We start from the raw sequence: 144,179 nt of genomic DNA on the forward strand, positions 1-144,179 counted from the left end.
TAGTTTTTTATCGAATGTTTGCAAAATATATAGATGATAACAGCATCCAACAACCAATCCAGTTATGTTCACAAGGAAAGCAAAGGAGCATTACAGTATGCTGGAAGAGCATGAAAAACTAGTGTTACCTCATTCTTACAGACACACAACACTCCATAATGACAAAATGAAAAACGTTTGCTTGAAATACTTGCAAATTAATTAAAAATAAAAAACAAATATATAAGATGTACGTAAGCCTTTGCCTTGACACTCAAAATTGAGTTCAGGTGCATCGTCTGTCAGATAGCTCTACAAATTGATTGAATCCATCTGTGGTAAATCCAGTTCACTAGACATGATTAGGAAAGGCTCACAGCTGTATATATAAGGTCACACATTTGAAGTCTAATTGTCTGTAGACCTCCAAGACAGGATTGTATGGAGGCCAAGATCTGGTGAAAGGTATAGAAAAACTTTTGCAGCATTGAAAGTCCTAATGAGCACAGTGGCCTCCATCATCTGTAAATGAAAAAGTTTGGAAACCACTTGGACCCTTCCTACTGCTGGCTGCCCGGCCAATCTGAATGACTGGGATTAAAGAGCCTCAGTCAAAAACAAAGCTAACAAAGCTCTTGGATTGCTCTTCAGAGAGGGGAACCGAACCTTTGCCACATGGAAGCCAGTCCACCTGGAATTTGCCAAAAGACATGAGAAACCAAATATCTAGTTTGATGAAACAGAGACTGAACTCTTGGCATGAATGCCAAGCGTCATGTCTGGAAACCAGGTACCGTATCATCACCTGACCTGTTCCAGTACTTCATCCATCCATGGTGTGGGGATGTTTTTCAGCAGCAGGAACTGGGAGACTAGTGAGGCTCGAGTTAAAGATGAATGCAGCAATGTACAGCAACATTCTTGGGGATAACCTACTCCAGAGAGCTCTGAACCTTCGACTAGAACCAAGGTTCATTGTCCAACAGGACAGAAACTGAAAGCACACAGCCAAGATAACAAAGGAGTGGCTTTGTGACCATCAGTGTCCTTGAGTGGCCCAGCCAGAGCCCAGATCTGAACCCAGTTGAACATCTCTGGATGCACCAGCGCACAAGTGCTCCCCATCCAATCTTATGGAGCTTCTGCGAAGAAGAATCAGAGAAACTGCACACAAACAGGTGTGCTAAGCTTGTAGCATCATGATCAAAAAGACTTCAGGCTATAATTGCTGTCAACGAGCAAAGGCTGTGGATACGAATGTACCAAGTTATATTTATTTTTCATTTTTAACAAACTTAGAAGAATTTTAAATGATTTCTGCTTTGTCATTATGGGATACTGAGTAAAAGTTTGAAGAAAAAAATGAATATGATCCATTTTGGAATAAGGCCTTAACATGACAAAATGTGGATCAAATGAAGCACTGCGAATGCTTTCCGGATGCACTGTACTTCCCCTGGCCTTTGTTTAATTGCATCCTGTGCTGCTCTTCACTGGGCATCTTTCTTCTCCCGCTCATCTTTTTCTATTCTTAAGTCAAGCAGGCTGAGCAGCAGGGATGACAACTGCTGACTGAAACATTCATAATAAGAAAGAAGCAGTTAGAACATTATAAATCTCTTTGACTTCAAGTTTACCACACCAGTCTGTTCCTGCCGACTCTGTGGCATCAGTGGTGCAATGCAACTAAGAAAGCTATGAAATTAAAGGTATTTTTATATGTCTGCTTTATTACATTTGAGAAGAAAATGTTGGAGATTATTTTTTTAACCAATTAAAATTCATTAGCATATTCATAATATAATATTTTTGGCTCCTTTTTAGCTTGGAGATGGTCCCCAGCTGTGTCTGTCTGCTGCTTGCCTTCTTTTATTATTGAAGACAGTAGTTAAACACTTTAATAAACTGTAACGTTTCCTGACAGAATGCTAACACTAACTGTAAAGCTTAATAAAGATGAAGGAAACTGTAGTAAAAACATCAGTTATAGCGGTCTAATTTTAGGCAAACCAACAGGCCCTGAAGTAAAAACTGTATTTGTGACTGTAATTAATAAAGCAAACACATATAGAACCCCAGTGGGAAAAGCACTGAGCTACACATGCCATAATAAAATCTAACTACGAGTAGTTTACTGTACATCCTCTATAGTCCCAGTTGGTGAGAATAAATTCACCCTTCTGTCTCCTGCAGTGTCCTGATGGAGGTGAAAACTAGGCTAACCTTCCTGGCATTATCCCCTGGGAGGAAGTGGCAGATGTACAGAACCCTACTTGCCCTCCCCAGCACAAATGAAGCACACATACACACTCACACACTTCTAACCCAAAAGCTCTCCAGGGTTCTGTCTCAAGCCGAGCCAAATACCCAAGCTAGGGTAATCCCAAGGGAGCTCAACTCCACCAGCGGCTCTCCCTTCAAATCCGTGTGGGTCAGAAAATCCAAAGAGAGACTGCTGAACCTCTGGAGAAAGAGGGAGAGGGGGGGAGGCTTTTGCTTTGTTCACCCTCCTATATAGCACTGCTACTCCTGAGGAGAAAGTAAGGATAGCAGAGGGAGCCTGGCCAGCTATGCGCACCCTCCGAACCTTTGAAAAAAGAGACACATTGCATATACAGGCCTCTGTGGCCTCTCTCCTGGGGTTCAGCAGCACATCACAGATGTTTACCATTAGAGATCCATCAGCCATGATTATGCCACACAAGTGAACTGGAAGGAAAATCAACACTCACAGCATCCTGGAAGTACAACAATCAATTACACACTAATCCCATAAATCGCTCCAGTCTTCTGATCAGAAACAAGGCTTCAAGGTTCGCTTTTAAACATGGCAGCATTGTGCTGGATGCCTGGTGCTGAGATAGAAAAGCAAGAAACACATCAATGAGCCATAATGTTAAACAGCTGTCAAAGAAGCTAAAATGGAAAAAGTCAAAGTTACAATTACAATAAGCCAAGCTGGTTCCCACCCCCAAAGATGGTTTTTGCCTTCCTTAAAAGCAAAATCGTCAGGATTATGGTAAAAATATTTTGGCTTTTTAAAAAATTATTTATTCATCCACTGACTATTATCCATCCATCCTTCCATCCATCTTCTGATGTGTATCCAGGATGTGGCAGCAGCAGCCTTGAACAGATATGCCCAGGTCAGTGCGGCCAACTCATCCAGCTCTTCAACACTCAACTGGCTGCTTTCTACGCGAATGGCTCTACTTTAAAGGGGACATGAAACGCTATTCATATAAAGGTCAGTTTCCACCATTGACCCCTGCTCTCAAAAACTGACATAGATGTAACTCTAACTTTAAACACTTATTTCTTAAATCCAGCTTCACAGACAAAGTTTTAAAAACATGTTTAGCGCCATCTTCTATGGGTACAGAACGTGACGTCATGCGCTTGGCTGGTTGGTTGTGGCTAATAGGCTTACAATAGTTTATGCTAACTAATGACAGAATCGATAACTCAGAGGAAAATAACGACACTAAAACTAAGAATCTGTTTAAGGAAATCACTTTTGGGCGTTCCCTGGCAGCAACAATGACTTTTATGTTAACACGCAAGGATACACCGTCCACTTTCACTCTCTCTCTTTAGCAGTAAGTTTCTGTTTGTTTGGCTAGATAAGATAACTCTTTATTGATAAGATGCACTCAAACAGGAAAATGTAGCTGTTAGTCATAATGTTTGGGTTTGTAAAGCACTTATAAATGAGGACTGTGTATAGATGGTGTATATTAGCCTTTATATGTGTAGCATTTCATGTCCCCTTCAGTTATTTTGGTCACTACATAGAGCTTGCAACCATAGGTGTGGGTGGGGAAATAGACTGATAAATTGACAGATCATTGTTTATGTTTGTTGCAAATATTCAGCGCACTGCAGATGGTGCAGCAATCTGTCTGTCTCCAGGTTCCTTCTTCCCCCAGATACTTAAACACCTCCACTTGGGGCAGAAACTCATTCTCAACTCAATGTGGGCACCCCACGCCTTTCCAAGTGAGAACCATGGCCTCAGACTCGGAAGTGCTAATTCTTATCTCAGCAGCTTCACACTTGGCTGCAAACCTTGATGAAGCCAACAGAACAGCAACAAGAGTGAGATCCTAAGACCAACAAACCCTAGACTTTAGACATTCTGTCCATGAATATTATGAATAGAATTGATGAAAAAGGGCAACCCTGCATAAAATCAGTTTTTGTTTACCAAAATATCCTGAAGTAACGGGAAAACATTTTCCTTATCAAGAAAACCACTGTAAAGGCGCTGTAAAAGGAATCAGAAAAAAAATAGCCAGGAACTCAACACATGTAGCCATGTTAAATTGGTGTTTTGTGGTGCATAACATACACAGAAATAATTTTTGGTTGAATATAAAAAGAGTAAAGCAGTTTTATTCCTTGTACCTCATCCCATATTTTGATCGGTTCCTGGACAGGATCATTCTGACCAACAATGCAGCAATAATGTTTAAAATTTACAGGGATATTAAAAGTAAAAGCCTTCATACGCCAAAGAAAAATTAGCCTCCCAAAATGGAAATATGCATGACTGAATCAGCTTTGGGGAGTAGCTCCTAAAGACCGAGTCAATATGATTTGCAGTCATGAAATATTTACATCCAATATCCACATACAAGCTGTGAACTGATGGAGTGGCCTAATAACACCTCATTCCTCGATCCCCCTGTGCAAAGCAGCCAAAGGTCAACATCTGCTCTCACCAGTTTGGAAAACACTGGGATGCACAGGATGACTGGGAGGAGGGAATGCTGTCATTAACTGGAAACCAGAATCAGAATTGTAATCACTTCATTTGAGCGCTCTGGCAAATGGATCGATGTCAGTGGTGGGGATAGTGTTGCAGGAGTACATGAACAATCTGCAGATGGATACTTAATGTATAGCCTGCTTATCAACAATCCTGCAGGATCATATTATATACATTTTAATAAACTGACATTAGATCTACAGAAATAAAACATTTACTATAAAATTCATCAGTATTTGTTTAATGAAATGAGTAAATCACATCACATTATCCGAAAAATGGTGAGTGAAACCCACATCCTTTAAATCTAAAACACTAGTCATACATCATTTTTCTCCATTTTTCTCTTTCCAGTAATGAAATGGAAGACTTGCTTTATTCTTAATAAAAAAAATAAATCTTTTCTTTCTGGTTAAGAATGTCTAATATACATCACCAGTTAAATAGAAAATTACATCTTCCTTTTCAAATCTACTCCATGTCTTTGAAACTGATTTCATTGCAATGAACAAAAATGCTAGATTAAAAGAAGAACTGTAAAAAAATTAATGAAATGTACAAATATTTGTATACAAGGTTAGCGGTACTATGAAACTCACAGTGTACATATTTTTAACACTATGCATGTCTAAAGAGATATTATGAGTAACAACACTGTTTCAGCCTCAGCTCGTCATCAGATGTCACTCATATGGTCAATCGGTGAGGCTTTATAACAAACGTGTGTCTAAAATACACTCATAAGATCGAGGTTTATTTTTACAGGCAAATCTTTGCCTTTGTTTCCCCCATCTGCCTGGGTTGGCAGTTATATTCAGTATGTCTGATCCACCATGTAACATTTATTCCAGTACAATTTTAGATATTGGATTTGATTTGCATCCTCATGTGCGCAGCATGTATGGATCAGTCTGCGTGGCATCTCGCATTTCACACATCTCATCTTTGTGGAGGAGAGAGACGGTTCCCGCGGTGAGACGCAGCAGCTTCTGCCAGGGGTCCACACACCCGTATCATAAATACACAAACACACCGGAGCACAAACACACAGTCGCTCAGTCATGCTGAGATACGTGGAGCAGACTGACGGTGTTTAGCTAAGGAAGAAAAAAGGCCATTCAGTCTATTTGCTTGTTGATTGACAGGTTGTTGCATATCAGTTCTGTGGTGCTGACAGCTAAACATCAGCAGACTAACGGTAGAATCGGGTTATGATCAAACCCTAAAAATCTCAGCTTGTGCCATATCAAGTCTGATCTCTTCTGATTCGTCACCTGCAGGACCAACGCAGAACTCCTCTCTGAGCATCCGAATTATTCATCACACCAACACCAGACGATCCACTGGAAAATGGGAACCAAGAGAATGGTAACTAACTGTCAAGAAAGAAATTTGTGCAACCCTTTTTTCTGTCTCCTAAAGCTGAAAAACAAACCAACACATCAATCTTGCATGAGTTGTTGATGGATTTTGGACACCTTTTCAGGGAGATTTTGTTTGTCATTTGAATTTGTGCCATTGTTGTTTTACAGCCGGACCTTATCAACAATTTACAGCGCCTCTGCGGGTCTCTTTTCTCTTCTCTCTTCAAACTATGACAAACTTCATGTGACAGTTGTGTTTGCAGTGCAACACTGATCCAATATAGAAAAGTGTGAGGCTTCCAAACCTAATTTGCTGTATATGTTACCCCGGTGGCTCACTTGTTTCTTGTGCTAACCGACGATTTTGATTTATTTTCCGGCTACACAGCCATGACTCACATTTCACACCGCAAATTTCAAATTTTCCTTAAACTGTGAAAACACTGGATGTTTTTCATTTGTTATTAATATGTACCTTGAAACTTTTTATTGTGTATTTTTTTTAAAGCTTCATCACTCGGTGAAGAAGAGCTTGATTTGACAGGTTCTGCACAGAGGCTTCTAACAGTAACAAGGAGCTGAATCAAGAATCAGACAGCCAGGACCGGCAGCCACTGCACATGTCCATCACAGAGAAAATGGCAGCTGGCCCAAAAAGCCGCCATCAAAACGCCAGCCGGTCCCCAAGCATGCAACTGTCACAAGGAAAGAACTACAGCTGACAATTAGGAAGCAATCGTCATTCCCAAATCATTCTCATATGAGATTAGCCAGCGGTCCAGAAACAGAGGATGGATTTTAACCAATCATGTTCAATCATTATCGCTCACTGATGCTTCGCAGAAACTTTAACCACCTGTCAATCCCGGAGATTTGGTCATCAACCACGACACGCTAGGGGCATCTGGCACATCCTCAGTGCTTCCTCCATGTGACTTTCAGGGAAACTGCAATGTCCCTGCACAGCGGGCAAACCAGCGGGGAGATGTATGATGTCATTTAATACCAGCCTGATCTCTGCACATCTGCATTAACTCACAGAAGATGTGAGAATTTGAACGAACAGCTTTATGTTGCTCAGCATGTTTTCTGTCTGGATTGATGATGCCCGATGCAGTGTTGTGTCAAAATACTGGATTTTATGACGACAGTCAACATAAATCTCTACAGTGGAGTGCATCTGCAGCTACTGGTGACGAGTGCCACAGCACACAAGTTGTGGTAGGAGCAGCAAACTTCACAATATTCATGCCAATCAAAGAAATGTTGATTTAGAGTTTTTAGTTTTCAGTTGTTGCTCATTTGCAAGCTGCTTTGGAATATACCTCCACCCCAGGTCCTTCTGTTCACACTGTGCCAGACTTAATTAGTATCAAATCTGCTCACACCAATATCTTCCCTTTTCAGTATGTGAGTTTTGCCTCTGCTCTCTGAGCCATAATATAAAATGTAATAAATTAAAATAGCTTTCTGTATACAGAACTTCAACAGAAGCTCTGACGACAAAAGCCAGATCACTTTTGTTTGCGAGCCGAGACCTTGGAATAACCAGCCGAGCCCCTTTCACCAATCTAAGTAAACACCCAGGCACACAAGGGATTAATGTTATTAATTTATGGGATAAGCTCATTGAAAGCTTTGAAATTCATTTAATAACAGTTTAAAATCCTAGTGTACGTTTGTCACGGCAGGAGTTATGTGGTGATGTTTCTTGGTGCAAGTTGAAATCTAAACATCTGAATCAGCTGAAGTCGGTCAAGTGAGCTTTAACTGATGATGTGGTGAAAATCATTCCAGGTTGAATGAAGACTGACTGGATGACATTTTAAAAAATTTTAAAATTACTGGAGAGGAAAACAACAATTTTCTTTTGACTGTAGTAGTCCGGCATGAATACAAGACACATAATACAATCAATCTCCAGATTCTAATTGATACTCTCTGACCACTCCAAACTCTCTGCTCTAATAAAGGCTTTCGGTTGCTTCTGACTTTGTTGCATTGTAAGATCTTAAAATAAATAGAGCATGCAATGTTATGAAAATGTATGAGCTGAGCTGAGAACTTCTTGCATTGTTTTATTCAGAGAAAGTTTGTGAAGCCTGAAGAGGGAACCCTCTAACACCCCTAACACAGGACACGAAACAAAACAAACCTTCAAAGGAAAACTGCAAACAATCAAAACGACACAAATACTAATAATGGAGACAAGGAAACACTCGAGGAAGAAGAGATACATTTAGGGCGCTAAATCCACAGGAAATAACAATCTCAAAATAAAAACTGTGGTTTCATACACAAGTTGAAGGGAAATAACTCTAGAAAATGTAAGGTAAAAGGTAAAAACTCTAATTCAGTGAGTAGCTGCTGTACAACTGTAACAACCAAATAAATAACCTTGGGCTCTGTGAATAAGACACTTGAGAGATTTTTTCAAATACAATACATCTTTTTAAACTAGTGAGTAAAAATGAACCTTTTAACAAAGAATCAGTGCCACTGATATTGAACCCGTCACCTGCAGCGCTACTAAAGTGAAGAACAATTTGTAGTAGTTAGTAATAGAAAGCCTCGCCAGTGAGTCCACCATGATCTGCAACTTTCTCCAAATAGTGTAATATTGTGTTTCAAACAGTGATTCAACCTTTTGCAAGGTTAGAGGGTTAAATGAGATTCTATAAGAAGGATAGTGAGGACAGGCACAGGATGTACCAAGCACGCAGAAACAGTTGCAGGGCCTTTTACTGTAGAACGCCAAAAACACAAGCTTGCAAGCAGGAAAAATGAAATGATAAAGTAAAACTGAGACTGCTGGAACAAACAAAGCAAAGGCAAAAACCAGGTTGGGGAGAGCAAGTAAGCTGTGTGCTGTATAAGGCAGCAGGTGAAGTGGGCGTGGCGACAGATGACTAACAACACAATGAACGTGCAAAAACGTGGTGGAGTGATACATGAGCTGAAAGTCAAGCTCACAGAGAAACTGTAGCACATGGTTGGTGTTATCTTACATATTTTTCTTATTGTCAGTAACTGTCATTATATAGCAAGAGTGTCATGTAGTTTCAGGACTTTCCAAGTCACAAATACAATGTCCTGAAAAGTTTCCATAATATTCAGAACACTGCAGGGAGCAATTCCAAGAGGAGAAGATGATGCATTTGATATATGGCAGCTCAATGAGGTGGTTTTTATTTCTTTTTGGACACTACAGCTCTATCGCATACACATTGGATTAACATAGAGTGGCAGGAGGTGGAACAGTTTGTTACCAGGTATTGTTGTGTGATACAGAAGCTCAGTGAATGTGACTTGTAAAGCGCCGTGAGTGCTTGATTATCACTAAGAGTAAAAGAAGCGCTGGAGAAATGCAGTCCATTTATTTGCTAGAAGAATACATGAGTTATTGATTTGGGTCCTTTCATAGGATTTTGTTGACAGCCATATGCTTCAGCTGAGAGGGCCTTTGACGGCAGAAAACCAGAGGTTATTAGGCATCTTCAGATCTCATTTATTAAGGTACTGAAATGGTAAAACTAAAAAAATAACATTTTGTTACAAGAATCATTCAACACTCGTGTGAAAAAGAAAGTATGCCCTGTTTCAAGTCTCAGGTTTTATGTTTCAGGACATAATAAAAACTGTCATCTGGTCCTTCAGGTTCTAAAATTACTTAAATGCAACCTCAGATGAACAACAACACATGACATATTACACCATGCCATTATTTCTTAACAAAAACACAGAAGCCAAAATGCAGAAGTGTGAAAAACTAGCTTGTAGAAACACCTTTAGCAGCAATAAATTACAGTGATCACTTTCTGTATGACTTTTTCAGTCTCTCACGTTATGAAGGAATTCTAGTTGACTACTTGTCACAATGTTTCTTCAGTTAAGTGAGGTTTGTTTATTGAGTTAATTAAGGCTCCTGTTTATGCACAGCTCTCCTAAGGCTCTTTCAGTCAGGTTGTTGTCTGAACTTTGATGGGGTCACTGCATCAAGTTTTTTTTAAATCAGCTATGCTGTTGTATATTTGCTGATGTGAGTTCATGGTCATCTTACTGATTGCGTACTATGCAGCTACGCAACAAGCCCAAATCATCACCCATTGACCACTGTGCTTGACAGCTGGTATTAGTGTTTATGCTTATATGCTGATATGCACTGTGGCCAGAACCTTCAATTTGGTCTCATCTTTACAAAGATGTTGAAGTTTTGCGATTTATTCAAGTACAGCTTTGCAAACCTAAGTTGTGTTGCTATGTTCTTGAGCATGTCTCCTAGGAAACCTTCCAACCAAGCCATCTTTGGTCAGTTTTCGTATTATTGTACTGTTATGGACTTTAAGAAGCTAAGTGAGGTTTGTAGAGTTGTGGGTTTTTTGCAGGTTCTTTGAGTATTGCACAGTCTGACCTTGGGATAAATTTGCTAAGAAGGTTGCAGACTGTCTTGATTATTTTCCACTTAAGAATAATCTTGATGAGCAGCAACAATCATTGTTGTCTGCCCTGTTTTTGTTTTTTTTTGCATTTTGTTAATACATACCTGAATACTCCAGAACTACAAACTGCAAAAACGTCTGATTTTACAGAGGTGCACACTCTTGCTGATGATCAGGTGCATTTGATTAGCAGCACCTGGCTGCTACTTTTAATTCCTATGGAAGCAGTAGGGGTGTATTTAGTTTTTCACACATCGCTTCTACTTTTGGATTATTTTGCATGAAACAACACTGTTAAATATCATGTGTTCCTATTCATCTGAGGTTAAATCATTATAAATCCTATTTTATTATATGCACACTAAAGGTGTACTGTCTTTTTCACATGAGTCTATATAAATCTCAAGTAACACATCCGACACACTTATGTATATATATATAAAATATGCTTATTTTACAGTTTCTTATTTTGCAGAAAGTCTCTGCCTTCCATTTCATATCTAGAGTACAGTATTTTGAGACAAGTTAGACAGACTCCACAGGTCAGGGTTAGGAAAAAATGTCAGCAACAGTGTGAGAAAGATATAGAAAATAACCCGCTCTGCCCTATATTTAATGACTCCTCTCTTTGACACTTTCTGTTTCTGAAACTCTGACAGCTTGCAACAGCATCATCTTCATTTTGCCTTTTTTCTATTGCCTTTATTCTTTATCCATCTATATATCTATTATCTATCTATCTAGGTCTTACTTCTGTTCCATCGCCGTCTCTGTCTTCCACGCTGCTCTAATTGTTTTCCCACCTCACTCTCCGGGGATGTGTAGGCATGGCCTTGTTATCCCGGCTGATCGATGTGATTTATAGGTTTAGGGAGCGAGACATGCAAACTTTCTCATCTCCCGGGGATAAACCGGGGAAATCAATCACATGCTTTCACTTTGTGTGGGCCAATCCAGACCTGAAAACTACTTTCTCCAAAGACCATCAGGGAAGCTTTTCAAATCAAGCTCTTTTCTTATCCCAAATACTCAATTTAATACTCATACTCCCAGCTCGGTTTTGTTTTCCTTTTTTATGCACATCTGCTAAAAATACACGTTTATTCGCTTACGACTGAAGCACATTTTTTTTCCAAAGTTACCATTTTCTGATTGTCTCTACAGTTCCGCTGCTTAATATCCTTATACAACTGTACTTTGTGCTAATTTGCTATGATGCAGTTGGCCTTCCTAACATTATTGCTCTGGCCCTCATGAGGACAGCAGAATGTAAAATACTGTAGCTGTGGAGAAATAAATCCACCAAGGTCTGAAGATAACTGCTGTCATTTTTTTTATCAAACATTTTTTCTTTAAGGAGCTCGGCTTCATTAGAGAAAAAAAAGGAGCATCACAACTGAGTCAGGCACACATTGACTGTAGATTTGCAGCTTGTTTTTTTTATCGATCTTACACATGACTCAAGCTGGCTGATAAAGGCTTCAGGATACAACCGTACTATCACATACTGTATTGGATTAAAGATGCTGGGATTTTTTTTTAAGTCTCTCTTGTCCTCGATAATGCATCACACTGAGTACCTGTCAGAAAGGTATGTCAGATAAGCCACTGGATCAATACCAAACAGTTAAGCATTCAGAATCAGCCTTTGGGCTCAGCAGAAGAGTCGTAATGTTTGATGCACATATTATAAAAAAGAAAACATCTCCATCAAACTCAGCAAACACTTTAAAGAATATTAAGAAATAGGAGACAGAAGGATGAATATATGTCAGTCTGATTTCAGTCTGCTGTATATTTTATTTTTGCCAATGCATCTGCAGTACAATACAGTAAATTTCTCAGTATGGTTTTGGTGAGGCAGAAAGAGGAGCAAACAGCACATAAGAGAGCAGGCATCAGAGACCAACAGCCATGATTAAGTCGGGCATAGCATAAAAACGAGATGACGATCTGGTGGGCTCCAAATTTGCTTGCAGGCTGTGAGTGCTTAAATACTTGACATTTGCCAGTTGGAAGTGTAGAATAACTTTGGCTTTGTGGCCTGCTTAAATTTTTATCCTGGCTGATTATGCCTCAAATGAGGAGAAAATCTATATTATTCTTTTCACATTTTACTTTTGGGACCATTTGTAAATTTGAAAAATACCAAATATTGACATTCAAGCTTGTCAGAATATGGCCCATGGTTCATGTGTCTATATATAAGCCAGGCTTTAATAATAATAATAATAATTTCGGGAACTAAGCAGAGCCGAGACTTTAGTCCTTCCATAAGCAACAAGTACTTGTTTGAGTAATGCTGCTTTATTTGAGCTTTTCCAGGTTTAAAACAGTGCAATCCACACAGCATCAAACACGAGACATAGTTAAGTGGAATATATGGTCCAGTAAAGCCAGTGGGTTCGCTGTCCACTCCACTCCAGGGCCTGTCCACCTGCCTGCAGTGAGGTCTGTTGTCAGATGGAGGCCGTGTAGAAGTACGACCGGTCTTCGAGTCACTTTGCTCGAGGTGTATAACACACAAATAGATGAAGTGAAACTGAGAGATAACAACAATGAAAAGTGTCACTGCAGTCGTCATGCTTTGTTTTATCAACTTTGAAGATATTCGAAGGTCGTGGAGACCAAAATAGGGCTAAAACTAAAGTTTCTGTGGGCTTCTGTGTGAACAGGAAATTAGATATTATAAGTTTATAAGATTCTGCTGCCCTGAAGTAAACAAAAATAAATTCTTCTTCAATAAATCAAACACTTTTTGTCATGGGGTATATCTGCTTTTTCAAAATGCTTTCACAATTAACTTTGGTTTTCAAGCCATCTCCTGCTTGTCGTTTCTCTCTTTTGAGACATCATTGATTCTCCAACATGCACTTTCACTTTGTTCTCGCTTGTTTGTTACATCTGCACGTTGGTGGTAATGGCTTGTTATAATAGCTTTTGATGCCATGCAATTGATCAGTCGAACTAGGATTTATGTCCTATTCAGATCGAGTGGGATGGATGGTAGAGATGGAAAGGATTTCCATGTTGTTTGTCTAAACATTATATACTATGTGTTGTGCACAGACAATACATCAGTTTGGATATACCAACAACAACAAATTTGATGTGAGGCACTCGCAGTGTTTGGTTTCAGGTATTTGCATTGCATTACATGCCACATTGGACACTTTGAAGGAAAAATTTGCTTTTTAACTTAAGGAAACAACATTTACAAGTCAAAACCTGCTGGAACTACCGTGACTTCAATGTAAGGTATTATCTTCAGATAATGGTTCCAGGAAGTTATCCATAAAACAATGCATATAACACATGAGCTGCAGCAGAACCCTGCAGTGTCTGCATGTAATTAATTTGCTCCTGCTAGAATTGTGTGTCAGAACACCAGTAAGCTTAAACATTGTGAAAATTCACAGACAATGTGAATAATGTTGATTATCTCTAGAGAATACCAAAGTCAACTTCCTTGTATTAATCTTTTTGTTGGAGAAAAAGTCAGGTTTAAAGGCCTGAAAGTGAAATTTTGATGGCCAGACTACTGAGGGAAGCATCTGTGAAACTAGTGAGACTCATGGTGACAGTAGCCCAATGAGAGAAAAACTGATGACAGGGTGTTACAGGACCTAGAGGATTTGCTGCTACCATCTGGTTGACCAACAGGACATGGAATACTGCAAATGTTTTGTCAGATGGTGCTGACATCTCATAAGGTGTTCTCTGGCATCTGTCCCTCGACACAACAACCAAAGAAATGTCAAGAAACCGCTCCTCGGCATTAAAAGGCTGGAGAGGTGGCATTGAAGTAATTTGCATGTTTTGTGTTTTGCACTTTGTCTTGCTTTTTTTTTCACTTCCTTTTTACTGTCACAGTAAGGATTAGGCATTAGGCACCAAAAAATTGCTGTTGGTTTTGGAAAGGATTTTGAATTGTTTTGTTTTTTGTTTTTTTTGTTTAGTTTGTTCAAACATCCACCCATTGTGATTAAATGTGATGCTAAGGGTTCTTTTTTTGTAAACATTGATTTCTGATGAGTTGGACGTGAGAAATCTATCTCGGTATTACCAAAAACAACATTTTACACTTTAGGAATGAGGGTGGGCTGGATTGCCAGTTACCACAGGCAATCAATAGGTATTGTTCGTTGTCATGTTGAATACTCATACTACATATGGCCAAAGTTTCAAAGAATAAGGTCTCAGATGGTTTTTTTGCTAATACATCTACAGGAATAAACAGTGTAATTGGCAGTGTGGTTCTATTCTGGGGTCTAGCATGAAACACATGATGCAAGGAGGTTGTTGACACCAATAATCCAATTAAACAACGTTAATTCTGTTAATCTGGATGCAATGGTTTCAGTAGGAGAAACATTTTATCACTTGTCCAAGTGACCTCTTCAGTCATCTGACTTATGGTTACAATCAAAACCAGCACCATTGCATCACCTGTGCTTCTTAAATTGCAACCCATTGCAATGCAACCACCATTACATTGCATGAGGCAGGAAGAGTATCAAAGACCAGCGGAGAACAGATAAGGTATCAGAAACCTACAACACTAATGCTGATTAAGTCAGGTGGAGTACGAAAAGAAGAAGGTGAAGCTCAGCTGGGTTGCAAAGTGGCTTGTAGGCTTAGAAAGCTTAACTTGGCCACCGTTCTACAGGTATGAACTACAGAATAAATTTTTTTAGACTAGTTTTAGAGTTTTGTTTTTTACGCTTGTGTCTATATAATGTCAGAGAGAAAATCCTTAATATGGTCATTCCCAGGCTACCAAGGAGAAGTGGAGAGGTCAGCTTAAATAGAAAGGAGCTAAAATGTCTGGCTTCAGGCAATTAATCAGCCGAGGAACTTCACCAAGGCTTAGTAGACAATAAACAAGATGATAAATGATTGCTTTAAGCTGGGACTCATGCAAAGCCACCCTAGAACAAAAATATAGATATAAAAATAAGCACGTCTCCTTTTTTGTTACTTAGCTAGTGTAGTGAAGTAGATTTTGGGTTGGGATGTTACATGATGTCCCTAAACGCACCACTGACATCCACACCTGTCAGCCGACAATTACCTGGCTATAAGAAACAGCTGCGCTTCACTACTGGGAGAAGGCATTTGGCAGTCTTGGCAATCTAAGGTGGCTGCAGCACTAGGCAGTTGAGCTCCACATATCTCTTAGGGAAAGCTACTCAGTTGCCCTTAGAGAGTGGTAAGTGCGACTTTTGTTTATTATACTGTGGCATAGTAGGGTGGACTTTTGACTACTGTTTCCCTCTCTTGCAGGTGTGCATTAGACTGCTGCTGTCTTGTCAGATGCCGTTTTGTTTGTTATGCACTACTTTTATAAAGTATAGTGATTTGGGATGTGGTTTTATGTAGATCTTTTATTGATTGTTTAATGTTTTATCTTTTCCTTTATTGCTTTAGTGGAGGTGCGGCCGCTTGTTCAGAGGCTAGGCACGTGAGGTGGAATCCTCCCGATGCATGCGAGTGTACACACCGGGCATAGGCAGATTGCACCCTTTAGAGTTTAGTGTGAGTGAGGTTTGCTGTGAAATCACACGGGTGAGTAATTGGTGGCACCCTTGGGCACTCCTCCCTGTAGGTTGCCTCCTCAAGTGGCCGGTCTCCACCATTTTGTTTAGTTGCTGCTTTTTAATATATTGTGCTTGTTTTAGGGTAGCATTGTGGCAGGGAGTATGTTGTTTTAATTATTGTTTGGTAATAAAGGGTTTTAATTTATTTTACTCTCTTACCCCTGCTACCCTAGGTGCCTTTTTAATCTTTTAGTTATGTTTTAGTAGTTTTTCTTAATAAACTTTGCATTATAAACTCCCTTTGTCTCACCTCTGCCTTTAAATAACGAGTCTGTGGGCTTTGGTAGCCAATACAATCTTCTCATTGGCTAGAGAAATCTTTCCTGGGGTTGTAGCGCCCTCCCCCAGGTGGCGTTGTCACTACTTTAGTAACCGTCCCCGGTTATATCTTATTTCCGCGACACCACAATCTGGCGTTGTGTCGACAGGATATTTTCAGGCAGAGATCTGTTGCATGTTTTTTTTGTATTTTGTTTTTGGGGGGGTTAAATCTGTTCGGTTTGTTTGGTTATTGTAGTGCAGCGGCAAGACAGCAGCAGTGGCAGCGTCGGGACGGACTTCTGGGTTTTATAAAGTGATATTTAAATACTCTGGCTTATTATGGAGGAAGAGCTCACAGAGCTACGAGACTTGGTCGAGCAGCTGCAAGCAGAAAATCGGCGGATGCGGCAAGAGCGAGGGTCGGCGCAACCTGGCACCAGTGCTGCTGCTACAGGATCATCCACCAATGGGCATTCTGCTGTTTCAGCTCCCGCGACTGAGAGACTGATTTATATTCCTCGGGAGAGGAAGTGCCCATGGTTCAACGGTAAGACTGGTATAGGTATTGCCGAATGGGTGGAAGAGGTGCAGGCCTGTTTGAGGGCACGACATCTTTCACCAGCCGACCAAGCCCTTTTCATCTATGATCATCTAGAAGGCGAGCCCAGAGAAGAGATTAAATATCGGCTTCCAGAAGAGAAAGACGATCCCGAAAAGATTTTGACTATTTTACAGGAACTGTATGGATGTACTACAAGTCATATGTTTCTCTGCAGGAGGAGTTCTTTTCAAGACGACAGCAGGAGGGAGAAACATTGCAAGAGTTTTCGCATGCTCTTATGTGCCTCATGGACAGAGTTGCGAAACAGTCCCCTTATGTTCTGCTGAACAAAGATGTGTTGCTTAGAGACCAATTTGTTGAAAATGTGCTTGATTGTTTCTTACGCAGAGAATTAAAACGGTATGTCCGCAGCCACCCTACTGCCACCTTGATGGATGTTCGTCATGAGGCTATATTATGGGAGCGTGGAGGTATGCCAGGGGCGGGAGGGATAGAAGTTACTCGGTTCCCCGGCGCTAGGCTTCCAACACACTGTCCAGGAGGTCCTTTTAGAGGTAGTCCGGCAGGTATTGCACCCTATGCCTCTGAAATACGGGAGTTAAAAGAGATTCTTAAAAGTCAGCAAGAGCAGTTGAATCAGCTCGCAAAGAGTCTTGCTGCTTTGAATAGTGCTTCCACACCATATCCTGCCTCACGTAATAAGGCTGTCATTTGCAGACGGTGCCAGAAGGTTGGGCATTTTGCCAGGAGTGCCCTGGTGAGCCCACAGTCATGCCTGTGCAGTCAGCTGGTACAGCAACGCAAGCCAGTTTGAGTAATGTCGTTTGTTCTTCCATGCAGGAAAACTTCCACCCCTGAACCATTGAGCCGAGATTCAGGTGGGGGCATCCTAGGCTCAGAGTTTGTATTACCTGACCCGTTGCCGCAGGTTACTGGTGGGAAACCAGTAACTGGTAGGAAACCAGTAACCCCGCTGTCAAAACCATCACTTCACCCCTCTCTGGGTACGCATTGTCTGACCTTCGTATGTTGCAGGAGACTGACCCGTGATCCGGGAGTTTCTGCCCTTTTGGAGGCGGAGGCGGGGCCCTGACGCTAAGGAGCGTGGTCGCACTTCAAGGCTGGCCCTCGGGTTGGTCAGGCAATGGAGTAGGCTAGTGGGGCGGAATGGGGTGTTATATCGGAAGGTCTGTCATCCAAGGAGAGGAGAGACACTGCAGGTATTGCTGCCAAAGTCCCTTCAGGGTCAAGTTTTACAACATGTGTGCCAGGAGCATGGTCATCAGGGTGTTCGGAGCACGGTAGATGTGGTTTCTCAATGGTGCTACTGGGTAGGGATGTATAGAGACGCCCAACGGTGGTGCCAGGAGTGTGAGCGATGCCAGTCGGCTCAAGATGCACCAACCCAACCGAAGCAAATCCCTGTAGCTGATTGGCGAAGAAGCGCCACGACCAGCAAGCTAAGGATGCTCCCCTGCGAGAAGGTCAGTTGGTCTATCTGAAGAAAGTTGGACTCGGAGGTTGTGATAAAAGTAAGGGTGCTATGAGTTCATTGGCGTATAAAGTGCTAAAGGCCCTCACCAAAATGGGTCCATGTATACTACTGCCCTGTAGAAGAACCGATGCACGGTGGCGAGTGGTTTTATTGGTCTCTGAACCTATTCCAGCCCCAAGCAGTTGCCAACAAAGACCAGAGACTCCTAGCCCTCGTAGGTCAGATGAGCTAGAACCCTCAACGTCCTCCGCGAGGTCGGCCTGCCCTGACCAGCTGCCAGTTATGGCTGGTGTTCATAACGATATAGCCCCTTTACGCAGGACTAATCGTGGTAATGCTGGGATGCACCCAAATCCGCACCATTTGCCCCAGGCAGCAGGAAGTAGAGCAATAGAGGCCGTGAACTCACAGGCACCTGTGCCTACTACAGTTACCCTGTTTAGACCTTGGCAGTGAGTGTCAATCGTCGGGACGACGATTCAAATCTCGGGGGTAGATTGTAGTGAAGTAGATTTTGGGTTGGGATGTTACATGATGTCCCTAAACGCACCACTGACATCCACACCTGTCAGCCGACAATTACCTGGCTATAAGAAACAGCTGCGCTTCACTACTGGGAGAAGGCATTTGGCAGTCTTGGCAATCTAAGGTGGCTGCAGCACTAGGCAGTTGAGCTCCACATATCTCTTAGGGAAAGCTACTCAGTTGCCCTTAGAGAGTGGTAAGTGCGACTTTTGTTTATTATACTGTGGCATAGTAGGGTGGACTTTTGACTACTGTTTCCCTCTCTTGCAGGTGTGCATTAGACTGCTGCTGTCTTGTCAGATGCCGTTTTGTTTGTTATGCACTACTTTTATAAAGTATAGTGATTTGGGATGTGGTTTTATGTAGATCTTTTATTGATTGTTTAATGTTTTATCTTTTCCTTTATTGCTTTAGTGGAGGTGCGGCCGCTTGTTCAGAGAGCTTAGGCACGTGAGGTGGAATCCCTCCCGATGCATGCGAGTGTACACACGGGCATAGGCAGATTGCACCCTTTAGAGTTTAGTGTGAGTGAGGTTTGCTGTGAAATCACACGGGTGAGTAATTGGTGGCACCCTTGGGCACTCCTCCCTGTAGGTTGCCTCCTCAAGTGGCCGGTCTCCACCATTTTGTTTAGTTGCTGCTTTTTAATATATTGTGCTTGTTTTAGGGTAGCATTGTGGCAGGGAGTATGTTGTTTTAATTATTGTTTGGTAATAAAGGGTTTTAATTTATTTTACTCTCTTACCCCTGCTACCCTAGGTGCCTTTTTAATCTTTTAGTTATGTTTTAGTAGTTTTTCTTAATAAACTTTGCATTATAAACTCCCTTTGTCTCACCTCTGCCTTTAAATAACGAGTCTGTGGGCTTTGGTAGCCAATACAATCTTCTCATTGGCTAGAGAAATCTTTCCTGGGGTTGTAGCGCCCTCCCCCAGGTGGCGTTGTCACTACTTTAGTAACCGTCCCCGGTTATATCTTATTTCCGCGACACCACACTAGTATGGTAATACTGTTTTTGCTGTTACAGAGAGAAAGAATAATCAAACAGCAAAAATCTAAAGTGTAGGATCACGTGTACACATGATGCGTAACAACACCTTTAACAATACCTCAGTTTGTTAGTGGGAATGAAAGCTTGGAAGTATATTTGCTGGAAAGCTAAGTGCAACACAAAGAGATTCAAAGAATCAGTGTCCCTATAGATGACAGAAAGGGCAACAGTTGCTGCAGCTGCTGCTGTTATTGCTGTGGCATTGGTATCTGAATCTTAAAGGAGGTGTGTTTTCAAGCGATGTATAATGTGATGCAGAACGGGCCAATGCCATTCAAAGTACAGCAGCAGAATTGTCAGTGGGGTTAAGGAATTGAAGCTGCACTTATCTCCGGTGACTTGACATAAATTGATGTAAGACTTTAAATCCGGGACTTCTTCAGACTTTGATTCGGAGGCATATGACGAGCTTGGGTTTCATTTAACTCATCGGAAATGCTTCTGAGCCCGCGGGGACATGAGCGGTTTGATTTTTATCGGTTTTCCAATGACTCAATACCTTCAATTAAGCCCAATTAGACTTGTTTAAGGACAGTTAATTATTAATCAGCCAAGGGAGAAGCAAATATTTACTTATTCATCATACATATTTCTTGTTTTGTTCATGATTATTTTATGAGCCAATTTTCTTATAATGTGAAGTCATGTGTGCTGCATTCTAATGTAACAGGCTGAAGTCTGCTGGGGATGTTCGGGCCACAATCCTTTATCCAAGCTTCAGACAGTCTGTTGATAAAACCCAGTAAAGAGAAAAGACCACAAAGTTAATAGACTATCACTCCCCCTAAAAAGAACTGATTGTACTGCTCAGGGGGGTCACATACACAGTGAGAGGGGTTGCAGCCAATGCGAGAACAAAAGAATAAAGTGGGGAAAAGTGAGTGGAGCGAAAGAGTGTATTTTGAGTCCTGCGGGTTAATTCAGTGCCTTTCAGCTACAATTGCCGTGTCTAAACATTCATGAGCCGTACAGGGATGGATGAAGGGAGAGAGGGAGGGAGGGAGAAATGAGGGGAATGGATGGAGCAACAGCACAGCGCTCAGACACAAGAGGGAGAGCTGTGTGTGAGCTCATCCACAGCGCTCTGAGCAGGTAGAGCGAGCACAGGAGACAGAGAGAGAGCGTGCAGGAGGAGGAAAGTGAAAGAAGGAGAGAGAGAGGGAGTCTGTCTCCTCACCTGAAGATTACTTTGTCTCACACTTCATTCACCCCGAGTGCTGGAAGGAGCAGCGAGGTAGGAGCTGAGTTCATCAGGAGTTGCCAGCGCTTGCTCTCTGGTCTTTTTCTTTTCTTTTTTTTGAATCCCCTCTTGCCTGGTCTTTCCTGCACAGGGGGTCAGCTGGACTTTTCTCTGCAAGAAAAACCCCACAGTGCAAAGATTGAGATAGAAAAACCAACACGTCGGGGAGGAAAGTGAGAAAATTGCAGTAAATCCCAGTGTCTGCGAAGGAAAAGAAGTTCAGAGAAGCTCCAAAAGGTAAGGATTTTAATTTATTCCTCTCTTTTCCAAATCATCTAATAAAAACATAATTATCAGAACAACCTGTAACAAGGTAAGTCAAATCCTTGCATTTTAAGAGCTTGTGCAGAGTGCGTCTTTGTCCAGTGGGTGTGTATTAGAGCCATCATTTACGGACTTCGAGGAGAAGCAGCAATGTGCACTTGCAGTGGCAGGAAGTTGACTCAGGAGGATGGGTTAATAATACAAGAAAAAGCAGAGGGACAGCTCGAAGTACAGTGACAGAAACAGGGAAAAAATACATGAGTGTGAAGGAGAGTTGAACTGAAAGAGAGAGAAAGAGAGAGGGGAATAGGAGGAGGAGGGATAGAGTGGAGTGGCGGGGGCTCGCTGGCAGCCAATTCAGTAACCAAGGCAGCTGACATGAGGGAGAGCCAACAGGGGGACAGTGGGATTTCTATTTTTCACCCTTGCCGAGATACGCCGGGGCTCTGCCAAGTCCCCTGCCTCATCCCCCATGGATAAAGATTTCATTGTGTGCCGCTGTGACTGAATTCATTAAGCATCTACATGTACTCTCCCCTGGCCGCACTACTCTCTTATGCTCCTTCCTCTCTCCAGCTTATACTCACTCTACACGACTGCTCCGCCTCTCTCGCTTTCATTGTAGTCTCAATTGGCCCAGCTCAACTTGTGTTGCATCAACAGTTGTATTTTTTTCCCCCCAAAGCTCTGCAGTGGATGATACTGTGAACACAATTTTGGCAAGAATGACCCCAAAGTTTATTAAGCCTGGCTTCAGGATGCCACATGGGGTCGCTCTATGCAGGTGGGGGGGACATGGGAGATTTATTAGATGGCAGCTTGGGAACTTTGCTGGCAGTAATAACAGGAAGGGCTGTGAAATCCCACAGAAACATGAAAAAATGCAACATTAGAGTGGCTACCTGTTATATCACTGACATTTTTATACTACAGTGGATCACATAAGTGTGTTTTTGTGTTCCTTAGTCTTATTTAGCTCATGTCCACAAAACTGCTTTTGTTTGCTCTCATCAGTTTTTAGCTTGTGTCTTAGGGCAAAAGCACCAAAACGCCACCTGATGAATATAGCAGATTTACAAGAGCTTATAAATAGACATAAATGAAAGAATGAAATGAAAGTTGTTCTGTTTTTTCTGGATGTTTGCATTTGCTAACAAACAAATCAGTGTGTTGCTTGCAGCTCGTTTGTGCTGCCCCCAAGTGGGCAAAAAGCTTGTTGCCGTAGGTTTCGGTTGGTTTTTTACTGTTTTTGCTTGTTTCTGCTAATTCTTGTGGTCAACACACACAGAAAAAAAAACAATTATTTGACAACTGACCTAAAGATTGTTCCTGGTTGTCAAGTAATTGTTCCGAAAGAAAAAGATGAGTTTGTCTGCCAGCAAGCACACGCGAAGGCTAACAAGAAAAAATTCATTAAATTTAGTGAAACAGCAAAACAATGCATTAAATTAAAATTTATCTAATAAAAAATAGTCAATAACTGAGCTCAGAGCTGTTTTATCACCCCAAAATTGTTTATGGCAGCACATACATTGTGGGCTCTTTTTCTGCCAAGCACGCCATTTATTTTCTTCTACGCACTTATGCTAGTCCCCCAGAGTTTATGTTAATTTCTCAAACTTTTATTCGACCCCATCTCTGACTTTAGGGAATCTTTAATTAGTTTCTAGAAGCAGTGACACTAGTGATTCTTGACAACATTAATTAAAAATTGTTTTTCTTTAAAAAAAAAAATCACAATTTATTCAAAAGGTCACGCTGAAAATGAAGGTACTGCTTCATTAAAAAGGAGAACGTTTGAAGTAAGAGAAAGCTCGATTCAGATGTTGTTTGTGCTCACTTTTTGTGCATTAGCCTTTCCCTGCCTTTCTCTCCACACTGAAGACCATGTTATCACCCTTTAGGTAAAAGGCTAGTATAGCCTTTATGGGCTCCTTATTGTTTCCAAGATGTGAGGCGCTTCGCTTGTGGTGAAATCAATAGCCCAGTAAATTCTTAATTGAATGACTGCAGGGCTTGGAGCCTGATGGTGCTTTATGGGCTACCAGAAGGCGCCTTTGAGAGCAGACAAAATAACAAGGACCCTGCTGGCATTGTTGTGGTCTGGGAAGCAACGTCATGTCAATCAGCCAGGCCTGGCAGGCAACAGCGGCTGTGGGACGGCGTTAGCGCTTGTACACCTGCCATGTTATGCTTGAGTTGAAGCGGGTGTCACTTTACCTCTAATTAGCTTTTCTTCCTTTGAAATACTTTTTATGGCTCATTTGATCATCACGCAGTACATTTTCTCAGTGCTATTTGACACCGGGGAGCCGTGTCACAGGTACCGTTGCTGTGATCGAAGATGGAAAACCGCCTCTGGGGTATAAAATTTGGAACATGACCAGATACGTTTCGTGCACAGGAAACACCCGCGTGGTATTGTGCGGCGGAGCGGATCCTTTTGTCGGAGTTGTAAGTCATCTGTCTGAGCAACTGATGGATTGTCTTGACCTCGGGGCGCTCGCTGCCACTTCAGCAGAAACAGAAGACTACGATGCATACTTTTGGCCAATTTGTTAAATGTCACACTCGTTTAACAGTGCAGTGTTTCACCCATCAGTTTGTTAACTAGTTGGGATGAGACAGTTATATGCAATTTTTAATCAAGTCCAAATCCTCAAATATTTTCTTTATTCAGAATAAAAAAGCTGGTTGCTAATTGTTTGTTATTATCCTCAACATCATCATCATCGTTATCATTATGATTATACTGTAACAAAATAATTCCTCAAATCTGGGATAAATATAGTATTGTCTAGTTGATGCATTAAGTAATATCATGAAAACTGGTATTCTCTGAGCCATTCTTGCCAATGGCAGAAGAGCTTTTTTGGCAGAAGAGCTGCTCTGGTAGTCATAGAGTGCTGAAAAGCTTATTTCATGAGGGTCCTGCACGAGCCAGTTTCGGCAACTAGTATCCAACATTAGTTCTCAGCTCTCTCACTCTCAGCTGCAATCGGCCAGCTAGAACAGGTATGAAAATGGGCATGGCTCAATTTGCTTCTGGTGTTTATTGCTCATTGCTAGTCGTGCTGAATATCAGGTCATGGACAACAGCTGCAAACTTCAGAGAAACTCTAGGCAGCAGAGTCTCTCACGACACCTCTCCTTCACATATTTAACACACTCCAGCGATGTGCACTACGTTGCTGGGTGTTATCTTTGAAAGTGAATATTGCACGTTTTTGTGGGGTGTTTACTGATCTGAACCCAAAAAAGGGAAAATACTAAAAGTATTCATTAAAATGTGTTTTATGTTTTGAACTAAATATCCAGAAACCATAAAATGATGAAAACCAATTTGGTAAATGGTGTTAAAACAAGGCTCTTTACTTCATTCTTTACCGGCAGAAACAATAGAGCCCACATTGGTACATTCAGATTTGATGCTTTAGGATATATTTGCTAACTTTGTGTTCATTGCATTTACCAGTACATAGCCTTATCCACACCAGCCAAGTGCAACAATATGCAAAAACTGGAAATATTCATAGAAAATAAGCTGATGAAAACCACTTTCGTTCAACAACCTCACACTGGCTGTGATTAAAAGAGAACATTTTATCACAAACTTTAGCAAAGAGCAGGACTACTTATGCTTTGGAATTTGCATTTTCTTTACAAAAACAGTCACAATTTACAGTTTAGACCCTGAACTCTAAAGTAGGCAAAGTTTCTCGATATTTCGTTTCCTCATTAGCTCGATTGGCACCATGTAAGCAAAGAAATTATGTCTTTCTTAAGCCACACTGGTGTGCCTTGACACACCATTGGGAAACCACTGCATGAGGGGGCACAGCTCAATTGGAGGTCAATCCATAGCAGGTGGAGCATCTTTTATGTAAGGGATATCATGACAGGAATGCAATAGGAGCTTGGTAGCACCCGCAGCATCCATACGACAAACAGCTACATGAAATATATATGTGCAAAATGTTAATGCTGCAAATATAAAGTATAGACACATAGCGTGACTACTCAATGGCACACAGGAAAGTCTGACTTATGTGGCAAACACACATACAAAGACTCTTTTTTTAAAGCATACCACTCAACAGCACCGTTATCTGGAAAATCAACAATGATCCAATAACAAGCATACCGCAAAGTAAACAAAGACGAGACAACAGCAGCTATGCGCTGGCTGTTATGAAAGCCCGATTTAGTTAATAGCCATCCATGAAATAGTCTCGAGCTCTACAGATTTATGTGCTCATTATCCTTTTCCCCCTATTTAAAGGGTGAAAATGGCCACCTTCAAAGGCTGAGGCCTTGGTGGTGGATCTATTTACACCAGAGACTCAAGTTTAAGTCTTCAGATTTCACAGACGTTCACACTCCACTCGTATTGTTTTTGTTTGTTTGTTTGTTTGTTTTTTAAAATATGTTACAAAATAAAAATATGTCACTTGCTTAACTTTAGGCATTAAAAACTACTTGGTTAGGTTTAATATAGAAAAACTACCGTATTTTCCGCACTATAAGGCACACTTAAAATCCTTTAATTTTCACAAAAAACGACAGTGCACCTTATGAATGAATTCTGGTTGTGCTTACTGACCTCGAACCAATTTCAGGTGGTACACGGTGCTCAAAAATCTGTCAAAAATGTTCTAGTACAACTTTGGTAAGCTACGAAGCCGCACTGCTTGATGGATTGTCGGAACATTATGGCTACCGTAGTCAGGAGCCTCGCGGAGTAATCTGGGTCCAAAACTCCATCTTCTTCAGGTCCCAAAGTCAAATAAACACTGCAGCATCACTGAGAGTTAAAAACTGTCTAAATTCTTTCATCTTTAACTAAATGATCAGCGTTGCCGATTTACCAGGTGTAACAACTAAGTTTAACAATCAGGCATCTATGAAAACAGAATTTATTAAATTTGATGCAGTTAGAAGTTAGCAGGAAGTTAGCTTGCTAGTTTCCACCTAAACATGATATAGCATGTTCTGACTGAGAGATTTCTGAAATAATTAAAACGTACAGCTCTGCTATCACTTCCTACATAAATGAAGACAGAAAACTAAACAGCAGTGACATTTGTAGGGTTATTGAAGTTGGGCAAGCTGGTATATAATGATGTGCTACGTGATCGCTAGCTAACACAGCTATGTTAGCATAACATAAACAGTGAAGCTGGATGATGCTAATGCTTGTTTCGCTTAATGCGCCTTATAATCAGGTGCGCCTTATTGTCTAAAAAATACGGTAGTTGGTTAGGTTTAGGCATTAAAAACATCTTGATACTATTTTGAGTTTAGGCATTACAAAAACTTTGTTCGGTTTACGCATTGAAAGTCACTAGGGTTGGTTTAGGCACAAAAAATTAGTTGGTTTGGCAATAAAAATGACATGGTTATGTTTAGGCACTGAAACTACTTGGTTAGATTTTGCAATGAAAACTTTTGCACAAGAAATTTCTCTGTTTAGGCATTACAAGGACATAGTAGATTTTGAAATTGGAAACACTCTGTTAGGTTTTAGAGTAGACCTTTGTAAAGAAATAGCAAAGGTACTTTGGCTGTAATAATGTGGACTAAAAATGGTCCTTTTTTCACTTCATTGAGAAATCCCAAATTGGCGTTCAGATAGATATTTACAGTTGCACCTAACCAAACCAAAATCCACAATTTCCACTGATAAACATCCATCTATCCATCCATTCTTTTCCACTTATCATTATCAGGGTTGAACCCAGGCTGGAGCCTATCCCAGCGATCACAGGGTGAGAGGCGGGGTACACCCTGGACAAGGCACCAGTCTGTCACAGGGCTAATACAGAGAGAGAAACAACTATTTACACTCATCTCACACCTATTGGCAATCTAGAATTACCAATAACACCTGACAAACTACATGAAAGTGGTTTTATTCATTGGTTTCTCTGAAATAAGATGTGGATATGTGGTTCTCTTTGATCACTCCACAGTCTATGATCACTTCACATCCCCAGAGACTTTGGACAAGTTAAACTTGGTGCTGTTTTTCAAGTTAACATAACCAAGTTCAGTAACTGTCGGATGACAGGTTGACAGTTGACAAGGTTGTGTTGACGTTGGAAATGTAACTTTGTTGTTGGCTACATGTACTGCTACAGTTTCACAAAGAAGTTTTTGTTAGGGTTTCTGCTACAACCAGTTGTGCCCGGGGAGATGCTGTTGCTGTTTTAGCCATGATTGCTGGAAGCAGGAAAAGCCTCTGTGCATCTACACCTGCTTATGATTTCAAACAAATAGGCAAAAAAACTTTAGGACCTCTGGTCCTGCACCACATTAGCAGTCAGAACCTGCACATTGCCAGAAGCATCTGTTTAGCGGTTAAAGAAGAGGCACATAGTGAACAAATGGACTCAGGCAGCAGGAAAGTATAACTACAATTTAAACTGTCAGTGCCAACACAGCTAATATAGCTCTGCATCCTTAAAGAACACCTACAGCAAGTAATAAGTCCATTCCCATGGTATTCAGAGTTTTTAAATACAGAAAATATTCTCACTTTCCACCTCAGTGTATATACACTGCTATATTATTCATTGCCTTTGTGCCACATGTGTGCACACAGCTGATAGGTTGGTTGTGCGTTGGAACAAATTCTTCAATACCTGATCACGCACCAAAAGATGCAGGTTTTCATTTCATTAAGCTGATCCTGCAGCTCCCTCTAAACTCAGATGGTGAATTATTCCATGCCCTCCCGGGTTGAAGAAAGCAATCATGTTTCTTTTTTTTGTTTGTTTTTTTTCTGGGACTGACTCTCAGGCAATGGACCTATTCAAAATGAGAGTTGCTTACAGTAATAGACAAAAACACCTCATCTTGAAAAATTAATTTGAATTGATTCCCCGTAGTCGTTCCCCCCACTGGTCTGACAGGGTTTTGAGAAGGAAATTTTCAACATTCAAGGCCACATGTAAAAATCAATGTCTAAATGAAGCTGATCGGAGAGATGAGTTTTCTCTCTCAGTGGTCCTCACTGGAGCCAGGAGGGAAAAGTGAGCACATAAACTTTCCTTAACTGTTACGTTGTAGAGCCTGTAGAGCTGTTTTCACAGAGCGCTTGATAGATATTAATCAAACATTTGAGCATTTGTGAGCCATATCCAAAGCCCACAAATTTAATTCAGTTCAGTTCAGTTTTAATTACATATCACCAAATCATAACAGCAGTGCCTGAAGGTGCTTTATATTAAGTTAGAGACCCTACAGTAATATATGATGTTCAGTATGTGTGGCTTTAGCTAATATTAGTTAATATTAGTTGATATTAAATATGCATGTTTCTGACATTAGCTAAGTTTCGCTAATGATAGTCAAAATGTTTCTGGCAAAATTAACATAACGAAGAGGGGCAATCACTCAAAGTACACCTGACAGAATTGTAATTTAAATGGCGATTTTCAAAATAAAACAAAACGTGACTAAAAACAATCTCAACTTCTCAGCTTCTATTTCTATATTTTTAACAGTTCATTCTAATGGTTTTTAGGGTACTAAAATATTCCAAGCATATGATGGCTGAAAATCCCTATGTAGTTCCTTTTACCTTTAATTTTAAGGTGAGTGACAGAATTGGGAAGATAATCATAATATTTCTAAGTCTAGTTAGAAAAACACTGGTGGGGGTTTCAGGCTTAGAACATGGAGTTTACAGCTGAGGCTTGTCTATGCAGAGCTCTCACACAGAATGAGAGTCAACAGGATGATGTCAGGCTGTCTTACTAATGCCAATAGAGGATTTGAGGAGACCATCACCACAATGAAATTTCACAAGTGTAATTCATGCAACAGCAAATGTGTTCACTGTCAACCTGTTCAAACATCCTACCTGCTCAGTTATCACACTCTGGATTAGATCATAGGGAAAAAAATAAAACACCTAAACTATAATCTACAATTTCATCAAAAGCAAACATCCCCTATTTAATTTTTAACAATCCATCTTACAGGCAAAGGGAAAAAATAAACAGCCAGTCGACCTTCAGAGAGGGCCAAAATGATCATCGCATTGCTTTAGGAATATAGTTCGACCTTGGTCCTGGCAGACAGTGATTACATTTTATTGGCCCCGAAAAAAGGAGCCCAATACTCACCAATGTACTCTGGCTGAATAAAATGGAGTGAGATGGCGAATGAATTATGGTCTCTGGAGTTGGTGTGCTCCAGTCAAATTTTTCTCATAGCAGTGGAGGGGATGAGCTACCATAAATCTGGCCCAGACATCCATTAGGTTTCTGTACTCTGCAGTTCTCAGCATGGTGCTACTCTCTGTGAATTTCTGGTGCATTTTTCCCATACATGCAGTATGTAGTGTGCTCATATGGCTGTGCTCATTTTGCTAATGAATTACTTGAATTGTTCACCGACCACTTTTTGGATTCAATCCATAGATTCATTTTTACAGAGAGAGAGACTAAAGTAAAAGGAATCCAAGGACACCCGGACTTTTTTCAAACACGGACCCATAGAAGACTAAATGCTAACCAGAGTTAGAGCGCGATCTCTAACACTACAAACAGCATGATGCACCACCAATTAGCCAGTATTTGAGAAGAGTAATTAAAGTAAAAGCAGGGGCATGTTTCACCAAAAAGCAACACGAGCCAATTTCTGCTCCTGTCATAATGCTTCATGTCTCCAAAATGTCTGAATAATGATTTAAAATGTACTAAAATGTACTGCGATACATTTGATTTCAAACCTTCCAATTTACATTCAATATGATTTGAATTTAGGCCAATCTGTTGGTCGTGAAGACAATTTTATCACAAATACATTTAGTTTAGAATGTTGTGTCTATAATTTCCAATCGCTTTTTACAAGCAAGAGTTAAACTTTCTAGATGACTTGGAGTAATAACGGTATAATGATGGCTTGGGTTTATACCAGCTACTGAATGCTGGGCAACCTTGTGTTTGAACTGATCACCCACAAGATATAAACACTGGAGAATTTCTTATTTAAGAGTTCTTTTTTTATATAGAAAACAAAACACAGTAAACATTTCAACCACCAACAAAAAAAATTATGTAGCTTCCATGTACGGAAAGTGAATTCCTTAACCTAAAGGATTAGATACCAGCGATTCTACAGAAACGTCCCTGATGAGTTTATGTGCTGAATTACCAGCTCATGTTAAATAGACAATTAAGCCTATCTTGTAAATGCTGGAAGGTATGTCTGTGTAGGAATCAAGCAGCAGGTATGTGGATATCAGAGACCAGGGATGCACAACAGCTAACACTTTGATACAGACAAACTGGAACTTTAGTAACCAATGGTTACCAATGGTCACAGTGGTTACGTCCATCTTTTAAATGATCTCTAGACTTGCATATTTGATTCCTTGTAAATGTCCTACATGGCTGTTTCTAGCAACCATCTCTCTTTAGGTGATATGTGATACTAAATCACATATCTAATTTAGTAAATACATAAAGGTTTGCTGTGTAATTAGAGATACCAAATTGCATTCACATTGTATTTTTAGCAAAAATTCTGCAAAAGTTCACGAGTTATTAGTGTGCTTTGAGTTGATATAGAGACCCAAAACTGCTGAAGTCTTTCTTGGCTCATGGTTGAACTTTTCATTAAACACGAGAGGCAATAAAAAGATTTATTTTCTGAGATATAGTGTGCTGTGACTGAAGCTGTTTTCACCTTCTTTTCATGTCCAAGCTTGATGTGAAACTTGTTACTACAGTCCTAAGCACGAGAACATTTCTTTTTGCCCGTCATCTGTTCTCAACTTCACACGTATGTGTGTGTGTGTGTGTGTGTGTGTGTGTGTGTGTGTGTGTGTGTGTGTGTGTGTGTGTGTGTGTATTTGAATCAGCGCAGATTGCTCATGAAATACGACCTCTGGAAAAGTTTCCTGTCCGCATTCTCCTCTTTGAACTCCAATCCATTATCTCCAGGTATCAAATTCATCCCAACAGGTGTAGTGTGGTAAATGATACGGGCTTGTGGCAGCTTGCCACAGATGCAAGGATTAAAGAGAGGATTGGGTGTCCGGTGCTGGATGCTCACAAACACACACATATACACAAGCATACCGTACACATTTCACAGGGCCCCTATATTGCATTTATCACCCGCATCATCTGTAGCTGTGAGTCAAGCGTGTTTTCTTTTTTCTGCAGAATATGTACTCAAAGCTTAAAGATATATATTGTGTTGTATGATAGTTTGCTCTCTGATTGGCTGGAAAGCTTTTATCTGAACTTTCTTCGAACATTGTTTTTCTTTCATATCCTGAAGCGTCCGATCGATACAGCGAGGACCATGCAGACAAAGTCAGAAAACTAGACGCTCACATGTGTTTCTTTCCTGCTGTTTGCACAGAAGAGCTACTTGTTTGAGGTAAAACAATAAATCACTGGAAGTGAAATAGTTGTAGTTCATGCACTCTTCCCAAACTCTGCTATAGCAAATAATATCTGATAACAGTGTTGATCTGTAAGCAGCCCTCAGATATGTGATCTGGAATACTGCTGGCTGTGTCTCGTTAAAGCAATAGCTTTTGGGCTTTTAGGCTTTAATACATTTTTTAAAACACAGTGTATTAAATGCAGGCATCTAGCTGGTGAATGTAGTCAAACATTTAGCAGACAAAGAGCCAGATTATTTTTTTTATTTTAAGCCTCTAAATGCACAGCAGAAAGACTTCTTTATGTCGAGGTTCAGCTAAAATGGTAAGAAACGATTTAAAGAACAGTCTGTTTGAGGTGTGGGAGTCACTGTTAGGCATCATTTGAAGGTGAGACCTCCAACCTTTTTTGGAGGTGACATAAACTGTCAATAACAATATTTATGAAGAGAATTATATATTTTTTGTTAAGAAATACATTTTTTGTTGGTTCAGGGCCATGCTGTACAAATATGCTTGCTTTCACTTGCTATTGAAAGTTATCACATTATCACAGGTATCTGGACTATAAAGGCTCCAAATACAATTGTGCTTGTTTTGATTTTACTGCTTTTAACATATTTTCACATAAATAATAGACACAAGGTTGTTCTGTGGAAGAAAATGATTGCCATGTCAGTGAGGACTGTGTGATAAAAAACCATGACTCTGAGGAAAAAGTTCCAAGTAGAAGTAATAACACAGTATTTTAACTCTTTCCTTGTATTTTAAGAGAAACAATTTCTCGTATACAAAAGTTGTCAATACAAGAGAAATTTCTCTTATTTCTCCTTTCTAAACTGAGTGGTTTTTGTCATTTTTCAGGGCTGCTTCCAGAACAAAATTACTGGGTGTGCATCACAAGTTGCTGAGGGTAATCTCTGCCTTACTAGAGCTGCCTTTAAAAAACCTGGAACCTGTTCTTATGGTTGTCAGACCACTTCTCTATTTATTGATCATCATTAAGGGTATAGGGGAGGTCGTCTAGTCTTTTTGAAGGAAAGAGTTAAATATTGCTGAACTCATTTGCACACAGCTAAATAAATGTTGATTAATTTTATGTAACAGGTGTTCTGACTGTACATCAGTGGGTCATTCTAATAATGATTTATAGAGTAGACAAAACAGGGGTCAGTCATATCTTCATGTGTTTTTGCTGGCATTGAAAAATTACATTAGATTTAGATTTAGAGTATATAGGTTGAAGTCTCTCGCAAATTTAGGCCCATTCAACAAGGTTGCTTCAGCTCATTGAGGTTTTTCAGTATTAATTTATGCACAGCTCCTTAAGCATTTCAGTTAAGTTTTCAGTTTATGAAGAACCTTGACTGAACCATTGCACCACCTTTATTCTTTAATATTTCTGCCATTATGTTGGAGACTTGCCAGTGGGCATGGGGTCATTGTCTGGTTGCATGGCACAAGTTTAAGCTGTTAGCCAGATGTCCTCACATTTGTTGTGAGTGCAACGCCCAATGGCTGCAAAACAAGCCCAAGAAATCAAGAAATCCCCCATCAACCACTGTACCTAACAGTTCGTATGTGGTGTTTGTGCTGATTTACTGTGTTTGGTTTTCTCCAAGCATGTTGCTGTGCATTATAGCCAAACATCTCCACTCTGGTCTTGTCTGTCCAAAGCACATTGCTACAGAAGTCTTGTGGTTTGTTCAGAATCAACTTTGCAAGCCTAAGATGTGCTGCCATGTTCGTTCTCCCAGAAAGAATATGGCAGAGAAGACGCGTTCTCCTGGCAACCCAAACAACTCGTTCAGTCTTTTTCTAATTGTGCTGTCATGAACTTTAGCTTTTCACAAGCTAACTGAGGCCTGTAAAGTCTGTGATGTTGCTTTTGGTTTTTTACAGTTTCTCAGTGCATTGCAACCTCTGACCTTGGGTTGAATTTGCTGGAACATCTACTGCTGGTAACACTGTGGTGTTAGCACACACCTGAATGCTTCAGACCTGCAAAATGTGAAAGCTTCTGATCTCACATAGGCCTTCACGTGTGTTGGTGATCAGTTAATCAGGTAAATTTGATTAGCAGCTCCTGGCTACTACTTACCCTCTTAAATCCTGTGGAAGCATTAAGTGTGTACTGTTTTTTTCACACTGCATCTACATTTTGCCTTAGTTTATGTTAAATAAACAGTGACATGGTGTGATATGTCAAGTTGTTGCTCATCTCATCTCATTTTAAGATTTGCTGTGGAGATTATTTTTTCATTATATCCTGATATGTAAAACCTTAGAAATGAAAGAGAGTGTACTTTCTTTTTCAAATGTACTTCATAAGCTGGTGCAATGTAAATGTTATGTTTGAGGCTGGCTGCCGAGCTTTAAATTAATTAGTTATAGCTCATTTATGCACCTCAGTCCGGCAGCTACATGGAGATTTTTTGGCATCAATAGGTCCCACCAGGTTCAAGAGGTGATTGCCGTTCTGCCTCCGTCCTGTCCTCCATATCCCATCTTCCATTTAATTTAGCTCCTCATCTTTTTAATGCAGCCTGGGGAACATCCCAGAATGATCTATGGGATAATCTGCCATTGCATTTAGCTGTCGAGTTTCCAGAAACTCTGCTTCACATATGTAAACAAACCAGGGTGATTAGGTCCTCTGGCAAGTTGTCCCTAATGGACATCCCTAATTCAGCCAGCAAAATGGCTGTTCCACGCTGTTAATTTCTGTGTTTACTTTCAGTCTCACTCTACGCACCAACACGGATGAGCCGTTTGATCTCACTCCACTCAAGTTAAAAAAAAAAAAAAAAATCCCTACCCCTGAACCGCAGGCACACCGCTCCCCTGAAATCACTTCAACACCCATCCCCTCCCCCTCCCTGCTTCCCTCCTCCTGGTATCATTATTCTTCCCTTTGAAATCACATTACCTGTGTTCTCTTTGTGAGCTGAGGAGTGTATGCTAGTAGATGAGACAGAATGGAAAATGTAGAGGAGGAGTGAAGTGAGGAAATAACCACAGCTTGAGTTTTATATCACCCGTCTACAGGAATTCCCAGTCAAGTGGGAGGATCAGTTTCTCGTCTTCTTTTATTCAGGGTCTCATATGTCTCCTGAGGAGACTTATGTCTCGTGTGGTTGCCATGAAATCAAAAGTAAAGGAGAACTCTTTAACATTTCCCAGTAAGCATGGTTTTGATGTCTCACAGGTCAAAAATGTCTAGACATCTAGATTACATCTGGCCCGAATTCAGTTCAAAAGTGGATGTTTGGAGTTTGTTTTTAATACAGTAGCTATTGAATATATGAATATTTAAGGCCAATATCACTTTGTTTTCATTACATGAAATCACCTTATGTAGTCGACATTGTTATCATGCCAGTGAACAGCTGCCTATTCAATCAGACACAACATTAGCAACATTATCATCAGGCTCACTGATTTCTTGCCATTTTTGTGGTAATTTGGGACATTTACTGGTTTAATTTTTAGTCAATGAAAAAGCTGGTATACACAACACTGTACAGCTGACATAGAAGATTTAGAAACTTTTATGCCAGATACAAAGCTTACAACATACCAGGGCTTTGTTACATACACCTGTTTGACTTTGTTTACACAGCTATCTAATCAGCCAATCACAACACAGGAATTTGGCGCATTGAGGCATGTACACATGGTCGAGATCACCTCCTGAATTCCCACCTGAACACTGAAATGGTGATGAAAGGCGATTTAGGTGAGTTTAACGTGACAAAGTCATTGGTGCCATGGCTGGTCTGTTTCATAAACTGCTGATCTACTGGGTTTTTCCCAAAGAACCATCTCATGAGAAAATATCCACTGAGCAACAGTTCTCCAGGGGAAAATGCCTTGTTGATGCAAGCAGTCGAAGCAGAACAGCCAGATTACATTAAGCTGATAGGAAGCAAACTCAAATAACCGCTCGTTACAACCAACGTATGCAGAAGAGCATCTCTGAATGCAAAATACATCGAACTTTGAAGCAGATGGACTACAGCAACAGAAGTCCACAATGGGTACCACTGCTGTCAGCTGAGAACAGGACACAGAGGATACAATTCACACGAAACTGGACAGCAGAAGATTGTAAAACTGTTGCCTGGTCTGATGAGTCTTGATTTCTGCTGCAACATTTACATGGTAGGGTCAGAATTTAGTGTAAACAACATAAAAAGCATGGATCCATCCTGCCTTATGTCAGTCAGTGTTTCAAACTGGTGGTGGTGATGTGCTGATGCAGTGGTGTGGGAGATATTTTCTCGGCATCACTTTGGGCCCCTTAATACCAAGTGAGCCAATGCTGTTTTTTATGATAATATTAATAAAAAATAATAATAATATTGGATGTGATTACTTGTCCTACTGTCAAGGACAGAAGCACAGTGGTTTAGCATCCCTTGTTCAGTGAACAACTCTCATGGCTGTATGTTTGAGTAAGTGTCTGTCTTGTACAACAACCTACAACCGCTTCATCAAGTGGAACCAGGATCCATGTTTGCAGTCTCTTCAATTCTTAAGTCCTACCTTTAAATATTTGAAGAGCCAGACGCAAATTAAGAACAAGGAGATGAGAGGCTTTGCGGTGCACATGCAAGAATAGGAGAGCATTCATAATGAATGTGCTTCAGCTCCCGCTCTTGATTTATTTCAAGGCGAACGAGCACGGCGAGTGAATAAACTTGTTTTACACGTTTAACATGCAATGTGAATAGCAATTGTTTTTCCTGATCGGGAAATGCAAGGAGTGACGGTTATTTAAAAAAGAGAAATTAAACATTTCGTTTGTCAGTGAAGAGTTCAGTAGATTCCAGGTGTGCAGTCTACTATAGTATTTCCGAACTCTTAGCCACTTTCCCCCTCTTCCTGCAGAGTATGTCAACTTGAGTTTGTCATTTTTGACATTTCCCAGAATATGTTTTTGAAAAGTGCCAGACAGCATGCTGCATGCAGTCGGGGGTTACATACAGTCAGGAAAAAAATGGGAGTCGTGTAGTGCGTCCATGTCTTGTAGCTGTATGGCACCATGGTCTGCTGAACCCACTGTTGTTTGAGAAATTGGTCTGTGTCTTACAATAGATTTTTCTCCGTATGATGCTTCAAATGGCTGTCAGTAACTCTGAGGGTTGGGGTATTTTACGGATCACAACCCATTTATTTGGAGAACATATGTTAAAAAAGAATACAGCATCACAGATTTTAGGATGGACTTTTCCTGTGGATAACAACATGTCATTTCAGAGATTAGACATTGAATTATCTGCCTGGCATGCTGGTTAAATTTTTCAATCTCTGGTGCTCAAACCAACCAAAACTAAAAAAATAATAATAATAATTTCCCCCTTTTTGTGTTTGTTTTGTGATGGGAATTGAACGCATCTATAATCATGAGAGAGCTGCTATTTTGAAAAGCAGCTCGCAGCCTTCAGAGACGTGTTTTATTGGCTCGATGGACGCCCTAATCTGTCATTTCACCGACGACAGCTTTACACATTTGGCGTCGCTGGATGGATTTAATGTTTATTTGAGCCCCTGAAGTAAATTACTTCTCAAGGTTTATTTCCTTCTCCAACAATTACCCAGCTTCGTATGCAACACTTTCTTTGGTTGCACTGCAGCTCTGAAACTATAATCTGCAACTGTACATGATGATCTGTATTCAAAAACACAAGGAATAGAGTGTGTGTGAGAGAGAGAGACTGCAAAATATGCCAAGAAAAAGTGAAGAAGGTTAAGATGGTGTGAGTCAGGAAGAGACAGCAAGACAGAGACAGACATATGTAAACAAAGCCGGCAGAGAAAAAGCGAGGTGGAAGCCTGCTGAGTGTTGGACTGTGGAATTGTCTCCTCAGCTGCTGGCTAAGTCTGTCATCTGTTCAATAGTTGACTCAACATCTGGTGAAACTTGCATAAATACAGCTCTCTGAGCCACCGACAGAGAGGCAACGAAGGATATTTAAAAGCTTATACACTCGACTGGGTGTTGTAAAGCACCTACACAGAACAGCAGAAGCCAATGATGGAGTATTTTCAGTGCATCATAGTCAATTCTGGTGGAAGTAATGCATTATAAAGCTGTAATCTCATTACTCCTTTCTGTAACACAGTAATGCAGGATATTAAAGCTCTAATTTTAGTTATCACATTACATTTACTGATCCTATCGACAGGTCGTGACTCAAATTACACCCACAGCATTGTAAATAATTGTGAAATATCATACCTGTTTAAGTCTTATTCATTTATGGGAGTCTTTGTTCTCGCCCCTGCATTACAACAAGGAGCACAGAGATAGAGGATACATGCAGGAAAAATGAGAGGCTAATAGCCAGAGAAACAGATTTAACTTTGTTTTATTGGCTCAATGTGCATTTTGCAGGACTTAAGGACGGTAAGTGAGTGAGTGGAGCTAAATGACTTTTTCCGGCTCCTGGTTCATCTGAGATCAAAGTCTGTTTTAATCCTGGGTTGATTTGTTGAGTTTGAACCATGGATGCTTAGAAAAGATGGACAAAGACATCGTGGCATGATCCAGCATAGCAGTTTCACCAGTGAGGGCAGATCTGACTGAACGTCTTCTTGTTTGTCATCTTTTTTGACACTGATGGGGACATAATTTTGAAGAAAAGAAAATCATGATATATCCAATTAAATGTGAGACTAGCAAGTATTACTGTAAACTGTTTCCCAAGGTCGCATATCAACAGAATATGAATGAGAATTGAAACAGGACCGTTTTCCCACAGACTAATACAGCACTATGCAGAACTCTTGAGTCACTCCTCATTTCTTTAAATTTTGTTTCCAAGGACTTTCTTGTGATTTTTAAAAGTGGTCTTGAGCTACAGTGTTTGAGGTTTTCTGAAGGCCTTTCAAAGTTTTTCTTGGGACATTGGATGTGTTTTCAATCCAGTCCTTCCCATACCTCCAGGTATTGGAACATCTGTGTTAAGGACAAAAAAGTTAGTCAAAGAGAGTGATCCATAAGGCAGAACCCTGCTGCAGGACTACTATCACCTCCCTACAGGACAATTACACCAAGAGATGCTGGTCCAGAGCAGCTCGGATATTAAAGGACCCGTCCCGTCCTGTCCCAAGTTCTGCAACAGCCAGAAGGTTCCGCACCATCCGGGCAAAACCAGAGAGGCTCAAGAGGAGCTTCCATTCTCAGGCCATCTGAGCTCTAAACTAAAACATGTTTTAGGGCTCAAAACATTTGTACATAAGTCACTTACTGTATATAATGTTCTCTTTTTTGCACAGTCGAGGAGCATTTCAGGACACATTTCACTCGTATAACTATGCATGTGACAAATAAAGAATCTTGAATCTTGAATCTTTTAACCCATGACAGACAACTTAGCAAGGAAACCAATTTGAAATTCTCTAGAGAGCTTGACAAAGAAAGCAGCTGGACTTTTTTAGGTTTGTGAAGTTCTTTCACAAAATACAAGAAATCAAATCCGCTTAACCTGCATTCTCTTTAATTAATGGATTCAGGTTTAAGGCCCCAATCATCGTGCTATACCACAGTGGGTGGGGTATAGCCACCCATTGGCTTGTCCTTACAAAGCAGGACACCAAACAGATGTTTTATGCCATCTTGGCGTTGTGAAATCCAATGCAATAAGCAAGGAGTGAATCTGATTGAGAAACACTGCAGGGGAACACTGCAGGCCCTTTGGCTAACAACCTAACAGTCAAAAGTCATAAGCCATTGACCGATTACAATCCACACCACAGCTATTGTGACCTGAAAGTAGTGTTCACAGAGATCACGGAAGAAGAGATGGCAGGGCCATTTCCTTACAGACTTCTGTATAACTGTAAGTTTTTGGCAACCAAGCCCTTTCAGCTTGCAAGCAGGAAGCTTCAACAGGCTATAACAGCTTTCAGCCATCACATTATAATTTATCTAGGAATTGCACTCTTCAGTTAATAATTACTTTTTTGTTTGATAAAAGGGTGGCCAATAAATATGGAGCCAAAGTGAAATCAAAACAATCCACAAATTCCCACTTTAAGTGAGCGAGCAGGCTGTGTTTCAGTCTGCCATCAGGGCCATCCTCAATGCATTAGGCTGTCGTTCTATTTCTGGGCAGTGGGTAGAGAGAGATGTCCTATATCAGCGCCTGTTCAGGCTGGCTTTATGGGAGACCTCCTCCTCTTGCAGTTCAAGTCAATTGTCAACATGATTTATGGAGATGTGAGCTATCTCTAGACTGGCTCCTCAATCTTCCCCCTGACGAATTGGTACCATTGGCCCATGCAACTGCCGTTTGTTTTCTTCACTGGCCAATTTTCATCCAAGCTGACAAATTAAATCTGCCATGTTTTTGAGGAAGCTATTTTCCCCTCCCTCCTCCTGTTTTCCATATATGACCTGCTCCACAATTACCAGAGATATGAGATTGACACCAGCGTATAAACTTTCCAGAGCAGTTTTGGAGTCTAACATGAGTAATATCCGCACTTTTAATGGAGGTATAGTGTCATAACGTTTAATGGGAAGGAACGTGGCTAGGATGACACGCATCTCTCAAAGACACGCACCACTTATTGTCCCAATCATCTCATATGGCTCACCAACACCAGTACTGCCTGATTAATGCGACTGGCTTTTATGAGCAGGATAAAAGGCTCTGCATATTACCCAGGCAATTATAATACCCGGGAAAGTCTACTAAAAACAATGGAAAGCTCATGCAATCAACTAAGTGACGGTAACTTTGTAAAAAGTTTGGCTATTTAAGTTTATAATTGACTCCTCTCCACGACCACTAAAAAGGAAATGAGAGTCCAATGAGCAATCAGCCGTATCTTCATCCTGAACCTTTGTTGCCCTGCTCTGCCCTGACCTGCCTGCAGATTAAGGGAAATTAACTGCCAGTGGCAAGGTGGCTGAAAGGTTGGAGAGAGCTGAAAAGCCAGCAGGTTTGACCCCTGCATCTACAGCCAATGAGAGTGCCCAAAAGTAAATGTCAATATTGCTAAGAGGTTTTAATCCAGACCCAAGTAAACAATATGCTACTCAGTAGTGTAAAGGGTATGTTCTCAATAGTGTAGCTACATAACCACGTGGTATTTGTGTAGCTTAAGGGGATCATAAGTGTATTCATCCAACATTTTTCTGTAAGTTTGTAGTTTCATGGTGGCACTGTACTGTATGTAAATATTCATGTGATCACGGTGACATCACCTGTTGGTCAGTAAAGCCCCTTTGGTTACCTTTGAGGTATCTTGAAACAGATGAATACCTAAACCCTTATTCCTCACGCTCTAAGCCTAGGCCTACCCTAAAACACACTTTGTTTATTGTCCTTTTTTAATCTAAATTTGAACATAGCTTATAAGAAAGACATCTTGTTATATTTAGTAAAACATCAACAAGCAACTGAGATCATAACCTCATCAGTATTTACCAGGGTCATAGATTCAAGTAGCTGAAGTTTCCATAGACTTCCAGTTTACCAGTTGTGAAACTAGAGCAGTCGATACCTTCCTCTGTCTTTCTATATATCATTTTCAATCGTGAATCCACAGATCACCCACTGGTTTGTGAAGTCCTTGTTGTTTTGAAACCAGATATGATGGGCTGGGTGCAGCTCTGGCTGTCACTGCTCACTGGCTAACAACTTGTCAGTCACGAGTCTTGACCAATGACAATAACAGGAATAGTCCTATTTTCTGAAACTTAAAATTACCAAAATTTGTAAATTGGACTTATTTCATCCAAGATGAGACACTGGGGCAATAAACTCAACAGGAAATGTTTACAGAGGTCAGGTCTGAAGACATACTTAAGTATTTTTGCAATCGCAATTAAAAAGAATTCAGGGTTCAGGCTATTCTGCATTAGCTTCACTTTTCAGACAGTTTACGCATGAGGTGTTTGGAAAAACAACCAACTGACCCAAGCAAAATCAGGCAGTATGGATCCATGACTCGTAAATAACATTTAACAAATATTTGGAAATCTGTTTTGTGTGTCTGAAAGAAAAATATATCAGCCAGTATATCAGTTTTTTTTTTTTAAATCACCGTATATATGTTTAATTATCAAAACTTCTATATCAGTCAGGGTCTAAAATAAGTACACAAGCAAAGAGACAATATTCACAAGACATTCTTGAGAAATGTGTTAAAAAGACCCCCATGTTTACTTTTTTGACTACAGCTGATTAAAAAAGCTATTTTGTGTTTTTTTTCTGAACACCCGTTATTCAGGAGAAGAATGGAGTGCCCCCACCAATGGATCTTAGTGGGTGTAACAACCAATGTAGTGACTGACTCTTTTTAGGGATTTTTTAGGGATTCCATTAATGTCAGAACAGAAACTTAATAGAAAAACCCACAATAATAACATGTGACTTTTTCAATGAAAATGTGTTTAAACTGTGAGATATATAAATTGTTACCTACTCAGTGCATAAATGAAATGATAACATTTATTGTCATAGCAAAAACTAATAAAAAAAATTAAGAACATTTAAATTACAATGCAAGCTCTATGTTTATGTTTTGCTGTTGAAGACATTTAATCAGGGGAAAAGCTGGTTTTTACTAAAAAGCATCTTTTATCAAAACAATGTATGATTCCTCCACTGCAAACAGAATTATTAAAAATGACTGTTCACTTTGCTCAAAGCCTGCAGATCCACCAGCAAATGCTGTCAGACTTAACCAAACAAGATGCTAACTGTCAAAATTTAGGATATTTTTTATGTTACTGCTCACTCCTTCCACTTCTGCATGAGGCAAAAACAACACGCACGCATCATGCACAATCCCACTCAGGAGCACCACCATCCACAGCGCCAGCTGAGAGGAAAAGGTGGGGCGGCAGTGCTTTCTGATTTAGTCCGCACAATGTGGAGGAGTGATTTTCTCTGCGGCGCATTTGTTGCTTCTTTTAACCCTGCGAGGGGGATACTCACCCTCCCAAATAAACCCAAGCCCTCCTCCTTCCTTGCTCCAACCTCCTTGCTGCTAAGAAGATTGCTTGAGTTTTTCCCGGTGTGATTGGGGCGATAACCACTAATGGATTTGGAGCCCCGGGCACATTAAAGAGGAGAACTGTTGGTGAATCTTGTTTTAACTCTTTAATAAGAAGGAAGCACTGGTAAACATGTTAATTCAGTGCTGTAAGGTCAATATGATAAAAGCAAGATTTTAAAAAGGTCTTATGGTTTTGCAACTGAGGATCACTTTTATTTGTGATTTATATCTTCTGTACAAATCCCTTGAATCTGCAGGATAAACAATAGTTAAGTGAAGGGAAAACATGAAGATATACAGCTATAAATCTGCATATGCACATGCAGAAGACAACAAATGTGTACAAACACTGGCACGCTTGCACAGTACAATCTGTGTGCAGGCGTATTTCAGCTTGCCCTGGGGTTGGGGAACCCTCATTGTCATGTTTAACAAATGTGCCGTCAAAGCTGCACTTTAAAGATGGGACATGTCACAAGGGGCATGTGAGAAGCCCACTTGCCTGGAGGTAACACAGACGAGCGGTCTGAAACAGAAGGAAAGGGAGGAGGAAGTAAACACAACAGGCGGCAGCAACAATCCTTGACATTTCACTATCAGCACGTCTTAGCTGCTGCAGAATAAATCATCTAAACAGCGGAGGAACGATAAAAGTCCTGAAAGGTGGGGAGGGAGAACTTTGGGTTTGGGGTCATGGAGGAAGTAGGTCATTTTACATAGGTCTAAACAGGACAAAACCAACAAATGCCTTGTTAAGGTCATTAAATGGTTTTAAACTTGCAATATCTTTGGTTTATGTAAGGCAAAAACAATCATTTATTTATAAAATAGCTGAAATTAAAGATAACTGTTCAGAACAAATTGTAAAGCTCCTCGAAACTAAAACAAATTATTTATTTGTCAGTGTCTTCTAAAACTGGAGAAAGCTGCTTCACTCCAAATTCTAGTTATTTTAAACTACAGTAAATAAACCAGAAATAAAGCAAATTTTTGCCTTCTCTAATTTTTTGGAAAAGATTGAAGTTTATGGCTGGGATTATGCAGCAATCTGAGATGGTGGAAAAGCAGGAAACATATTATCATGTTCTTAGTGTTATTTACATGAGTCTGTGCTGTCATTGTTTCTATGAATTCAGTGGTAATTTTTCCCTCCCTATCTATTTATGACCACATCTATCAATCTATCAATTCAATTTTACTGACAACCATTGTCACCTCAAGTGCTTCATACTGTAAGGTCAAGGCCCACAAGGCTAGAAAGAAAGGCCCAGCAATCAGATAATCCCCTATGAGCTACTGGTTGGTGAAAGTGGGAGGGAAGAACTCCCTTTCAATAGGAAAAGACCTGCAACAGAACAAGGCTCGGGTTCCAATATCTCATTGCTGTGACAGGTTGTGGAATGAGGGGAAAGACGAGAGAAAAAAGGAGGACAGCGAGACAAGGACAAAAGACAAACAACATGAGAGAAGGCCGAAATTAATGACACACAGTAGTGGCAAATAAGTCCTCAGTGCATGACGGGAAGCCCTCCAGCAGCCAGATGCTATAGCAGTATAACTGAGGGACGGGTCAGGGTCACCTGGTCCAGCCCAATCGAATATTTAAAATTTGCTTTACACTTTGATTCAATGTCACAAATCTAGTATCCAAGTAAATAACTTTAATTGATCTTAACTCTAGCTACTGCTAAAATTTATATAGTCTCCCATGCATTCATGGCATCAAAAGCTGCCATTCTCCCAGATAATGCTGGTGTCACTGACATAAGGAGCTGTTAGGTGTTGTTGCCTTAAAATTCACCGCAATCCTGGATGCTGAAACCTGACAATCCTCTTTCATTACATGAGAAAATTTGGAGGTGGGCATTACTTTGTGTCTGTTACAATATGTCGTCATACTTACTGAACCAGTTACCTGAACCATGCTAGCACTGGGTTACACCCCTTTTTCTTTCAAAATTGCCTAAATTCTTTGTGACATAAATTCAACAAGGTGCTGGAAACATTCCTCAGAGATCTGGTCCATATTGACATGATAGCGTCACACAGTTGCTGCGGATTTGTTGGCTGCACATCTGTGATGCAAATCTCCCAGGAGCCTAAAGTGTGCCAAGAAAATATCCTTCACACAATTACACCACCGCCGTCAGCCTGAACTGTTGATACAAGGCAGGATGGATTCATGTTTTCATGTTGCTCTGACCCCATAATGAAATGATAGATAGATAGATAGATAGATAGATAGATAGATAGATAGATAGATAGATAGATAGATAGATAGATAGATAGATAGATAGATAGATAGATAGAATAAGGGAAGCCACACTTCATAGTCATAGTCTTGACAGGAGTAGTTGACGGAAGTAGGCGTGGCATGGTCTTCCTTTGTTGTTGCCCATTTGCTTCAAGGTACAGTACGTTCTGTATTCAGATATGCTCTTCTTCATACTTGTTGGTACAAGTGGTTATTTGGATGTTCTTCTCTGACCTCTGGCAACAGCAAGGCACTTTTACTTGGAGAACTGATGCTCATGGGATATTTTCTCTGTACACCAATGATATGGTTCTGTGGGAAAATCCCAGTAGATCAGCTGTTTCTGAAACACTCAGACCAACCCACATTCAAAGTCACTTAAACGACCTTTCTTCCTCATTCTGATGCTCAGTTTGAACTTCAGCAGGTCGTCTTGAGCATGTCTACATGCTTCAATACACTGAGTTGCTGGCATGCTATTGGCTCAAACCTATAAAAAGCTGGCATAGAAACTGCACTCTGTTAAAAATAGTAATTCGGATAAAAAAATCAATCAATGACAAATACACAATAAAACACTGGATTTTATTCATTCCATTGTCTTTAATCTGAATCCACAATTCCCTCAAATATCTCCTCATATTGCCTCAAGACACAGAGTTTTGGAGTAAATATTTTCCTCCTCGGTCCATCCCTCACACAGTGAGATCTCCAAACTTTCCAGCCTCGACTCCTCTGCTGATGTGAGGCTCAGGCTTTGAGTAAAATTAGCATAATTTAGAGCGATTGTTCCCCAGCCTGCAAGCCTTCTCCACAAACTTCTTCCCAACGTGCTCCAGCGAGCCCCCTCTCACCCCGGCTTGCTCTGATCCGACGTGTATACAAAGCACAATGTTTCAGAGGCTTGTTTTTCTTGTTCTTGAGCTCCACAGAGGAAAAAAAGATGAAGAGGAGGCAGGGCAGATGTCAGAAACTTATCCAAACATCATTGATTTTCACGGGTTCTTACTGGAGCTGGCACAGGTTGGTTTCCCGATCCGATGCCGAGGTATTTGACAGAACAACCAGGAAACCTGTCAGGATGATTAAAAATGATATGAAGGCACAAAAAGCTGTCCGCCCACACCTTTCCAGCTTGCTAACACATATTTCCGTTCAGTCCAAAAGCCTTTAACGAGAGAGAGGTACTTTGATGCAGGACTCTCTGGAGTGTTTGTACACGTGAAGAAGAAAAGGAAAGAAGCAGGCATAGGCCAGAGGAACGAAATAATTGGCCACACTGGTCGTGTGTCCAGCTCTAGACCCTGTTTTGACTACACTCCTGCTTCTGTAAGTGTTTGACCTATCTGCCCGTTTGAAAAGCTCTATCTAGGTGTATGTGTACCTACTGAAGCATGAAAGCCCTCAGAGGCAGCGTGTTAGACAGCCTGAATGGAGAGAGGTGCAAAGGGGGCATACGAATAGGATAACAGGAGGAGACCTGTCGAAGAAAATACCCATCTGGACAAACAGTTCAATCTAGCAGCAAACTTTTCCAAAAACAAGTGAAATAATCAGACGCTCAGATGAGATAATATCACTGCTTCATGGTTCGAGGAGAATCAAATGATGCAATCTTGACGCCACAGCGATATAATGTCACTTGTTTCCTGAAAACAACCGGTGCTGCATTTGAAAACAGTCTCAAGCCCCTGACTGATTGTTTTACTCCTTTTTTAAAAAAGGATGCAGGCTCTGCTGTCTGATTTCACTAAATGACCCTCAAATGAACCAACAAGTGCTTTGCCAGGTGCTGAGATCTGCGACTCCCCACCAGCCTCCTTGTATTTTGAAGTGTTCAACAAAAGAGGCAGGTGCTTTTGTGCTGCAACAGATGTCAACGACATTTTATTTAGAAGCCAAAAAAAACAAATAAGACAAATGCTGTCTTACAGCTGCCTCCATGATCACAGATTATTAATATAATTCTGCTGCATCTCTGCTTTAATTATAGCCTAGCTATATTAATCTGTCAACGAGTCGACATGCATTTGGTCACTGGAAGATGGAAATTAAAGTTAAAAACATGCTTTTAAAGGAATTTAAATGTTAAAAAGGGGGTCTGTTATGCTTTATTTTATCTCATAGATATCCTGTGAGGACGGTGGACGTTCATATTAAACACAAAGTAAATTTCAAATAATGAGCTCGCTGAATGTGTGAGTGATCCCTGACTTCAGACTGCTCCAAACAGCTTTTTTTCTACTCATGAATCCGTATGATCAAAGAGAAAGGACTTCCTTATTTGATCTCAAGCACATACTATCCTCCCACCTACTAGAGCCAGTGATACCATATTACCCAGATTCTTAACTCACAGAAGGCACTAAACCAGTGGAAGATATATTGTGAAATATTGCGAAAAATTAAGAATTCTGCAAATTATGTTCCCAAAGGTAAACACTGTCAATATTTGTAATGTTAATTAGACAAAGTGTGTTCGTCTCACTTCGACCATTTTTATTGCTCCAAAATAGGATCGTAAAGCACAGGCTGGCCAATAATGTCAATAAAACCTGTCATAAATGTTGCATGCACCTGGCAAACTGAACTGTTTGTATTGCAGTCTAGCCCAACTTAACTGAATGAGCATGTGGGAATATTGGGCTGTAACAGGCATTCTGAACGTGAGAAAGCAAGCCACCAGTGCTCTGAGATAATGAGCTGTTACACATGAATCCACAGCCCGTGACGTCGTCCAGGTGTTGCAAGTTAATGCAACCCTTTCTTCTGTTCACAAACATTCCTCGACTTTAAGCTTCACTTCTCTGTGAGCCTCGGTACTGTGAAAAAACACTGTAACTGTCTAACATACCTGGGCTTCTGTGTTTTTTTAAAAAACAAAAAAGCCCACAAGGTCTTTGCACATGAAGGATGTGAGGTGTATGTGATATTGTGCTACCTTCTTTGCTGGTACTGAATTAGGAGATATGTGCAGTGTTATTTAGATTTTTGGTTGATCTGATTTAACATTAGCTTTGCTGAGCCTTATCTCAGGGCAGGGGTGTTCATATTATTCCCAGAGTGGTCTGCTTTCAGATGGCACTCTTCTGTCCCATCCCATCCGCTGCTTACTTTACTAGGAAAAGAAAAAAAAAACCTCACAGTGCCAAAGTGAGATGGGTCTCACTTCTTACTTGTTGGATATATGTTCTTCTAAAGGATCCATCTGGCACCATATTTTCAAATTATATAAATATAAGTCTTGATGTTTGCTCAATCATCCAGGTAAGCATGATTGAGCAATCATCTCTGAATAAGTCACTAAAGAAACTGAGGACATTACTGGGATGCGTGACTAAATTTTTCTCTCACTGAAAACACGACGTCCAGACGAACAGAATCAACTTTCTGCTATACTCAGTAAGCATTATTTTTTTAACATGCAGGGTTGGTGTTAATATTGTGAATGTATATTTTAATGCAAATCACAATGGTTCCTAAATCTAACCTGTTCTAGAGTTTTTTGGGACTAAAACCTAACAAATGACAGTTTGAGAAAAAATATGAAACTAACCAATGAGAATCTTCAGATCCTCCACAGCTGTCCAGCCAGGATTACATCTTCACACCCTCATCCAGGAACACTGACTTCATTTTATATTGCTGAACATATTTCAGTTTCTAAATGAAATACTTTATTTTTCTTTAATTTTTGCTCATTTGAATACAGCATAGCTGCACTGATTTATTTCTATTGCTTTTTCCATGTGTTCCTGTTACTATTATTTACCAGCAGCGCATTAAGAATCAATCATGTTCACCTTACATCCCAGACAAGTCACGTCTGCTGCTTTTAGAAGTCATTGCGGACAAGGATCAGAGAACATATTGCAGCATTTAAGCACAGAGCGTTCTTTTATTCATCGGCTATCCCTTCAGCCTGGCTTCATTTCGGATGTGCTGAGAAGGGGATTGAGACCCAATATTGGCTCACCCCACCCTCCCTCTACAGTACTTACAGAAGGACAAGAGACATGGCAGGAGGTTGAGGATTGGAAGATTCAGCTGCTGTGTAGCATTAGGACTCACATTCCCAAATAGATTAGAAACAGCATCTGAGGTACACAACAGGCCTCTCAGGGATCGGAAATACCTGGCGTGAAGAGCTGCACCTCAACATTCGAGTGTGTCCGAGAGCTACAACTGCATATGAGCCTCGTGACCTGTGGCAGATGTGGAATTGGACATAATGAGGGATGAGAACAACTCGGTGCAGGCTGGCTGATGGGCTCGGGGGGGGTCAGAGTGAAGGATCGCAACCAGAGAAGCAAACACGTCTCTCAGAGCTCAGCAAAACACCAAGTTTCGGGATGAGAGATGGAGTATCCTGCTGTTTTTTAACATGGAGACTGTAGTCGTTATATGGATGAGTGGAGCGGGAGGTGGACAGAGGACTAAATGAGGAGTGAAGATGTAATCATGGTTGGACAGCTGTGGAGGATCTGAAGAGGCAGATGACTCTACAGCTGTGCTGTTACAGTACTTCAGCTTCATTTTTTTGAGGTGTGTAGTCAGAGACTGTCAACAACCTTCTCTCAGAGGCAGAGAAAAGTGGTTCTTTGCAAAGTTTAGTTAAAACCACAAAGATAAGATGGGAGCTCCTGTATGACTGGGTGAAAGGTGCTGTCTCAAATTTTATGAACATGTTTTGATTTTTGCTGATACTAATGGCTTCACTGATCACTCGATTTTACACTATATACCAATTTATCAAGTTCGCGCCAAGATAGCAGTGTTATTCACGAGTAGAGATGTTCAAATTGCAGTATTGTCTTTCAGTCTTCCATGTTGTCTTCCCCGCCAGCTGCCTCCACCAGTACCAGTGAGCCCTAATTACATTACTAATAAAGCTTAATGTGATGTAGAGATGTTTGAAAAGTGCTCCAACTCATTCCTGAATGTAAACACAGACAAACTAGTCAGAGTATCACATGACAGAGACACATGAGCAGGATTATCTGAGAATGATGGCAGAGAAATGTTGTTGAGTGAGTGGTTTCTTCACTCACTGTGGATAAGTGCAGGAAACATTTGAACTTGTAATCTGTTTAACCATTGTTTTTATCCAAATGTTAAAAAAAGGTTCTTTTGTTTTTTTGTTTTTGGTGCAAATGTAAAGTTTGCAACTATAGAAAGAAATAATAGCCACGTACTCACATTCCTTATGTTATGTTATGTGAGGTCTGTGGTGATATAACCGGTAGTATGAATATAACCAGAAACTACTGGCGCTAGCATGCCTCGCTAATTAAGTCTTAATTAAGTATTTGAGTTGCATTAAATATTATTTTCATGACCACAGAGTTCCAGTCCTTCTCACACAGGCTGGACATTTAAGCTTTAATCTGGTTTGAACTTTTAGACACAGTCGTAAAGTTTGCATAAGCTAACTCGGGCAGGTCGGCTTGTGTCTCACTTTGTTTAAAATACAAATAATGAAAATGAGGCAGACAGTAAAGTTGTAGATTTTCACAGCTGTGCTTTGACCCCACCCAGGGTGGGGTTTTGCTAGTAATATCTCATTTCATTTGATTTAAAAAAAATATGATTTTTATTCATCATATAGTGAACGACAATATTAACGTTCAGGTATTTGTGTTATATTTATTTTATAATATATATAAGTATAACGCCCGGTCCACTCTTAAACATGTACTGTGGTAAACCTAAATGTATTTTTCCCCTTTAGGTCACATGGAAGTGGTCTTTAAGGTCACTGAAAACTGAGCTTTTAAAAGTTTCTTCCTGGATGAAGAAACTCAGCTTCGACCAGCTCAGTTTCTGCTTTTAGTTATGTACGACGAAAAACATTTTATCCTGCAAAGTCAGATGTGCGAGTCTCTATCTACATTTGAGACAAACTGTGCCATTGTATTGTTTGATGGCTTCTGATTGGCCAACAGCTATATGGTTGGAGTTACATAGCAAAATAATTAAGTTTAGCGCCTCCCATGGTGTGCTAAACAGGTACAGGCTATATCATTGGGATATAATGTGGACAGAGATATTTTTGAAAAGGAAAAGTGATAAATTTTAAAACGTATCCATGCACTTGTAGATTTAGCTTTAGGTGCATGTAAATGAGTAAATTCCTCCATTATCACTTCACGGGTCTTTTTAGAAAACATTTGCTTTTACTGTCATTGTCTTAGCCATTAATTCTAATGTTTATGGCATTTTGCCCAATGTGTTCCCTGTGTTGATTTCGCTCTCAAGGACTTTATTTTTCTGTCATTTTGACCCCCATAAAAATCAATGTAAAATAAGGCACTCAGCAGTCGAGGCTGTTATATCATCAGTCAGAGCTAGTTAGATTTGATTGATAGACAAATACATAGGGAATAAATAATAACAGCAGGGCGATTGGATACTGAGTATAAGGCAGAGTAGACGACTTGATACATAGAGAACAAGGAGGGTTGCTGCTTGTGCAGAGCAGCCAGGTAACCTTAGATGAACTGAACATAAAGTTCAGAGGGTGGACAACTCATCCAAACAGGTGAAAAGAGAAATATGCAGTCAAATTCAGGCCTGAAGAGCACAGCTGAGGAGGTGAAGGGCATCATACTGGGGTAGAGCCCAGTGGAAAGTCCAAAAAGAGAGACTGGCTGCAGGCAGACAGCGTGAAACTTTTAGAATAATTAATTTATTAAAATGAGTTCCTTAATATGTTGGAGCCAACTGTGTGGTGAATTTTAAAGGAAGACTCTTCAATCTGTTCAAGTGAGCACTTTGGTTTTTATGCCTTGTTTATTTTTGTGTCACTGAACTCAACTTTTCCATATTTTTGCTGCGTTGCTTGTTGAAACCTTTGATATGCTTTGCTTTTACACCTCTGAAACGAATCTAAAAATTGATGAAAACTAGCAACTTTAAATGGTAAATGGCCTGGTAGGTATTTGGTGCTTTTCTACTCTAATTGAGCACTAAAAGCAGTTTGTGTAAGAGCTTTAAAGCACACAATCACACTCTGATGGATGCATTTGGGCAACTTGGGGTTCAGCATCTTACCCAAGGACAATTTGACAGGGAGACTAGAGGAGCTGGGGATCAAATAATTGACTTTCTGATTAGCAGATAACCCCCCTCCTCCTGAGTCACAGCAGAGATTTCCTTTCTTGAAACCTCTTTCTGCTACTGGTGCAGAAGGGAGTCAAAATGATAAGAGGGGTAGTAAAACAGGCTGTTGGGCTTAGGGGACATGCACAGTTTCATATCTGAAGGGTGGGACATCATAATAAAGTTTAAAAGTAAGAATTAAGATTTGAAGGGAAGCAGAAACAGGAAGTTATTGGCACCCTATGAGCCTGCTCTGTGCCAGCTCTCACTCGCTTCAGGCTCTATTACAGCCTTGACCAACTCCTTCTGTCAGGCCAGATCCAACCATAATCCCTCTGTGGCACACTGAAGCCAGGAGCTTGGGGCTGGGAGCATGTTTAACATCTCGAGTTCTCTTATTCCACTATGGGGAAAGCCGTCTTGGCATGACTGCGCTCCAAGATCAACACAAGGTTGACGGCCATCTGGTCTACAGCGCTGCAAATCCTCAAATGGCAAATACCACCCACAGCTTGGGCTCTGTCTCCCCAACAAACACAGCAGCAGCAGCAGTAGCAGCTCCAGCAATCAGTCAGGCAGGCCGGCGGCCTCAGACCAAACGAGGGAGATTAGATCAAACAAACGCTCCCGTGTGTGGGAAGGTGGCACGTCTCTTTAAACAGAGAGGTGATTGGCTTTGTGTTCTTTTATTTATAGCAGCGTTTATCTGAGGGAGGAATAGACTCAGTGAAGGCCGCGAGGCTCAGTCATCCGAGGGAACAGGGTTTGTGAGGCAGTCAAGGCTCTCCACGCCACATGGAAAGGGGCTGTGGGCACAAGGGTACTATTATCCTCCTTCGCCAACATGCCCTCTCTGGATAATCATTTCTACGAGCACCACTATAAATCACTTTTAGCGCAATGGAAACATCTATTGTGATTGCCTGCCCTTCTATTGGCAAATGTCATCATCATAATAATACCTGGGAGGGTTGGCTTTACTGTGATTATGAGCACCATGCTGATGCGGGTAGGTGCGACACCAAATAAGTGAAGAGCATCCTCAGGGGGCGGATGACTTTTATACAGCAGTGACACGCTCATGTGTTCGGTATGAAAAGTTCTGTCGAGTACAAACAGAAGGTAATCCTCAATCATCTGCTTTTACTTTATTTTGTCACGTTGAGAACATCATTTTAGTTTTATGGCTCTGTCACAGTAAATCAGCCACTTAGTGATAAGAAAAGCTTTGGGTTTTTTTAGTGGTTGTGAAATAAAACACATTCAATTTCATATAAAATGTATTCAGATAAAATTTTATTATGGCTGTGGTATGGTGTGTGAGTAGGGACTGATTGAACCCACAAGTTAACCTTTAAGCGTGTAAAATGAAGCCACAGGAGATGAAAAAGAAAAGCTGCAGTTCCGTTAATGTCCACATGAGGCTGCCTCTAAATTTGAGACGATCTCCACAGACGCCAGAGTTAAACTGCCAAACTTTACAGGTAAAAAAAATCATATTTACAGCCTGCAACAAAAAGCAAATGTGCCTATTGTGACTAGTTTTATCTTTCTTAAAACGCTACAGGTTTGATTTTTATTTATTTATTAATTTTTGGTGCCACTTTTGTCTGATGTCTCGACATACAGAGCTGTAGCTGTCCCCCAGGTCCTGACAGCATTTTTAATCAACAAAAAGCTGAAAACTGCTGGATGGTGGAACTGTCAAAGCATTTCTTTTAGGTTTGAGTATCTTATTAGCCCATTACAAGGCACTAATTAGCATCATCATCATCATCATCGTTTATTTATATAGCACTTTAAAAACACACAAGGCTGACCAAAGTGCTGAACAATAAAACATAATAGATACCATAAGAATAATAAATACAATAAAATAATAAACATAGGGAAAACAATAAAATGTAAGTAAATACAAGTCAGTCAACCACTGAGTCAAAAGCCAGTAAATAAAAATGCGTTTTCAATCTGGATTTAAAAACCATCACTGATGTCAATTGCCTAATGTGAAGAGGAAGATTATTCCAAAGCTTAGGAGCCACAATAGAGAACGCTCAGTCTCCTCTCAGTTTCAACCGTGATTTGGGGACTGAGAGCAACAATTAGCAGGTATCTGTTAGTGTGCATTACATTTGCACAATTTATGAATAATAATAATAATAACAATAATAATTCTGGCTCCAAATAACAAACAATGGCAAACCATAACCCTAACACAATAATGTTGTGTTCACACCAAACATAAAACAAAGGAATTCAAAGTCTTCAATCCCAAAAACCAAGAAATTTGCACCACCAGCTGAAACTCTCAAGCAGATTATATGGATTTTTTCAGTCTTTTAAGTTTTCAGTGGTGAAAACAAGCTTACACAATACACATAATTTAAAGACAAGACATAATAGAGGAAATAAACCAAAATTAAAACAAATCCTAAATAGTGCTGTCCGCGTTAATCTCGTTAAAATGACGTTAACGCCATAACCGCATTAACGCGGCAAATCTGCATTAGCGAGTTAAAACGTTAGGGGCTGCACGGCGCTAACGTGTTAACAAGCTAACCGCGCTAATGCGTTGATGCTGTGCAGCCCTCGCATGGGGGGATCCGCATTAACTCGCTAACTGAAATTTGCCGTGTTAATGCGGTTATGGCGTTAACGTCATTTTACAGCTGACGTTAACGCATCTGACAGCACTAATCCTAACACTAACAGAAACCAAGAATTTAAGAAGAACAAAGAACTCCAACCAAAATCGGACAGTTACCATGACACCGACTGGGATGAAGATGATGGGGGTTTCCAAATTCATCCTCCTGAGGACGCATTTGTAGACCGATTACGTCACAGGGACGCGCGGAAGGCTGTCCAAATTCGTAGACTCCTCCGAATGCAGCCGACAAATGTGTCCTCCTTTTCCCCGAATTTGAAGGATGGGTCGGTTGTGTCCTTCGTGGCCCACCATATCCCAGAATTCATAGCGCGGCCCAGCCAAACTCCAGTTTGGCGGCCACTACTAAGTTTTAAAATTACTCTTATTAATCTTTCTGGGTCACAAAATAAACTTTTAACATATTTTCAGGTGAGAATGTGGGTGTGTAAACTTCAAATATCTGCTCGGTTTATCAAGATATCGCATATTTGCAAAAGTGCTTCGACGTTTTCGGAGACGTCTGTTACCCACCAGCTCGATAGCTAGCCGAGAGCTCGAGGGTCTCTAGAGCCGCCGAGAACGGCAAACTCCCGGAACATCATTTTCAGATCACCGCGGACTTTTGCTACTCAGGTTAAATGTAATATATAAGTCACTTAGACAACCTAAAAATGTTATTGTTTGGCTTTTTTCAATGTTTTATTTGTTCGTGAGTAAATCGGTTTGGCTGAGATTAAAGTTATTAGATTAGATTAGATAAAATAAAACTTTATGGGGTCCTGTTATATTTTAAGGAGCAGACAGCTGAGTTTATTAAACTCCACCGAGACAGCGGTGACGCAAATCAGAAGGCTCGATCGTCCAATTTCACAGCCGTTTACTTCCGGCCTACCCGACCTTCTGAGGACCCGGCCCACGTAGACCACGAAGGCCGGGTCCTCAGGAGGATGTAGCCCATGAATTTGGACACGACTGAGGATTTCACTCAAAAGCTGAAATCAAACTACAGCAACATATTTTCAGAAGAAGTCGTACAACTTTACTGGCTTTTAGTCAAGCCCTCCTCTGTTTCCCTGATCTGTCAAAGTGCAAACCTGAACCAAACAGCAATAGCAAAGCTTGTCCTCTATTTTCGACTGTTGGTCTGACCAGGCGAAGGCTGACAAGTTTTTTCAACACAACAGGAAATGTTTAACTTGCATGAACAGTTTGCTTCACCTCACTGGAAAGACTGTATATAATCACACATTCATGTTTAGTGTGAACTCACCGTAGGGCTTCAAAACAAATCCATCTTTTGTATACATTCTTTGATTGCACCTACTCACCATAGTCCCTTCTGCTGATGTACAGCACCATAACTTGGACAAACCACTCACAGAAGCTCACAGTGAACCAATAGTTTTAATTACGAGTATTTTTCAAGTCTGGTTATAATTATGGATTACATTCTGTGTTGATTGTTATACATTAGCATAGGAAAAAAATATTTATACTTTTATGTAATTAGAGGATAGAATGTGAAGACTGCAATTACAGATTTGAATGTTTTAAATAAACATAGCATCTGTTTCCCAGTATGGAAGTATTGGATAGTTATGTTGCATTTTTTATATTTTGGCAGTTAGTTTACCAAAAATCTAAGAGAAGATCAGTTAAACTGCATGGAAACAAAGCAAAATTGTCCTTCAGGCCTTATTGCTACTTTTTCTAGTGCTTTAACTGCATTGAATGACCTTCTGCAGGAGATAGAGTGTGCTCCTTTCATGGAGATAACCAGCTGTCATTAATGCCTGGATGGGAGACTCTAACCCTTGTATCGGTTCATATGTGATTTTTTTTTGTTTCCTCTCTGGTCAGTGCCTCTGACCTGCACTTGCCTGTTAAATTGCTTAGAATTAGCATGTAAGACAGAACTGGGACACATAAAAGCTGCTATTTGCTTAAGTCCAATGTGCCGCGTCAAACAGGCAAATCTTATGAGCTGTATGCAAAGAAAGAGAGAGAGATATCTAACTTTGAAACCAGCTCCCAGCAGTCTTTTGTAAACAGTATCTTCCAGGACCCTGATGTCAAACATTACCAAGCACAGCAACTGACAAAAGGAGTTCTGTTGTTTGGGATCTGGGATGCGTCAACTGCGTTATATGTCAGCTACCAGGGTAGTTTTCAGCTCCCCCATCACCCTCCCCCCTAAACCCATTACACCTATCTTATCGCATTTTCCGCTCCCAAAGCTTTACAGTCACATTTTCTTTACTTGCCTTCCTAAAATTAAGGATCTTGCCTGCCTGCCAGGTTAGCTGCTCGTAGATCAATCCCCTGCCTGTTTAGTTAATTGTCGGCAATTGTGAGCAGTGTGTAATTCATCCCTCGACATAATCCATCAGCTGATCGATCGTATTGACGCACAGGAGTCTTCCTGTTTCGACGTGTGTTTATCACAGTGGTGTGGAGAACACGTGTAGAGAAAGACTGATGGATGTTTGTCATATTGATGAATATGAAACAAAGCACTGAAGCAAGCCATAAGTTAACATGACTGTGACTTCTGCTCACTGTAATATTATAAATTAAGTTTAATTGTTTTTTCTAGGATACCTAATCACACTGAGGCTTATATAAAATATATATATATATATATATATATATATATATATATATATATATATATATATATATATATATATATATATATATATATATATATATTTTACTTGCTGACTCAAAATCTTCAATCAAAATCCATGTTTTAATATGAAATTTGTGTTGCATGTCATTAAACTGTTTAGTGACTACTTTGAATTTTCCTGACAAAACTCATTGTATTTCGAAATAATGCTTAAAAAGAAAAACAATGGACAAACAAATAATTGAAAAAGTATATGCTTACATTATTTCATATATGAAAAATATTCATATTCACACATTCTGACTGCCTGATTGTGATTCTTTGCTGTTTTCTTTTTTTTTTTTTAGACACCCTGAAGTCACCCATTGGTTCACATTTCGGACGGCGCCATCTTGAGCTTGACATCTTGAAACCAGGGACACGGCAGACTCACAAGGTAAAGTCGCCACACCTTAAAACAGCCGTCTTCATTGTCTTTGTTACTTGTTACTAAATTGAAAAATAATTTCCAAAATGCACATCGTGATGTGTTAAATAAGTCTTGGAATTCATGATTGAGACCATAAACATATTAGTTTAAGTGTCCACAGAAGAATAAAATCAAGCGGAAATGGGTTGATTGTCTTATAGACTTCTAGATTTAAAAAGTAAGATAGTGCCATTTACACAGGAGGCATCTTTAACCAGCAGTGCACGACCCGCTTACCTGCTGCATTATGACAATCCCCTGACAGGTCTGTTACTTCCAATTCATCACATACTGTATGTATGCTGGCCAAGGATTGACCACATAACATCATATTTAAACACAATAAGTAAACATTGTTTTCTAATGCAGATCTAATGATGTATGTGGGGGTATTTTAACCTCTAACACAATCAAATACTATTTTTAGTGCTTAAATGTAAAACAAGGATGAAAGTAAAAGTGCAAAATACAAGGATGCAATTAAAGATCTCCAAGAATGAACAGGATTACGCGTTGGTACAGTAATAAAACAGAATAATACATTTAATGACTAGCATTTTCAGTGTCAGCTACTAAGAGCAGCAATGTTTAAACATATAGTCAAATATTCGCGCACATCCTTAGTTAAAATTGCTAAAACTGCAGAAAAATCGTGGTTCGTGTGTAATAGTAACCAGACCAGACGGATAGAGATACTTATTCTGAAAAAATTAACTTTAATGACTGATCACTAAATTAAAACCTGCAGATACCAATTGAGTGGTTTTGTAAATTGAAATATTGTTTATGATAACGTTGAACAAGAAACTTACATCACTTTAGGTTTTGGGAAAGTGAGGACATTTCTTTCTGCTCTGTGAGGCTATACAAGTTTACAGCTGATACTTTAGCAGCAAGTTGATTTTAAAATTCACAAATGTAACAGCACCTGGTTTCCTTTCATGTGGAATGGGTATTGAGACATATTTGAATTGGGTGATCAAGGACAACCAAAGGCCAGTTTTTACAAGTGGCATCACAAAGCATTTATAATGAATTCTAAGCACCTCAAACACAGGGTCTGTTCAGTGAATGGGTTTCACAATTCTTAACTTTAAAATGCTCACACTCTGACATGTGACAGCATCTGTTGTGCCAGTGATACACAAGCCCACAGCAACAGCTCACAGTGTGAGCAAGGTGATGCCATGCATGCATAGAAAAAGAATTGAATAGATTTCCCTGCATTTCCAGTACTGTAATAACGTATTTATTTAGTATTTTTCTTGATTTCTTTTATTTTGTTACCTTTTTTGGCACATTTGTCACACGTTACAGCGAACAAAACAAGCTTTAATATCAGACAGCTTATGCAAATAAATAAATATATATTTATAGTATTTTTGTTAATTTCTCAATGATGATTTAATTTATTATTGAGAAAAGGGTTCTCCAAACCTGTTAAATCATGAATTCCCCCTAATTAACCATATGTTTTGAAAAACTACCATATCAAAGTTTCACCCTCGAAATTCTTCCAGTTGTGACAACCCTATTATTTTCTGACAACTCATAGAAAGAGCACAAAACAGCAATTAACAGAACTAATAAATTTTGATTACTCGATAAGAAAGATGAATATTAGTTGCGAAACTAATCCAGCAGTCCTATTGTATCTTGCTAATGAAAGAAACCTGAGCTCAGCTCTCTTGACAGACACACTGTGCTACAGAAACCTGAAACTGTTCCCAAAATCATTGTGTGAGTAATGAACAGGATAAGGCCCGGGACTCATTTTTTGATGGAGATGAATTACCGAGAATGAAAGAAAGAAGAAAATGAAGGGGGGAAAAACACTACAAAAGCAGCAGAAACACCGACTGACAACCCAGACTCAGCGCTCAGATCTCAGAGTCCAAGTCTCTGACAACACTGATGGCAGCGTCTGCACTGGGTGACAGGCCCGATCCATTTGGCACTGCGCGTGAAGACACAAACACAAGCTGTCTAAAGAGAGTAAGGTAGACTTCAATCAGCTAAAAGGTGATAAAACATAATTAATTCAATCACCCACTCAGAGGACAGGGAGGGTAGAGGAGGGAGGCTGAGAGGAAAGCAAAAACCTGGAGGGATGCATTCGCACGGGCACGTTAATGGGAAACCTCACTTACTTTCTTTCAAAGCCCTTTCTGCCTATTTATCCAGTACTCAATAAGGAGCTTGCATCTGATTCTGTGTGGTTTCACAATACAGCCATTAAACACACAGCAGTGCTTGTGCATGCAGATAAAAAAGGGAGGGGATCTATGTTAATACAACTCATATTTAGACACCTTTATTCAATTACAGCAACCCGGATCATGATAAATGACTAACAGAGGGGACGAGTGCATATGTATGTCTGCCTGCGTCGTCCTAAAGCTGCCCGAGAGACCATTAACACCTCAACCAGTCCACTCTTTCTGTATCAGGGTCAAGTAGGCTGCGATTAGTCCGTCGCAACATGCACTGCACCTCCTCGAAAAGAGCCTGAAAAACAGGCTTCAATAAAGCGTGAGCATCAGATTCCTTCTTGTCAGCCTGGTGTGAAATATACACCAGGAAAATTAGTAGTTTGTGTGTGAAGGTAGATGACAGCGAGAGATCAGAGAAGTGAGAGTGAATCCGTGAGGGAAAGTAGATGTTCATTTCATGAAGTATATTCCTGAGAAATGGCGTACTGGTGAAAGTCGACTCCACTTCCCCAAGGCACACCGGTCTCCCACAAGGTGTGAGGAAGGAGAACAATAGCTCCTCAAAGGCAGAGTCATGTTTCAGCACAATTGCTGCCCGCAGTTATACAAGGCCGTTACATCCTGTCTCCCATGACAACCAAGCCCCAAGCTCCGGGGATTGGCCTCGCCGGTCTTACCTGACCACAGCGGGTAGTCGCTACTAGAGATGAGCTGATGACACAAACAAGCTCCTATTAACAAAAACCTTTAGCTTTCATTAGTCTGACATTTAAAGTCCTCATACTTCCATAATTTAGCTGCCAGTGGCAGCAGTTTCTTATCAGTATGTTCTGATCCTTTGTACTTCTCCACAAATCAATATTAATTAAATAAATATTTCATACTCACAGTGAATCACATAACAAATGTTAAGAAAGGGCTAGTGTGCGCTTGATGAACCCAGAGAAAATTAGGCTATCAGACAGTCTCTGAATTTAATGTTCAGAACAAATTAATTTGATTCCAAAATAAAAACATTAAAGATGCAAAGAAAAACTGCTGTTACCTGTTAGTCCAGTCAAACAGCAAATCATGACACAATCTGTTTGCGTTCAGTTTGTAAGTAATAGAATATCATATATAGTTTATTTTGCCCTAAGATGAATTTGTTGTGCTGTTACAGAAGCTGCTTTAACAAAGGGTCAGTAAACATGGAAAGAAAAGAGAAATTTCAAAGTGCTTTAATTTTGCAGCAGTTCACCTGCAACAGTTGAAACATGAACTGTTCGGAAAAGCGGATTTCAGAATCAGAGAACATCAGGAATAAATACCAAGGAGCACAGAGAAGGAAGACACAGCTTACCAAGATGATCTGACAATGACTGAGACAGTGTTTAAAAAAGGTATACAAAGCACTGCTGAAGACAACGTAATGAGACGGGTGGAAGGTAAATTTAACACAAGACACAGAGAACAACAGCTACCAAAATAAAACAGAAAGTGAGACACAACTGAAACAAGATTAACTTGAGTCAGGAGACACCAAAAGACAAAAATCACAGGGACTGGAACAGAATGGAACAAAAAAGGGAGCAAACTAAATACTACCTGAAAGTCACAGTAACAGAAGCCATAAAGAACCCAGGAAATACAGAAGATAAACAAACACGAGTGAGTAAAAACAACAACTCTATTAATAGAAAACTAAATACTGACTAATTAGGACACTCACATAATTCTTTATGTTTGAAAAAACACACAAAAAAGAAAACCTTAATACCAGACCCAAGGACTGTAACAAAAAAGTCTCTGTAAGAGAAACCAGCACAAAACGAATTCAAGGAGACCAAATATTGCACATGTATTGTCACATGGACACAAAAAGCATGTGCTCCAATACAAAGTTTTACATGGGTAATGTTTTGTCTTTTATTAAGGTAATGAAAACTAGTATTATGTGTTACATCCTACAGAGAAATAAGATCTCACAAGAAGAGGGGGAAAAATAGAAGCTGCATAATCCAGACACAAAAATACTCGATTTTCAGAAACCACGTATTTATAATCTGCTGCTCTTTAGAGTTGATGACTCAGTCTGTTGGCTCAGTTGCAAGGACTTTGAAAACATTTGTCTCTGTCCCATGCCCCTAACCGTCTGCTGCAGCTTTATAAAAGCATAATTCAACCTTGCTGTATATAAAGAATTCAGCAACCGTGGTACTGTCCAGCCCTTGTTTTTAACAATGTTAGCCATGTCCAACGAAAGAAACCCTACAAGATTACACGAAATCTGCTATTCTGTCTTGCTAAAGTACTAGCAAATGGCACAGATCACCACCTGAATCCACCTTGCCACCTTCAATTTAGAGATGTGGGACTAAAAAAACAGAGAAGTGCTCACGTTGGCATTGTAAATTGTGCCGTAACAGCTGTGAACACACTAAATCAATAGTGTTCATTTGTATTCGCGTACATGTGTTAGCATAGGGGAACTGAGTTCACTTGTTACAGTGTGGTTATCTGTATTTTGGGGTTTTTTTGTGAGAGCAAATCTTCCTCTGGGACTGTAGATGTCGTCTTTGATATGAGAGCAATTAGATGAAAAAGAAAAATTTAATAAAAATTGAATTGGGTCTTGTGTGGATTGATTTTATGTCACTAATGATTAAATCTTAATATCTAGCGGACTCGTAGATCATTTTAAACTCACTTGACGCAGATTAATGGTGAGGCTTGTTTGATTTTTTTTTTTGATTTTTTTTTGGTGCGACTGAAAGAATATGTAAACTGATATCCACTGGATTTACTTTACTGATGGCAGATTACAGCATCGCAGTCCAATGTAACGAAGCTGACATGCAGGACGGCACGCTATAATCCTGTTACAAGCTGGTTTGTTGTTGTTTGTATAAACCCCTTATAATCTTAATATCTGTCATTCCTGCCATCATAATGAATAGCTCCTATCAAACTGTATTACTTTCTAAAGCTGCTTTGTCTGTTATGAGAATTTTGAAGCCGTAATAAATGGAGATAAGGCGGGCCACATGACAAAAATCACCATAAATTTGTTTTAGGGACAATTTAAATAATGATATGGATGGTTTCCAAAGACGAAACACAGCTTTTGTTTCCTTTTGTGCGCCAGTGGATGATGTTGCTCATCAAGAAAAAGACCTGTAAGAAACGCGAGGAAGCATTATAGTTAAAAAGAGACACAAACAATGAGACAGAGAGCAGAAGGGAAACACAGAGCGGCTTCTGTCTCAATGTGGATAATTACATTTCTACCTTTCTCTGGCAGTTGCATAGCCTTAATGCTCGTAATTAATTTCATTATTTTTGGCCCTGGCTGTTGAGTGCAGATTAGTTCTCTCTGAGTTGTGGGGATAAACACACGGTAATTGCTTATTACTCTCAGAGCCCACATTAGATTATACTAAAGCCAATGAATTAGAAAATATCCAATCACCTTTAGCTAAAATTCAAAACCCGCTTCTGTTATTGCCGGTGCTTGTTTTCATTTGTCCAATACATCCTTCACTGTGTGTGGATCAACCTGTAACGGTGCTCCAGGCCCGGATACTCTAAATTACTTCTGTATTTGTTCTTTTAATGTCATCTTTTCCAGGCCTTGCCTGAATTTACTGCAAGATTATTCACTTAGAGACCTTCTGCATAGGTCTATATGAGCAATAATATAGTAGAAATACCGGTTTTGATGATTTTTTGAAACACTGTTCTCTCCTATAGAGCAGCAATGATAGCAAAGATGAAGAGCCTTACTCAAAGTGGACCTCCGTGGTTGTTGTTTATAAGCTCCCAACTGAGATTTTACCAGCTGGACTCGAATTGAGTGCCTACTGCTTTTAATAGTGGCTCCCTGGCATCTGTTTAATATTCAGTAAAATAAGTTGCTCTGTGTTTGTCACTAATTCTTCAGAGATAACTTTCACAGGTATTAATAGTGTGGGAGCCAGAGAAGGTTTTTTTTTTTAAATCCGACTAATTAATTCTCACCAAAGTTCTTGTTAAGTTAAAAATGAATTTATGATTAACCACATTACACCCACACATCTGTTTTCACTTATGTTGTTTTCACTTATGTTGCTTTTCCCTGATTAGATCTCACAACTGCAGCATGCCTGTGAGTTTTCTTACACTTCAGAGCAAAACCGGTGGGACTGACAGGGCCATCGGAGCTGATAGGGGAGCTGTTATTTGTTGATGAAAAGCAGGAGGTGGTGGAGATCCTCCAGATCCTCCACTGGTTTCCACCGGAGCCAGTTTGAAACTCATGTTGGTGCCATTCCTTTGGACATTCAGAACCTGGAGATGGACTCTTACACCCTGCGCCAGCAAAAACAATTAAATAATACAAAAAAGTATTAATATTATTATCATTAACTCCTTTATTTAAACAAGTACTCTCATTGAGATCGAGAACTTAAAAGACACCTATACGAATACACATATACAAAAATTGAGACAAACATCTACATAACAAAAGGACACATATACACACAAATTAAGCAAAATGTTTGAATAGCTGCAGATGAACTAATGCAACCTTTAAAATATTCCAGTGAAGTCAAAGAATACAGTGTCACAGTTGTTCCATTTATAGGCAGCATATTATTTAAATCCAGTTTTTCCCATTTCAGTATGAACAAGAAGTGCAGCTAATGTTAAAATGTCCTGCAAACTGACATAGTAAGTACTGTATTTAAATTCAAGCGAGGAGTGGAGGTAAGCAGGGAATCTTTGCAGCGAAGCCTTGTAAATAAACATCATACAATGCTGCTCTTTTCAATTTACTAGGCGGAACCATCCTTCTTATTCATATAAGATGCAAAGGTGACTAAGAAAAGAATCGCCAGTGATGAATCGTAATGCACTGTGATGCACAGAATCAAGAGGCTTCAAGGTGGATATAGAAGCACGAATGTAAACAATATCACCATAATCAAGCGTAGACTAAATCGTGGATTGTACAATGATCTTACGACTAGTGAATGACAAACAGGATTTGGTTCTATATAAAAATCCAATCTTCATCTTTAGTTTTCTTGAGATTACGCCCACAAATGAACAAAGATTAGGCAGCGAAATCATTAAAATTATGACACTTTTATTCTAAACGATTGTGTAATCCAAAAGCACACTGTTCTTCTCATAAAAAACTAAAAGACTTAGTTTTGATCATTTTTACCGTCTCTACTGCTCACTCTCCTTTACACTCTCCTAAGAGCCATAGCTGATATTTCTGGCACTTCCCTCCCTCTCAGTGCGTAGTGGGGAATATTTCATTATTTTAATTTGGTTTTTCTGTTTATATATGACTTTTGAAGAAACGGTACTTTCTGCATAATTGTTTAAATTAGGTTTTAGACACTCTAAAGCTTTAAGTACTATATATATATACATATGTATATATATATATATATACATATGTATGTATTAAGTATGTTTTTGGGGGCTTTTTGCCTTTTTTTTGATAGCGCAGCAGACACTAGATCAGAAAGCAGGGAGAAAGAGGGAAGACAGCAAAGGCCCTTGGGTTTGAGTTGAACCCAGGCTGGCGGATATTTTCCAGGGAAGCTTTGCTGTGGTTCAACATCTGCCAATGACAAGCTGTTGGTAGTTTCGAAAGAATCAGATCACCATAGAAGCAACTAGAGACAAGGTGAGGAGTTTGGTTGTTCAGTAAGATAAAGTCACAACTTTTAAACATTAAAAACAGCAAGTTGAAGTGACTTACTTATTGCCTCCTAAGTGAGGTGTTTTGAGGAGGTCTCAAAGAGACCTCAAGATTATGCCTTTACAGCTGGAACACCTAAGTGTCCTCCCACAAGAGCTGGCTATGGAGAAGGAAGTCTGGGTATCTTTGCTTGAATTGCTGGCCTCATAACAAGAAAATGGACAGATGTTGCCAGTCAATAACAAACTTTGTTTAAAGCTACGTGTTCTGCAGAAAGCTTCATAGCTCTAATACATAGTACAAAAAGTGGATGTGGAATAAAATACACAAATGAAGCATGAGTAATTATATCAGTGATGCAAACACAGTTAAACACAGAGATGGAAGGAAAAAAGTGATATGAAGCAACTAAAACCACTGGAGTTAAATACAAGTGTAGGGATCCAAAGTTAAAATGTATCCATAGGAACGAAAGCTAGTAGCAATCCAAAGCAACTCTTTTCTATATTTCAAAAAGTATCCTGAAATATAACTTTGCAGTCACTAGTGTGGCAACACTTCTCTGACTCAGAGCTCAATATGTGGTTACAGAAATGTGCTTATCTGTCACGAACAGGAGAAAATCTACCTGAGAAGCACATCAGAGCACAGGCTGTTATGAATGGGTCATAACTCCTGTAACAAGATCTCTGCAGAGAAACCTTGTGTTCCATCAGGCAGGGTGAGAGCTTGACGGGGACTGAGGACAGGACTTCTGACAATGCTTCTTTGTATGAAGCCAGTTTTCAGTGTGACTCAGTGAAAAGCCAACATAACGCGATCTAGCAGTTAGGAGGGTAGATGAGACAGGCACCCAATGGAAAAGAGAGGAAAAGATGAATCACTGTGGCAACGGAAAAAACTGGTGCTTCAAAGAATATTCACGTGCCTGCTCTCGAGGTCCTCATTTCTGCATCTTCGTGCTTTGTTTGTTCACTTAGGAGCTACTCACAAGAGATTTTTTTTCCCTGCTCAAGGGTTCTTCAGGGGACTAGAGCAAGATTTTAATGATAGAGAGTGTCCTGTGGTGTGTGCTTGTTAATCTGATGATGCCTTAGTAATCACTGCTGCTGACCACAGTTCTAGTCACAACCCTAAAATGATATTCTGATAGGATAGGGCTAGGTTTAGGTCCAGTTTACTTCGCCCTGTTTATTTCCCATTATTGAGTTGACTGTGAACACCTGCAGAGATATAAGAGCAATTCAAGATGGTTTACCAGCAGCTTATAAACCTTCACAAACAGCCTTTTCTTTCTTAATTCTCTTTTTATTGAGATATTTTCTCCCACGTTCTGTCTTTTAGAAAAAAAAGGATTTATAATAACTGGGAATAGCAGTGAGACCAGGTGTACCCTGTCTATCATCTATAAGTTTATAGTGGCATAAAATATAGGTGCTATTTATTATTTAAATACTCGAAATCAAGGAGTGGACAGCTGAGCACACACACGGCGGTTCTGTGAGTTGTCTGTCTACCCAACACCTGATAAGGAGCCATAGTTAGCTTCTATCAGCAAGCAGCTGGATTGTCCTTGAGGTCTTTTGTGGAGACAAAACAGAAGGCACCAAAACAGACAGGTCATCACGCTTCACGCAGGTTCCACAAGGACTGAGATGTCAACTCCACCTCCCGAAAAACCTAATCTAACTTTGTACTCTCCATCACCTTTGTGAAAAAAGTAAGTCGCAAGTTAGTAACTAGAAGGCGAACTGTTTATGGTCTATCCATATGCATACAATTACACAGTGACCAAAAAACAATAAGCACAAGGAGCAATAGATGGAAACATAGAAGGCAAACAGATTATCTGACAACTGATGAGGGAAGACGTAAGACTATATAGAGACAGAGCTGATTAGACACAGGGCAAACCACAGAGTGTTTGTGTAGGTCATCCAGGTCGTGATAATGTTTAGCACTTCAGTTGAAGACAACTGGACCTCTTTCTTTAAGTCTTTCTTTCTTCTCCAGAACTGAAGGAACCTTTTATGGGATTGCTCCCATGGAAACAAACCAGCTACTTTAGCATTGGAACTGGCAACATCATTCAGAAACTACTCTCCAACTGATCAAGGAATATACATTTCTCTTAAGAAATGTGTATCTTATCTGTAAAACTGCACTTAGTGCTGACAGGTTTCTTTAATTTACTACAAAAACATGACTGAAATTGCAGTAAATATGTAGCTAAAATTCTTGGTTTCCTCTAAATTATTAGGGAAAAGTCCAGTCTCAGATCATTTTGGGTTAAATGTGGTTTTAAAAGTATAGTTAGCAAGGTTTTGCATCAGCCACAATACAATGCAGATAAATATATTTTTTTAACAGGCACTCATTAGTTAGTTATAGCATCTAGCATGGCTGCATTAATCTGCTACTAGGCCCCAGGGGCAAAGACGAGGTGCTGGTTCTCTCATTAACTGCCCATTACTCCCACTCTGTGTCCAATTTTTTTCAGTAATGGAATACCCCTGACCCAAGGTTGATGGTCTCTAAACTTGATTTTTGACACGGAGATCTGCTTAAATATGTCAGCTGATACTGCACTTTAAACCTGAAAGTTGATCTTACAGCACAGGTGAACATGTCGGCTAATAGTGGGTTGATTACATATCAAGCGCAGAATGGGCCCCATTATCGTTCATTCGTAAGGAGTCATGTTTGAGTCCAACATTCACTCTTCTTTTATCACTATCAGATTATAGAACTCCTAAGGGGGATATCTCTCTCTTTAGCTGATAAATGCTCAAATCTTCACTCTGTTTGGATGCCAGCTTAATGCAAGTTTGCTAGCAGTCACTTTAGCAATAGGCATAGTTGTTGAATCTCACTGATGCGACCTTATGAGTAGTTTTTCATTTACAAAAATGAACTGGGAAAGTCTCATGCTCCTGGTTTCCGCTTTAATGTTTGTGTTATTCCATATCTTTGTTACTTTCTTTGTCTTCCTTCTTTGCACTTCTGGCTTTATTTTTGACTTTTTCAACTTTGTGTACATCTCCTGTGACTTGACTTTTTTTCTTTGGGTGTAGTTGAATGCTCAGTTTTGCTAAGGAAAGGTGAGTGAAGTTGTCATGGACTTTCGAGTTCAGTATCCAACCATAATGACAACTAAACCTTATCCCTAACTGTATGATATCTAAAAGGAGACTTATTTGGCTTTTGGAAAATGTTCTCCAAAGTCTTGGCACACAGGACGAAAAAAAGGTCCTTTTAGTTTTTTTCTCCAGAACTTAGATCTTAGTAGGGTAATATACTCCCAGACTAAATTATATGTGACCATCTTTGCAGTAATGATCAGCCACTGAAGCTACGTCCACACCAGAAGTGACCATATAAAGTCAATCACATTCAGTGACTTTGAGCAGTTATAGGTGAAAATATCAACGATGATGTAAAGTGGGTGAAACCAGGATCAACTTTCTTTTGAAATCCCAGGCAAGCAACTTTCAATCAGCACATAGGATACCAGTGATTGACATATGACCTGGTAGTAATTGTATTAGAGGGTTACCAACCAGAGTCTGGAATGAACGATGAGCTTCAAAGCTTTGAGTGTAGATGCAGTTCGAGACCACATTTTCTTATGTATGTAACCCAAACAAATTAAACAAAAGAGATTTCTTTGAGCAAGTAGAAGTTAAAGTTGGGAATTGGGTACTTAAAAATGGAGGGAGTTTTTCTTTCCCCACTGTTGAACCCCCGTGCTCATAGGGGTTCATATGATTGTTGGGGTTTCCTCTGTATTATTGTAGGGTCTTTACCTGACAATATAAAGTCCCTTGAGGCACATGTTGTTGTGATTTGGTGCTATATAAATAAAATTGAATTGAAAATTGAATCACAAATAAGCAAGATAATTTCTACTGTTAGCTCCAGCCAATTTTCTTTGTTGGCAGGCTGACCTGTGCTGTTTCTGCTGCTTCTCTGAGGTTTACTAATCCTTGTGGATTTAGCCAACTGCATTCTACAATATATACTGCATGATGTATGCAGGTGTTACATGAGCTATCACGTCTACTTTCCAGCCCCTACAGTTCCCAGTAAAAACTAGTATAAAGGTGGATCTTGGCAAGCATTACTAAAGAACATCGCCAACTTAAATTCAAATTAATGTCTCCTAACAGAGCCCTTCCAGAAGCTAGTCGTGCTACTCAGCACCCATACTAAAATGCATTTAAAGCACTAAATTAACTTGCTTTCAGCAGGACATAAAATCTGCATGTGAAGGCCTATCTAGTCAAATCTGATAGAAATCGCTTAAAAGTTTGCTGCGAGCTAAAGTAACCCTGACCCTTATTAACCTTTAGTTCTCCTTGGAAAATACAGCAACTGTGTCTTTGTTGTGTGCTGAGCTAGCTAGATTCTGAGGTTCTGTGACCACAGCTTTCTTTATATTTGTGTCTGCTGACACATGACAGGGATGAGAAGTTAAAAAATGATGTGCAGAATGTGCAGGTAGGGCCTGGGGTGACATTATTTCCTCCATGGCTCGCTTGACAATGTTTTGTATTAAACTGTCTATCAGATTTAATTACTCATTAACTGAAGGTGATGTTCTGGATCGCTGCAGCACACTTTAAACCCTCAATGCAGATACAAATACTTGTACAGAGTGCATGGAGGCAGAGCATGTTTAAAAGCCAGACTAAATTTCTTCTGAAGGACTGGAGGAGTTCTGGGCAGCAGCAGCCTGGCCCTGCCACTAAAGGTAATAGGGTCAGACAGCTGCATATTAGCCGCAGATCATCTCCTTTGACACAGCCTTGGATCTAACTGGCGGCAGAAACCCAGATCCCATACCTGTCCCAGCAGGCACATCTGAACTCGCTGCATATACAGGGGACTCAGTTGCATGCCTTTTCCTCCCCAGCTTCCCAGGTACACTTCACGCCTCGTGGATTCTCCGTGCAGGCCTCATCTTCGAAGACATCCACACTGTCTTCTTGCGAAGGTTGGCAGATACATGCAAAATGCACCGAAGCAGATGAGTTGCAGAATGTGCTTGCTCTGATATACAGCACCTTCTCTCCAGCCACGTGTTTTGTTAGAGGTCCATAAGTCCCGAGGAGATGGGAGGTCTGGCCATTTATTTCACAGACGCTAGAGCAGATCAGACTGAGAGAGCCCCCTCTCCCCACGGCCCCTCATTTGAACAAGACAAACACGAGGCCTGTAATTAAAGATGTAACAAAAACTCTGTCAATTGTTTTTCCTCTCATCTTCGCTGGCGTGTCGCCTTGCATTACGGCACAAAGCTTAGTCTGGCGTGCTCTGGGACTGAAGGCTGCTACGTAAGGTTCAGCTGTCCTCATATCCACTTGACTTTAAAAAAAATACCCCAGTGTCCCTTTGAAACAAGAAACACATTCTTTTGTGTTGTTCTTTTGTTTTAAGCTTCATAATATCAGGGATGGAGATAATAAAATCCTTCAGAGCTCACAGTGATTTATATTGCATGACTGAGCAGTTTGGGATTTGGCGTCTCGCTCAAGGACACTTTGACAGCACACATGGTTGTTGATGGACGTATGCTGGCTGTAGAGGGAATTGAACCTATGAGCAAACTTGAGTTTGTTTTTCTGCTTAAAATATTTCTTAAAGACAGAGCTGCTCTGAAAGCAGAGATAATCTAATTGGTTACTGGACAGAGTCGAAGATCTGCAGTGTTTGGTGAGGTAACAAAAGACACAAAGGGGACAACAAAAGACACAATAACTTGCATGTTTTTCTGCTTTGTAGCAAACCACTTGGCTTTGATGGACGGTCCATCATCTATTACTGTCACTGTCTGTCAAAGGTGTTCATTTGCAATTGGATTTGGGAGGACAGTGTTACTGAACTCTTATAAATCATCTTCACAAAGCACTTATTAAATTGGGATAAAATTCAATGCACTATCCGTTGCCAGCTCACATCACTTATAACATATCAGACAAGTCTGAACACCAAATAAATTAAAAACCTAACTACTTCTATCCTCTTCCTCCTTTAACCACACCTGGATGTAATTTCATTGTCACTGCAGCAAAGTGAAAACACTGGAATTCAGCAAAGACTCAACTTTTATTTGCAGAATGTGCAACAGAAAATTACGTTTAATAAGTCCAGTGCATCAAAGTCTAAAAAGGGAATTCAAACGCCACAAGGGAATTTGACCAGGAGCAGACATTGTGACAAAGAGAAGACAGCACTACATAAACACTGAGGACTAACTGGGGATTACACAGAGAACAAGACAAAACCTTGTGGTGAAGTCAGCTAGGAAGCAGTCCTTTAAAGTAGGATATAACAAGTATGGTAACTACCCTGGAAAACAAAGGAGTAAAAGAAACCCAAGATAAAATCTTAGGACAGGGACTTTGTAATCTTTATACTACAGAAAAAAACAGTCTAGACTAGAGCATTATAGCAGACCTATAGCTCACTAAAGGGTCAAAGTTCTCACTGTCACTGTCTATCCTCTTTACTATCCTAAATCCCAAAAATAAATCTTAAAAAAACAGCATATATATTACTTTATAAAAGTGGATATAGTGAATAAAGTATCTGCAACAGCTACACAGGTGAGAGGGGTGAAGAACGTTATAGGGATCTGGTGATAATGCATAAATGCTGATCTCTATGAATGGATATCTGCATATATGGTGGAATCAATGGGAAATGGCCACGAATTTTAGTTCCTTAAGTTTTCTGATTCCACTTGTAGTCTTTGAATTTGCATTCTTAGAGGAAAAAAGTTTATTATGAGTGTGAATGCTTTCACCAGAAGGAAATCTCAAAACCACTGGTATCATCTGATAATAATTTAGGTTTTTATTAGCTCTTTCATATTTATCTCCATTACTAAACAAACAGGACGTCTTGAACTTAGATGCCCTGAAAAACAGCCGCTGCAGACTAGCTGATGGGCTTCCTGACTGCTCGATTATAAACACAGATGAGTTTTGGAGCTCTTTGAGATTAGATTCGATTGATGCTCCACTGCAGAATAAAGTGTAAAACTTTGATGTGCTTTCTGTGATGCATTTTCTTCATCTGTTTTAAGGTAATGAAATTTACCATTACTGAAAGAGGTTTAGGAGATGGTTCATGCACTGGGTCACTTTTCCAGTGAACTTTAAAGTCCCCTGACACGATCCTGCTCCTAATAGGCCATGTCACACTGACTCCCTGACTTCAGCATCTCTACTAAATTTGAAGATGTCAATTTGGTGAATGTGGAGGTGTCACATTATCCCATTTTGTGCACGGGGGATGAATTCTGGATTAATTTTCCTACAGATAATGCCCAGATCAGTCCCAGAAGTGTCACGTTTAAAAAAACTCATTCATGGCAGCAGCCAAAGTGATGGCAATTAATTCCGACTTTAGGAGCGTAGGCCTGCTTTCTTCTACGTTCGTCAATACCAAATGTTTCCACATTCTCAGGATAGTTTTTGTCAGCTCCGTAAATGAGGTATTAAAATTCTTCTTTGCTTTCCGTGACTGTCTATCCAGCACAAAAAAGACTGTTTTTTAGAAATAACTGATGGTGACGTCTCAGCTACGCCTCCAGATTCAGCAGCCCAGATTCCTACTTCGGTGTAGAGCTGAGCACAGCAGTAGAGTCATTAGAAGAGTCAGAGAGAGATGATTTCAGATCAGTCTGTCACCAACCTCTGGGCTGTCAACCGGGCATGGAGTTAATGGGAACATTATTAAATCAGCGAGAAAAACAGGTGCCAGATTTTTCCACAAATCAAGCAGCATTTCTTTGTTTTCCTGTGCTCTTTCACTTTTGCCTGTTCACTCCATTTTCTCTTTGTGAGAATCAGTGTAACTATACAGTAAATTCATTATTCAGTATGCACTAGACGAAAACTTTTTACTACAACTTGAAACAGACTGCCAAAAAACATATTAATTTGTCTTGAAAACACTGAAATAGAAAGAAGCTGGCAGCTTTCTTGTCAGTTCAGTTCATTAGTTATTTATATGGCACCAATTCACAACAATAGTCAAGTCAGGGCTTTTTAAAGGGTAAGCTTAAGCCCTACATTATAGATAGAAACCCAGCAATCCAATAATCCCCTATAAGAAGCACCTAGATCAAAATACATAAAACTACACTGAAAAATGAAATAGTCCTGATTAAATGTGCCCTTGTAAAATTGTATTTTCTTTTTTAGCCAAAGTAGCTTCTCAAGCAATGAAAATGTTATCCTTTGAGACATTTAGCCCACAACCTTCAGACATTCATGTTTCCCAGAGGGTGAATCCTAACGAGTGCTGTAATCTTAAAATATCTTCCCTAAAGCCACCGTGAGGTTGACATTTGCCATGAATAGAAAGATCAACTTTCTAATGGATAACCATGAGATCTGGTGCAGGCATTCATGTTCCCCTGAGGGTGAACCCTAATAATTTTGGTTATTAGTGATTTCCCAATCGCACTATTATCAGTTTCAGGTTTGAAGAGTAATGTCTCAGCAACTGTTAAGTGACTTGCCATGATATCTGCTTCAGACATTCATGTTCCCCAGAGGATGAATTTGAGTGACTGTCTGATTTTTTTTTAACTTGATAACCATAAAATGTTATATCTATTCATGTCCCTTTCCAGATTAGGGTTGTTTTGTTAATTTGAGAATAAACATCCAAATTTTAGGATGATTTAGTTATGATTACATGTATACAGACAAGCATTTTTACTACAGACAGTAAGAATAGTGGATGTAGCGTAAAATACAGGAAGTCATTAGCAAAGGTGAGGGTAGAATCCTTGATTTTTCAGTCAGATTGACCCCTTTTATCATCACATTGTGCATCCATTCAAATATAGTTTCACTATAGCATGTATGCCAATCTAGAATTGCGTCGCCCCTTTATGTATCTCCCACTCCATCATCTGGCAAGCAGTGATATTCTCTGATTCCATTGGTAGTCGCTTCAATCACTCACTTCATAGTTGAGTTCAGCTCGGGGCTTGCCCACTTTGTGTTATTCTGGCATAGCTAAATTTTAGTGTCTCTTAGTAGGCTACCTAATTAACAACATTTTTAGCTCATCCAGCCAAATGGCTGATGAGCTCTTATGATGTTGAGGCATCATTCCTCCATCCACAATTCACAAAGCATTACTTCTCCCACAGGATTGGTCAGAATTTCACACTTAAACACAATGATCATCTAATAGGTTTTCAAAGTCACATTTGTTACTTTCAGCGGCACTTTCTCATGTTCCCAGTATTTGCTACTTCTTATACATTATTGGTCAGACTTTAGTGAAACAAGATTAATTTGTACTGGATTTGACTGTTTGGGTGCTTCCTTGACTTCTCAGTGGATTTTAATTCCTATTCGTTTGTGCAATACTGCCAACCCATGACAACAAAATTCATCACTCTCTTCCTGTACATCACAGATTACATTAACCTGTGACTTGAGTTGGACTGCGAGTCAGACATTTCTGGTATTTTTAGCCTGAGCATGTCAGCATGCTCACATTAGTGTTACCTTTAAGCTCCAAGTGTGACTGTTGTAGACTGGTAGCTCATTTACAATTTTGAAAATGTATCTGTATAAGGGTTTTTGACTTTACTATATGCAAGCTGAAATGATTATCCCTTAATTAATAGCTGATTATTATATTCAGCTCCCTGATGCATCACTATTTCCTGTTATCTGTGCTTTACCTCTCTGTGTGTCTTGTTATTCCCCCCTCTTCATGCAGGAAGTTTGACACTAATGCCGTTTGGCGTACACTGCAAGGCTGCACAGAGGCTGGTTGTTGCTTACAAAGCTACACGAAACCAGACACACACATAAAATATGCGAGTACCTTTTATACAGTAGCAGCTTGAAAAGTCACCAAAATGGGATTCTTCAACATAATTGTTAAGTGCACTGATGAAAAAGTCATGTTCTTTGGTAAAAGGGTTCACTGCTGCAGCTCAAGAATCTCTGACCTCCAGACAGTCTGTTTGCAAGAATACAGCAGCAGGCACAGCTCGGGTTTTTTGGATCGTAGACCTTCTGAGATGAACGGGTCCTTTGAAGCTTTTAGTTGCCAGGTGACAGGGGTAAAAAATGCTATGCTGTGACAGACCTCACGAGTTAGACTTCAGCTGAAGCGAGGACTTCATAATCAACCTAATTGTTTTCATTTTTTCCGACTAACGAGGAGTCAGCCAAGACTGGGCAGCACGAGTTTTAGAAGATGATGCTCTTTTCTTCTTTTTGGATTCATCACATTTATTTAGCCGAAAAACTTTTCATGCACAAAGCTTTGAAAGGAACCACTATGATAAGCCGAGTTTGTTTCAAGGTGGAAGAAAGTGGCGGATGGTGTTGTTTAGACCCCCGCTGAACTATTTCTTTTTCTCTGATCGGTGGATCAGTGTGGAACTACAAACACACAGAAACCAACAAAAGAAGGTATTTGTCATGTGTGTCGCTGCCTGCGGCATACCTAACATGTAATGGAGCGCGCACACTCAACCTAATTGTTATTTTGTTTACTCTAGGAAGTGGAGATCAGGACTCAGACTCAGTCAAACATGCTTATATCAGCCTCGTGAGAATTTTTTCACCAGAGATATATGTCTATTAATTCCAGTAAGTCCTGAAGAAAATATTTTTTATGCTTATGCAAAAGTTACCAGATGCTGCCAGCGTGTGATTTAAAATACTGTTGAACAGGATGCTATTTTTCATTTGGAGAAGCATGTATTCCTTTCTTCTTTCTATATTCATTTTGTTGGCTTCGTGTAAATAATTAAGCAGGAGTAGCATTGCAGACAGAATACATTCATAATTCAGGCATTTCATGTTCTGCACGCATTCGTGTTTGTTGCTTGCATCAGTCACAACGCATGTGCTCATCCTTAATTCCTACTTCAAAAAGTTGCTCCAGTCTTTCAAATTCAGCCTCGCAGACAGGGTCACAGGGACAGAGCGCAGAGTAGGGGTTATGGGGAATGACAGAACAGGGAGGGGTAAATATCAGAGTAAGACACACTGTTCCTGAGGTTTGTGGTCCTGCTGCTTCGAGGCCCCCACGTCTCCTCAGCTCCTGTCAGCTCATCAAGGCCAAGTCCCTGCCTATTCCCGCTGGAATACGGCATCAAACAGCCCGGGGAGCCTTTTATCCCAAACAGAATGCCGCCTCTTGTCACAGCGGAGGCTCGGCAACAAGGCGTACACGGATGGCGAAGTTTAACACGGTGGAGTGAAAGTCAATACCCTGCTGAGGTGGCGTAGCTCAGACACGAGAGGGGGAAATGGTGAAAAGGTCACCGGGAAAATGGGATCTGGAAAGAGGCAGCTTATCTGAGACAATAGCACGAGAAGCAGGAAGCCAGATGAAGCCAGGCAGGCACTTAATGTCACGGTTCACTCTTTCGACCCCGTGCCAATTCTGATGCCTCACAATTAAGGCCAAACATCTTATTTTTGTCTTTTCTACCAATTACTGTAAAGGTTACCGCAACTTGGCTTGCGTACACAAATCCTCCTTCACATGTGTGTGTCTCTCTCTCTCTCTACAAAGACACAATGACTTCCCCATCTAATTTCCCTTTGTTTCGACCCGTAGCCAAAATCAGACATGAAAAGGCTTGACTGTGCACCCCAAAGACACAGAAGAGCTCTTTGTACTCAGGCTTGTTCTGCTCCATGCCATTTCTAATCTCGGGCAGAAGGGAAGAGAGCTGCTCCTCTTATCTTAGATGACATGGAGGCTTTGCTCCCTCTCTCTGGAGCTCTCTCATCTTGTTCTTCTGAAACCTAACCCTCTTTCATGCTTTCTCCTTGTGGTGGTTGTGGTGGCAAAGCGATACGCTGAGTGAGACTGGCTGAATTTTGTTTAGGTTATTCCGTCTGAAAGCTGTTACATGATAAGTGAGAGTAAAGAAGCCGGGTTTTACCTTCCCGGGCTGGTTTTTTTTCCATCACTTCTTTTGGACCTTAGCTTTGTCATTATTTTTAATCGGCTCTCTGAAGCATGGCAGTATTGAGAGCTATTTTAATGTGGAAGAGCGGGGTTTATTAAGTCTAGGTTTCTTACTTTCCCTTCTAGAAGGGTGGCCTTGTGAATGTCTGTCTCGAAGCCAACCCAAGGCTTTTTCTGAGAAACAATATTTGGGCTATCTGAAAAGTTGTTTTCAGAGCTCTTCAGCTTACACAAAAAATAGTGCAGTCGGAGAGATGGTTGCAGCCAATTTCTCCTGGAGAGCACTTTTACTAAAGCAACAAAAAGAACCCCCTATGGCTCAAACCCTTTCACTATGACTAATAGATCACTATTAAAACCAAACAAAGTCATTTTTAACTTAAAGAAATTTTTTTAATTTATTTATTTTGGTTGTTTTATGTCATCACAATGTGGCGTTTGTGGGCTGTGCAGGCCAGTGCGCCCAACACAACAAACTGGTAGGTTGTAAATTCAGTTGCAGTCAACCTAATCACTATCCCGTGAGTGCTCATAATATCTTCTTGTAATATCTAATATATTTAGTTATTTTCTTGTTTGCACAATAATTACAGAAACATGAAGTGCGACAGCATGGTAAATACACGAGAGATGGAGCATGCAGACCAGCCACTAGATACAAAGTGATGCGCAGCAAGCAAACAGCTTCCAGTGTGGACGGGGCTTTATGTTGCATAATACTTGATCAAATTTAAACTGGATGAATAAGAAAATCACCCCAGAAGGGTTTTTTTTATAGTGGAATATTAGCTAGCATAGATGTATGGGGTTGACTCACTTTTGGAAGCAGCTCCTGGTGGCCATTGGATGAACTGCATTGTCTAATTTTGGGGGTTGTCACTCATTCCAACATCAGTCAGTTGATTGTAAAATGTTGTCATCAAGAACAAAGCTAGCACTTTGACAGTTTTGCGTCATTGTGTGTAAGAAAGGAAATTTTTAACAATCGTAGATACAATGTGGAACGTGTTACATCCAACTAGCACATTAAAATAATTTAAAGTGCAACAAAAAGGGAATCAACGATGCAGCTTTGTTTTGAGTTGCTTCTCTAAAGTTTGGCAAAAGACTGAAAAACAATTAATAAAGCAATTAGTGGTGTCGCACCAAAACCTTGAACTTCTCTGCAAGTCTAACAACCATGACATCTGCTTTCCTCACGAACGCCTCCGTTTGTTGTAAGTTGTGGCGAAAGGTGCACTGAGGTGACACAACAAGTCACGGCCTTTAAAAACGTTAAGAGAAGGCGTATGTTATCCGATGCATGAAAAGCAGCGTATCCTTATAACATCCCGCATATCACAACAGAACCAAAGTCTGGCAACATGCAGAACATAGCTGTATCCAATCTATTTAAACAGCAGGTCTGGGCCATTGTGACGGGTGCCCAAAGGGACTTGTTCTCCAGACGTCCACCAACACAGACAGAGGCCCTTCCATAAGTCCTATAGGTTCAATTTGTTCTGCCAATTATTATCCTCTGCTCTGCCACAGTGATGGAAGGTGTTGTTCAGTGTGCCTGAATGCCACCCTCTCCAACAAAGAGGGAGCCCCTGCCTTTTTTCCGGGGGTCCAGTCAAGCATTCGCTAACAGATTGGCCGGGGCGCTAACCAGTCAGGTCTTCAAAGAGACAAAGACGACGGGGAGGGCAGCAAAGGAGGGGAGAGGGGTCGTTGGTGAAGAAGAATGACCTGCCAAATGAGAAAGAAGACATATTGAAAGGGACAGAGTGGGAGAGAGGAAAAACATATTGAACCGATGGAGAAGTGCAACCTTTTGACCATCTGGCTCGGTGGGTGACAACAGCCTTCATCTGTATTTTTAGAGCTGTACAACACACCAAATTACTCTGTCAGGAAGATTAAGGAGAGTCAAAGGGCTGTCGAGTGGAAAAAAAAAGAGCATAGTTGTCCCAGAGGGAACAGTGGATAAACTTTGCTCCATCACTTTACTTTGTCTGTAAATACAATATGTAAACAGTTCAAACTGTGTAATGAAAGAGGAAAATAGGAAGCCAAGCTGCTGCCTAGAACACTTTCTGTGCAATATATTCTCATTTCTGTTTAAACATGGTTGAGTACATCTCCAATATGATTTCAGTTTCGCTGTCCTCCTCCTGAGGAGAAATATGCAAGAGACTCGACTCTGAGAACCTCTGCATTAATTCCATGATTGCTTAAATGAAACGCTGCTATTTTCTCTCTGTCGGCGCTAAACAGGGATCAGATCTCCGTGACCATGACTAATCTTCCGCTGCGCTTATTGTGTGTATTGGCGTGCGCCTGATTTTTTTCTGGCTCTTTTTGCCAATTTGGAAAACTAATTGCTTTGACTCTGACCGGGCGAGCAGCGGAATATAATGCAGTGTAAAGCTTCATCTTTCATGCCCATAAATCCCTCTACAGATCCAGCGGTGTACAACACCGGCTCATTAAAATGCATTAAGGCAGGTTTGCCGGCATTTTCCTCTTTGTCCTCCATCCTTTTTCTGCTTTTCTAGTCGGTGATCTTGCACCCCTGGCAGTTGCCACACTCAGCCCATGTTGTTCCACTCCACGTTGGCCACTTTATTCACTTGCAAATACCCCGAGATGAAATGGGTTGCACGCCCCTCCACAGCATACTATCTACCACCTACCTCATGCCTCTCTCGTCTCATTCCTCCATCCTTTGCTTGCCTGATTTTGCACCCCCCTCCCGCTGTAATTTCACCCCTATCCTGCTCTCAGAGCCCCCACCGCTCCCGTCCTCTTTCTCCACCTCTTCTCTACCCACTGACCAAGGTTGTAGATTGCTGGATTACGCTGGAGCCGGGGGGAGGTCGTCCCACTGATTGTAAAGAGAGGGACAATTGGTCCTTTAGTCTGATTGGGTTCCCAGATAAGCAACACCCGGGATGAGAGTGTGCAGACAGGCATGAGAGGCAGAAAGCAGTGGAGACGGAGTACACAGGCAGCACCAGAAGATCTATATTTATTTATATATACAGATGGAGAGAAGGGAAACTTTACAAAGAGGCCAGTGAGAGACGGAGTGTGGACTCAGGGTGACTTTAGGGAAGCTGATTCACTGCAGGCAAAAGCTCTCACAACTTTTACAAGGCAAATTTAGCAAGCGCGCAGGGAAAAGAAGAACAAAGAGATAAAAGGAGGAGAAAAACGAGCAGAAGGAGGAATAAAGTTAAAAAGGTAAGGCATAGATTTTAGTGTGCGTCTGTGTGTATGTGTGTGTGACTTTCACCGGTCACGTTTTGAACTGTGCCAATAACACTTTCAAGCTGTAAACAGGGTACAGTTAGGGATGGTGTAAGTGCCACTGGGGATTCCTCAGCAGTAACTGCACCATCCGATCGATAGTTGGAATTTCTTTTGGTATGCATTAATTGATAGGGAGTGCTTAGAGAAACACGCATGTGGCTGTCAAAAGTAGGTCATGGTGAGTATTTTTTTAGCAGAGGGGGGGCAAAACAAACTTTCCGTAGCTCCAATTCTCAGCACGTCTGCGCTGTCGCTGCTTCAAACAAGTCATGCCGAAGGAGAGGAATGCCTATCTGCTTTTAAAGGACCACTGTTTGGCATTCAGACCTCATTCGACAGCCTGAGTCGAGGTTCTAGTTTCTCAAGATGAGGGCTTTTTTTTTTCTCCCCACTATCAAACCCATTAAGCTATCGCCTCTCTTGTAAGGCCCACAAATAAGATACCAGATTGGCAGGTGCGTCCTCGCAGGAGCTGACCGGCTTTTCTTGCCATTATCAGGAGCAGGATTCTGTGAAAGATGAGCATCGAGCGCTGGAATCCATATTCACAACACCGTTCAGGTTTCTTAAATGACATTTCCAGCACAGGAAATGGGCCTAACGAGGAGCGGGGGCTTCTCCAGCTGCTAATTTGAAAGGATCCGTCCCCAAGACGCCGCGGTTTAATTTGCGACACTGATTGCAAACTTTTCCAGATGACGCTTATGAACTGTGACATCATTTCCATGCACCAGTGCCCGGGATGAATGCCAGTTTGTGTGATTTAATTTCTCAATAAATGACAAGGCTCCTTTTATGGCCTCTACTGAGCGATGAATGAACTGAATGTGCATTGGAGGAGGAGATAGAGGCCAAAACTACAGTAGAGATGGAATGAAAGAACCTTATGGAAAGTTAAAAATAAGCTGGAGCGGTACAGTAGCACAGATGTTGAAAAAGAGAGAAGAATGATGAAAGGGTGAATGGATTATTTTTGTTACCAAACTTCTGAAGCTCAGCCAGAACACAAAGAGAAGCAGAGTGTGGAGGGAGGGAGGAGTAATTAAAAGCACCTTACAGTAAACGAGCCGCAGGGAGGGAGACGCTCGTTGCGGCGCAGCGGTAGCGGCGTGCACAGCTGCACGGGCCGAGCACCCCACAATTAAAGAAGCGGGTTCAAAGCCGGGCCCACGCCAGCATCTGTGTCCTGAGGGGGTCCAAGGTTGGAGGAAGGAAGGCGAATACAGGGTAGCAGCCTGATGGGCACACACACACAGGCATGCTGTGAACTTATATTCATACCAGCACACAAACAACTGTGTGATCTTGAGAGAGTTCGGCCAGATTGCACACACCCCCCCCTCTTAGCTCGATGCTGCCTTTGAAGGCTCGCCCTGTGAGCCAGCTCAGGAAACTGGGTCTTTGCTGCAGGCAGTGACGGTATAGAAACCACAAGAAGTGGTCAGCTTTATCCACACACATACAAACCACACCAGAGGCCATGCTGAAGTAAAGGCCTGTTTATTAAAAGTTAGCGCACGCAGCAGCCGAGTCTCCGTTTAATTACGTGTAAAATAAGTAAATAAACATTCAGAAATATACAAAAAACGACACTTCTATAGGGAATACAGCCCGTCACGCTCGGCCCTGGAAGTGAAATTAGATTCAGAAAGCCCTTCTGCATTTTGCAACAGCAGCCGCTCGACTTATTGTGTTCGGCTTACTGAAAGACACTTTCTCATGCCGGGGCTTCTGCATCTCAAAAATGTGCATCGAGGCAGCAACCTCGCCTGGGTCGGAGATATTCAGAGCTTCCACATGACCATCGCTCTCTACCATGCAAAATCAATTGTGGTTAACAAATTGGCCGTGACGTTTTGCCCTGCCGGGGTGGGTGGATCCCTTTTTCATGGGTCCACCCAGTTTTTAAGAACCTTTTTCCACAGTCTGGGAGGCCTCTTTTTAAAGCTGAGGTGAGTGGAGCAAAGACATGGATACTGTGAAATTAACACTTAATAATGCTCCACATAACACTTGAACAGGGTGAACCCATACTAATGTACCACACACTGAGCTGGCCCCTGGTAACCTGACAAAGTAAAGGCAGTTTGGAGAGTTGAAACATTTCTGGAAAGTTTTTAATAGCATTTAAAATCAAATTAACCACCTCTTTTTTATTATCGATGAATAACTGGCCTATAAAATAAACAAATATATGAAAAATGAAAAAGATGGCTTTCGAAATGTTTTTAACATTGCTTGTTTTTTCTATATTGTAAAGTTTAGATGTCAAAAAGGTTTTAGAAACTATAACAAGTTTTTTGGAACTTTCCCTCACAAATAATGAGGCGCTATCGTTCCAAACTTCATGCTGTCCGAGCTTTGCTACAGGCATAACAAACTATGTGCTAACTTAGTAACTAAATAGTAGCATTGTTGTACTTAGTTGTGTAGTATTTTCTATTTTGACTGGGTTGAGTCAAACTGAACACAGTGTGTTGTGTATTTGCCAGAAGAAACTTTTGCAACATTTGACTGTGACCGTCACGCTCGGTACTACATTTTGTAAGCTTTTGCAGCTTGTTGTGCTTCTCTGAACACTATATTATTCTACAATAGAGATGAACATTTAACACAAAACAACGCGAAACAACACATGTAATGTGCAGTCTGTAATTCCTGAAACAACTTGTAGGTAATGAAGCATGCAATTTGATATGGTTGCTATGGGCTCAGCATCTGCAAGCCTCTAGCGCAAATTTTGTCATGCACAGTATCTGTGTCAGAAAAACTATGCAGATGCTTGTTTTTTATTCTGTAAACTTTTCACTGCTGTGATTTCCAGAGGGTGGGCCACAGCCCCCTGGAGTACTGTGAAGGTACTGCAGATGAGTGGTCATTTACAATAAATATGTATTTTTTAAAGTCTGTTCACTGAAAAAAAAAGCTTTTAGTCTATATGGAGTATGAAGTTTTTTCCACCTAGATCGTTTAACTGATTGTTAACTGGTAAAAAAAAAAAAAGAAAGAAAGAAAGAAAGAAAAAGGACACTGAGTTACCTTCAACAGCAGTGTACCATTCAGTTTATATGCTTGTAAAAAAGTAGGATGAAGTACAAATCTAACTTTTTTAATCCTATTCATTCATTTTGAGAAATCTCTGTGCACATGAAAAACTAATGTCAAGAGCATGCCAGAGCAACAGGTGGAAAAATATAACCCTAACTGGATAGAAATGTTGAACAATCAGAAATCTGCAAATAATAACCCTATGAACTCTGACATCATAAAAGGAGTTAAAGACACACACGTTTGAGGCAGTGAGACAACCTTCAGCTTCAGCTTCTGAAAAGCTTTAGTCGCTACAGAGTTCTCAGTGACCTAAAAGGCTCCTTACATGTGGACAAAAGGACAAAACACATGGAAAAGATTATGATTTAGCAAACTACCAAATACATATGGACAGGGATTGTAAGGTAAAACTCTCTGGAATCAAATAAATTCTTCAATTAAAGATTTCTTGTGGAATCCTAAAAGACTTTTGACTAGAAAGAACTTAACTTGGGAAATAAAGCTATTGATTGAGAATCAAGTTCAACAAGTAAATAATCAGAAGAGCAAAAGGAATGAAAACACAAAGTAAATAAAATACATTTTAGCGCCTTGAGGCAACTGTTGTTGTGATTTGTTACTATATAAATACAACAGAACTGAATTGAATGTGTGATGATTGGAATTGTGACTAAAGGTGTGGGTGGACTGCAGAAGCTTTAACCATTTCAAACTGTGTTGGGGAATTTTTCTGTTGGATTATACGTTGTGATCATCACACTGTTGACTCTTTTTGAGTGTTTTATACAGAAAAAAAGCACCTCTTCTTATGCTGTCATGATGGGCATAACACTATAAAACCTTATGCTGAGTTTTGTGGCAAAGCTCATTAAAGATCAGAAATACTTAATTTTATTGGGTTCAGTTGTTTTTTATGTTTTGGCTGCCTTCCTCTCATTCTATCCCTAGCATCTTCTTCTGTCCTCCTCCCCGGCTTCCATTAATTTTCTCTGGGGTCTTCCTCTTTTTCTGCTCCATGGCAGCTCCATCTTTAACTTCCTTTGTGTAATAAATCCACTATCCCTTCTCTGGACATAACCAAACCATCTCAGCCTTGCCTCTCTAACTTTGCCTTCAAACAGCACAGCCTAAGCTCTCCCTCTGAAAAGTCTGTTGATTCAAACTGGATTGAAACAGAATTGATGGAAGCTAGCAGTTCAATGGTCGGGCCTCAGAAGCATTCCTTCCCAGTAAGGAGTCTGTGATTAGACTAGTTTTCAATTACAGCTAGTGCAGTTCCTCCATATCTCTTCTTACCTCTCAGATTTATCTGATACAAATTTACATGCACTGTATTTCAGGTGTTGTCTGCCTGTTGACACTGAAACCTTTGCACAAGTACCCAAGATGGAGCCCAAAATGACCCTAAAGTGTCTCCAAAAGCCTCTCGTAACTAACTTTTGGGACCTCTTAACTTTATGATGGCTCAGTCGGCTTTAACACCCACTCCTATGAGCACAAGTTCCACCAGTTAGTTTATACTTTCTAAATGTGTATTCAAGCAGCAGTGAGTCAGTATGAACAGGTGGAGGTACAGATTCTGTCTGTCAGTCGTACCACGGCAGTTTGTTTTCCTCCATTGGAAGAAATCACTCACCTCACGCAGGAACAGTTTGATATAGTCTGTTGTTGTCAGATCGCAGCTAATGGAGCAGCAGGTGGACTCGGAGTACGATGATACGACAATATGGTCTATCATTTTCTCACACCAGCTGCTCCCTCTGACAATCACTGTCACTCATTTTATTCCTCCAACCCTTCCTTCCAATGCTTTCTTTCATTTTAAGACAAACACTGGACAAATTGGATGTTTCTGTAGCTTCTTTTCCATTTTGACTTGTTATTTTTCTTTTGAATACAAAGGCAGATTTTTCTACTTGGAGGAATGCTTCAGCCCGGTGGGAAAATACCTCTTTGCCTTAAGTCTTGCAAAGCTTTTTCATATGATTGCTCCGCCGCCCTCCGCCTAGCTCCTCATCCCCTCAACCCTTCATCTTCCCATCCCCTTCTATCCACTGTTCACACCAGCTGCCGTTTTGCTTAAACAGTCGAAATGCCATAAGATTAACAGAACAGAGATGTGAAGAATGTTTTGCCAGCACAATTACATAGCATGTCACCTCATTAGGTGCGACAAAATGGAGCAAAATGCCCGGGTGCAAGCTGCGACCTTTGAGGGGAGGAGCCGAAAGGGGAGGCAGGTCTGGGAGCTAATTTGACTTCATAATGGCAACCAGTCGGCTTGAATAGGCAGAAAAGAGGGGAGCAGCGAGGTCAAGTGTCAGTCGTCCTGCCAAGCGGCCCTCGCGGGGATTGTCTTAACACACACACACACACACACACACACACAGCTCAGCCTCCCGCTGACAATGCAGCCACGCCTCCCACCCTTCCCTGCCTTTTGTGCCTCTTCAACAATGATTAACTGAGTTTGGCGATTCAGGGAGTCCACGGCAGCACAATGCACTCTCTCTTACAAAACATAATGGAGTCAACCAATGAGTCTCTTTCTTCCGCTGCTGCAAACTTTTTGCTAACAGCCTCCTCTCTTCTTGCTTTTCTTTTCCTTTTATCCCCTCCCCTCCTCGCTCCCTTTTTCTACTTTCAGACCTTAAATCTGCCTATTTTCCCCTGAGCTCATTAATGCAGGAAGATGCGGGCAGATGCAGCCGTCCTCCTAATACATAAAAACAAGATGCAGATGGGAAGAGGCAGCGTAGGTGCCATGCGCTGCATGTGAAAAGGTATTGATTAACTCAGATCAATACCTTAAAAAGCATCTCCTGCAAAAATTCACAGACGTGACCTCGCTGATCTTAAGGATTCCTGTGATGCTCGAATCAAAAAGAGCGACATGGAGGGAGATGGTATTTAGAGGCATGAAATCCTGCAACCAGGCGGCACCATAGGGGCATTCAAAACCTGCGATATGGAAGGAAGAAAAAAAACCGTACACAGCACACTTGTAATGAACGGTGTGCAGCACTGAAGGGAGCTTGTAGAACACGGTGTGAGTAGAGCTGAGCAGGGGTGTTAACAGAAACACTACAATCTCAGAACATCACACCCCCGGGCCTTTTACAGGAGGTGTGAAGGAGCTCACCTCTCCTCATGACAGGAAGAGAAGGAAGGAAGAGAAAGAGTGTGCTTACACTTGCTGATGTTTTGTGTCCCGAGCTGGAGGGAAAGAAGCTGGAGCTGGTGCTTCATTATTTCTGTTATCTTCTCCAGGCTCCAAAACATTACATTGCTTTAACATTTTTAGGGGAAGTTTGGGCACTATAATATGAAATGTGCAGGCTTTTATCAGCTTCCTTTGTATGAATAAATAATATGAGATAAAAAGATGAAATGCCTGTATATAAAAGATGGAATTAGCCACCATTAGCAACAAATTAGCTTTTTAGGTGACACCATCTTGGGTTTTTGTAGCCAAAAATAACCTTGTTTATAAGAGAGGGTGGAGTGCTACAGCTACTGTATCACACAAACACAGATACTTGCTAATTGCTGCTAAGAAACAAAATTAAAGAACTACGATTGATGGACGGATAAACTGATTAACCGTGCAGTTTCTGAGTCCTTTTCCTTAGTTGGATGCTGTGAAGCTAAGAGTGCTAATCAGTATTAATTGAAGCACAGATTAAGTTAAACGATAGAAAGCAGCATTCTTTGTTCAATAACTACAATAACAATAAAGTGGAAATTGAAGCCAGCGGCAGAAACTGCAGTTGTAGTGGCCACCTGAGGCAGCCTCTAAAAGTTTGTCCAACCGCAAAGTAAAAACTTCTAAACTTCTAGTATTAAAAAGCATGAGTAGGGTGAAGCTTTTACTTACTCATCCACCTGCAGGAGTGTAGCTGCTGTTATTGACAGGCGTCCTGGCATCTGCTTGGGCTCATCCACTAATATTGTACTGGACCTCTTCACTGTGTGCTCGTGCTGTTGGTGCCTTTTTGACCATTTTATGTGACTAATATTACAGCTTGCTGTGTCGTGCAGACCAAGAGGTCTGTGCTTTAACTGAAATGAATGAAATTCTAGTATTTTTTTTAGTCCTTTCTCACAAAGTTTATGGGGGTTGCTTATGGAGGAAGCTAGCCTGGGTGAGCTGATAAATTAGACTGACTAATTTTTGCTGCCAGCCTCAAGTGGCCATAAGAGGAACTACAGTTTTGGTGACTTCATCTTTTTGTCATGACTGTTAAAGCTGGTTGGCTGGTGGCCGAGCTTGGTACTGGTTACCTTACTATTAAAATTTAAAAATGCACCTGCCAATGCTTCTGATGCTCAATAATTTATATAACATATTCAAACAGAAATTACAAACAGTGGTTCAGAAGTTACATTACTCTGTTCAGTTCCTGAATTTTGTACACCTACAGACTAATTGGGTGTACATAAACAACCCATAAAAACCACACAAAGTCATCTTTATTCTAAGGCAATCCTCACTAGAGTTGTTATAGTTACACTTACCTGTGACATCAACATTCTTTTTGTTCTTCATTTTATAACTTTTAAAGAGTAAAAATACAGCACAACTTATTTTGGTTTGCCTCAAGGCAACAAAAAAAATCTGAAGAACATGTACCCATTCTCCTCATTTCTTTCCAACTCCACATCGCCAGTACAAGAGGAACCCTCTCCTTCAGCCATTATAAGGCTCACACAGATACACAGCTCATTATAACTCTACAAAAGCTCAGTAGTGGAGAAATAATCTGGAGTCAGTGGAAATGTCCTTGTTGTATCCTGTGGCACTGTTGGAGACCTGTGGATGACACATATTAACAGAAATGAATGTGTCCAAAATCTGAGACTCATCTGTGCTCTTCCTTTTTTCTCTTCCAGCAGCCACAAAGACAGGACCCGGGAAATAGCTCCACTTGTGAAGAAAAAGGGAAAAGTCTTTTCAAATACCACTCCGTGCTTCACGATGGGAGACCGAGTGCATCTTCTAGCAGTTGCGCGGACCTTGCTCCCCGTGGCTCTTGGCATTTTGACCCTTCTGCCTCATAGCCTTCTGGGTACGCCAGCAGAGGAGGAACACGTAAGGAACTCAGCACTTCTGCAACGGGCAAAGCGAAGCTGGGTGTGGAATCAGTTCTTTGTCCTGGAGGAGTATACTGGACTGGAACCACTTTATATTGGAAAGGTCAGTCTTCACTATAAGTTGCACTTTATGAACATGAACATACGCATACATGTGGAGGTATAAGATGCAAAGAGTGCGGGTTTCTAGCCTTGCAGAGAGCATGGTTTCTAAGTAACCTTTGAACTGATAGGTGCTGCAAAGTGAATTTAACTCCAACTCCTTCAAACAGAGCAAACTAAAAGATCTATAGGGGAGCTCTACTGCTGGAGGTCATCGGCAGCTGGGCTAGAGCTGAGCACATGAATACAAAAAGAGAAGATCATGGGTGGGCAAAGGCAAGCTTCAATAAATGCAAGAAGAAAAAAAAGAAAAAGAAATTCCAATTTAATCCCTGGATGCACTGAGTTCTTATGAGAGACAGCCTCTCTTCTGTCCACTTTGAACCAGAGCCAGACAGCAGTGATTGAGTTAATTGACTCGAACCGAAGCTTCAGTCGGTCTCCGTTTCTCAGAAGTGGACGGCACATCTGCAGCACCGCTGACATGCTCTCACAAGAGCAGAGGAGAGGTGCTCACAATGGAGCACTTTGATTGCTCGCTTGCTAAAGTGAATTCAACATTTGATCAATAGTTGTAATTCTAGTCATCATCGGCAGAGAGAAGCATCATTTCTGCAAGCTCAAACTTTAAAAAAAATGCCATTATATCACTAAAAAAGATTTCTCTGGAAAGAGAGGGAGCAAAAAAATTATTTAGTGTCAAGCGCCTGCGCAAATCTGAGTCGATTTAGGAGCCAGTTCACTGAGTATTACTCTCACAGTATAGAAATTGTCTGCTGGAGCACATGTTTTCTTTTAGTTTTAACAAATACAGAAGTAATAATGTATCCAAATTTAAACAAAATGCTCATGCCCTCTATTTTTTCATACTGTGAAGCCAATTTTAACCAATTTACAAGCAACAAATAAGTATTATCAATGCAGTTAACACCATAGACACTATGAAAGATGGATGTGAAGCCAGTGCTTATTGAAGTCTTTTTTTTCTGAACTCAACCACCACGTTTGGGTCATTCTGAGTAAAATATTAACTCAATTGTGGAAATTTTGGTCTTTCTGATAATGCTGATTGGCTAATGACTTGTGATTGATGAATCACTCACTTATCACAGCTGGTTTCAAAACACCAATAAAATGCTTATCGAGAGGCAAAGGGTGATCTCCATCTGTTATACCATCGATGGTTAAATGACAACCAAAGTAACAAATTAATTCCCTCCTGTTGCACGCTAACTGTAAGATTTTAGTATAACTGAATGGGCAGCCATGCTAAGTCGCTAACATAAAGCTGTTTACATGCTTTAAATGATAAGCCAGTTTGAGTTTGAAAAATAAATACAGTTTTTTGACACCTTGTATTGTTTTCTTTAGAATGATCCTACATTTTTAAATTCCTGAACAACACATGTGTATATGCAGGACTAGCTGTGCTGGGCGAGGGTATAAAATTTGGAGGGAAAAGATCTATGTTTTTTTAATTAAATTAATGATGATTTATTGACCCACGAAGTCCAAATATTTGAATTTCTTTGTAAGATAACCTTCCTAAGGTGCAGTATATTCCTCCCTAATTAAACCTGTTTGTTTTTTCTTGTAAATTCTTGTGAAAGAATGTGAACAAACTTTTTTCCGCTGTAAATTTACAAGGTTTTTCCCAGTTTTTCCCTTCCAGTTTTAATACATGAATTTGAGCTTTTTTCCTGTATATTTGCTCCTTTTTTTCTAAATTTCTTTACTTTAATCTTGAAAATTTGAGTTGATTTTTTCCACCCCTTACCCAACAGTAGTTTAGACTGTTGTAATGCCCAACAGGTACATAACATCACATAATGCCTGATCTTTTTTGAAAAGTTATACACATAAAAGTAATAGTGGCCCCACTTAAAACCCTTCTCAAACTGTTTAAATTTATATACTTCCGTGCATGTAAATGAACCTGTTTGGGTTTCTTTTAATTACCTGTAATAAAAAGAAAACCACGCTTTCATACTTTTAGCTATTCCTGAATAGCTAAAACTATAGAGCCCTGATTCCAGAACTACCACTCCCTCAATATCCCTCATCAGCTTTTAAAGCACTGCAGTATTAACTGCTCATCCTCAGAAATCACCCTTTGGGAATGATGCAAACCTGCTTTAATTAGTCTTCTGGAATAATTTCACTACCACCGCCTGGGAATACTGAGGAAAATGTCAGATTCCTAAAAGTAATGTGCTTATGCAGACAGAGAGATCTGCAGGAAAAATATTACTTCCACTTAAATGTGGTGTGAAAAATTCCCGTACCTCTTCTTTGCTTCCATTTATCTCCTGTTTCTCCTCATCTCTAATTTTTGCACACTGAATAGATAAAGTGAGTCTGACAGGCCGAGCTACAACCCAAAGGGCCACTCAAGTTCGGGACAATGCAGAAGAGAGATGTATTGCAGCCTCCCTCCTTAGTTTGCTTCCCCTCAGTTCTCCCTACCTCTACTGAGGAACTTTGTATTCAGAGCCGCTGGGATGTTGGAGGTTTGGGGGTTTGGGCCGAAGCTGAGAAGGAGCAGGTAATTGATAGCCCGAGTGTCAAACTCGCTACTTTCAAAGGCTTTGAAGGAAAAGAGGCATTGGAGCCGGAGAAGGTGGATAAGCAGAGGAAAGCTGAGCCTGTGATATATCACTACCAGACACAGGGCTGAAGCCCACAATGGGGTGTTGATTAGAAAATCTATTCTGGGCTGGGCTGGGCTTTGCAGGAGAGCGTGCAGGTGGGCATGTTGTCGGCAGTGATAGGAAAAGCTGTATTGTCTGCTGCACGGCAATGAAAGATATTGTAAAAACTACCAGTGCATTATCGCCGGCATAACAAGTGGCAAAACTTTTAGCAGTTCAATCACCTCGGCTCGGCCCCAGATGAGAAAAACAGCCAAAGGAAGTGTGTCTTGAAAGGAGTGTTTGCAGATTTAGTGCTGTGTTGTGGACTGGCTGCACACCTGTTGATAATATATGAGACAGACTGGGGGGCATTTAATTTCACTCCGCTAGTGTGATGGCAGCAAGCACTCATCATACGCAGAGGCCCTTTAAGTACAAAGTAAAGTCTGATTGCAGATCAACAGGATGGCATTTGCTCTTAGAGGCCACAAAAGGCTTCTGATTGCACTGCAGGGTCTCGGGCAACAGGCTCTAAGCTGTGATTACATGTCTACTTCCAGCGACAATATTAAGAACAACACATAAGCACACACCACCCCTGGAGGTCAAGAATTTTGAAATTTTGGGGGACTCAAATCAGTTTGACAGTAATGCATTAATTTATCATAAGGACATTTCATATTTTTTCAGATTATTTAGACTACAAAGTAAAAACCATTAACAATGAGCCCCTGGTGAGGTCAAAATTAGATAATTGCTAATCACATTACATCAAATTTCAATTTTGCACTCCAGTCCACAGGAAAAGCTTAGATCCAGGTGCCAAAATCATCGGCCACATACCCACTGATCTGAAGTGGGGCAGACTGGTAACTCTATTGGTACATATCCGACATATTGCAGAAAACATTCAGTGAAAAGAAGTCTAACTACAAATTGTAGTTGCAGTGCAAACCCACCAGCACAGCTCGACATGCTCACACTTAAAGAAAAACAAACATTGTCGACACTTAATTACAAAAATATCTTTGTTGATTAGCAAAAAAGTGCTGTATTTATATATTTATTTGTTTTCTGTTTTGTTTTTCTTTTACTGTGACTTTACTGTAAAAAAACAAACAAATAACAAAAACTGGAAATTTTCTGTTATTTAATGTAATACAAACAATAATAAGCAATTTAACTACAACCAAAGTACTTTGATGCAGTATGACGGGCAACGTGAGGTCTTTGCCAGTAAGACGTTCTGGCCCCACTCGGGTCTTAGGTTTGACACCCCTGGCTGAAACCATGGAGTAACCTCTGGAGCTAAAAAAAGATGAAAAAACCTGATAAAGCGACGTCACCTGAATTATGTTCTTCTGATTTTATTTGACCTACTTTTGATTCGGAGCGTATCTTATATTCCATTACTGACGAGAGAAGAGGGACTAAAACGGAGCAGGTGGTCAAATGAAAGCTGTTAATGAAGAATCAGCTTCAACAAGCAAATCATCAGAAGATCAAAATGAATCCCTGACAAAGGCAAAGATACTTTAATTCATCTTGGTCTCTTGAATCAAAGGTTTGAGTGGGCTGCAGCAGATTTTAGATAACAAATTACTTACCCTAATTTGACAATATCCACCTTAACCGTTGACAAAAATGCCAGCATATGCATTGCTCTTTTTTGCTCTGTATGATGTTAAACCTACCCAACCTACTTGCTATTCAAACCATCCTGTTGTTAGGGCCAGTCAATACGACTAAAGCTGGTTACAGGGGGAGGGGCTTAAATGACAGAGAATCCAAAGCCCATAACAGAGCCCTTCTAATAAAAGGAAAAGAGCACAACAAGTCCACTTTAAGACAGAACAGAATGATACCCTATAACTCTGTTGTGCACACTGAATCATGGCTACTCTTACACTCCTAATAGTCAGGTTGCAAATATGTAAAATAGCAAATCTTCATCACATACTTTACTGTTCTTTGATAACTTGACTAATTTCCTAAAAAGGGAGCCACGTTCTTCCAGGCATGTACTACAGCCTCTTTTCATGTGTATCCTCATTTCTGGGTTTGTTTGTTTTTTTTTCTGCAGCAACTATAACACATGTTTAGTTGGACTGAGATCATGAGGTTGACTTGGACGTTGCTTCATTTGTCCCAGTAAAGCTGTTTGTTTGTCATTTCTGTATGTTTAGGATCGCTGTGCTGTTGCATTTTTCTAAAATTGGAAGATGCGACCTAATTATCATTCCCAAAACATGTCAATGCCCTAATACTTTTGGACTGCACCATTTGTCTGTTGTGCTGTCAACTTATGACTAGTCTTTCATGCTGGTCATGAGAATTTCGCTTTTAACTAACAACTCTGAACCTCACAGCTCCACTCAGACATGGACAAAGGTGATGGCTCCATTAAATATATCCTGACGGGGGAAGGGGCGGGCACCACTTTCACCATTGATGACAGCACGGGGGACATCCACGCAATCCAGAGGCTGGACCGAGAGGTGAAGGCCCAGTACATACTCCGTGCACAGGCCCGCAACCGCCTGACGGACAGGCCCCTAGAGCCCGAATCCGAGTTCATCGTCAAGATCCAGGACATCAACGACAACGAGCCAAGATTTCTAGATGGCCCATACCAGGCGACTGTGCCTGAGATGTCCAAAATAGGTAAGCAGAAGGAAAAGGAAAGGCGGGCGCATGGTACGAGACAGAAACTAACATGTTCTCTGTGCATGTTTGCAGCCATGGCGAACAATAACAAAGTGCATAAAAGCCCTTCAGAGTTGACGCTGTTGCTTGTTCTTACAGCCTCGTTTCCATCTGCTTCATTCACAATTCATAAAGATACTTTTAAAGTAAATAAGCACAGTTAGTTCGTGTCTACAGATGGAGAAATCTCCACCTAAAAGGATGCTTCCTATTTATAACTGCATCATCTCCCCCTAACCTCTGCTTCCAGGAACATCTGTGATCCAGCTGACCGCTACAGATGCTGACGACCCCACATATGGCAACAGCGCACGTGTGGTCTACAGCATCCTGGAGGGCCAGCCTTATTTCTCTGTAGATGCCAAGACTGGTACGAAGCTGCAAAACCACTCATTGCATGCAGAAGCTGAAAATTTCAAGCTTCACCAGCTACTAACTATTTTATGAGCTCCATATGAATTTGTAATTACTCGGAATGATGTCAGATGATCTGATAAAGTCCACAAACTTCCTTAAGATTTATTAACAGGCACCTACCACCTCTTTTTTAACACTATATCACACTGATTTCGTCTGATTTTAGCAGTCCACACTTTATACCCCTGTGTATACCAAACCGACTTTGAATGTAGGAAGCTCAGCATGGTTCCTGTTGTTGCTATGAGACTACTGAACACTTGTCTGAAACGCGACGCAACTTGCCACGTCTCTAACTCCTGGCACCCGACAAAAACAAGCTCAAAGTGTGACTTCTCTGTTGAAAATGAGGACAGAATAAGACAGGCGCAGCCTCATAGCGTGGAGAGCAAACACTTGGAGAAATATAAAATTAAATACTATGTATTTTGCAGTACTTTTAACCAACTTGCTGGTTTCTTCTCACCTGCTTTTCTCTTTGTATCTCTTTCCAAGCAGCAGTTGAGTCCCAGTTACTGGCTTATATTCTGAAAATCAACAAGTAGTTTCTTCTGAGATGATAAATCCATCGATGGTGACAGAAAATACACGAATATTTATTTTTCAGTCATTTTACTAGTAAAGGACTATTTGAAGTTTTTGAGAAACCTGCTTTAACTCACATCCTGTGAGCCTAGCTTAGCGTAAAGACCGGATCAAGAAACAAACAGCATACATGGCTTTGTAGAAAAGAAAGAAGAAAGTGTACTTCATTGATCCCCGTGGGGAAATTCCTCTCTGCATTTAACCCATTCACTCAGTGAAGCAGTGGTCAGCCTTTGGGCGCCCGGGGAGCAGTGTGTAGGGACGGTACCTTGCTCAGGGGTACCTCAGGGTAGCTGTTCAGGGGAATCGAACCCCCGACCTTCCGATCATGAGGCCACCACTCTACCTACTGAGCTATCCCTGCCTTTGCCTATTAAGTATTTCTAAGTATTTCTTGCAAATGCTTTTGAGCACAGTGCTTAACCTTCTTCATTTCAATCAGTACCAGAAGTAATTAAATAATAATCAGTATACCATAGATAATAAAAGGGAGTGTTGCACCATGTACTTAAAGCTAAATGATATAGGCTACTACATTTGACAAAAGTCAAGGCCACAAACTGCAGCGAAGATAAAAAAAAAAAATAGCAGTTTTTGGTTCACGGGCAAAAACTGAGTCACTTCCCCGAGACTCTCACATGAAAATGTCTGACTTTATGGCAGAAATAAATATGTTTACAGCTTGCTACAACCTGTCTGTATATTTAGGATAATTGTGCTGTTGCCTTGATTTAAAACTGCAACCTAACCACCTGGGTTTTTTCAGGCTTTAAGTTTTCTATTATGATTGTGGCGACGTTGACTTGCAGCTGGAAGCCACAGCTGCCTGTAGTTGCTAGCTTTCTATTAGTCGTCGCTTTGTCTAATTTGAGTCACTGAACTAGATTTTGTGTCTTTTTTAGTGATGTTAGTGCCTTTTACCAACTAATATTCCGTTATTTTGCATCCAGTTAACCAATTAAATGTTGTCAAGTATGCATTAGCTGCATCCTCTCATCACTTTTAGTGTCACACACACACTCATACAGTGTTTTTATCTAGACATAACATTACACACATGAAGCACTGGGGTAACTAGCGGGTTCAGCATCTTACTCAATGGTGCTTCAGACCATTGATGGGAGGAGCCAAGTATCCAACCAGCCAACCAGCCACAGCTGCCCCCAAAAAGACAGGAAGAATAATGCATGAATACTAACTGCTGATAAGAAACAGAGTACAGCAACATGGAGACTAACCAGGGACCTCAGGATGACAACAGACGATCCCAAAAAGGGAGACAGGAATATTTACACACAGAAGGTGTTTAAAAAAGTGGAGACATTTTTGGTAGTGCACTTCCACCTTTGTGTATTTATCATTTTCCTGTTTCAACATGACAGTGATTCAGTGCATGAAGCCAGCATACAGCATGGTGTGGAAAAAAACTGGACTTGTCCAGACAAAGCTCTGACTTTGACCATCTAACAGCTTTGGGATGAACTAAATTATCAACCCAGAAGAGTGAGAGACCTCTCTAATACTCTTGGGTCTGAATTAGATCAAATTACTGCAGCCAGGTATCTTTTGAAAGAAGAAAAAAGATTATTGGTTGGCCAGCACGTTTTACAAAATAACAGCGTATAAAAATTAAGTAAACATAACGTGTAAAAGAGGAAGATTTCTTTAAACCTGTAGCTTTCTAGGATGTGGTTAAAGCATTTATTACCATGTCCAAAAATCCATTAGTACCTCTGGCCAGTGTTTAACACAGCTGTCCCATTTCTTTGTCAGCACAGAATCTGTTGCCAAACCGCTGAGGGTGCACTGCCCATCAACAGCCAGTCAGACTACTGCTACCGCTGCTGCTGTAGGTCGGCTCTGCAGCCATCAATCAGCCTCACTGCCTCCACTATAGGCACAGCTTTTATTGGTGCTGCCACAATCCACAACTTAAACACAGACAGCCTTGGAGCTGCCCGCGACTTGAACTCCTTTTCTGATCCTGTAGCATAAAACTTTTACGTTGCATGAATTGTGCTCCAAATTTAAAATTAAAGCAATCAAAAAAGCATGCAAATGCGATTCAGAGAAATTAACCCAATAGTGAGGTGTATTTGCAGGGTTGAGGTTGGTCACATGCACTTTAACTGTGCAGCCATGCAAAAAGAAAACCTTATTTAATCCTCTAGAAGCAGCAATTTCTTACTTTACTTTGCTCTCATTTTCAGTTCGAACTAAAGTAAATGTGATTATTTCCACTTCTTGATTAGGACACTGAGTGAAAACTTCATTAGGAACACCTGTGCATCTGTGTAATTATGTGCTCATCTGATCACGCAATCATGTGTTTGCAGAGCAAAACATAAAAGTCTGCAGATATAAGTCCGGATGCTTAGTTAATCTCCACATAAAACGTCAGAATCAGGAGGAATGTGGTCTTAGATCATTTCTCCAACTGCTGATATTCTGAGATTTCCTCCACAGCTGCTTCTGGAGTTCAGTTAGGTGAGAGGTCAGATGGCAGACCGGTTGGAGCTGGCAGACAGTAGCATAGATAACCAATCTTCACGTCCGTGCTGAGCAAGAAAGCATTTGAGTCAGAGGTGGACAGGCTACAACAGCAAAGGACCACATCGAGTTTGACTGAGGCAGCAGAGGCCACAGACTCACTAAAAGTGGACAAAAATGTAACTTGGTCTGATTAGTCTCCTTTTTGTGCTAAAGCTGCAGATAGCAGGCTCAAATCTATGGTCAGAGATGATGTTTTCAGTACCATAGTTGACCATTTCACGGTCGTTCTAGAAGCAAGTCTCGCCAAGCATCACGTTAAGTCAGGTTTGACTCAAAATAGAATCTAAAAAGGACATTATTAAATCTTCATGAACAGCTAAATACACAGTGTTACCCATTTTGAAATATCAGTATTAGCATTTTGACCACACCGCATTGTTGTTGTTGTTTTTTTCACAGTCATGGTAGTCTTAGTTCTTGAGTTGAAGGCAACTCTTTTTTTAGGTCCTTGAAAAATGATATCATCGATCAGTCGCCTACAGAGATATTTTGAGATCCCATCTGTTTCAACTCCCACTCACATCTAGATGCATCTGACCCTAATAACTCTCGTGATAACAGCGTAAGTGAAACCTCAGGTCTACTTCCGAGGTGACAACTCCACTAGGGTTTAACTGGCTGGGAATCCCATCAGCTGTTAAAACCGAAGAAGCCTCTTGGATGAGAAATTGGCAAATTGTATGAGTGCAACACCTATACCTGCTAATTAGTGCTAATTAACTAGATTTTCTGTCACCAAAACTGAAACAAAAGCTTCTTGGGCAGGCTGTATTTAGCAGCAGCCCATATTATTTGTCAGGTAATTCAATTACACGGTTCAGAGGTCCAGTTCAGTGACTCCCATTAGCAGAGGTGAAGTCTACCAACTACCCAAGACAGAATAAACAGGAACATAGGAACATGATGCGTGTAACTGGTTGGTGAAGTCACGCTATAAATAAATCAAAGTCCATTAGCAAGTGAACAAGTGAGCATCACCAGGATAACAGTCCTTTCTGTAACTTTGGATAACCAATTTCTAATCTGGCTACATGTTATGTACTGTCTGCTTATGCCAGACCCCCAACTCATCCAGGTGGATGATTTAAATAATGTGCCTTTTGTAGAGAAACTATCCGTAGAGGCCAAAAAAATGTTTTCATATCAGGCTGCAAAGATGTTTTTGAATGACCGCTAGAGGAGCTGCAGCTTTTTGCACATCTGTGCTAACCTGGTCAATGTCTCTGGCTTGTCCCACAAAAGCTCTGGACAAATGCAATCTAAAGTCATGCTATGGCTACAATAGCTAAGAGAAAAGAATGCTTATCAACATTTCTACCACATTAACAAGTAGATATGTCTGCTGCTGCACAATTAAAACTGTCCCAAACCTCTGCTCTGTGCATGTGTCAGTGCAACAAGATGATTGGCTTTTATATTTCTCAGCTTGGGTGTTGATTGACTCTTTGTGGTCTGGGACATTTGCCCGTAGATTTTGATTCATTATTATCTGAATACCATGTCTCCCCTAAAACGTTCCTGGTCATTCGCACGGTTTACAATCTCCTAATGACTGCTCTCAGCATGATAATGCACCATGTCACAAAGCCAAAAAAGTAATTTGAACCTGGTTTCATTAACATGACAATGAGATTATTGGGCTTAAGTGGCATCCGCTGTAATGATGCACAGATTGCACATATGTCCGCAGGCACAGTGGTTAATCTGCATAAAAATTAACATCCTGAAAAACAGCGGCTGGTTTGTGAGAAGCATCATTAATGAGGAAAATATTAATTATTTCTAAAAAAAAAGTTTTTCATTTTTCATCAGGCATAAACTAACTAGACTGTCATTGTGCTAGCTTGCACAATTTAAAATTTAAAAACAGTGTACAGTAACTATAACATCATATCCAAATGAGAAATAACAGTAATGTGTGTTCAGGTCAGGGACTCTAAATTAGAGAAACTAATTAGTTGTGGTGGGTGGTGCGAGGATGATTTATGCATGCATGTGGATTAGGATGACACTGGAGTGGATCCACTCATCTCAAGCCCCCCAGGCACCAACAGATCACCTTTTGGATGTAGCAGAATGTACATTTACTGTCAACTTTACTTGGTACACCTTGCTAGCGATGGGTTTGAACTCTTTTTGCCTTCATAACTTGCTTAATTCTTCATGCACAGATTCAATGAGATGCTGGAAAAATCCCTCATGAACAATGAATTTTTGTGTGCACAGGACACAAATCAGCATAAAATGAGACCAGATAGATGAAAATTAGTATCCAGAAACAGGTGTAATTATTATTTTTTTTAATAAAAAGCCACAAGACTGTGCTGCTTGTCAAAAGTAGAACAGGAAAGAGGAAAAAAATTGATCATCAAGGTTTTATGTACCTTCAGGACACCATCCTTTGGCTGTTTCACCTCAGTCTGTGTCAACTAACCTTTAATTTGCCTCTCTGTTTTTAGGCGTGGTCCGTGTGTCCCTGGCAGACATGGATCGCGAGACCAGAGAAAACTACACTGTGGTCATCCAGGCCAAGGACATGGGCGGGCAGCTGGGGGGGCTCGCCGGCACCACTACCATCAACATCACGCTTAGCGACATCAACGACAACCCGCCCATGTTTGACCAAAGTAAGCAACCTTCTGCACATGTTTTTCTTAGTTTTATTGATTTTCTACCTGAACCCATATCAGCCTTTTCTCAAGGAGAAGCAACATGTACTATGTCTCAGCTGCAATGAAACAGCAGCATGTGATGTACTGCAGGAAAACTTCGAAAAACAAAATAAAAAGCCTCTGAGTATATACAAACTGTGCAGCTTTGAGCTATGACTCCCTGAGGTAATGAGGGCTGAAACAAAGCATTACTTTAAATGTCAGAAGATATTCTTCCAGTGAGCTGATTTGTCTAACCAGCAGTCCACAAATTAGCTCTTAATTTTTGTCAGACAAATGACTGAACTAAAAGGAAAAACAAACAAGCATTTAACTTCTACTGCAGTAAACACTTTTTTTAATCTTCATAAGAAGTCCTCTTTCAAAGTTAAGTTTTGGAGTCTCTGGAGAAAGCTCAGATTTCATTCTTTAGGAGGGCCTTGTCGTGCAGTTTTGTATATTTTTATGGTTCAGCACAGTATTACGCAGAAAAAAATACTATTTTATTATTTTTGGTAAGAAGTAGGATTAAGTCTTGGTTTTGAGCCAGTTGGTGTTTTTGCTTTCTGGAAGCTTGGCTTTAAAATGCTGACTTTACACTGAACTCTGTGTTGTGCATCGTAGTACAGCCTGAGCATGCTGCGTCAATTTTATATGGAGAGATCTGCAGCTGAGACAGACCAGGAACCCAAACTCAGAGCCCTGAAATGGCCCTGAGATCGCTGTTTAGTTTCAGGGTTGACACCTCATTCGTGATGTGCTTTGTGTATTTTTAAAACTGCCCCCAATAAGAATTGTACAAAACTACTCATCTCTACATCTATCCACTCCATTTCTCTGGAGAACCCAAGCCATTAGCCCCTCTGTCCACTTCTGGCCACCAGTCCCCAGTCATTTACCCTCTGGCCTCCTTCCTCCCTCCCTCTTCTCCTTCTTCCCAGCCACCAGACACCCCATGCTGTCTCTTTCAATATACCCATTTCTACTTCTCTCATTAGGTCAGGGGTTTGTCTAGCGGTCTGCGGTCATCTCGGCTTGGCCGACCGGTGGCTTCGCTCTTACACAAAGAAAACACCCAGCGCCCACTTCCTCCTCCATCACCAGTCCCCAAACCAATTAACGCCATCACTCCGATGGAACTTTGATCGGTTGTGAAGAGCTTCAGGGAATCCCCTCCGTCAAACACAATGTGCAAGCGTTTCGCTTTAAGGCTGCGGGGAGCTCTACAAATTGGGCAGCTGTCACCTCTTCTTTGAGGTTAAACGGTAGATGAAATTCAAGCCGACCCATGAGACAGTAGATAACCCAATTGTGAGGCGTTTATGGAGCCATTTATTTCATCCGGCTTGAGATGTGGTTTGGAGACGAGAGGAGCCAAAGAGGTTTGGCTCCCTCTAGAGGACTGAAAAGTGAACCAGTTTGATTACACTCATGTTAATCTGTGTCTTCAGGGCTGTACCAGATGAGCATTCCTGAGTCGGCTCCTGTGGGGTCGGTGGTGGGACGCATATGGGCGAAGGACAGGGACATTGGGGTCAATGCTGAGATGAAGTACAGCATCATCGATGGGGATGGAAGGGACACCTTTGACATCAGCACCGACCCTACAAACCTCTTTGGCATCATCACAGTGAAAAAGGTACAGACTAAAGATCTGTGATACAGATAAAGATGATATTATGATATAGATATTATATCATAATTTCTTTTTCTTTTGTTAAGAAGAAACAGTCCATTTTTATCATGTACAAAAGCCTGAAAGGCTTCTTTGTCCTACACTCAAAAGTCCCTTCAGGAATCTGTCAATTTAATTTCACCTTGAGTGAGGGAAAGATCACATTCTATTGGCAGCATCTCTTTGGTCAATTCAGCACTGGAATAAAAACTTAATATTTATTTTTCATTTTGAGCTGGACAGACGTTCCTAGCAGATAGCCCCAGCATTTGCTGATTTTACCATGAAATACCAGCAGTTTAACCTCTTAATCTCAATCAACCTCTGAACACAAGGGTGCATTTTTAAGGTTTTGTGTGTTACTCCATCAGCCGCTGAACTTTGAGAACAAGCCAAGCTACACTCTAAAGGTGGAGGGAGCCAACACCCACCTGGATCCGGCCTTTCGCCACCGCGGGCCCTTCAAGGACGTCACCATCGTGCACGTGAGCATAGAGGACGTGGACGAGCCCCCGCAGTTCGACTTGCCGGCGTACTACGTCGAGCTGCCAGAGGACGCAGAGATAGGGACTATGGTGAAGACCGTGTCAGCGAGGGATCCGGATGCTGCCAACAACACTGTGAGGTGAGGATGACAAATAAACCACTCCAGATTTCGTGTCCTTCAGCAGTATTGCAGTTTTACTGCAAACATGCTTACTGTGCAGGATTTTAGTCTACATTTTAAGCATTTTAAATAGGTCAATAAATACCCTTAATACGACAAAAAATAACCTCAAAGGCAAAATTTTTATTCTTTGTGATAATGCTCCAGCTATCTGCTTTGTATGGTTTGATTTCGCAGAATTTCTGTGCAGACGTCTGGCAGAAACACTCTACTGAAAGTCCACTTTTTTGTTTCTACTTGCTCCAGATTTTATGCACCATGCAAGGTGTGGCCCTATCTGGATGTGATGCAAGCAGTCAGTGTCTGAACATGGACTGCATAAGTGTCTCAATCTGTATCTGAGGATTTTTTCTCCATTCTTGGATAAGCGTAGCCTTCAGTGGGTGCAAAGGTCACCGGTTGAGCCTGATGAAGGCATCAACCCAACTTGTTCAGAGACACAGGGACTAAATGCTGGCTACAAGTCTGTATATGGCACAAGCTTTGGTTGGAATGCCTCATCTCGGTAGCTCAGATTCCACCAAAAACAATCAGATCAGGTATGGTGCTCTCATGGATATGTATGCCTGCATCCTGCATGCCAACAGCCCAGCCTCGATCAGCTTCTGAGACCACTGGCTTGAAAAGGCAGTAAACTGAACCAATTCTGAGATGCATCAATGAGTTCATTTGTGTTCGCCAAACAAATTACCAATCCCGCCATTGACTAAAACCAGTCAACTGGAACCAAGAAAGACTCACAGAATGTGTTTGGGTTTTCGCAGAGATTAAAATTATGCACTGAGAGGTGAATTTAAAACAGAGGTTGAAAAAAATTCCCACTTTTCACCTTTAAATATGGAGATTTTTTAAGCAACTCTTCTATGAGCTTGAAAACTTATAAACCAAAATGTATTTAAAATATGTAGGTAATTTTCATTGATTTCATCACAATTTTACCAGTGTTGTCCATTCAGTAATTTAATAATGTAATAACTGCAGTCTGTCTGGGGCATTATATTTAGTTAAATCTGCATTTCCATCAGTTTAAAGTAAAATAGGAGTAAAGTAACCTGTTTACCAGCAGGGGGCAGCATCACAACACAACTCACAGCTGGCTGCAGCTGCAGGCTGATATGACTGAGCTCCCATTTATCCACATGTATGTTTAGAGCAGGACAGCTGACACGAGATAGAGGACAAATCTGTGTAACAACCAAAGACCATGCAGAAGTAGAGACGCTGACGACGTATGTCATTTATTTCAGTCTGGTTTGTGCTCAGGTAGAACAGATGTTGCGTGGTGCGTTGATCGTCCAGACTGCACCTTTCATAAACTAATTAGACATAAAGCCTTTTAATTAGGCTATTAATCATCTGAAGGAATGAGCGACTGCAGGGGTGAACGAGTGCTGCACACAAGCTGCACCTCGTCCCAGCTGTCCCTTTTTTCAACCTCGATCAGGGTGAAAAGTAAAGGAAGACGATGTAGATGACTGCTGTGTGTGTTTGCTGCTCACTTCATCCGTCTGCACGGACACTCAGCAGTTTAACCCGACTGCTGTGTCAGGGTTTTTGTCCTCTTTCACTCATAGATATTGACTTCTATTGTTTTCCCCTTCACTGACAGGTAACACGTCATGCAACTCAACTGTATAACACTACTGCAAAAGTCTTAAGTCATCCCCCATTTCTTCATATTTTGCAAGTGAGATGAGGAAATAGGTGATTTATTTAAACATGTGCAAATGTACATGGACACACATGTGCATACCTGCAACACATACAAAACAAAACACAAAAAATATTTACAGAAACAGTTTTGAGGATTATAATGAGCTTGAAAGTCGATTTCTGGTAGGAGCACCTTTATTTTTCAACACAGCCTGAACTCTCTTAGGAAAACTTTGTTATAATTTATTTAAGTAGTCTTTAGGAACAATTCTCCAACCTTGAAGGAAAAGCTCATCTTTGGATGTTAGCTACCTTCAGATGACCCCACATTTCTTCAGTAATGTGGAGGTCCGAGCTCTGGGGAGGACAATCTACGACTGATTGTGTTCCAGTGTGTGTTTTTCTACCCGGGTATGATTTTACTCCACTGGCAGTGTGTTTGAAATCATTGTCATGCTGAAAGATTTAGCCATTACTAATGAGATGCATTCCAGATGGTGTTACATGGTGGATAAAAATCTGACTGCACTTTTCTGTGTTCATAATTCGATCAATTTTGACAATTTCTCCAACGCCGCTGTCTGAAAAGTAGGCCCAAACCAGCGTGTTTTACAGATGGCTGTGAATGTGTATGAATGTTAGATAGAAAGCACTTAAGGATAGGAAAAAGTGCCTGTATGAATAGGTGAATGAGGCAATGAGCCATTTCTTCTTTTGTCCTTCGTTTTCACAATTTTTTAAGGACACTGCCATGCTTAGATATATCAGGTTTTCAGCTAAAAGCTCTTCAAGGATCAGCTCGTTGGTACAAAAATACAATTTGACAGTTTGGCATCTTTCATAGATTCAACTAAAGAAATGGGAAAATGTTTGTGTGTTTTTGCAACAGGCTGCTAGTAACAAAGTGGCTAAGGAGACCATTTAAAATTGGTTCTTTGCCAAGTGATCTGTTATGTGTTCATCCCTTCAGTTAGATGCCTTTTTATCCTTGAATGACTCATAGGTCAGGATTACATGGTTTTAAAATATTCTTACAAGGACTGGACTGAAAATAAGTGAAAAAGCAGCCAATGTCCAAAGAACAGCCTGGAGAACTATTGTTCAGAACACGTTAAAAAATACTGGTATCAAAAGTCTCCTCTCTTGGCCTAAAGAACGTGTTTGTTTGTTTGTTTTTTATTTAAAATGAACCTCATAGCAGAAAATTGATTTTTTCTCCCTCCATTTTCCCTAAAAACAGCCCTTTTGTTTGCTGTTTGAAGACTGAGTGCTTCTTAAAATCACAAGATGCAGCCAACACTCCGTGTACACATTCATCAATGAGGTTACCATGTACTGCTGCGACTGAAGTGGCTGCGGTATGCTGGAAGTTCTTAGAACAAGTTCAAATGCATCATTCTTTACTGACTCACTGTTATAAAAGCCTGCTATTTATTGTCAGTAAAAGCCGTTTTTCTTATTATGGCCTAGTAATGAGGACAAGGAGACTTCTCTCACATGTCGGTCTATGATCAGTAAAAGCTGAGCTTGTTCACTTGAAGTTCTGAAGCTGTTGAAGTGGCTTGTCTCCAAAGAAAAGAACAGAACAAACAGTCCGTTTTCTTTTTAATCAGCTTCTTTTTTACACTTTAAAACAGGAAAGCACAGGTGTTACTAAAGACATTAGTGATGGATGCATTTTGTTCAGAGCAAGCATAGTATAAACCGTTCCTTTCACCTTTTTTTGTTTGTTGTGATGACAAGAGGTGGATCAATTTGTGAAACTTCACAATCATTGGTTAATGATTTGTGTTCGACTCTAACACTGGATAATCCTCCTTTATGACTTTTAGAGTAAATCACAGCAAAAAATCCTGGCACAACTTCACCTGCTTCCAAGGTGCATGGAGAAGATGAGAGAATTAAAAAAACAGGAACTCCAGCAACACTTGAGGAAAGAAGAACAACTTTAATAATTGACCAACGCGTTTCGGTTTGTGGCCTTCATCAGACCCTGATGAAGACCACAAGCCGAAACGCGTTGACTTTTAGAGTAAGTAAGGATTTGAAAATGAGCTCAATGTTTTATTTTATATGGGCTGACACAAGTGGCTGAGTTTATAAAGTAATCCTCATGTTTACTGATGTGACGGAGAGACTGGAAAAAGTAACTCTAAGAGTAATTTTTTTGCTATGGGAGATCTACAAGTAGCCATCCAAGGTTTTGATGATTAGAAGTCCCAATCACGACCATCAGCAGAAAACTGATTTCTAATATCTGGAAGCAACAGGATTCAGAGCAGCTGAAGTTGCAGTCTGAATATGTCGTGTCACTAAAATCTTCAGAGCTGGACGAGCATCAGTGAAAGATTTTCAAAAAGCGAGTTTTGGCAATTGGAGCTGCAGATAACTGAGGAATCAGCTGTTGCAGCAACAACAACATCAGATGGCAGATAACAACAAGCAGCAGGTGACCTTCAGTGTCTCTGTCTGCCCCATTTTCATCTGTCATCTCTCTGTCCTTTCTGCGCTGCAGCGTGACTGGCAGATACATCTGAATGCACTCACCTCACACTTTTTCACCTGCTTTTTCACACACACTGCCCCCTCCCCCCCTCCCCAGGACTGTGGAGCAGTGATATTAATAGAGATCCTTCAGGGAGATCCTCGCCAGAGGCAGACATGCCAATCACCACCGTTTCCTGTCGGCAGTCGGTCAAAAATGCGCACAGCGAGCAAGTCTGCAAACACAGTCTGCTGCTAATGCATCAGTGTGCCAGCGACAGACTTTTATTAAACATTTGATATCTGCATCTGGTGATGATCACAACAGCATGTGTGTTAATTAGTCATTTAAAGGCAAAATTATTTCTTCCTTCAGTAGGTTGCCTGTGTCAGTGTATTGTGATGCATTTAATGTGCTTCTACAAGACAAATAAAACTGGTCATATTTATTAAAAGTGAAGACTTAACCAGGGCAAGTTCAGACTAAAATATCAGGATTTGCAGCAGTGAAAAACAAAGCATATGACAGGTTACCAGAGGAGGAACTGTGGTACTACATGATGACGTTAGGAGTGGGAGAGAAAGTGGTGCTAGGCATGAATATGGACAACGAGAGAGTGATAATATGTGCAGTACGAGTGACAGATGGGTTCAAGGTGGGGGTAGGATTACATCAGATATCTGATCTGAGCCCCTTATTGTTTGACAGGTTGACAGATAAGGTCAGATTGAAGTCTACGGTGAAGACTCTGATGTTTGCAGATGACATTGTGATCTGTAGTGAAAGTAAGGAGTAGGTAGAAGAGAGCTGCAGAGGTGGAGGTATGGTCTGGAGAGAAGAGGAATGAATGTCAGTGGAAGCAACACACAATGCATGTGTGTGAATGAGAGGGAGACAGATGTAACAGTGAAGATAAAAAGAGTACAGGTAGTGAAGGTACCTGAGTTTAAATACCTCTGGTAAACAATCCAAAACAATGGACAATGCACAATAGTGATGAAGGAGAGGGTGCTGGCAGGGTGGAGTGGGTGGAAATGAGTGATTTGTGACTAAAGGATAGCAGCAAGAGTGAAAGAGAAGATTTAGGAAGGATGATCACAAAACTTTTTATGGTGTATGATGTGGAGATATTTCCACTAACAAGTAGATAGGAGGTCGAGCTGGAGGTGGCAGAACTGAAGATGCCAAAACTTTTATTTGGAGGATGTTGAAGATGGAGCTGCCAGACAGGAGGAAAAGAAGGAGGCCTCGGAGGAGGTTCGTGGATGCAGTGAAGGAGGAGATGTGTTATATCTGCGTGAATGCATTGCTCTCAGATCAAATTATAAAAGTTCAAAATAGCACAAAAGTGGGTTTTTCATAAGCTATTATTGATCATCTCTGCATGCTAGTCTTGGCTCAGCATATGAGAGATTTTCTGCTCAATAAGTGCTGTCTAGTATTCACTGGTCCAATATATCCGCAGAAGAAAATCTGACGTCACTGACGCTCTGTTCTACCATCATTTTAACGTTCCTTTAAGGAATTTAACAGAATACAGTTTACTTTGGACTTTCATTTTTTCCAAACATAAGGAAAAAATGAAAGTGCAACAACATGCAAGTTATCCTCAGATCAGATCACAGATTTACACACATATGCTTGTTTCCTGGTTGAAACACACATTAACGGCTCTTCCAGGTGAGAGAAGAGCATGGCAGTGACAGGTGAGCTCCATCTCTGTGTGAATAAACTGGTTTCTGCTCCACGGCCTGGAAGAGGATGTGCTCTTCATCCCTCTCCTCCTGTGTGTGTGAGTGTGGCCGGTTGTTGTTGTCGCTCTCAAAAGAGCATTTCTGGAAAACGGCCCACGGTGGCAGGAAACGAGCCAGGGCGGCACTCTGCAGGTCTGCATGTCCCCGGCAACGGTTTGGCAGAGGAGGCAGATACTCTGATTAAGTCTTATCTGGAGCCTCTTCTCAGAGTTTCCTCAGGAGTTTCCAGCCTGACATCTTATCACACACATCCACGCGTGGATCACGCGCTGGGTTATGTGTGTGCATGTGTTACCCTATGAACCCCTCAAAATTACACAAAGGTGCATTTTATTTATCGTTGTCATTATGTCATCATCTTGTGTCACCAGGTACTCCATCGACAGATCCAGTGACCCCGACAAGTACTTCTACATCGAAATCACCTCCGGGTCACTGATGACGGTGCGCTCGCTAGACCGAGAGGAAGTCGGCTGGCACAACATCACCATCCTCGCCATGGAGATGAGTACGTCTTTATAAACATGCAAATAAAGACACATCTGGCTGTAACTGAGTTCTGTTTTTGCTGCTTTTATGCCATTACAGTGTAGTCTCTATATAAAGACAAGGTAACCACAAGTAGTTTTTGAACAGCATGTGCATCCATAGATGGTATGGAAGCACTACGTGACACAGATTAGTGCTAACATTTAAAAAATATAGATATATGTAGATATAGTAATATAGAAATCAATCATGCATACAGTTTTCATAACCTGTAAAACTGCAGCTCAAATTTAAATAACTGCTAGTGTGAATTTAAGGACTTAACAGCAGAAATCTGTGAGATTCATTCAGTGGCTTTATGCAGAAAACACAAAGAAACGGGTGGATGGAGTAAACTTGAATGAACGCAGACTGAGTGATTTTTTGAGAACAGCTCTTGCAGAGTTATGTAACGCTGAGCAGGAGATGCCCCGCAGAGCCGCACACAGCTGGTAGCCCCGAAAGTCACCTTCATCCCTCCTCCCTGTGCTTTGTTTGTCTGTTTGTGCCTTTGTTTGGTAGACACACCTTAAAGGAGATGGTAATTGAATTAATGACTAATTAAAGAACTTCCCGCATGGTGGCTAATTAAAGATGTGACGGAGAAGGAAAGGGCACAGAAAGGAAGAGGGAAAGAATTAAAATGAACCGGAACAAAGCAAAGCTGACGATAAAAAACTTTCTCTCTACTTCACAGTTCTTATTTTCAATTCATACTTTAAACATGAGTAGCTTTTTGATGTTGCTGTAAATTCATGACCAAAACTAACGAGGCATTAAATGAAATTGAAAATGTATTTGGCTCATGCAAAGAAGTCCAAAAACTGATAAAAGTCCTAAATCAAACACAAAAAGCAATCAGATACTAACAGAAATGTGCACAGGCTGCAAGAAAGTAGACAGAGGTACTGTGGATGTTTGTTCCTGCCACTTGAAAAATAAAAATGTCTTGATATGCATAAGTCAAAAGTTGGCATTGTTATTGCAAAATTAAGACTTAAAAACTCAAAATTTCAAGTTATTTTGTCAGAAGTTTAAGCTACTAAGGCCCTGTTTATAAATGGTCCCAACTTCTTTTGGCTTTGTTAGAGGTTTGTTTGTCTGCCACTAAAAGGAAAAACATGCCATTGCCAAGAACCTGAAATTTTCACTGATTTAATTTGATTTTTTTTAGTGATGGAAAGAAGTTACAAACAAACATACAAAACAGATTCTCTGACAAAGTGAAACAGGCGGTCTGGACTATTCGTACACAGAGGACTTATTGGGGCTGAGAGACAGATGAGGGACAGGACACCCCGTACTGGCCCCTTAGGCCAGCAGATCAAAGTGTTACTGGTCCCTAAATATTATTATATTTATAAAATACTAACAAGCTTTGAAATTAATCAGGTTAGTTTGTTAGTTTTAGCTTGCAGAAAAAAATCTACATGTGAAAGTATCATTCTAACTGCAGTTATTTTAATTTTCAACAATACTCATAGGTACGTTTTACAGTTTGCAAGTAAGAATAGAGTCACACCTCATGAGTTTTTGTTTTTTTTACTGGTTATGGTTAGTTATGAAGAACCCCACTCAGGTAAAAGTAAGTGATGGAGAGAATCACAAAACAGCAAACAAGAAAAGAAAGTAAAACTAAAGCAAGTCACGAGAGACAATTACAGTAAAACGGGAAATAACTAAAAGACAAATAACACTAAAAGCATGAAAAGAACACAACTTCATGAAAACAGATTTTTTTAAGTTGCAAATTTACAAGACAAATGAATGCAACTTTAAGTAAGAATAAAGTGAGACAAGCCAAAGTAAATTCCTTTACATTAAAAGTAAATTTAGGTGAAAATGATACAACTTTATATTTTGTTTAGATAAAACATCTTGTAGTTTTATAGAAACCTTTAATTTTAGATAAAAAAAGGTGATTATGTGAGAACTGAAAGCATTAAGTGAAAACATTTTTAAGAATTTTGACAATGTGTTTAGGATAGAGTCAACATTTTGCTACCAAAAGTCATAATTAATTTGGAGATTGTGTCAGAACTTTAATTTGTTACACAGTGTAGTTCAATTTGAATTAAACTAATTCATAGATTATTAATTTACTAATTCTTCAACTTCAGCAAAGTTGGAGCACGCTCACTGCGCTGAATATTAAAGCACAGTAAGACCACACGGAGCTTCGACCTCGAGCGCCAAAGTCACACCTCTGATGGATGGATCATGTGATGAAACCCGAGAAAGTAGTTACTTTGCACTAATTGTGTTTTCACAGCTTATTACACAGCTGGTTAGGGTATGCAAATGACAGGCTGTAATGGGGAATAACAGGACTGTAATCTGTGAGGATCCTGCTGAGCTCCTCCGTTAATCTTTTACAGCAAACATGCTGCACCTTAGGATTTGTCAGAGTCATTTATCTCCGTCCATCAGCCTCTGACCAGTTTGCGTTTTCCTGCAGATAACCCCACGCAGATCGCAAGTGTGTCGGTGGCTGTGAGGGTCCTGGATGTGAATGATAATCCTCCGTCACTGATGCACTACCTGGAGGCGTATGTGTGTGAAAATGCCAAAGCAGGGCAGGTACAGATACACCAGTTTGCATCACAGTGTTTGAAAAAAGTACCTGTAAGTCATTAGTGATGATAAAATACTTGTATATTTTATATTGTGGTGTTCTTAGAGTAAAATCTGAGACACATTTTATACCACCCTTACCTGTACTCCACCAAAATGCCAGAGAAAAACACATTTTGCTCCACTGCATAGCATCTGTTTGACTATTACTTCTGCCATTTCTTGCTGAAAGTGAAATAAGCCATTAGCAGATTTTAAATATGACTTTCATGTCTGTAATCCAGCTGATCCAGACCGTGACAGCAGTAGATCCAGACGAGCCGCTTGGTGGGCAGCACTTCTACTACAGCTTGGCTCCAGAGGCCGTCAACAACCCTAACTTCACCCTGAAGGATAACCAAGGTACACGTCCAGTCACGGTTCTGTGTCATGCATGGGTTTTCCATGCAGGCTAATTTGATTTCTAGTGGGTCAGACCAGTAAAATAAGATCACTGTTTCTCCTTATCTATGGAAGGGCAGCATCCACAGTGTAAAATATGCAGTATGGACGGGTTCTTATGCAGCTCAGCAGTAAATATTCATGGTTTTTACTTTTTAGTGCAGTCATGGTAAAAAGCAAGTACAGCTTCCTTCAGTTCTAAGGTCTTAAGAATCAGGACATAATTAAAAATCATCTGGTCCTTTGCAAGTCAAACTTTTAAAATTATTATTCAAATACAACCTCAAATGAACTGCAGCCTGTGTTTGTTTTTTTTAACAAAAACTACACTAAGATACCGCTTCTTTTTTCAGCCATTCTGTTGTAGAGTAGCTGCTATGCTTGGGATCATTGTCCTGTTGCATGATTCAGTTTTGATGAAGCTGCCAGACATGTGGCCTCACAACTGGCTCTAGAATACTTGGCAGTGGAGGCAGATACTCTGGAGTTCATGGACAACTCAACTACTGCAAGGTGGCCAGGGCCTGTGCCTGCAAAGCAAGCCCAAATCATCACCCGTTCACCACTGTGCTGACAGCTGGTATGGGGCGTTAGTGCTGACATGCTGTGATTGGTACTTGCTGTGCATTATAGCCAAACATCTCCACTTTGGTCTTTTCGGTTCAGAGGACACTGATGCAGAAGTCTTGTGGTTTGTTCAGATGCAACTTTGCAAACCTAAGCCATGCTGCCATGTTGTTTTTTAGAGAGAACAGGCCTATACCTGGCAACCCTGGCAAACAAACCATCTTCAGTCTTCTCCTAGTTGTACTGTCAAGAATTTTAACATATAGCTGACACCTGTACAGATTTCTCTGTGCAGTTCCACAGTCTGACCTTGAGTTGAGTTTGCTGGGATGTCCACTCCTGGCAACTTCCACTTATGCAGAATTCCTCTCATTGACCCTTTAACTTTTCCAGACTAATGTTCAGCGATAGTTGCTTCTATAAGATCATTGCTGATGTCTTTCCTCTTTGGGTATACTTAGTATTCACCACACATTCTGCATTTTGGCTTCATTTATCCTAAATCAGTTATGCAAATATGAAGTGTCATGTGCTGTAGTTCATCTGAGTTTGTATTTATCAAATTTTAGAACTTGCTAAGGACTTTTTATGTCCTGTATTTTTTCCCTATCATGATTATATATGAGTTTAATTCCTTTCATTAAAACACGCAATTCACATTCTTATGAATCTTCATATTCTTGATGTTGTTAAAGATTATTCTTCTCAAATATCTTCATTAACTTAATAAAAATATAATGAAGGATTCAGTGTTTCTCCATTATAATTACATTCTAGGAGCGTGGGGAAGGGCCTGAAATGCAAAGCAGATCATCATGTAGCGAGATGACATTTCTAGGAATTATATTTATAGTAATTTAGAATAATCAGATAATTTTGCTAACTTTTTCCCCCTCAGGCTAGACAGAAATATTGCACTAAAGGATATTTTAATACATAATTTTAACTACAGTACCAGCTGTAGAAACCATGGGAGATGATCAAATGTATGTGAGGCTATTAAAACTCGTTTTTCCTGCTATATGTTGACAGTAAAGATCAGTGTCTTGAAATAAGCCTCCGTGAGTAATAGGTGTGATATTTCTGCATTTAGTAGCTTCAGTCGACATTTCATGTTCACAGCTGTGCTCATCTTTAATTCTCACCACCGTCCCATGACTCCTCCGCGTGTTCACAGTTACCCTGAACGCAGCACATACATGAAACCCTGCTGCCATCAGCTACCTCATGCTAAGCATCCTATTGTTGTATTTCTGAACACTAACTTGATCTTTTTGTGACCTCTCTGTTCGCTTCCAGACAACACAGCGTGGATCCTGACACGCCGTGGCGGTTGGTCACAGCAAGACCAGACCGTCTTCTACTTGCCCATTTTCATCTCGGACGGTGAGCAGCCGGTTCAGAGTAGCACCAGCACGCTGACTATCCGTGTGTGTAGCTGCGACCAGGAGGGCAACGTCATGTCATGCAACGCTGAGGCCTACAGCCTGCCCGCCAGCCTCAGCAGGGGGGCCCTGATCGCCATCCTGGCCTGCATTTTCGTCTTGCTGGGTGAGCTGCTGTTACGATGATGTGCAAATAACCATGTCAGCTAAAAGCTCACAAAGCCTAAGTTTAGGTGACATACATAAGTGCTGCTGCCCAACTTGGTTTATTATTGCTACATACTAAAAGGAATGAACGTTTGAGTTTTAATATAAAGACAGTGCCAAAAACTGCAGTTTCTGTAATGGCCACTTGAGGCTAGCTCCATAAGACAAGAACCAATCCCCTTAGACTTCCATGTTAAAATGCCAAATTTTAAGCACATTTACAGCCTGCTACAAAACAAGATTTTATTATCTATAGTGAAATTTCTCTTTCATGACATTTATACTGGGGCAGGTTTACGGTTTATGGAAGAAACTATCCATTTCCATTTACAGTCTTACTTGTAGAGTTTCTAAAAGTAGAATAAGAATCTCTTTAGTAAGAATCCTCTGGGTTGACATGGACAGCATTGAGAAAGCATGTTAGTTAAACAACAGAGCTAATGCAGACAACCTGCATAGGCAACTATCGCTTAGTTATGCTATCTTTATGTTTATATGTCACAATGAATGCCTGTAGCTTGTGTTTTGTCACATTTGTCCTTGAGCCTGGATCCGTTGGTGGTTTCTTCCTGTTAAAAGGGAGTTCTTCCTCCCCACAGTCATCAGATGTATGTTGTAGGGTGTTTAACTTAAAGCTATATAAAGCACTGAGAATTTGTAGTAAAAACTTCCACTATACTTACCCTGAAGTGTCCTGTGTAACAAGTGAGATTTAAAGGGATAAGGGTTAGGCATATTTAATATTTGTGAATATTTATGAAATGTTACTTTTGGATCAATTTTGTGGTTTTATGCTTGAGTCCTGCAATCTTTGTTTTAAAAAAAGTAAATACAAAAGAAAAACATTGGTCCCTGATTTGTCCAATCATGCTCTGCACAAACTGGTAATGTCATGTTGGAAACCCAGCACGATGAGAACCTTTTTCTGCACCGAAATCTTCACAGTTTGTCTCATTTTGGACGCCTGCCTCATTGACAGGTCAAACGTGAAGTGCACAAATGCAGAAAGACATCACGCAGCTGCCGTAAACCGCTGGAATATGTGGCTGGAAAACATTTTCCAAGTCAGACCGCATTTTAATCTCCTGTTGCAGGATGTGAAAGAACCAGTTGAGGGCGAGCCTCAGGGGTAGGAGTGGGCCGTGATTAAAATCACTGCCGCACTTTGTTTTACACCCTGACCTTTCAGCGAGTCGGCGTGCTACTTTAAATATTTGTGATACCCCCTCTGAAGGAGGTAATCAACCTTGAAGCTGAACTTAAAAAGCAAAGTGCGCAAAATATGCAGCCTGTCGAGAGATCTTAGATCACCCGAGATGTGACACAACACAACAGCCAAAGGCTAAAAAGTCTGTTTGCAAAAAAGGAGGCATCTCCCAGTGTGACATCAGCATTGTCAGGATTAAATATGGATTTCTTTTCTCACCCTCGCAGAAAGTCTAGCATTCATTAGCACCAGCTGCCCTGTAGCATCACACTTTCAGTTCCCCAGGGGATGATACGGACCCGCTTTATCTCTCCCTGCAGACCTGTAGCTGCGGGTAGGAGGGCTCAGCAGGTTGACTCACTCTGCTGCTCTGTCAGGCGGCAGTAAATTTTCTTAAAACATCCTTGCTCGCCTTCTTGTGATTTTTTTTTTTCCTCATAGATGCAGTAATTCTGGTTTCGATGGCACAAGCTTTTCTTCCCGAACACTGTTGATGCATTTGAGCTGAAGGGTTATGAAATAGTGTTTTCTAAAAATATCTTTATTTGAGCTTTGTATCAGTTGGTACTGTTTTTATACTTGTTACTATTCCCAAAGTTATACACATCTATGAATAATTAACTAAGTAAGTTGAGTCCTTATTATAAAAGTTATATTATAAAAATATTCCAAAGCCATCTAGCGGCCCCATTGGAGCCTTTCTGGACCCCCGGCCTTATGTTTGAAAACCTCTGTATAGACTGTATATAAAAGCTGGGAGTAGCCACTATATTTTCAGTCGTTGCTGTGGTTTGTAGATTTTGAAACCGCTGGCTTCATATTTCAGCTGCAGAGGTTGAGGCTTTTTTGTACATTTTATATAAAGCACACATAAAAAGACCAAGAATTTTAAAAATGAATAACTGTGTCTCTTTGCATGAGCACCAAGGGTTAATTTGTTTAGCAACAGTGAAATATACCATCAATAAAAGGTATAAAGGAAGGTTGTGTCACAGCATTTACTTACAGCACTGATTCCTCATGGCCTCTATACTCATTATTTTTTTCCCTTTATAACAGTGATGATCTTGCTCATGCTTTCCCTGCGGACCCATCGTAAGAAGCCCTATCTGTGTGACGAGGAGGAGAACGTGCATGAGAACATCGTGCGCTATGACGATGAAGGCGGTGGCGAGGAAGACACCGAGGCCTTCGACATCGCCGCCATGTGGAACCCTCGTGAGGCGCACCACCACCTGGGCAAGATGAGACAGGACATGCTGCCGGAGATCGAAAGCCTGTCCCGATACGTCCCTCAGGCATGCGTCATGGGCGGCGGCAGCGGGGACAGCAATGTTCATGGATACGTGCTGGCGAAGCTCCTGGAAGCTGACATGGACCCGTGCGCCCCGCCTTACGACTCCCTGCAGACGTACGCTTACGAGGGGGAAGGCTCTGTCGCGGAGTCCCTCAGCTCGTTGCAATCTGGAACCTCAAACACCGACCATGAGTACGACTACCTGAATGACTGGGGGCCTCGCTTTAAAAAACTTGCTGAGATGTACGGCGTGCTGGAGACAAACAGTCCTCCACTGTGGTAGGACGACGGGGCCTTTTCCTTTACAAACAGACGTATACATTTTTTTTTTTTTTTTTTAAAGAGACAGAAACAACCAAGAAGTGACAACAGCAAAGCTGAGATGTGCTCATGGCCACATCCATGACTGTTAGAAATCAAATTCCTGCCGAAGCCTCTATTCTCCACAGCCTTGCAGGCCTGCAGCAGGTTTTAAATCTACCCCAGAGACGGGCTTCAGAGGCAGGCCGGATTTGGCAGCCTCTTGGGGGCCACGCTGAGGAACGGCTTCAAAGCACACACCAACTTCAACTGCCTGACCCAGCCACAGGCAGAGCCCCTTCGATTCAAGGCGCCGAGCAATTTATGCCAGAGATGAAAACAAGACAGCGGGACTAACTTTGAAAAAGCTGATCCACCGTTCTGGGCCTGAAGAATCAAAGCGAGGAGTCGTTGCTGCAGTCGTGTTTTTGTTTCATCCGTGGCAGGTTTTAATTTATTTCTTTGTTCCACTTGCTCTATTTATATGTTCTGCTAAGTTATTTGGGTCCTTCAAGCCGACACTGTACTTTAAGCCTCTGCCATGTGAGGAAATCTTCAAAAGATCATGCATACGTTGTAACATACATGATGTAACTGCCTTTGTTTTCAATCCGTGTGAGAAGCTGCATCTCTAAATGTCACATGACGTGCTGCGGAGATGGCGATGTCGTAGTCCCGTGTGGGGTTTCAGAGTTAATATGTTTACTGTATTATTGTTTTTGTACCATTTTTAAGCTCTTTGTATTGTAACTCCAAAACATAAAGCAGGTATCCATTCATTAGGATGAGAGGGAAGCATTTTATAAAAAAAAATTAAATAAAATCTTGGATTTGTCTTAGTGGATGTTCAAATCTCATCTGAGACATGCGGCACAGCGGAAAGGACTACACGTGGACAAACGCCCGACCGAGTCGCCTTTCATTTTGGATCCACCGCCGTGCCAGCCGGAGTCTGGTGGCAACGAGGCTTGATCTGTCCTGTTAGAGATACCGTGTTGCTTTTCTGTCCCCACACAAATGTGGCTTAATCCTCCGATCCTGTGGACTACAGAGACATTGAGAACCTGCATCAAGTGCCAACTGTAAAAAGGACAAATGAAAGACATTTTAGAAGAAGGAAAAAATAAAAAAAAATGCAAATCACACACAAACACCAAAAGGATTTTCCAAACTGGGAGAGATGTGGAGGTAGATTTTGATAATTCAATTGGATGGAGTTTACTTGAAATCTATGTTGTGAGTCATGCTACAGTAAGTGGTATGTGAATGTAGATATTTTTTGTATTCTTGGTAATAAAAAGTCAAAAATGGGTGTTGCCTGCCTTCTGGTCTTCATGTTTCTTTGTTTCTGTGCACTGAGGCTCAGTAGGTAATTCTGACTTGCATAATCTCCCATTATGCAGTGCAGAGTCCAATAAATGAAGAGTTGCATGACTAAAGGCAGAACGTTCTGTCTAGTCCCTGCACCCGTCTCTGCAAGTCCTGGTCTGGACTCTTCCATGTGCACATTTGAAAAGAAAACCTGTGGAACAAACAAATGTCAGCTAATCTTTCATGGGTCTCCAAAAAAAGGTGGAAGTATCCACCATGATGTCATTCACTGGTGTGTCAAGTCCCATTCTGAACATCTGACATCACCATCTTAGCGCTTTTAAAAGGGGACGTATCAAATGAGGGGTGTCTTTTTCTCCTAAATATCCCACTTTTTTCACAAAGATACGTCTTCCTTGGGAAATTGCCACTCTTCTCTTTTTTCTAGTAAGGTTAAAATTTTGAGGGGGGGAATTTTTCTACATCCTCATACATTTTCAATGTTTTCCTTGTGTATTTGTATATTTTTCAGTTTTTGCATCAAATGCCTTTGATGCTTTCTTCTTGTTGTCATTTGCTTCCATCACTATAAAATTCCCACATTTTTCTATCATAATTTGAAGGATTTTTTTCTCATAAAGTTGCGATTTTTTTTCCTCACATATTTTTCTCTTCCTTTAAAGTCACTTTTTTTCCTCTCATAATTTGACATAAAGTTTTTTTCTTGTAAAATCGTAACTCCATTTTCTAGCAATTTATTGGTTTCTGGATTGAAACCATTGTTTGGCTGAGTGGGGTCATTTAGGATTTAAGCTATATTTCTGTGTACTATTGTGAAATGAATTGCAAAAATCTTTGCTACATCAGTCTTTTTTTCCCTACAACTATTTTTGTTCTAATTTGTAATCACTACATTTTTACGGCCAAAAAAGCTAGAATCCACTTCAGAGACACCCTTAAATAAAACTAAAGCAGGCATGCAGGACAGGCTACTTTAAGGGATTTCAAGGGCCCAATGTTTGAGGCCCAGTTACCCAAACCCTCTGATGTTGATCTCTGTGACTGTTTGATTGAACAAACAGTTGGTAACTTTGGAGGAAGGTCCACTTTCAGTCAAGTTTGGTATAAAGATCTAGTGGAATGCTGAAAACTCTCGAGTATAAAAATGAGACTTCCAATGAAAACTTTCTAAACTGTGACATCATGCTGGAGTGCAGTGGCATGCAGTACATTGGAAGCAAGGTTTCTGACCAGCCGCTCTTTTCTTGTGTTTTTCTGTCGGCATCTTTGCAGATATAGGTTAAATATCTGAGATAGTTAGGCCCACCCACCTGCAGACGGCTGCCTCCTTCCTCTATCACATATGTTGGGTCTGTGGGTTTCTCCTCTACAACATCTTTGCATCCTTTCAATTCCGCTATACCTTGAGATGACACAGTTTAAATAAAACTGAATTGAACCCAGCCCGGGCGGCACGGTGGCACAGCGGTTAGCATGTTAGTTTGCACGTTCATGGGTTCTGTCCGGTTCTCTCTGCCCAGGGTGTACCCTGTCTCTTGACCAGTGGTAGCTGAGAAAGGCTCCAACCCCCACGACCATGATAAGGATAAGCAGAAGAGAAAAGACAGATGAATCCAGTCCACATCATAAATACGCTTGTGGCAGTGGTCAGAACAAGACTTGCAGGGAGCAATCTTTTTGTAAACATGCCCCGTGAAGCGACGATAACAGTGGAATGAGGAAGACAACAAAAAGTTCCTCTCTGAGCATCTTTGTCAGCGTAATTTGGAATAATAAACTGCTTCTTTGGGCGGTGAGGAGCATTATGCAGTCCCCCGAAGTGTGACAGAAGTGTAAGTCCCTGAAAAGATAAAGCAGCTATTTAAAGTTGCAATCATATGCTAAATTGTCCTCTAAAGTGTTGCTGCAGATGATTCACTTTTCATTACAGTTTCTCTCAAAGTGCTTAATTTGCTTGACTTATTTTGTTTTGCAGCGATAATGCTCGGCACTGATTAAAAGCTCATCCCACACACCGCCTGCTGTACCTGAGCCTCCAGCCCCAAAAATCGTTCCATCTGATTGCTCTCACTGTAACGTTTACATGAACGAATGGAATATTTGCCAATGGGAAATCAATCAATTATAAACAAGAGGCTCCACTTAATTACTAATGTCAATCAAAATGAAGAGAAAGGAGAAGCAAAACTAAAGAGGAGGAGGGAGGAAGATGAAGGGAAATCAAGAAGTGGACATTGAGGGAAAGGAGAAAGTGATAATCTACACCTCAAGGTATTTTCCACTACTTTAAAATTTCCATTTGTGTTGTCAAAACAAATAACAGAAATAACTGAAATCAGTGGCTCTGGCTTACCTGCCGGGTGGCACTCAACAGTGAAATTGCACGGCAGATGAGCCTGCAATATTTCTCGGATTTAAATTTAAACTTGAATGAATTCATATCCTCTTCACGCTGAGCAGAATGCTTCAATTACACAGCGGGGGTTTTCTCTAATTTGTCACTCTTTGTTTCAGCATTCAGCACTAAACAAAGGGTTTCCAAATCTTTTGTTCTTTCCCCATCTTGCATCATATCTCTGCTTCATAATCAGTGTTTTAAACTACCGCGACAGTGCAGAGCAGACTTTGAGGTAGTGGCTAAATAGCTGCCGCATACAGAAACAATTAGCAAGCATTGAAAGTGGATGAAAAAATGTAAACAACATCAAATCGAGGTTATAACTCTAGTACACCAAAGCTACTCAAGATTCAGATTTCATGACAGAAACAGCCATTCGTGGCAAAAATAATAACAGATTATTAAGGGACTCCCTGAGGAGCGGCAAATTGACAGGAAAAAAAATTCAAAATTTTCTCTTTTGTTTTTATTATTTGAGAAAAAGTGGCAAACATATAGAAATAAAGTAATAAATTTACTGTCTAGTAAAGCTAGCTACTCCATTACCACACAACTTGTCAAAATCCAATCACCTCTGGCTTCAAGAATTTAAGAAAACAATAACATCTTTCAGAGGGCTTTGTAAATTCTGGCATGTATTTTCAAAGACACGAAGGACGCTCCATAAATCTGCAGTCAAAAACATCTGTCAGCACCTAAAACTCATGTCTTCCAGTCTCTTTCCTCCTCAGTGCCCTCCTCTACACTTTGCCCTGTTCTGCAGCATAAATTAAACTAACAATCCCTCCAACCTCTCCCATTCACAGGCTGCCTCCTCCTTCCCATTTGCCCCACTGCCAGCCTCTCCCAAGGCCATTTCCAGGCTGAAGCCATGCCATCCGAAAGGCACTGAGGGGGTAATTTGTCTTAAGCTCCACTGCTCTTTCTAACAGACGACGGAGCTCAAACGGTGGAAGATAATAAGACGGCTTCCAGCTCTAATCCTGCCGAGGGTAAACTGCAGCAGACCCACTGAATCATCCCCTATTGCAAGTGAAAAAAAACGCACCATATACACATACACAGAGACACACACTCCGCTCTGTTGGAAATTAAGGGGCGGAAAGAAAGGCAAACTCCAGGCCCCTGGAGAGAAAAGCAGGTCCAACCCATTTGACATGTGGAGTCAGAGAGCGAAACATATACAGACCCAATCGCTGCCGGGCTGCCTCCCTCTGATCCCCTTATCTCTGCATCTCCACCTCCTTTATTCTCCCACAAGTTCAACTCTTAATCTTTCTTTCACTCAAAAGCCCTACATGTTTTCCATTACCTTTTTTTCTCCCCCTCTTTCTGCATCTTTGTCTCCCTTCCTCAGCCCAGCGATGGGTTATTTCCACTTTATCTCTTTAAGCTGCAGCAGAACATGAGCTTTTGCCGTCAGGGTGTTTTGCTCCTGAGCGGCACATCATCACCGTCTCAGAGGTTTAGAGGAACTTCACACTCAGCTGAGGATGCTTGCACATAGTTTTACTTTCAAGCAACAACCTGCTGATTCCTCGTACCTTTTATTTTTCTAGCTGTTTCTCTCACATTAAGTTTTTGGAGTTTATTGGCCATTACCGCAGGGCCTGCTCCCACCCTTCACATAGACAGCTACATTAACTTTAACATTCAGCATGTTGCTGGTGAACCATGGAGATTAAATCACGTGTTAAATAAGCATGGTTTGGGGAACCAAATGTTTCTCACCCTATGATGGCATACAGTGAGGTAGATGTGGACTAAACCCTGCTGCTGGCCTGGGGCTTGCACCAAATAGGGTGAACGTACTTCAACATATTCAGGATATCTTTATCCAGCTTCATTTCTCCTATCAGCCGAAATCAGGCTGAGCATAAAGGTCGTTACCCCAACGTTCATCAATCTAGCTACCCGTGTGTTTACATGAAAAAGTAGCCACAGGAGCAGCTAACCAACTGGAAACATCTAGCAAACATTTAATACAACATAATATAAGTAAAAGCAACACAGCTGCTGCAGTGTGAATGTCTTTGAGGAGAATAGTATTAAGTGCTGTTTAAATATATGTGACCTTTAAGCACTTGTCAGTTAAGACTGGAAAAAAAGCTACTATATCAATAAAGTTTAGACTATTTGAAGCCAAACAAGAAATCTATCCAGCCACATTGGCAGCAGACTAAAGCACAGAATTCCAGGCGTTCTTCTCCCAGCAATACTTTCTACTTCCTTGTGGGAGGTCCTGAGGTGTTCACAGGTCAGATGATATATGCATACATATAATTTCTCCAGCGCATTCTGGGTCTACTTCAGGGATTCCTCAGAGCTGAGTATCCCTGCAAAACCTCTGAAGGGAGACAAGTTCCGCTTAGTCTTCCTGTCATTCTCCCAGATCTCATAACCATGGATGAGGGTTGGAATGTAGATGGATTTCACCTTTCAGATCATCTCTCATTGTAGCATGACAGTCTGGTACAATGCCTGCATTAGTGCTGCAGTTTAGTTCACTGGTCTACCACATACTCCACCTAAGATCCCAAGATATCACCCTCAACCCAGAGGAAGCATGCCACTGTTTTCCAGCAGAGATAACTGAAGGTTCAGGGATGCTAATTTGAAGTTCCCAAAGCAGAGACCCTCCTCATCCTGGCTACAGCTTAAGAAACCTGTCCATGAAAATCACAAACAGGATCGGAGATTGGAGACAGGGGAAACCATGGTGGAGTCCAGCACCCACCCACATACAAGATACTGCCCTCACTTTAGTTATTTAAGGATCTGACAGCCTTGTAGCAATGTGATCCCACAGTTCCCAGTTACAAATCCTCTCCACTGAACTTGGATTCAAGTGTTGGAACAATGGACCAGAAAATGTTTTTTCATAATCAATACCCCCTCATCTTTCAAGACATCCTGCTCTGGAGAAGTAAGCTTTGGTAGGAAGTGAAACACCTTAGTAATACTGAGTTACCTCAATAACCCAAAGCCTGCTTCAGGCCACTGGAGAATGTTTGTAAGTATTTTTGAATTTTAGAAAGTCTAGCCATACAACACCACTTTGAACACTCATTACATTGAAAGATACATTTTTAAAATAAGAATTTGTCTTTTGCTGGATGCTAGACTAAAACCATTATTGATTGAAACATCAGTCTGATAGCACGAGCAGCTTTTTTAAGACCAGCTCAAAGTGAAAGGTTTAAGCTTTAGTGTCTTACATCTTAGAACTAAGTCGAAACCCCGAATTGTGTCCTGATTTTAGGAACATTAGGTTAGAGCAGCCAGACACTGTGGGAGCTGTTACAGAGTCGCCGATAGCAATGCCAGAAAATAATGCCAAATCTCAGGAGCTCCTCTTGTTGAAGTAACCCTGAGAGAAGCACTGGGCCACAGCCAGTGAGAGTAGCAGGCTATAAGAAACACAGCTTTTACATGCATTTTCATTAATATTGTAAGACAAATAATCACCGGTGCAACTTCTTTGTAGCTAAAGGAGCCATTAAGGGAATTGGGGACTTGACTATGAAGCCATCCATGGACCATTTTCCTAACCATTTATCCAACATGGGGTCACGAGGGTCTGGAATCAATCTCAACTGTCACTGGGCAAGAGATGAGTATGCCCTTTAACAAGCTACACCTTTAAATGTACAAGTGCATCATACAAATATCTGCTGAGTAAATTGTTATGTGTCAGGTAAAATCCCTCAGCCTTACAAACATGGTTGAGATGTCTAGTTCAGTGACTGGAATTAGTGGTGATTAGATCTAATAGTTAGCTAATAGCTCCAGCTCCAAGTGTCTGCAAGCTCTCACATTTTGAAAATGTTTACCTTCATAGCAAACCAGTAACTTTAAGACAAAATAGGGTGTAAATGTGCTTTTTTATGCTGTTAAGATAGACATTTTCACATGGGAGTGTATGGGGATTAGCTCGCTTTTGGAAGCAGCTTTAAGTGGCTATTAGAGAAACTTCACACTCGGCTGCAGACACTCGCACTAGCTTTGCTTTCAAGCAACAATCTGCATGATTCCTCTTAGCCTTGTTTTCTGTTCCTCTGGGTGTTTTTCTCCCACTAGATTTTTGGTGTTTATTAGCCATTATTGTAGAGCCACCTCAAATCCTTCACATAGACAGCCGGCGTCACAACATAAACATCTAACAGGTTGCTGCTGAATCATTTAGGATTAGATTGCATTTTAGCCACTTCACAAACAAGCATGGGTTTAGGAACTGAAATATGTTATCTTTCAAATCAAAATCCTCACTTTTTGATACTTATTAGACGAACTGCAGTTTTTGGCATATTTTTTTCAGCCCCGGAGGCTGGTGCAGTTGCCAGTTTGCAATATCCAGTTAACCTGACAAGCATGTCTTTGAACCATGGGAGGAAACCCACACAGACTCTACACAGAAAGGAACCAACCGAACAGAAGGTCGGAATCCAGAACCTTTGAGCTGTGAGGCAAAGGTACTACCTACCGCACCGCTGTGCCATCTGAAGCCAGATACAAAGAAAACTAAACTTGAGACTTTCTGGGCTTTGTTGTTGCAGAAATAAAAGAATGTGAGGCCTCTCGGTGTGCCTGAAAATTGCAGTCGATATCAAAGTGCATATTGGATTAATCTGCAGTTCACATCAGCGAACTTCAGTTCACATTAGTTTCAGTTTGCTGCTCAAGGCCAATTTCTCCTACATTTATTACTTTTAATGATCAGAAGAAAGTACTGCTCTCACAAAAACTCAGTGTACAGGATCCATTCTCAGCTTAGAATAAAATCTCTCTATGACAGTTTAGGACATAGGTCATGACTGGTTGTGCTGATCTAATAGACCTATTGCTAAATTATTTCTGCACAGAACATGAAGTGAATATTAAGTAGAAGATTTCAGAACTATCAGCTGCTATGTTGGAAATTTACTGACATTTATTGTTGTCTAAATTTAAAACAAAAACAGAGAATTCAATATTTTAATCATTGTAAAAAAAAAAAAATCACATTTCTTTTCTGTTGATGCTTTGTATCTGAATTAAGACCAGTTTGTTACCATTTCCAGTCAATCTGTGTAAGAACAACATCAGCACACTGACATCTGCATTTTGACATCCTGCAAAAAGTTTCTGGACTAAAAGTGAAACCACTGGAGAAAATTCATGACCTTTTGTGCTACCAAAAAAGAATAAAAGTGGTACTAAATTACAGTAATCTCAGACACTTATGACCAATTCATATTTTCTATCTTTGTCAGTGTGACGTCAGCTTTCTTAAGTGCCCTTGTCTGCATGCAGTCCAGAGTTAGTCATAATGAAGATTGTCTTCACAGTCAGTGAAGTGGGTGAGCATGGGCCAGTCTCATAAAACTGGACGTTCTATCCATGCTCTACATGCACATCAAGATGTTTTGGACAGTATGAAGCAAATTTGGAGCTATAAACTGTTTTCTTTATGATAGTTCACGTCATCCAGGCAAACAAAGAATCTCTTCAAGTCACCATTGTGATTTTTATTGAGGGAAATGTTGGCACAGACGTAGGTTTTACTTTTCATTGGACATAATCATGAAGTTTCAAGAATGGTGTTACATAATGCAATTTTATCAGAAAGAACCAACCAGCCATCCATCTATTTATTCACGGAGCTGAAGTTTATCCCAGCGATCACAGGGAAAGAGGCAAGATACACTCTGGAAAGGTCATCAGTCGATCACAGGGCTAGGACAGAGAGACAGACAACCATCCATGCTCACATTCACACCTCTGGCTACACCTAACATGTGAAGACACAATAAAACCACCAGAAATCAAGAACTGTGACAATAAAGTTTTAAACCTGTGAGGACCTCACTGGAACATTGGAGGGGTGGCGGTCAGACCATTGTGTTATGCACTTTGTTTTAGACTACGTCCACACTAGCCCGGATAGATTTGAAAACGGTGTTTTCGTCTGAAAACGCTCCACATCCACAGTAGCGTTTTCAGTCGTTTTCACAGAGGTGTGCGTCCACATTTAGTTAATGATTCAGCTGCTGGTGTCATGCAGGTAGAAAAGTTAATATTTTAGCTTTTTGGAAAATGACATGCATTTTCTGGAGCATCCTTGTGTTGTCTTTGTAATTTCAAAGAGCCTGTGAGAATCAACCACCAAAATCTAATTTACTGTTCTTTATGACACTAATTTACATGACTGGGAAATGAGAACATGCACAGCTCCATAGTGCATAACACGTTTTGCCTGGCAAGATTGTTGGTTTGTTTTCCGAGGGAGACATAAGCCCAAAGGCGACGTGTCAAACATCTGGTTGTGTAAAACTGCCAAATCAAGCCTGTTTAGCTATGCGCATCACAAGGGAGGAGAACAGAACAAAGAAAAAGAAAATGAGAAAGCCACAAATCCAAAACCATTTGAAAATAGAAACCTGAGGAATATTATTGAGTAAATGCTTGAACACTTGATTAAAGAAAAAGACAGGTGAGTCGTTAGCAGATAAAGAAGAAAACACAGACAAGACTAATCAGGTAGGATGGTTAATGGTTATCACAGAGAGAAAACTTAACAAAGCTGATATAAATGACCTTCCTTCATGACAGTAAAAATGCTGAGTTTGGAGTGACAGACCCAGCTCATGCCCGATGCCTCATCCACTACCAGAGGACACCTTGTGCAGAGCTGCTTTAAAGAAAAAGCATTTTTGATGACTTTGGAATGAGGACAAATGAGTAATGTCAAACACAAGCTCGAAGCATAAACACTCTCCATTAGGTCACTTGAATGTCATTGTATTTAGATAAAAACTCTAAAATATACATACATACAGAGGAGCCCAAAACGCAAAGCAGCATCAAAGCATCCGTCCCGCTTCTTAAAGTCCTCACACACCAGAATGTATAGGAAAGATTTCATGGATGGCGGCTATCCTCCAGGTAGAGATGACAGAAACATGACAGAGGAAGTCATGCGTGTTTTGTTTTTTCCTTTATACTATAAACTCTAAAAAATTCATGACAGGAACAAGAGTTTCACTCTGCACTTCAAACTGTTTTGATCCTGTAAGAATGTTCGCTGCGTTCGCCCCCGCCTGCTTTGCACGTTTTGCTATTAATGGTGCTGACAGACACCTTTCATCTTGGAGAGTCGGTGGGAGGTGAGCCATGACCCAGGAGGTGTAGCTAGATCTATCAAAGGCAATGATTAGAAGAAGCAATACTTCCCCTTTTCATTTTGCCTCGCAGTGTCCGGTTTGTTTGTTTCCATCATCCCTGTGGATCCACAAACAGGATCTGACAAATTGGACTTGGTACACGGTGTGCTGGGTATCTGGGACCTTCACAATGAATGCTTGTTTGTACAAAGAGGGAAACAGCAAGAGGACTGGAAGGAATATGGAGTGTTTGTAAAGCTGGCCCCAAGACAATAAAGATGATGATCTTTTGGGCTGATTTGTTTACCAGCCGTCTTCCTTCTGTCTGACAGCGAAGATGAACCATTTGTGAATGTGACTCTCTTCCGAAAATATTGTTGGTTTAACAAACAAACAGCCTCTTTTTTAGCATTTCATTAACTCGCCATCATAATTTCCTTTCTCTGTAGTTTCAGATTAGGACTTAAATAAATACTGCATGTGCAAATCACCAAACTTATCTTGCACTGGGACAAATCTTCTGCAAGCCACCCAAACTTTAATCACAGCTCTAAGCATTACATGAGCCTGAGATAAGTATTTCATTCTTTGTGTCTTCTGATTCACAGCTGTCTTGATGAGTTCTCCATCATTAGGCTCAAAAATAGGCCAGGATATAAAGAACAACCTGTAATTTTACTCCTTTAAATGAAAACATTTAATCAATTGTTCTATTGTGATTTAATTTCTTAATATGTATTTTATGGTCTCTTAACGTAAATTAAAAAACAACAAACTTTTTTGTAAATACAGAAATCAGTGGAAACGTGCCACCTACAATCGTGGAGGTTAAGCTGTATAACTTAAAAATTAATCTAAAGGAAATGAATAAGGAAAAAGTGCCAAAAACTGCAGTTCCTCTAGTGGCCACTTGAAAGTGGCTCATGGTGAAAAACATGGACGTAACTTCCAGGTCAAGGAATAAAAAAAAGCCAATAAGGAAATGCCTTAAACCTGCATTCTCTCTGTATTCCACCAGATGGCAAAAAGACTTCTGGCCTTGTGGAGTTTTGCAGACTAACACTAACAACATCACTCACATTTTAGAGAGTGGTCCTCGACGAAATGGCAAACACTAGCTGTGACGACAAAATCAGAATTCACTGACTGGGTGTGGTTGCTGGAGGTTGATGGCACTTGCAGGAAACTGATTGCAGGTCTACAGACAACCTGTTGCTAGGGAAAAAAGTATATTCCCCAAACAAAATCTCTGGAAAAAAAAAAATCTTGTTTTAATTGCTTTGGTTTCTAGCGTATCGCTGCGGTACTGCATATTACTCTTTTTGGGTGGGTGGGAGGAAAGCAGGGGAAAAGGGGGAAGACACACAGCAATGGACCACAGATCAGATTCAAATCCAGGCTGCTGCCTTCTGGCCATGTCCCATATGGTTGCCTGCTCACCCACTGAACTAAACTGGTACTGCTTTGAGTCACACTTGATGAAGTTTAACTAACACTGTTAGTTGGTAAGTATTTGCAGACAAAGAAGGAAAAACTACAGACAACTATGGAAATCTGTAAGCAAAGTTTTTGGTCCAGTACCTTCTATGCATTCCAGTTTATCATGCCCAGCAATGTCCAGGAATTACCAGTCAGAACACACATTTTTCCCAAGCATCCAGTGGTAGTATCAAATCCAATATGGTAGACAAGTCGTGAGAAATGTATGCATGACTTCACAAAAGAGGCACCAATAGAAGTCCATGGGAAAGAGATTTGACTAATTTGTGCTGGACCTCTGGGTCATATACAATAATAAAAAGAGTATTTAGTAAAGCACTGTACCATGTTTCAAAATGGAGGATAAGCTGTAGTATAAAACCAGATGCTCATTGGCTAATGACTTGTCAATCACAAGCTTTTTCTTTGGTTTTATGTTTTTTGGTTCTATTTTTTGGGAGGGTTTTGCAGCCAACATGGTGACAGGGTAAACACTCAACTCGAAGCTTCAAAATGGGACAGCAGAAACCAACGGGTGATGTCAAAGTGAGTCAGTCCTCATAAACTCCATTGTTAATGTGCCTAGTTTGAGCAGTGAAATAAACATGATCAAAGTTTCTGTTCTATTGTACATGGGGTGAATTGTTGTGATAACTCAATCTGTATTTTATTGAGGCTCAAAGCTAGTCCCACAACAGCTTTTTCTAGACACAAGAACCTTTTGCTTCTACTAATTCAAATCACTGAACCGGCCTGTTTATTGATGGACTGTTTTGGTTCCTCCTGGAGCATTTTAAACCTCCGCCACTAACTTCTAACCTTATACCTTCAGAATATTGAAATTTAAGCTTCAAAAATGCCTCCTTTTCTCCAAACCACCGTGTGAGCTCTCAAAATCTTTAAAGATACTTTTACTCTTTTTAAGAAACCTGCAACAGTAAAACATTTAGTCTCTGTTCATTGTGCTTCAACCTGGCATGGAGCTGTTCCAATTTAAAAATGTAATGTTGTAATCATTTTGCCCCACAGCATAGATTTTTTTTTGGTTACTGTTGTGTAAAAAACTGTAATGTTTATACTGTCAGTTTTGTGAAATGATTCTTAGGTTTTAGACTATGGTGTAAACATAGGTTAACACGGCTTGAGGAAAAATCATGTCTGTGTGGAAATGGAGCATAGACAGCAATTCTAGCATTACAGCTGATTTCAAAGCCAGTTCACATCAGCAGATGGTTCATCTGATTCCCTTCTGTGTGTATCCTGTTGAAAAATCTCATATGGGACAGGCAATGTAGGGTTTTTCAGCATAAGTTACTCCTACCTCTGTAAGCTACTTTGCAACCCACCTCAGCATGGGCTTTCATGCATGACTTGATATTATGCAGAGAGATTTTTCAGCACATGACTTTTAAAATGGTCTTGACAGTGTTAAAAGTTCTGGGCACTTTGTGGGCTTGCATAGTTCAAAGCTAATAATTAAGCGCTTTAATGGGAGTGACCCTTAAACTGTTAAACATGCAAAAACTGAATTATGATCATTTTACTTGAGAGCAACTAAAACACCCAGAAGTTGTGTTTCATTTTGGTCTGTAGGTTAGCATTTCAACTTGTCACCTCAGCAGGTGATTCCTCTGAAGAAGATTTATAATTGAGGGTGTGCAAATCAGTGAAATCAGCAGTGGAGTCTTTGCCCTAAATTAAATCCTGCAGACTCTCAGTGGTGCACGGCTGTCCACCCCCAGAGGCCAAAGCCACTGAGCACAGCAGGTTTAATATCAGCTGGCTGAAGATGGATGGAAGACGTGCAACTTGTGTGCTTTTGGTCACGCATGGATCTAATTCCAGCTGTGCAAGCACGAGCTGCAGTAAAAGCACATCATGCATTCGCTGAAGGATCTGGACTACATGCAAACACATTATGCTTATAGGAGAGCACAAGCAAAACCATTGTTAAAATAATAAACTAGCTGAAAACACAACGCTTTTTAAATATTCAACTCAGCATCTGAAAAGCAGCTTTTTCTTTCACTTTATCTTCATTTCTTAGTATTATTAACGCGCCAATAATCTTTAGTGGCTTTCACTTTGTAAAAGACTCCCAGAACTGTGGGTTCTTGCATATATTCATCACATTTTGTTTGCAAACAAGAGCAAAACACAGAACCATATTTGCTGAATTCCTCCAACAGTGAACTGATTTTTAAGCAGCTGAGTGTGAGAGGTCAACAAAGTGCAACCTCCAAGTTTCAGCTCCCTGTGAAGCAGCACATATATCCAAATTTGAGTCTACATTTTTTATCTTGAGTGCATTGTCTTGCCTTTAATATTCTGAATACCTGCCAGCTCACATTTTCTACATGGAGAGCTAAAAGATCTTACTTTTAACTCTCCCTTGAATTTTCATGGAGGTGACAGCCTCGTCCATTTAACTTTCAGAAGCTGAGAAGCTTGTCTCAAAGCACTTGTCTCTAGCTTTTGTAAAGAGGATGTACAAAGGGGGAAAAAAGAGGAATATGAATTGTGCTTTAGGTGGGAAAAGAGAATTGAATCTAAAATGTGAAACATGTTGTGTGGGGCTGAGTTTTATTTATAGATGCAAACAAGGAAGACTGGACACAGGCGAGACTAATGAGGGTGGAGCAGACAATCCCAAAGAAGGGGGGGAAAGCATGCATAAACCCTGAAGAGGAACAAGAGAAGTGAATATTAAAATAAAACAGAAAATGAGAAGAAAGAGAAAAACACAGAAAACAATAGGAAAACATGAACAATTAGAAACAGAAGAATATGTTTTCAGTACCCAGGACCATGATATATACTGGTTTATGAAAGTTTATCTCAAGTACCAGGTTGATCTACAGTGAAATATGAAGATCCACACTTGTCAAGGATTTGCTGTGTGGCAGGCAGAATGTATTGTGAGGGTTGATGGTACGACACAAAAACAAACAGGGGAAAACTGAGGACAAAAATACACAGACAGGATAACAAGAGGATGGGGAACAGGTGGAAACACAGCTGGGACTAATCAGACATAAAGAGACAGGGGGAAGCAAAACTAGACACACTGACGTAGGACAAAGACTATCAAAATAAAACAGGAAGCATGAGACACAAACAGACTTGACACAGTGATGTGGAACATGACAGGCTCAGAACCAAGCACGCAGCACATGGAGACCAAATGAGGAGAACAAGAAAACAGAACTAAGCCTTCACTACAGACAAGACACCAGGAACCTACTCTGTTTGCTGGCAGGTTCTTCTTGGCCTCATCCTGCTTTGTGAGAAGAGAAATGTTGGAAATTTTGTGCCCTTTCCTTCTTAATCCAGTTGATGTAGAAGTTAATTTACAGTGCCGAGCAGATTTTGAAAACTCCACTGGATGGAGGGGATGCGGTTGTGGCTCCCGGGCTAGAGTGGGTAGTCTATCACTTAGGAGGTTGATGGGTCAACTTCCGGCCCCCAAAGTCTGCATGTTCACATATTCTTAGACAAAATACTGAACCGAGAGCTTCCCAGATGGATCTATCATATTGTACATGTGTGTGAAAGTTAGGCAAAGGCTTAGATGTAGAAAGAATCTGTGAATGAGGCACTTTTTTTAATACGAAAGGGTATTTGTGTAGTAAGAAGGCATTTTGTTTGCTCAAGTTGAGTGGAGAAACACAGCATGAGTACAGTCCACTTATATCCACAGTCCCCTGATGATGACTGAATTGAATGTTACCTTTCACTGCCACAAAACATAATTTATCTAAACATTCTCTGGTCATACATTTCCAGTGTTAAACACAGCAGACACAGACATCTGAACAAATTCTTTATGTTGTGTTACTTGTAGATTTATTTGAATTAAAAGAACGTTAAGTGACAGTGCACCTACTTCTTATTGCTGATGACTCTGATTCCAGATCTACTCTGATGATATAAGTATACAATTTCTGGATCAATGTTTGCCTTTTATAGATGATGTACATTTTCTATTATTCTTTAAAAAAGAAAACACGTGGGTGAAATCAAATTCAGCATGGTTTAGTTATGTAAAAAAGCAGAATTGTGTGGCATTTTGTGTGTTTTCACTGTGATGGATCCTTCACCTTAGACCTCATGAGTTTACAGCTGTTTGTCATGATTGTTTAAATCCCACCAGCTGCTGATGCTGGAGGACAACAACATCAGCTCCATCCAAAACAAGCACCTGGAGGCTTTTTACATGGTAGTGGGAGACTTCAGCCACACTAATGTGATGGACATCCTGCCTAAATTTTACCAGCATGGCACCATCCCAACATGGGAAAACAACACACTGGACTGTGTGTGCGCAAACATACGAGGTGCATAAAAAGTCATCCTTGACCCCACCTCGACCTCTCTGACCACATCTCAGTCATGCTGGTCCGTGCTTAATGTCCTCTGTTACAGCGCCACAAACTAACACAGAGGACCATCATTATGTGGCCGAGTGATCCTATCTCTGTGTTACAGGACAGTTTTCAATTCACAGAGGTGGAGAGAGGTGGAGCTGTTACATCTCCAAATATATTACCCATTGTCACCACCACTGAGACCGAAACCATCTACCAGAACCAGAAACTCTGGCTGAATGCAGAGGTCAGGTCTCTGCTGAAAGACAGGGATGCCACATTCTGCAGACTGCAGCCATTAGGAAGTGTGGGTAACGTGTGGATGAAGCCATACCTCGGAGACAAAACTTCTTGGCTTCATGCTGTCTGGACTTCTTTTTTTTTAACTGAGATAACCAAGTGAATTAACAAAAAACAACTGTGTTCCACATGTTGTGTCTGCAGGATTTAATTTAGGGCAAAGGCTCCACTTCTGATTTCACTGATTAGCACATCCTCAATTAGAAATCTTCTTCAGAGGAATCACCTGCTGAGGTGACAAGTTGAAATACAAACCTACAGACCAAAATGAAAAACAAGTTCTTTTTCTGGGTGCTTTAGTTGCTCTCAAGTAAAATTATCATAATTCCATTTTTGCTTAATTAATATTATATATAATAACTCATGAAGATGGCAAAACCAACAGAAGATTAAGGGGCATTTCTCCACCAACAAATCAAGGCATTAACTGCATCACAGACAAGATCATCAGTGGTACATACAGCCCTCACACACCTTGAGACTAAGGACTTGTATGCATGCCTGCTCTTCCTAAATTTCATTTCTGCCATCCATCCATTCGCTTCCGCTTATCCTTTTCGGGTCGCGGGGGGCGCTGGAGCCTATCCCAGCTGTCATAGAGCGAGAGGCAGGGTACACCCTGGACAGGTCGCCAGTCTGTTGCAGGGCTAACACACAGAGACAGATTCACTCCCGCATTCACACCTTTGGGCAATTTGGATTAATCAGTTAACCTACCCCCATAAACTGCATGTCTTTGCAGTTTGTGCAGGGACAAGCCGGAATACCTGGAGGGAACCCAGGAACTCAGGACCTTCTTTCTGTGCGGCAACATTGCTAACCACCGTGCTACCGTACTGCCTTCAATACAATAATTGCAAAAACTAACAATGCCTGAACTCCTCACTCTGCAGTTGGGTCCCAATCTTCTTAACCAACAAGATACAGTCTGTCAAAATTCAAACCAGCTCCTCCTCCCCCATCATCTTCAGCACTGGAGCTCCCCAGGGGGCTGTGCTGAGTCTCCTCCTGTTCACCCTGCTGACATGTGACTGCTCAACAGTACGTCAAAGCTGTCATATTGTGAAGTTTGCAGATGACACAATTGTGGTAGGATGCATCATGAGCAATGATGAGTGTGACTGCAGGACAAGAGTATCTGCATTAATGTCAAGAAAGCAAAGGAGATGATTTTGGACACATTGGGGAGCAGCTGTTGAAGTCGTCTCCATCTGTAAGCACCTCGGTGTACCCTCTCCGAGGATCTTACCTGGAGCCACAGCACTTCCTTTTTAAGAAGGCACCCCAACACCTTTACCTTCTCAGGAGGGTTTTTTGCACTATTGCAACACACAACTCTGTACTCTTAGAAACTGACTTGCCATTTCATTTTTTTTCCTTAAAAATATTCGTATTCTTTTCTACATTTTGAGTACAAAATATCTTTTTACCTCATATAAATACATATCCAGAAATAACAATAAAAAGCCTTGAATCCTTGTACTGCCTGGCTGTGCTATGATAGAAGCCTAGCTATCTTTTACAACATCTCTGGGGCTTTGACAGGCTAATATACTCTATATATGAGACTGAAAGAAAATCAGAACTTAAATAATTTACTTTGCATAAAATGTAAAGTACATGCTTACATTTTTTTCAAGCACTTGTATCCTGGGGGGTGACTGGCTCAGAAGAGCTCTATCCTGGGACGCTTTCAGCTACAGGGCACTTATTTTGTTCTGTCAGTAGTGGTGGTATTGGACCTTGCTACACTCCTCTACAACCTCTGGTGCAAGAATCTCTGGGTGCTGCCAAGGCTTATTTCCAATTGTCTACACCTGACAATGTGTGGATAACGGCATACCCTGGGAGACACCAGTTCTTGGCTTCACGCTGTCTGGGTTTCTTTTTTTTTTTAACTGAGATAACCAAGTGAATTTTAAAAAAAACCCTCTGGTCTCAGTCTCCACTCTATGGAGTGTGAACTTCTCTCTGTGGAGAATTTCGCTTCCTGTGTAAACACATTTGTACTATTAGACCAGATTTAGAAGAACAATAAATTTACTGATTGAAATAAAATGAGGTGTAAAAAGTTGACATTATGTGTAGGTGAGTACATTTCAATGCTGCACAGACGTGGCCTAAATAGATCCGTTACACTGGAACTCATGACCACATGGCTGACATTTCCAACTACTTTCTGTCCAATTAGTGCTCAGCAGGGACCTGATGAGAAAATAACTCCATTGCCAGATGCACAATTCTTCTAAGAATCCTATATGTGCTTGGCATTTTGAAAAATCTATTATTGAATCTTGTCAGGAAGTGCCCAGCAGCTGTTTCACGCACACAGATTACACAGGCAAGGTTAACTTTCGCCAGTTCTGGCTTTTTCAAGGAACCTTGAGGGTAAGAAGTTGAGCAGCCATTTCCCCTTGGTGCAGAGTTTCAGAGGTCAGTCATGACGAGCGCTGACATCCTCAGGTGCGGGGAGGAGCTGGCAGTGAAGGGCACGCTTCGGGCTACATCTTCAGAGGAGACAGGTGGAGCGTGAGGGCTGTCATCAGTCCGGGATTACTCGATACATCACAGGAGCTGCCAGCTGTATGCCAGTCATTGACACACTTTCATGGAGATCCAGCCACGTGAGTGAAGAGCAGCTGCCTCAGTCTGCACCCACCTGCAGGCGAGTTTATCTACTGAAAACCATCTGTTGAATTCATGTCTGGATCTCGATCTAACACACAGACTCAACAAATATGTGTTTTAAATAAATATCAAATGTTATAAAGTGTATCTCATATCTGATATTAAACAAGAAAAATGCTCTTAGATATAGTTTTTCTTAAATAATAGAGATGCAACCATTTGTCATCAGAGTTTTTCATTATGTAAAACATATTTCTAGCATAATATGGAGAGGACCCAAATGCATGATACTCCTGTCGTGCTTTGGGCAGGCTCTGGGTTTTTGTAGTTTTTTTAGCCTTTACAAAGCTAACCTGCTCTGTTCCAACCCTGCTGCACTGAGGAAATCTGTGTTTACCACCATCACTTTAGGAATCTCGTACCCGTAAGGAGAAGGACTTACTTGAACCTTGCCTACCCATTCTCTGTCGTTGCACCACTCACCTTTCTGGAAGCTCACCTGTCCTCCACAGACCCCTCCTCAGCCTCAGTCACTCACACTTACAAATAAGGGTTATACTTGATCTCTGCCTTTTACTTTTCCTGCAAAATTCACACCCATCTTAGCCTCAGTTCATCTGGTCCTCCTCCACAGAGGTCACAGCTGGGACTTTGCTAAACTTGAGACCCAGATCTCAAGTTTCACACTTGCTCAATATTGAGAACTGGTTGCTTTTCAACAAATCTTTTAAAACTGACTTTGGCATCCTGTGTCTGAATCCAGAGTCCTACTTCAGCCCGAAAATAACAACTGCAAATTGAATACCAAACAAAAAGCCAGCCAAGATGACGAGGAAGAGGCGGTTGTGGCTCAGGTGGTGGAGTAGGTTGTTTACTAAGGTTGGTGGACCATATGTCAAAGTATTGTACCCCAAGTTGGCTCCGCACATTCATGTGTAATTTTATGAATAAGACTTGTAATAGAAAGTGCTTTGCATGCTTATGGATCATGACACCTTTAGAGTTAAACCAGTTCCCCAGAGGCGTTAATAAATATCTTTAAAGAAACTGCAGAAATCACAAACTGCACCACCTGTACCTGAGGTGCTGAGCTACATGTACCCAGCCTGGCTACAGTGACTCAACAGGATTTTAGCCTAACAAGTTGTCCACACAACAGCTGATGACATTTATTAGCTGTTCATTTCATAGATAAGGATACACTCTCAGAAAATAAGGTAACTTATTGTAACTTGAGCAGTGCTGCTGTGTACTTATTTATACCCATGTGTATAATACCTCATGGAGACTAGTATTGAATTTCTGGTAATGGTATTATATGTTGTAAGAGTGCAGAAATGGACCTGAAATGGTGAAAAATCAACACGTCCAGAGAAACATTCAAATCTACTCAATATCTAACCTGTTTTACTTTTGTTTTGTTTTGTTATTTTCTAATACTGTATCTTAACAGTGTCAATGAAACTTTGTCAATGGTTTTCTTTACACCGGGACAAATGTTTACCTTTTCTTTTTTCATTATTATTAAAGACATTAAGGTCTGATAAGTACCTCTAGGGGGTATACATTGTTTTGACCTCCTCCACCACACACTGAGAGAGACTCTGTGTAACATACTGGACCTAAAGTTGCTCTTTATTGCAGGCTGGAGTCTTGCATTACATCTCCAGATCCCCCTGGGCAGAATGTGAGAGAGGTAAATAAAGCAACAACACTGTAAAGTGCATTGTGACAGCTATGGTAACCAAAACAGAAGCTATATACAGTGGAGTCCATTTACAAATTTAGCCCAAATTGTTAAGTACTCTGAACGGCTTTTTCTTAGATCTTCTCTTTCCTTTTTCTAACAGTACCCTTCATACTGGCTTGTGCCCTCTTTCTGTCTCCCTCAGTGTAACTACAGTCACACAGACAGACTCTCGCCCTCTTATTGACCTTCTGAGACTCCTTTCTCCCAGTGAGAAACATGAAGTAAAGCTTCTCTCCTCACCTCTGACTCTACACCTCTCCAAGAGCAACCACGCTAAGTCTCCAAAGACAAATGTGAGGACAGAGGAGCTGGTGCAGACTTCTCTACAAATACTACACTGAAGTTTTCCATTTCAAAGGAGCAATTTTTGACCTTTATTTCATGTCATAACACAGACTGAACTCTGCAGCCATTAAGGATCTTGCTCAAGGGCAACACAGCGATTTATATGCCTGGATAACTTTGAATAGTCCAGTCTGAAGCAGGTCTCTATCCGGTTGGTATGTGTCAAGCTGATGTCAGGATGAAGGTGGATTTAGGCGGACAGGAATCTGCAACGTGAGCAAGCATCTTGTCAGGGCACGGTGCATACAGAGCAGCATGATGCATATTCCCAGGATTGCACACATTTGTTTTGAGTTGAGTATGACCTCCTTTAATCCGTCATGCCGCCTCTGCAGCCTCCCCGGTGCATTCATTAAGGCCGAGAGGCGTAAACAGATCGATGGCTAAAGAACAGGTAGAAATGGAACCTCAAATGGGGTCAAATGCAGTCACTGCTCACATGTAATTTACACTGGAGATAATCACAAATGTCAAAAACTGAAACTGAATCATCCAGACTAAATAAGATATAGGATAAATATGAATTATTAACTTAAATGTAAAATTGAGTAGGTTCTTAAGCAGTATACCATAGATGGTCTAAAAGATGGATATAGGCATTATGAAGTCTCGAGATGATTGTTTCTGCTGTCGCCATCTTGGCTTTTTGAAAGCTGATATAATGGGTGGGACTAATGACTTATTAAATCAGAAATCATTAGCTAATAGAGAATTCCCTGCATAATCATCCTTTCTGCCAACAAACTAAATTTATACAATGGACTTCCTGTTTTATCCAATGACCGAAATGAGTGAGTCTATAAACAAATACTTACACAGGTAAGGACTGAGGGTTGTTTTCACATCGACTACTTTGATTGCTTTGCTGGCCTGTAGTTTTTCCATGTTTGCCTGCGAATACTTGTCAACTTCTAGTCCAGCTCTGGTGAAACATGAATAAATGTGACACAAGAGAGAAATTCAGAAGGTTCACCTTTAAAGTTTGTTTCAAAATGTGCGATTTTTACTTTGAAGGCAAACCTTCTTGACTTCCAGTTAGTCAAATACTTTTTCAAGTGTTACTAGAGCTTAGAAAGCAGCAAGCAACAAGCCCAACACTTCCATACAAAATGCAACCAGACATATGCTAGAGGCCAGACCAAGGAGGGTTTCTATAACTGCTAGACGGATAATATTTTTACCTAGTGATAGGTGACTGTCAGCTGATTACTGACCTGGTCTTACATTATCCTCATGATTGTAACGTGTCCAAAATGGCAGACTAGTTTACTACAATCGTGCAATTACAGGTATCGCCCCCTGGTGGCCATTCAAAAGAATGCCGGTTCACTTGTCAAACCATTTTATACACATTATGTTTCAGCTGATCTAAACCAAATACATCCATCATTAATATGTTTCATTACACCTATACATTAGAATTTTTTTAACCTGATATTAAAAAAGAACCAACACTGTTTATTGCTCTATTTTGCTGTTTTACTATCCACTTAATAGCTTCAAAAGTTTAAGTGAACCGTTCTTTGGATAAATTGTTATATATATTTTTTAAAGATATTCTTCAAAAATCTCTATCACCCTTTCATCTGATGATGTGTAAGCGGTGATTAAGAAAGATAACCATGACATCAGGTATGTCTGGCTTGGGATTTTGGTTTTGTCAAGCCAGCTAATACAACAAAACCCTGGCTACGTTAAACTTGCCTCAACTTGCTTTATGCATCTTTTATATTCAATTCAGTTCAATTGTATTTATATAGTGCCAAATCACAGCAACAGTTGCCTCAGGACGCTTTATATTAAGTTCAGGGTCCTTCATTAACTGGTGCAAATGTTAACTTGGACTGTTTATCTCACATCCATCTGGCTTATTAAATGCGCATCCAACAGAGGGTTGTGGGGAGGGGCTGGAGAGACAGGGTACACCCTGGACAGATCAGTCTGTCACTGGTTAATTAGCATGCCATTGCTACAAGTCAAAGAATCTCTGATGTTTCATGGCCTCTCGTCTCACAGCTAGTGTTTTTTCCCCGTGTTAAGGCCCCAGTAGGCAGGCTTGAACTAAATGTTTCAGATTAAATAAGTTGAGTGTCTTTGTAGAGGAAGTAGAACACCTGACAGCTAAATCAATGGAAACTAAACCTGATTTAAGGGTGAATATTAAGCACATTCAGCAGGACCAATATATGTGGATAGTATTTCCTCTACTGGTCCTAAATCCTCCTAATGCTGCTTTAAAGTTTGCAGCCCTGCTTATAACTCAGCATGCGTGATAGTGCTAATATCGTCTAGCTAATTTAGCCTTTTTTAAATCTGCTATACCGTATGCTAATTTAACTTAACATCTGTGTTTGAGCACTTTTCATTTTTGCTTCAGTTATTTTTCCAATCCCTTTTCCAGCTGCACTAAAGCTTTTGCTTTTCTGAGCCAGTTATTTTCAGAGCCACTTGGTCCTTTATCTTTAAAGCAATGCATGCCCGCTATTAGTTGTATCTGCTCTCTCCTGTTGTGCCATCAGATCTAAGGATAATTACAGGCTTGTTTCACAGTCTTGAAATTCTTGCCTGTGCTCTGATGTGTCTTTTTAAAGGCGGAAACTCGTAAATGCACATTTCCTGCATTCCAGTGGAAAGAGCAGCTCATTTTTGCCCCATTAGGAGAGAAACACAAACACTTAACCCGATAGCAGGTTTTCTTTGTTTTACTTTTCCATCTTAAGTATTTATAAATATCATTTTAGGGGTTGTATAAATTTTATTCCAATGATTCCAATTAAAATGTATCTGCAATTTATTTTTTACATCTGTCCTCCATAACGCCACATATAAATGTTAAAGTACTGAGGTTAATGGCTTATATTAAACACTTGTACTAGACACTGCTGTTTAATGCATAAGCACATAAATATAAATTATGTATACTGAATATAAAACACTTTCTAAATTCATACGTTTTGTAGCAGATTTACTTATATTTACACAGTCCTTCTTATTACACAGTCCTTTTTGGTTAATAAGCATGTTTTCCACATGTAAGCAAACTAAAGAAGCTTGTATCCAAACAGCAGGGGCCCTGCAGAAAGAGGTTACCTTCAACATGTGCTTTTGGATTCGACTCTAAATCTGAAACATGGGCAGGAAGTTATTTTCAGACCGCGGTTTAGTGATGTCAGAGTCGAGGTATTCGATTCCCCACTGGACCTACTTAAGAGAGAAATACACACACATGCACACACACAAGACTGGGAGCCATTTTGAATAAAAGCTTTCAATAAATTGCATTTTTAAGGACACACACACAGAGGAAGACTGACAGTTGGTAGCGCTCTGGTCAGGTGGTGTAAATGTCAGAGCGGCCCATTCTCAGGCAGTCGGGCCTGATTAGATCAGAGCTGACAGCATGGGCTGACTGTGGGAGCAGGTGTGTCTTTAAAAATACAGTATCTGTGTATGATTGTGTCTCTCAGGAAATGTATGAGGAGAGTGTGTCCACACTGTAATGCTGTGGGGTCTCATACATATGAAGTAAAATGATTTTAGAGCGTGTATAAAAAACGATGAGACAGAGACCTGCACGGATGGGCAGATGCAGTTATTTGGTGTGTATAGATTAAAAATAAAGGTAAATGCTTCACATCATAATTGTGTTTAAATTTTAAAAAGTCGTTTTATCTTTTTCAACTTAGCATCATCTGAAATCAATATCTGGGTTATAAAACCTGCAGGAATAGGTTGTCTAAAACCACTTAAAGTTTGGCAACTTTTCATGCTGAATTTATTTATTTATTTACAAATGTAAGGCAAAGACCCTACAATATTTGAGAAAGAACCCCAACAATCAGTGGATCCCTAATGAGCAGCAATTGGTGATGGCGGAGAAGAACTCCAGCATAACCAGGCTCAGGGAGGGACAGCTTTCTGCTGCTGGTGTTTGGGCGGTGAGGGGAAGTGCATGGAGCAGATCCTCCTGTACAAATGAGAAATATGAGAAATGAGAAAGAGGGAATGAAGCTGGGGCATGAAAATGAGAATAAACTGCCTGCAGTGCAGGAAGACCCAGAAGAGGACTGTCACATTCAGATAAGTGTGAGATAAATTATCTCCAATGTAAAGTGAAAGTTAACATGTATTTTGAATTAATATCTATAAAGATACTTATTTAAGTTTAAATCAAGGATCTTAATATGGAGAAAATACATGGATGTGATGCAGATACATCAATCCATCCATATTCATCCATTTTCTGACACTAATCTGTGACCTGGTCCCTTTAAGCAGCAGATGCCCAGACTTCCCTTTCACCAGCCACCAGTTCTTTTGGGGACACATCAGTGCCAAGGTACATAATCTTACCAGTATGTCCGGGGTCTGCCCCAGGGGCTCCTCCCAGTTGAACCTGCTTGAAATACTAACCCAGGAAGTGCCCAGGAGGGATGCTAGCCAGCTGCCCAAACCACCTTGACTGGCTCCTTTTGATGAGGAACAGTGGTTCAAATGACCAGTCACCTCACCCTCTCTCTAAGGCTGACCTCAGACACCCCTCAGAGGAAACAAAACATAATTCCTGTTGAAATGAACTGCAAACTTGTGGGGTTTTGCTATGAAACTGGGCTGAGGGCAACACTGGTAATTACTTTACACATGCTAGTAAATACCA

General features: G+C 40.6%; 1 protein-coding gene and 2 long non-coding RNA genes across 3 annotated transcripts; 1 reads left to right on the forward strand and 2 right to left on the reverse strand.

Moving 5' to 3' along the window:
• The first annotated feature begins 21,395 nt into the window (after positions 1-21,395).
• LOC116311426 (cadherin-20-like) lies at positions 21,396-119,091 on the forward strand. The gene is made up of 13 exons (XM_031728539.2): positions 21,396-21,523; positions 57,962-58,050; positions 89,194-89,497; positions 94,499-94,793; positions 95,086-95,205; positions 100,850-101,017; positions 102,493-102,680; positions 103,088-103,341; positions 109,647-109,783; positions 112,262-112,383; positions 112,662-112,779; positions 114,685-114,936; positions 117,244-119,091. The coding sequence occupies exons 3-13, from the start codon at positions 89,279-89,281 to the stop codon at positions 117,762-117,764; spliced, it is 2,394 nt and encodes a 797-aa protein (XP_031584399.1). The 5' UTR covers positions 21,396-21,523; positions 57,962-58,050; positions 89,194-89,278; the 3' UTR covers positions 117,765-119,091.
• Positions 79,506-83,083, reverse strand: LOC120441716. Its single transcript, XR_005614222.1, has 3 exons — positions 82,953-83,083; positions 82,307-82,484; positions 79,506-79,683 (listed from the first exon to the last, which is right to left on the reverse strand). It is a non-coding gene; the product is annotated as an uncharacterized LOC120441716 (long non-coding RNA).
• Positions 119,092-139,503: 20,412 nt separating the features above from the next.
• On the reverse strand, positions 139,504-140,445 carry LOC120441798. Its single transcript, XR_005614295.1, has 3 exons — positions 140,338-140,445; positions 139,828-139,905; positions 139,504-139,728 (listed from the first exon to the last, which is right to left on the reverse strand). It is a non-coding gene; the product is annotated as an uncharacterized LOC120441798 (long non-coding RNA).
• Between the last annotated feature and the right edge of the window lie 3,734 nt (positions 140,446-144,179).

This window comes from Oreochromis aureus, linkage group 9 (assembly GCF_013358895.1).
Source record: "Oreochromis aureus strain Israel breed Guangdong linkage group 9, ZZ_aureus, whole genome shotgun sequence".
Classification (NCBI taxonomy): Eukaryota; Metazoa; Chordata; class Actinopteri; order Cichliformes; family Cichlidae; genus Oreochromis; species Oreochromis aureus.

What these genes read in the sequence shown, in the direction of transcription:
- LOC116311426 (XM_031728539.2), top strand. Translation starts at nt 89,279, where the DNA reads ATGGGAGACCGAGTGCATCTTCTAGCAGTTGCGCGGACCTTGCTCCCC. An exon ending in AACCACTTTATATTGGAAAG is followed by an intron (nt 89,498 to 94,498) that starts GTCAGTCTTCAC and finishes TGAACCTCACAG; the next exon opens with CTCCACTCAGACATGGACAA. An exon ending in CTCTGTAGATGCCAAGACTG is followed by an intron (nt 95,206 to 100,849) that starts GTACGAAGCTGC and finishes CTCTGTTTTTAG; the next exon opens with GCGTGGTCCGTGTGTCCCTG.